Source organism: Schistocerca americana, chromosome 1 (assembly GCF_021461395.2).
Source record: "Schistocerca americana isolate TAMUIC-IGC-003095 chromosome 1, iqSchAmer2.1, whole genome shotgun sequence".
NCBI classification, from domain to species: domain Eukaryota; kingdom Metazoa; phylum Arthropoda; class Insecta; order Orthoptera; family Acrididae; genus Schistocerca; species Schistocerca americana.
In genome coordinates, this window is record NC_060119.1 from 412,868,982 (window position 1) to 413,013,160 (window position 144,179).

A 144,179-nucleotide genomic window follows, 5' to 3' on the forward strand; every position below is an offset into this window, starting at 1 on the left:
ATCCATTTGCGAAGAGCTTCGAATATTCTCACTGTTTTGGAGAAAACGTGCCTTCGGTGTAGTAGGAATGCATTCTGGTTCCTACTCACGTGAGGTTTCAATTGCTCTCATCGCAAAGTCACACAATTCTACCCTGAAATTTGTTCTAGTGGGCCACTAATTCTAAATCTCTGACTGTGCCTGTCAAATAAAACCAACCCTAATCTGTGATAACGCACCTGAGCCTCAAATAATCTGCCAGCCAACATGTTCAAATAATGCCATTCTCCATTAGGAACAATCAATAAGTGACACAAATATCACAGCAACTAATGAACAAAAATACAAAAAAAAAAACATACAAATATTTACAAATCATCAATGTATTTAGCGCCAACAATTCTTTGTGTTACGCAAATCTAATTTACCTCACTGCACCAACTGAAGTTCAACATGGTAAAACAGAAATGTTGTAGTGGAAGTCGCATCTTACAGTCGCAGAACTTAGGATCCTGGCAGGGTCGCCAAACTGCAAGATTAAAATGGCCTTGTGGTTTGATTTGAGAGGCCACTGGCGACTATAAGTTTACACTGTGACAGCAATCATTTTAACTAGTAAAATTTCCACTGTCTACCTGGCTGTAAATCTGATAAATAAATTCTGTCCTTTTATAGTGGTCATTGTTGATAGTTGATGAAGGAATTAATCTCAATCCAACTGAAGTAAATGATTTGAAAGGCTACTGTCGACTATAAGTTTACACTGTGACAGTAATCATTTTAAATAGTAAAATTTCCACTTGTCTACCTGGCTGTAAATCTGATAAATTAATTCTGCCCTTTTATAGTGCTCATTGTTGTATTGGAGGTTATCACTTTTATCAGAACCTCAAATAAAACTTGAATGTTGAGATAACTGAATGACATCGTGACCTGTCTATTGTAATCAGTTATTGATGGGGGATTAATATATCAACATGCAGATAATAATTTTTTTAAATTATGGCAAAACTTTTTGATCATACACTAGGATAAACAAGAAAAGTTAAGTGAGTTGATAAATAAATCATGAACTTCTTGCAAAACAAATATACTAATAATTAGCTCACCACTGGTGGCGTTTGTTTAGCAAAGACTAAAGTTTATATGGGTAATCTATTTACTATGGTTCGAAACAAGGACAACACAATCTGAAATTATCTAACTCCAAGTAGACTTTGATGGGTTTATTCTACACAGAAGTTATACTATATTGCTGCAGCTAAGAACAAGTCCCAAGACTGATACTGTGTTCCCTCACATTCCGGAATAGCAGTACTGTACCCCTTTCTCGATGTGTAGCGCTGTCTCTGTTGACGGTCATGGTGCAAGCATCTGCAGAGTAACGCTGTGCGGCACCGGTAATTCGTTATCAGGGGCACAAAATATGCAAAGTCATGTGCGATCTGTTAGACGGATCGCAATTACTTTCTGATGGAGCCCTGAAGACATGGAAGATTCCAGCGTGTATGATTCCCATTCACCAGTCACACCGTGGACCAATCTGACTCACTCTTGCAGCAATTCCCACAAGGAGAACAAACGTCAAGCCAGCAGGCCTGACAAATAAGATTGCCACCGGCCCAGCGAGTTGTCCGAAATGATTGAGGTCTAAGCCATCAGTACAGCTAAGCCTTAACCATAAGCCTGCTGCCAAGACCAATGCCAGTGCTAAGTCATGCTCAGGAGATTGTCCCAAGAGCAACGAACTCACAAAAAGAGTCAAGACCAGAAACCTCTCCAGACCGGAGTCTGAAGCAGAAGACCACGCTCCCCCTTTCCTCCTTTTCCATCAGACCTCGGTAAACTCCAAAACAGCACTCGCGCAACTACCCCCACAAGGGTTTCATATCAGTCAAAAGATCCACAAGCTTCATGTCTCCCACCTAACGCATCCGCTCTACCCTTCAGCCAATCCTAACCAAAGTTAGTAGTATTCCATTCCCTGCCTGAGAAGCAGCGAGTCCCTCACAAAAAATTTGGCAGGCAGAGGGATGAAACCACCTGAATGCTCCCTCGACAGCGTACAGTCCGAGACGAATATGGAAACCCGCGAATTTTTATGGCCGCCATCCCCTTACACAGTGGGCGTTTACAACAACGTCGAAACGCCTTGCCCTGGCGACATACTTCTCTACTGCATACTGTCTGCGAAATGTGTTTTGAATAAAGTTAGTAGGAAACAAGTAATAAATTAAAACGTCATGTAGAATGTGGCAGTTGTTCGCGCATCCCCGTGTTTACGACTTCATATATATCCTGATCCACGTTGCGTACAATGTTATATTTTTATAGGTGCATTCAGCAACATATGTGGATACTGTCTACGAAATCTGTGGCGAATAGAGTTAGTAGCAACAAAGTAATAAATTTAAACATCTTGTATGGTACTGCTTTTCCACCCTTACCCTCGCCCGTTTGACAGTCGGGTGGTTCTTGGCAGACAGTAAGTGACAATTGTAACGAGTTTGTTTGAAATTGGTCCAGTACTATTAGGAGGAGGTGTCGACCACACATACATATTATAAAAATGTACATAAGTCCTTTTTATAATTTGTACGGATATAACTTTAGGGGATTTAAGAAGATGTTTATTATTCCTGGTTTTCTAACTAAAAATGAGTGCGAAATTAAAATTCATAAAGACGGCATGAAGCTTAATCATTTGTTGCAGTATTGTTGTAGACACAAAAAAAGGTAATGAAAATAAAAAGGTAAAAACAAAAAAATTAGTAACATTTAAACATGCCTTTATAGTATGTGCTTAGCCGCTCATGACCCCTGAATAAAATGTGAAGGAATGTTCTTCTTAATAGGGGCCACCTGTAGTTGAATGTGGACCCCGAACGATGCTGCACGTTAACAGAGATAGCCTGAGGTGAAAGAAGTGAAAGGGACAGACACAAGTCCTGAGACTGACCAGGGATCGGCGCCCGACCTTGTGATTCTTACATGGAGAGGGGCCCAATGGTGCGATCGACTTTTTGAAACTACAATTAAAACAATTTAAAAAAACAGCCCGCGGTCACTAATTTTTAACGAATTAACCGGGTTTCGACACTGCTAGAAGTGTCTTCCTCAGAATTTAAACTAAAGAATGGTCTATAACATGGTCACAGAACTATGACTAAAAACGTATGATACAAATTATAAGTACGAAATTATCGTGAAAGACTGGCAGTACTTATATGTCATTTATAAAATAATAAAATGCCAAAATGGCGTTAGTCACAAAGATATTTGCGAGCCACTAAGGGCTGCTCGTTACTTGCGTGGTGCGGGTTGTAAACGGAACTAACTATATGGTGATGTAGTTCTAGGCGCTTCAGTTAGGAACCGCGCTACTGCTACGGTCGCAGGTACGAATCCTGCAGCGGGCATGGATGTGTGTGATGCCAGGTTAGTTAGGTTTAAGTAGTTCTAAGTCTAGGGGACTGATGACCCCAGATGTTAAGTCCCATAGTGCTCAGAGCCATTTGAACCATTAAATATCCCAAGCATCACACACTTCAGCCATTCGCCCTGGTGCGCTCTCGTTTGCGATTAATTGAAGAAAAAAAATTCTGAACTTTATGTGATACGCAGCATCTTTGAAGAAGGGGAAGTATATAGAGGGGTTGTCTGGTGTAATGGATAGGATAACAGTTTTGCATACATGAGGGTTTGGATCAAATCTAATCAGGTGGAGTAAGTTATTTTTTTAAAAAAAAAAAACAATATTTTTATCTAAATGACTTCGATTATCACTTTTGTTCAATTAATTGATTTAAATATAATTTTTAATGTGCCAAACCGTCTTCAGCCCCAAAAAAACGCATCATTTGTTTTATCACCTCAACTTATTATCGATTTTTATGTTCTGGAAGAGTGAACAGATTAAGTTGTCTATATAGTTTTCTTGTCTTTTTGTGTTAAAATGTTGTAGATATGTGACACATGACGGTCGATGATGATGATGATATTTGGTTTATGGGGTGCTCAACTACAAGGTCATCAGCGCCCGTACGAAGTCCCAATTTTTACACAGTCCAATTTTTTATACAGTCCAATCTAGCAATTCTCATGAATGATGATGATGAAATTATGAGTGCAACACAAACACCCAGTCTCCTTGATGGTCGAGAAAAGGTGTGTCCTGTCAAGTCAGCGAGTTCGCCGACTGGTGAATCGCGGTGTGCGGCGAGTATAACAACTACGATGCAGTGGGCAGCCCACTACGAACGTTTGCGGCGATTGTTAAGAGGAAATACTTATTGTCAAAGAGAGAATTAACGTGATATGTCTGTTCGCAGAGAATCACCTACGGGTGCTGCTTCTATTAAAACGTAGTTCAAGGTTAGCGATCCTGTGGTCCAGGATGTACTGCTATTGAAGTACGAAGTTGATGATCCTGTGGCCCAAGACGTGCTGATAATGAAACGAAGTGCTTTCCAAGTGGATCAAAAGCTGTTAGAAGCTTGCCTTCTCCTGAGGCCAGTATAGAATTATCAATTGGTGGATTAGGAGTTCACGTATCTCCTGAAACAAGTTCTGTCTTGGAAAAGTATACGTCGAGAGAAGGTTTGTGGTTTTCAGTTTGTGCGCATACGACCAGACGTATTCCACGGGCGGTGATGTCGACTGAGGGTGCAGCACCTACTGACTGCGGTGGCGACAGCGGCTTCGGCTATAACTTCACCTCAGGGTGCAGCTTCCTGCACAACACACGGCTGCAGTGGTAGCGTCTGTGTCGGCTTCACCTACAGCATAACCTGTGGCAGCAACAGCGGCAACAGAGGCGTCAGCCTCGCCTGCTTCCAGACAGTGGTATCGGCAGTAGGTGTGTGTCGTGCTGATTACGATAAAGACGAGGGACGACCGGGGAAACCATAAGCACTTAAGAACAATTTGCCGAGAGGTTCTAGGTGCTACAGTCTGCAACCGCGAGACAGCTGCGGTCGCAGGTTCGAAAGTTCGAATCCTGCCTCGGGCATGGATGTGTGTGAAGCCCTTAGGTTAGTTAGGTTTAAGTAGTTCTACGTTCTAGGGGACTGATGACCTCGGAAGTTAAGTCCCATAGCGCTCAGAGCCATTTGAACCATTTTAAGAATAATTTGGTAGACATTTCACTGACTAGATTCAACAAGTGTTCTGTGTGAAATGAAGAAGATATTTTTGGTTTTTACCTAGTGGATTATTAGTCAGACTGTTGAAAGCACGAGGTGACTTTTGAACGTTAGAGAATAGTATTAATATTGCTGTTTTCTACATTTAAATGAACAGTTAATAATTGTTTAAAATTGCTAGTGATGAAAATGATAAGTGGGCGTAGTTGTTCGGCAGATTAGACGCTGACAAGAAGGAGGCTGATCAGAAGAGTGAGACAAGAATGAAGGAATTTATTGATAAGATGTAAGCCAATATAAATAAGCTTATTGATAAGACAGAAACTTCTGAGAATGAGACCAATGATAACACAGCCCTACAAAATAAATTTTTTTTTTCGTTGCCAGGGAAGTTTGAACGAAAATGGGATATTGTTATGATACTCATTCCGAGTATATTTGTACTTTTTCCAAATTGGCTCTGGTTTTTGAGATATAGGTTATTTGTGGAAATGAGAGTTTCATGTGGATAATATCGACTGCAGGGTCCATATATGGTGTAATGTATTTGCTACCTGTTTTTTAATTAGTGATATTGTACTATCTTTATTAAACAATTGTGCTCAGGGAGTGCATCTGTGTGGTTGAGGATTACATCATGCAAACATCACACTGTCAGCATGTGTTCAGTCCTGTTGTGCGGTGCGTGTGTTGAAGATATTGAGGGTTGTGCAGATTTGAATTCCGCGGTACTCGACATTCATTTGTTGGGCGAGGTAATCCCCGCAACAGCCGATAGGTAGCGTTCAGTGTATACAAGAAAAATGGCGATGGTTGAAAGTCACACACATGTGCAGTGCAGCTTCAAGGAGATCAAGACAAGGCGTGGGCACCCCATAAAGTTTGTAAATGCTGTGTGGAGTGTTTACGGCAGTGGACAAAACGAAAAAGGAAAAGCTTAAACTTCGGAGTGCCTATGGTATGGCGAGAGCAGAAGAACCATACAGATGATTGCTATTTTTGCATTGTTAATGTGAAAGGTTTTAATAGGTTCAAAAAACGAAAGTGGGAATATCCCGATTTGGAGTCTGCAAGAAGACCGGTGGTGCACAGCAACGATGTTCCTGTACCAACCTTCACAACATTACCCACGCTAACATCATCAGATGACGATGTGCACGACGAGGAATGTACAAGTAGTGGTTCGGAATACGAAGGACGTGAGACACAACCCCAGCAGTTCGACCAGAAGGAGCTCAGTGACTTGATACGAGAACTCAATCTTTCAAAGCAAGCATCAGAACTCTTAGCATCCAGGCTTAAGGAAAAGAACTGTCTTCATCCAAGTGTTAAAATAACAGCTTACCGGACGAGAGAAGAAAACCTTCTTCCATACTTCAACCAAGAAGAGGTTATAGTGTATTGCAGCAATATACCTGGACTTTTACTTGAATTGGGGCTGCCGGAATATAGACCAGAGGACTGGCGTCTCTTCATAGACAGTTCCACTAGAAGTTTAAAATGTGTTCTCCTACACAATGGCAATCGTTACGCATCTATTCCAATTGCCCACGCAACAAAACTTTGTGAAGCATATGCTAACATCAAGATGGTTCTGCAGAAAATTCAGTATATGCAGCACCAGTGGTTGATTTGTGTTGATTTGAAAATGGTGAACTTCTTGCTTGGACAACAAAGTGGATACACAAAGCACCCATGTTTTATCTGCATGTGGGATAGTAGGGCAAAGCACGAACATTGGAAGCAGAAAACATGGCCTCCAAGGGAACATATGGCTGTTGGTGAAGCAAACATCATTAATGAACCTCTGGTTAGTAGGGACAAGATTGTTCTTCCACCATTACATATTAAGTTAGGACTAATGAAGCAATTCACCAAAGCTTTAGACAGAAATGGTAATTGCTTCACATACATCTGCAATACGTTCCCTGGACTCAGCAGTGAAAAACTTAAGGCAGGAATATTTGATGGCCCTCAAATTCGCAGGCTCATCAACGATACCAATTTTACAAGTGTCATGACTGTCACTGAAGCATCGGCCTGGAACAGTTTTGTCGCTATTGTAAAATGTTTTTTGGGCAATCATAAAGGTCCCAATTACGAGGAACTGGTCAAAAACATGCTCACTAACTTTCAAAACTTAGGAGCTAACATGAGCATAAAATTGCACTTCCTTAACAGCCACTTGGATCGATCTCCTCGTAATCTAGGTGATTTCAGTGAGGAACAAGGAGAGCGGTTCCATCAAGATATGAAAGGAATAGAGGAAAGATATAAAGGAAGATGGGACAGGCATATGATGGCAGATTATTGCTGGAATCTGCAACGTGACTGTTCTGAAGAGACCTATAAAAGGAAAGCGTGCAGGAAGCGGTTCGTTATGGACGGAAAATGATATACTTATAGAGAAACTTTTCAGTTATGTTTTATACGTGGACAAATGCCTATCAGGTTTTCATAGAAGCTATTTTCAAAGATTATTTTCTTTTTTCATTGTACTTTGTAGCGCTCGAGTTCAGTATTAGCAATTTTTTCTAATTTTTTGAATAAATCATGCATTATCTCAAAAACTAAAGCCAAACTGCATAAATGGTTGCTATATTCGTCCTCAGCACCACTAACCCATCCTAAAGCCACTCAAATATCCTTGGCAAAAAAATGAGTGTTGACCAGTGTAATCTAGGTACATTAGCCAAATTTAATCATGATTTAAAGAAGTAGGTTAGGAATAGTCAGAAAGAGTTAAAAAGTGAAATTGCTATTTTAAATAATAAAGATGAAACAGTTAATAAGAAAGTATTAATAGTGGAAGGAGTGCTATTGTCCTTCTTAAGGAGTTAGACAAAATTCAGATCCCAAGAAGTGTCGAAAAGTTTGCTTCGACAAGACGTTAACGATCAGATCGAAAGCAATAAGGAAGCCCCTGGCGATATACTGTGGGTAAGATAATAAGTGATAAGATGTTGAATAAAGTGGAATATCTTCCTAAGGATTTTGAGGAGAAAGAAATAACGGAGTAAATAAATAAAAATTGGGCGTACAAGCAGCTAAGCGAGCTAAACCCTTTCAGGTTAAGTGGAAAGGTTCAGCATGGAAAGCTGGAGCTCTTGTTTTAGCCAGAGATAATTTAAAAAGTAAGAAAAGTAACAGACCTTTTAAGAAATTCTTTTATGCACATAATGGACCATATGTGGAACGTGAGGTTCCACACCCTTCTACTGTAATACTTAGAGATGTCGATAAAGAAAAAAGTTTTAGGGAAATACCATGTTAGTGACTTAAAGAGGTACACTGATGGTAACTTAAAATTTAAAGATGAAAAAGATGATAGCAGAGAATCAAACAACCTTAGAGGATGATTTTTCTTTTGCAAGAAAGAATGACGTAACAAAAAGTGTTAAGAAAATTCACCACAGTATACTAGAGGGAACGGAACGCGTAATAACTAACTAACTAGTCGATAATGGACTAGAGAATAGCAGAATAAGGGCGGCATTATCTTCAAGTGAGCTCTATGAAAAACATAATCGACGAATTCTAAAGGAAAAGCTAAGAAAGAATAGAAGGTTTAGGAGCATTTTAAGTATAAGGAGGAGGCAGAGTATGTTCACAATGAATTGAGCTAAAAGACACACACCAAAAATATTGAAATAGAAGGAAGAAGGCCTCGAGGTTATCAGAAGGAGATGTCTGAGAACGGGTTGATACATGCTAGGATTGTATCGATGCCACCGGGCACCCAGTAATGAATTTTGTGCCCATATGTAGATATTCAAGTTAATGGTTCAAGATTAGATTATTATGTTACACTGTTTAAGTAAATTTTGTTTCTGAATCCTAGTTAAAATTGGTAGTTGTCGGTGGACATGTCGATTGAATATCGGTGATAGTTATATACTGAAGAGCACTGATTTTTCAGGCAAGAGAATGGCACTTTCAGTAAGTTTGCGTAGATGGTTGAACCATTAAATATTTTTAACCCAATAATCTAAAACATGACTAATATCATTGTTGAAGTACTGGTTTAGTACTACGACGCTAAGGATGGATTGCATTTGGAGCAATGTTTATAAATAAGTTTGCCTAATTATGAATAACTCAAAAATACATGACATCCCGTGAGAGACACATAACAGAATTTCTTTAACTACCGATTCAAATAATGTTAATGTTAAATATAAAGTTAATGTGTCCTGTCAAGTCCGCCAGTTTTTCGACTGCAGTTCGCGGCTTGCGGCAGAGACAACAATTACGATACAGCTGGCCACTAGGAACGTTTGACGGCGACTGCTAAGAAGAAAAACATATTGTTAAAGAGAGAAATTAGCGTGATACGTTCGATCACAGAGAATGGTTCTTGGCTTGTCATTTTATAATTTCAGTAGTAGTATCCGAGTATTGTTCGAGCAGTGAGCCTCAAGAGAGTATATCTCAGGAGTGCGATGAGATCGGCTGACACGATACGTGAATTAGTCTGCAATGGGGATAGAACTCTGGTGTGTTAAAAGCAGTTATAAACTATTTAGAAATATATTTTGAGAAGATTATCGGCTAACGTATGAAATGAATCTATCTCCGATTTTGGGGATAAAGGACAAGTCGAGTAATGACTTTTTCAGTTTAGACCTGTTTTTATTTTATGCAATTAAATCATTTACAAGTACAAGTCAGGTATAGGAAAAGCTCCGACTTATTAAAGTGTGGATTAGTTTCTCCTGGTTGTGATTAATGGTGTGTTGTGCTATTTAATAGCCATGCGATTGTAGGACAACCGTGTTTCAATATTTTTGTGAGATTGCCCGTCGGATCGTGTATGTGAAGAGACGTGTTCATGCGAAGTCGTTTGGTTATATTGTGATTGAAGATTAGAGAGCGCACAAAGGGATAGTAGCGTTGCATTCTGTTATTTTGGTTATATAGGTATGCGCAAGCATTGAGGGATAGTGACTTAGCGATATTCGGTTAGGATTTATTCTGTGACTTGAGCATGAGCTTCGAAATATAGAAAATTCCGGAAATCTCGCTGGATACACAGAACGTGTAGTCTGTATTTAAGAGAATAGCCGTCCTACGTAACAGTTATTTATTGAGAAACAATCGGAAGTTTATTGAGAATGTGGTAGGTTTTCCCTTGTTCCTATACGACAAATCAAGAACCATTTGTTAGAGAACACCGTAATTTTCTCAAAAAGAGATCGTCGAGTACTGTGTTCTGACTTTTAAATTTTAGTGGGTAGCGGAAATCAACATCTGAAGTGGTTGAGCTTTGTCAGATTAATTGAAGTTCATACAGCTGCAACATGGCGGTGACACTCAGGTTTTCTGTTTTATTTTTTTAATTACATTTCCGCTTAGTGGTACTTTGAATAGAGAACCAGCACTCGTAAAATAAAACGCTGACTTGTTCCTGTAAATGATTTAATTGCAGGAAATAAAGAAAACAATTTTAAACTGGAAAGGTCGTTCTGCAGCTTGTCGTTTATCCCCAACCTATTACAAGAAAAAATAATCAAAGGCTTATTTGAAAGCAGACTAATATCTGAAATATGCATTTTCGTAACAAAGTGAATCCGAAGGCCAATAAAGTAAAGGAATTGAATATTGGTAAAAACAAAGTTCAAAGAATTTAAGGAGAAGAAATAGTATTTTTCAGTGTACGACTTGCAACGAAAAGAAAGCTAATTAATCTTTAGCCAGAAAGAGCAAATTTGCGTACTAATGAAAAGTGATTAATTATAATTGAAAAGTTATATTATTTAATTCTGAAAGGTTGATATTAACGAAATAATTTATTATCATATAATTTCAATAGAGTCAAGGATAATACTGTAGCAAGGCGCTACTTATAAAGATTATCGGTGATTGGATACGAGAGATAACCAATACAAAATTATATCTTTACTTTGTCAACGTATTGTACGCTTTACGTAAAAATTCATAACGTTCACACTGATTGAGTGTGTATACAACACTTCGTCGAAGCTTTAAAGACTTTAAAAGAGGAGCAACTACAAGAAGCAACGGATATATACGACGTATAGATATGCTGTATACAAAAGCTATCGTTTCTCGTACCTACTTTGTTGAGAAAGTGTTTAGTTGCGTTGTCAGAGATAACAGGGTAAGTTAAACTGTAGGCAAAGAAAATACATCATTCCTATTCCCTGTAGACTCTCGCATTTAGTATTTTTCTGGTGACTGATACTAACTTTGGTGGTAGTTTATCTTTCGAACCTAGTGAACCACGATAGATGCGTTGTTGTAATTAATATACAGACAGCCAACACTGACCCCATTACACCACGAAAAGTGTTTTTGTGTCCATCCATTCGTAGATAGTGATGTTGTGGCGAGCTTAGTGTGATTTACAGAGTAAGAAGCTAAATATCACATCTTACGTGACGTTGTTGCGTTAGTACAAACGATTATTTCAAGTCACGCAGATTACGTCGTTGGGTAAAGGGAATGTCTTGTCAGGACAGCTTATTGTAGTCTTACGAGAGTGAACTACATTGTCTGACGTTGCTTTTCACCTACGTATTGTAATGCTGTTAAAGCCTGTTCATACTGTACTTCTCCTACGAGTTAGTGGTATCTTAATGGTGGCGCAGTACAAATTAATTAATTCCATTCCTTTGTCTCATAATTTTAATGATAATACCTACTAAATTTGCTCTCAGTTTTTGTCTGTCGTTCTTTCTCCTCATCAAATATTTGTATATGTGGTTTTAATTATTTTTTATATTAATTTCTATTTAATTTTTTGTTTTATCACCTTGTGTTTTCATCCACATTACTGCGTTTATTACATCTATTTTCCATTTTGCTTGAATTTCGTTTTACTTATAAACTGGTCTTTCCTTTAAACTGGCATCTGTGTTATTTTGTCTCTAGTGCAAAAAGTATTTACATTAAGTTTTAAATATTTGTATGATGATTACCGTGGAAAATAAATGCACATCTGATAACGAAAGTAAATCTTTCGCACAAATATAAATAGCTTTTTTTTTACCGACAGATAGGAATTTTCGAATAATTATAACAGATAAATACTGGCTGATTTTTTCCACCGTCTACAAAGTCTAGAGGTTGATCGATGATAGGATATGGAACAAAAAAGGTCTAATGAACATGTGTCCCGAAATGCATGGTTTCCCTGCTAAAGACCAATAATTCAATCATACTTTGCTACAGAGGCTGCGACTAATACGCTCTGTACCATGCAGTAGCAGTTACAGTATGCGTGGCTTCCTCCTAGAGGGTGGTACTGCTCCTCATACGTCATGCCATAGCGCCCTCTCCTCTCATAGCAATTGGTAATGTTGGTTCCGATGTACTTGTCTTGTTGACTCACCTTGTAGTGAATGTGACACAACGTTTTACACAATGTATGCTAATCGAGAGCTTGCCTGTATGGTGTTTACTTACGGAAAGGCAAATGGTAGTGGGCGACGGGCAGCATGGTTGTATCAAGAGACTTGTCCCCGCCGACAACATAGGCATTCAATGTCTCCAACAGTGTTTCGCCGTTTGTCTGAGACAGAGTCGTTTCAAGAAGCAGGAAATCATGAAGGACGTATCGGATATGTTCGGATACTTGGAGGAAAATGCGATCACCGTGTTAGTACAAAGCAGTTGGCGCGCCAGTACTGAGAACGCCACATGAGCGTATGGAACATTCTCCATGACAGTCGTTACTACACTTACCACCCCGTGCAGCGCTTACTAGAGACAGACTTTCCACAATGGGAGCAGTTTTGTCACTGCTTTCTTCACCAGGCAAAGACGATTCCGCTACTTGTGTTATCCATCCTATTCACAGATGAGGCCACCTTTATGCGGAGTGGTATCTTCAACTTTCGTAACAGTCGTCTGGGGGATAGTACGCAGAAACCCTATAGTATCATGACAGCGGAACATCAGCATCGGTGCAGCCTGAATTTGTGGGCCTGGATATTTGGCGGGCGTATTTTGGAACAACTCTTCCTTCCACGTCGGAAGGCCGGAACTATTGGCGTTTCTTGTGTGTGACTTTGTCCGCCCTGCTGGAAGAAGTGCCACTCATGATTTGAAGGGTTATGTGGCTACTACATGATGGTGCCCCAGCTGACTTCGCCGTTAACGTCCGGACGGATCTCAATTGTGTCTTCCCTGGTCGCTGGATCGGACGAGGGGACGAGGGGGTCCAGTTGCAAGGCCTGCTCATTCACTGCATCTCAACGCATACGATTTCTGGTTAGGTGGCCTTCTCAAAAGTACCATGAATGCAGAGCCCATTCCAGATGTAGAGCCGCTGGAGCAGAGTGTTCATGCTGCCTCTGACGCTGTTCGTATGCAGCGTGGCCGATGTGAGATAAAACATGCTATGGCACGTACACGCAGGCGTTAAGGTGTATGGAAACCATTCTCAGCACATATTGTAACTGTGGCTGCATGGCAGAGAGCGTATTAGACCGCAGTCTCTGTAACAATATATGACTCAATAAATGTCCTCTAGCATGGAAACCATGCGTTTCCGGACATAAGTTCATCAGACCTTCTTGGTTCCGTATCCTCTCATCCATCAGTCCCTAGTCTGTATACGGAAGGAAAAATGACCCAGTATATTTAAATTCATATTTACAAAAATTAGAATTGGAAAAAGAATTATCTAAGGAATAACTGAAACTATCGAAAAAGCTCATACGGTGATTAAAATGATGTGACGTTTAAACCAATTAACTGAATAAAAATAGCGATCGAGGTAATTTGGATAAAGACTTACAAATAAAATTATTGCATCAGATGAGACTCGAACCCACAACCTACTGCATACAAAGCTATTATGCTATCCATTTTTTTCTTTTTCTTTGTTGATCTCATTTTGTTCTTTATTGTTCCTTCTATTTGTTCGGGGCAGACGTCCCATAACGCTTGTTCAAGTTCATCGTTGTGCCATTAACTCAGTTTTTTTATGACAGAGGGCAGCTAACGCTCTGACCGACACGCTGAGCTACCGTGCCGGCATCCATTAAACCACACAACCACAATATAACGGAACATTTTTTTGTGGTGTTGAGTATCACACAAATTTCCGAATTTACTCACAAATGAGCGCCCACCACCAGTGAAAGGCTGCAGTGTGTGATACCTTTGGTCTTAACCCACATCACAGTGTAGAACGTTTCAAAAAATCAATCGCACCACTGGGGACCTCTCCTTTTTAGTATGATAATCAAGCATTGAGTTACCGATCACGTCGCAATTATTTTTCTTCGTCATTTTTATTGAAGTTGTTGAGTTTCTTCGTTACTGCGGAAGAAATTGTATAATTTCCGTGAACGTGTAGTTGTAGTAGCGTGCATATCAAGTCAAGGATTTACCAACGTTCTGCACGCGTAGTAGCGGGTAGCGTCGCCAACGGGTACCAGATCAATGCCCATCGCCAGTCTCTGTTATGGTGTACACCGTAAAGCTGTAATGAATACCAGTCTACAATATTCCGATTTCAAATTATGACTGCAGCAACAGGCTGGGAAAGAATGGGCAGATAATAAGTCTCCCATCAAGGTCAACGTTACACTGCTATCCAACCAGCACTGCAAGCTGTCTCTGGTTTCGAAAATTTCAAGCTAGCAGGAAGCTGGTAACTATCTTGGTATGAATGAGTGCCAATCAGGGTTCAACATCTTCCCACTTAGCGTCGGATATACATTCTTTCTGTGCCTGCAGAAGTAAACATTAAATAGAAACAACTTGTTGTTTTCCTGTAGTTTCTTCACAGCACGCAAAACCTTGTGCTGCTGAAGTTCCCCTGTTATATATATATATGGGAAGATCCTCACATATACAAACCCATTTTTTTGTCCTCTACAGTACTGTAACGTGTGTATATGAAATTTGGTGATCTATTTGTGGTTGCATAAAGACTCTAGTCTCTAGATGTATGCTTACGGAACTCTGTTCTTTTCGTTTTCTACTTTGTATCCAGTTAACAAGTCAAATTTCCTTATCTACACGTACTGTACCTATGTAGACATTGTTCAACAATTTCAAATCTTTGTTAAAAAATTGTATACTGTGATTTCTCTGTATATACGTTTTATATTTGTACCAATCTCTTGGCAGTATGGTTCAATAACCCAAACTCAAGAAAAGCGTCTTCAAGAAGCGTATGCGCGTAAGCGTTTCAGGTAACATAAACGTTGGGACACTTGTGAGTTGGCTGTTGCCTGGCCTGAAACTATTTCAATGCATTATCTTCTTTTGTTCCTTAAACTGTTTAGTATGGCGCAAGGATAAATCTGTGGCTTCCCTTAAAGTACTCTTGTAGCAAAGAAATTGGTGAAAGAAATCGTACAAAGAGATTGCCGTATGTTGTACTCTTCCACATTATCTGAGAAATGAAGTGAGATAACGTGAAGCCCCTTTTTTACATTGTCATTCCGTTAAAAGTGTTCCTTCAGCCACGTAGAGAGGAACTTTTGGGATATGAATAGAAGACATGGATACACATTTACTTAGCTACATTGCAATGAAATGAATATTATGAAACAGTACTTCACAGCACTGTTATTAGTCATGATGTAACTTAAAATATAAATTTTCTCTGAAAATACTCGTGATGGAGTAGAATACATTATCCAACAAAGTTTTTTAAGTCATTAAATTGCGCATTACCTGAAAGACATATGATGTGCCCTGGCAGTGTGTTGAATAAAAGTCTGTCTATGTATTTGGTTACTTTTTATGATAATGTTAAGTCCTCAGATTCTTTGCAGATATTTTTCTTGTCCTACTTTATGTTAAAGATTTGGACCACTTTTTGTGTAAATATGAGCATTGCTAATAACAAAGCAAATTAGTAAATATATGTATTGCAAGACAGTTAAAACACAAAGCTTTTGGAAGGGATCTCTGCATGATGTCTTACAACTAATACTAGGTATAATTCTTACATTACAGTTCCGTACACTAAAAATGAAACACCATATTGTTCCTAAAAACGAATCCATTATATGATCTGCTGAATAAATTAGTTTCTTCATTTTTAATTAGAGTATAGCAATAATCAAACTTACTGTAAATGTGTCTTTACTGGAGTGTTTTAAAGGGTCTAGGTCATACTTCTTTCGGTCGAAGGTGTGATCTGTCTATAGTCGTAAAAAATGAAGACTAATTGTATTTCATTGTTTCAGAGAACTGTTTTTAATAACTGTGGGGTCATGGGAATTGATGAAAGTATGTATCGTGGCTTGTTAAACATGTAATATAATCTCCTTTCTCTCAATCACCTTGTAATGTTTCCATATATTTAAGTAATTCTCTTTTCAGTAATAATGTTGGTAATATCTTTCATTCCTATGCTTATGTCATTTGCCAAACGGACAAAATTTGCATAGTTTGGTAGTGCTAGCGTAACAAACAGTATTTAAGTTTTTCAGAAACAGTAGAGGACCAAAAATAGAAGCCTGTGGTACACTGCCTGATTGCTTCATATTCTGATCGACTACTACTATGTTATTGACATGCAACTGATAAACGTTGCTGTCAGATGGGTATGACAGAAATCATGAACCTACTGTGTCCACTATTTCATTTTTAACTTTTTCCTGTGTATTAACATGGTCCACATAGCTGAAATCTTCCCGAGCAATCTGCTGAGGACAGTGTTCTTCTGAAGTAATGTTTCAACGACTTTCCTACGCGTAATGCCCAGGTCAACAAGGCTACTCTATAAATTCGTAGGTAAAAGCATTACCCAAGACACAAAATACACCAAAAAGATATAATGTCTGTTTTACTAATTTTGTGCACGATATGTCAAGACAAATATAGCCTGTTAATGAGATGGTCTTTTTTGAGGTCTCAACTGTTCGCTACAGATGTTTTCTGTACTTAGTCTCCCATCATGTGTTGGAAGAAGAGGAAGAGACGTTTGTATTTAACGTCCCGTCGACAACAAGGGCATTACAAACGGAATACAAGCTCGTATTAGGGTAGGATGGGGAAGGATATCGGCAGTGCCCTTTCATAGGAACCACGCCGTTATTTGCCTGAAGCGATTTAGGGAAATCACGGATAACTTCAATCAGGGTGGCCGGACGCGGTTTTGAACCGTCGTCCTCCCGAATGCGAGTCCATTGTGCTAACCACTGCGCCACCACGCTCGGTCATGTGTTGGATAAAGTGCTACTTGAGCAAACCGTTTGCGTCAAAATCGAACAAAAAGATGATTTCTACTAAAATCAGGAATGTGATTAGTGTACATTTTCATCACTTTTATTTTCCAATATGTTGTCTTACCTTATGAAATTTATTGTGAAACATTCAAAATCTTTCATGATATACGAAGATTAAAAAGAACACAATAATACACCCTTGCTTCAGTAACTTACATCAGTGGTGCTTTTCATTGTTGGATAATATGCTGATGGTTCGCTGGCGATGGGGACTAACAGTGCTAGCGAGCTGTCATTTCCCAGGCGGTAAATATATCAGCATCTGGAACTGGCATCTTCTGTGTCTGAAAAAAATAATCATTTACACTAACCAAAATCTTCAGCAGCTTTCTATGTGAACTCAAAGTGGCTCACATCACGCGCTACAGAAAAATACTCAGACTAAAAGAACGTCTCGTCTGTTTTATATATATATATATATACATATATATATAGCTAACATTCCAAAGATGTTCGGGCTCACATGCGGTTCCTCTTCGTCGAAATTTCTTGGCTGGAGGTTTCTAGGGGTTGAAGTCCACGTGTCGCATTACACGCCCTAAATTAGACATTTGTGACCCTTTGGTTAAATTGTCCGGCTGATGGCAAGCTTGAGAGATTTTATGAAACACACAAAGTTAATATGACAAATAATAGCAGCAATAATAATATCGGGAACTAAATTAACAGCACATAAATGATGTAGGCCACACAGTTGCGATTTGGTTAGAATAAAGTTTATTTAGAAAGCAAACTATTAGCGAAAGTGGTAGTATTTAGAGTTACTGTTACACTCGACCGCATACCCATTTGACACAGTTCAATCATTCGCAATCTCAAGGCGAAATGTTAAGTCCAATACTCGACTCCACCTCGTTCACTAAGCGAGATGTTAGAATTCACACCAGGCGCACAACTGCTCACCGCTCAGACTAAGTCCCGCGACACCACACAACGCGACATTTTCGAAGCCGTTTCACTTCCTAGCTACCTAAAGATCGACTGTCCGCTTTCGCGTGTACAACAGCACAGTCCCTCTGCCCGTCCCCGGCCGCGTCTCACCCTCAATTGACTAGTGCAATTCCCTTCCCCGACGCCGTCCATCTGATTGGCTGCAGCTTATTCTACATAATTTTACATTTTAACGTATGTAAATAAAGCTTGACCACTTTCACGCTCTAAATAAAATAACAACAATATCCTTTACATAATAAACGTTAAATTCTTTTACATAAAACCAATACAGTTTCCTTCTTAACTGTGAATGTCACGAACAGTAGCCTTGCACCAATGTCCTTACTGATAAATAAATAAAGAACAAAAGTAATTATTATGAACTAAACTTTACAACAAATATGCTATTACCTAATGATTCAATAAGGCGCCATGCTGTCATCGTTCAATGTGTTTTGTGTGGAGGAAATTATGTTCTGATGCTTAACTGAAAATACTGATAATTTAAATTTACTCTTACTATTAAACAAAGTTACAGCGTTGATATTTACAACATTTGTCATTTTAATGATGCGATTTTATACGAAATGTCGATCGTTAAAATCGATCAAAGCGTTCATATTTTAGCATTCAGGTCTTTGTTACAAAACTTGTTAATTTCACTTTAACAGTAAATCCTAAACTATTATAGATATGATCAATATTCAAGTTTTATTGGGATCACCATGAAAATTTAAGAAAGATGGTAGATTAAAATTGTGTGGCCTCGTTCCCTGAATTACTACATAATTAAATCGTTTTCATAAATGTTTCCCTTTATGGCAGATCTTAGGTCCGCCATATTAACACTTTTACGCCTCCCTGAGCACAAACAGCTCCTACGGGGTTTCCCTGTGATGTAGGTTTTCGTCTGTCTCACTCGCAGACTACAACGCTTAGGCCTGATCAGTCTGGCCTCATTCAACACACTAGACGCCTGCGAATTTTCCCATCTCGTGGCGAATCTGCGCTCTTTGTGGCACACGGTCCTGGACGAGTGGATTTGTTTCACACTTCCTGGAAGGCTGTCTCTTTTGGCCATGTACTTAACTCACACACTTCCACTTGATGACATGTTGGCGTGCCATATTTGTTATGAAATAGCAACCAAATTTACAAAACACAAATTCATAATACAGTAACATAAATATCCTAAGCGCCAGAACAATAGTGTAATTGAAACTTCCTGGCAGATTAAAACTGTGTGCCCGACCGAGACTCGAACTCGGGACCTTTGCCTTTCTCGGGCAAGTGCTGTAACATCTTTTTTTTTTTTTAAATTTGAACTAGACTGGGATTCGAACCCGGATTCTCTGCTTCGTAGGCAGATGCTCTGACCACTTTTTTTTTTTTAGCAATAACAAACATAAACTGCTGCTAGCATTTTTTTTATATAAGACGACCTTTATAAATAAAATATTTCTGTGAAACGTAAATAAGTGGATTTTATTTTTTTATTTTTATTTATTTATTTATTTATTTTATTTTATTTTATTTTATTTTTTTTTTTGCAGTCTGGTGCAACAATAACAAACATAAACTGCTTCTAGCATTTTTTTTAAATATATAAGACAATGACTTTTATAAAATAAAATATTTCTGGGAAGCGTGAATAAGTGGACTTTTTTTTACACAATAGTGAAAAAAAAATCCTGCTACTGTCAGTACAAAACAATAACGGTCTACGTTCCTCTTTTGGGCGCGTACCTCGCTAATCCCGTTATACCTCGCGTTGGTGTCGTGTACGTCTTCACGTGTGGTTGTGGATCCTCTCCACTGTCCTGGTCCTTTCTTGTTCCGATACTTATAGGCAATAATTACATTCTCCTACCCGGGACACCCCAACTGGGTGGGGGATAAAGCAAGGCACTCCCTAAAAAATTTGCGTAATATGTTCGATATCCCGGATGTCCCATAAGCTGTGAGTGATGTTCTTGTAGTATGGCCCAAAAGTTAAGCACATTCTTACTGCCGTCTCGGAAAAGATAACGCACAGTCAAACCTCGAATCCAAGTCACTGCGTTTGTCTTTGTTCGGGGATAATATGTCACATCTGGGAGAAGTAGTGTGTGTGGTTCTACTGTTTGCGGCCCCACCCGAAGGAGGAAGGCGATTATTTTTTTGACCAAACACCATACGCCTGCCGAAGGTCCGCATATCAGGCGATGCTCCTGTGTCTATAACACTGCACTGCGGACACAGTGGCTCGTCCGCCATATGAATCTTATGCAACCTGTAACGAGTAACGTATTTCCCATTTACGACCGGATACCACAGTGCGCGCATTCCCGTATCAAGGTGTGGGTGGTGCACTGTATGCCATATCACTGACCACGTAACTGTTGGTTGACGGCGCTCTACGGCATTATTCGGCCGTCGTCGAGTCAAGATGTGATATAAATCACGTCCCGTTGCCGTCCTGGTAGTCGGTAGTTCCATATGTACATAACTGTGTTCCACAAAAAAGGTTCGCATATGGGCAAGCGATGGTGAGATGTGAGACACCCCTACCGGAGCCGAGCGAGAAGGTGGAGCGAGTTCGTCTATCAAGGTGCCCGTCAGACTTGTCCGGTGTCGTGTCCACATTTTTATCATTGTGGTTACATAAATAGCCACTGCTCGGTCGCGTACGTGGACTAGTCCAAGACCTCAACGACTACGAGGAAGGGTGAGGGTTTCGTATCCGACCTTAAAAAGCAGACCTGTGCTCACAAAATATCCTAGTGCCACAAGGATTCGGCTGGCCAACACCACCGGCATAGGAAGAACTTGTGCCAGGTGTGGAATGCGAGAAGCTAGATACGTGTTGGCAAAGGTGACCCGTTGTATCATATCCAGTGCCCTTAACCTGTGACTTCGGACACTCGCACGAATTGTTTGCAGAAGATGTCTGTAACTCAGTGCCGCCGTGCGTCGAACCTCTGTAGTGAAGATAATTCCAAGGCATTTCATCTTGTTGATTGGCTGAAACGGTGCTACACTTCCTGTCGGGAGTCCTCTCACGATGTTCATCGCACCCGACTTTGCCATGCTGAGGCGACTTCCCGTAGCCATACAATACAAATTAATCCAATGCAAGGCCACTCTTGCCCCGTCGCCTGACCGTGCTAAAAACACTAGGTCATCCGCGTATGTTCTGCATATAAACGTGTTGTGCCTTATGGTCATTCCTTGGAGTCGATTCCGGAGCCCGCAGAGCAGCGGCTCGACAGCGATGGCATACAATATCGTCGACAGCGGGCACCCTTGTCTGACCGATCGTGAGATGGTGATGGGCCCCACCAAGCGTCCATTGATGATCACTTTGGATGTGGCTCCGTGGAGTAGTCTCATGACGACGGTGACAAAACTTTCCGGAAACTTCATGTGCGTCATCACGTCCGTGAGATAAGCATGGCTCTGCCTGTCAAATGCGCGATCGAAGTCTATTGATACCAATGCACCCCGGAGACGACATGTTGATGCCAGTGCGATAACATCACGGTTGTCGCTGAGTGCCGTTTGTATATTACTATCTCCTCCTACCTGGGTTTGGTCGAGTGATATCACTTGGCGTATTACCCGTTTAAAGTGTGCTGCAAGTATCCTGGTGTAGATCTTGTAGTCGCAATTAAGAAGGGTCAGTGGCCGGTAGGCCTGTATCCCTGTGCCGCCGGATAGTTTGTGGATGGGGATGATCATTCCTTCCACGAAGGAGGGTGGAAAAGGCACGTTGGGAGACATCAATTCGCAGTACATGGCAGTCCATCGTGGAGTCAAGAGATCTTTAAGTGTACGATAAAACTCTAACGGCAACCTGTCCGGCCCCGGCGATTTGTGCGACGCTCCCTTATCAATCGCTTCCATTACGTCGTCAACTGTGACTTCACCTGTTAACTCCAGGTTGGCCGTCTCGTCGAAACACGCGGAGAGCGTTCGTCGGACCTCATGAAAGGCTGCCTGATCGTGTTCCGCTTCTTCATAGAGATCACCGCAGTGCTCCACAAAAGCATTGGCAATGTCTTTTTGCGTTGTCATACGGCGACCATCTGGCAGTACGACCATCTGTATTATGGTTCTGCGGCTACGTTGTGTTTCTCTGATAACGTGAAACATCGACGGTGATTCTCCACGGACTCGTTCGAAGGCCCTTGCAAGGATTGCGACACCCTGTAGACGGTGGCGCGTTATGGAAATTATTTGGGCCTGTGCTCGTTTTATACCGGCACGACGCTCATGTGAAGGTGCTTGTACAGAAAGTTCGCGGAGCATCGTGAAATAAAATTCCGTAGTGTGTCGCCTCCACATCATCTGCTCTCTTCCGTATGCAATTAACGCTCGGCGCAATGCAGGCTTAACGCATTCCAGCCACCACTGCAACGTCGTCGGATATGTCGGGAGGCGTCGTTCACTCACGTGCCAAGTGTCTTCGACTAAGCGTCTGCACTCAGGTTCCCTGAGGTGTGCTGTATTTAGTTTCCAAACACTGCGACTCCCCCACACTTGCTGACGACTCAGGGAGACCGTGCATATATATGCTATGTGATCTGAAAAGGCGACAGGCCACAATTCCGCATCGAGGATCGCAGGTTCGAGACGACGTGTTACGTAAATGCGATCGAGACGACTTGCAGAGTGACTCGTGACGTAGGGGTATCCACGTCTGTCGCCATGTATCGTCTCCCATGTATCAATGAGATTCATGTCCTGTATGAGTTGCCGCAGCTCCGGGCATGAAGTGTAACGTGGGTGTTGATCTCTTGGTGCGAGCACGCAGTTGAAGTCGCCTCCAAATAAGACATGTTCATACCGACCTAAGAATAGTGTTGCTGTCTCCTCTGCGTAAAATCGGGATCGGTCGCGCCGTCTGTCTGACCCGACGGTGCGTAAATGTTAACGACCCGTACTCCCAGCACTGTGAGCGCGAGTCCTCGCGCTGACGGCAGGTACACCACGTCCTCGGCTACTACGCCGCTCCGTAGAAGTATCGCTGTTGCGCTGCCGCCGTCGGTAGTAGGTGTAATGTATGTATCGTACTCATAGTGGTCGAGGAAGCTCTCAACACATACTTCCTGCAGAAGAACGATGTCGACGTCTGACGCATGCAACATTTCTCGTTATAATTGCAATTTGACAGGCGTTGTGATCGTATTAATATTAATAGAGGCTGTTCGATATGCCTGCCGCTGTTCCTCAGTGCGTAAAGCGCACATGAACACTTATGTTAATTTGTGTGCCGCTGCTCGGCGACATACTGTCTGTGCGGCAGTCTGCATCTTCTGCGTGGTTAACATCCGGTGGACGCAGCACTCGCCATTGCGGGTGCGTCGTCGGTCTGTGGGTCAGTATCGGATTCGTCGGCCCAGTTCCTGTGCTGGAGGTCCAGCTCCGGTCGTGTTTCTCCGGCCTGGCTGACCGAAGGCGGTGGCGTTGCTGCGGTGGGTGGAGGGACTCCTTCCGTCGGCTTTCCGTCCGGTGTGTCTGTATTCAACCCCTGTCTAGCATGATTCGCGTCGTACTGCTGTGTGGGAGGTAGAACCTCCCGTTGCGCATCCGGATGCACTGTATCGACACTACACCCAAGTACGTCTGACGTGGACTGCAGTAAGCAGGTATCCGACGGCGCTAGCCGTCGTTTCTTGTGGCGCTTCGGCGATCGTTGTTTGCGCGTGTGCGCCTCCGTATCCGAGTGCGGAAGTGACTCCCGGTGCTCAGGGACGATAGCAGCTGTCGGCACAACAGCAGGATCAATTTCCATACCTCCTACCGATTCTTTCCGCTCGGTTAAGGGCGTCGTCGGCGCCGGAGCGGCAGAAGTCTGCGTCGTTTCGTCACTGGAGGCAATCTCTGCTGCAGTCGGTTGCCGTAAACTGTCAGGATTCTGTAGCTGGTCATTCTTCGGGATGGGATCTGTTCGAAATACGTCTACATACGTTAGTGTCAGCGGCGTCAACGGGGACTGAGGCACGGGTTCGCCGGTTGGAACTTGCACTATCCTCCGCTGCATACATTCGGAACGGACGTGGCCCTCTTTCCCGCAGCCTGAGCATGTTTTGGGTTGTCCATCGTAGATGACTATAGCTCTACATCCGCCGATGAACAAGTACGAGGGTACATGTTATGTCAGTTCTATTCTGATTTGACGCATCCCATTGAGAACGGGGTAAGTCGTGAAGTTGGACCATTTTTCCTCAACGTGGCTAAGTACTCTTCCATATGGGCGTAAGGCGTCAATGACCAAGTCAGACGGAACCTCGAAGGGAAGTTTGAAAATACGAATATTTCGTAAGCCCAGTCCTGCGTGATCAATAGTTACTTCTCCAACATGTCCATCAGAGTGACGAAATTTGAGTCGATGTTTAGTATCTCGGATGATTCTGTCACATACTGCATCGTTAATCAGCTTGACGTAAACGACACTGCTCACTATGGACAGGTGTATTCCGATAAGTTCGTTGTAGTCAAGTTTAACTTTCGATTTCGTAGGCTTTCGGTCTCGCATATTCATTCGAAAAACTAATCTTGAGTGTCGACTTTCGGTACGTACGTGCCATTCTATATCGAGTCGTCTAAACGCGCGAGTACGCCGAAGAGGTAAACAACAGCGCGAGCGCGAACTTCTCCGGCAAGGACGTAAACAGACGTCCGTGGCGTAGGACCGCCGAAGGCAGACTCTCTGAGCTACCGAAGTGCGACTCACGCCCGGTGCTCACAGCTTTATTTCTGCCAGTATCGCGTCTCCTACCTTCCAAACTTTACAGAAGCTCTCCTGCGAACCATGCAGAACTAGCACTCCTGAAAGAAAGGATATTGCGGAGTTCGAGTCTCGGTCGGGCACACAATTTTAATCTGCCAGGAAGTTTCATATCAGCGCACACTCCGCTGCAGAGTGAAAATCTCATTCTGGAAACATCCCCCAGGCTGTGGCTAAGCCATTTCTCCGCAATATCCTTTCTTTCAGGAGTGCTATAGTTCAATTCTTTTATCTTGGCGGCCCGCGCATGCCCGCCTAGACGCGAGAGATTGCTGCGTTGCCATTTGCACACGACGCACGCGCCAAGAGAAGCAGCGCCATAATGGCATAGTTCGCAAGCTTACGTTTAGGGGAGAGCGCGCAGTTCATGAAGTAAAGCCACCACGGCCGCATTAACCCTTTCGCTGCTACAAAGACGTGCTCCCTGCATTCCGCGCTGTGGGCGATTTTGTCACTGCACTGCTCGCCTGTGCAGACACATTGTGTTCCGACTGCTTTGACACTCTTTATCACTCGATTCCACAAAAACTATTTGGCTCAAAAATTAGATTTTTACCTATCTTCTTGACTGATACCTTCCCCCCATAAATGACTTAATTTTGTTTCGATGTTCAACGCAGTTATTATGCAGCATTAAATATAGTAAACCATTGCACGAAATTTTGAAGAGTTTGCTGAGGTAAAGTCCATAGAGTATACTTTCCGGATGGTCGATTTTAGTTGCCACAATGTTGAGAATGAAATGTGGACAAGATACCTATATATTTCATTTAATTTAAGTACCACATAAGTATCGTATGTAATATTGAGAAATAATCCACCTTTCGCGACCGTAACAAAAGTTTTCCTTACACTGGGCACGTTTGGCTTTATTTTAAAGCACTTCAATCAATCAAAAGGAAGTAGACAAAATACATTAAACAAAACTGTGGACTTACAAAAACATTAGGACTTGAATATACCGTCTGTCAGTGAAGTGCTCAGAGCTATGTCAAATATAGCTTTGCGTGTGGCACACACAAACAGCATTTATTTGCTAAAACACTGATGAGCCAACACAAACGTTGAATATTTTGCTACCGCAGCACAAAACTACGAAAGGTGACTTGGCAATGGAGGACCCAAAATACTGTCCTCTTATGATGCTTCAAAAGAGAGAAACGCGTCTGGTCTAAATAAGTCGCTTATTACAGTTGCAGAAGAGGGATAATATTTCAATACCATTGGTAAAACTGCGACTGTGGAACAAAAACAAGAAATAGAACATGAATACCATTGTGTATGTGCCATACCTTTCACCGATGAAAGTGCTTTAAAATAAAGCCAAACGCGCCCTGTGTAAATAACACTTTCATTACAGTCGCGAAAGACGGAATATTTCTCAATATTACATACGACACCTATGTAGTACTTAAATTAAATGAGATATTGTTATACAGAAAATATTATATGAAATTTAGGTATCTTGTCCACATTTCATTCTCAACATTGTGGCAACTAAAATCGACCATACGGAAAGTATACGCTATGGACTTTTACCTCTGCAAACTCTTCAAAATTTCGTGCAATGGTTTACTACATTTAATGCTGCACATCAAAACAAAATTAAGTCATTTATGGGGGGAAGGTATCAGTCAAGAAGACGTGTAAAAATCAAATTTTTTGGCCAAATAGTTTTTGTGAAATCGAATGATAAGTGTGTCAAAGCAGTGGGAACGCCATGTGTCTGCACAGGCGAGAAGTGCAGTGATGACAAAATCGCGCACAGCGCGGAATGCGGGGAGCACGTGTCTGCAGCAGCGAAAAAGTTAATGAAGAGGCAAAGCACTAGAAATTTCATTCAAGCGAATAAAATTCGTGAAGTAAGGCACTCCAATATTGTTTTTAAATAAAGAAAATATCAAGCACCACACAAGGTTTGAACTCACAACTTTTCACTTGGCAGCCCAACACATTAACCATTCCACTACCTCAGCTCATCGAACGGTGCACCTCCATAAGGACTCTAACACCTCACGCAACTACTTATAAACACTGTTGGTATGACTATGAATTACTCACGCTTCGTAGAAGTACAATAGGAAATAAACAATTACCGCTGTTCTTTATTGCGAAAAAGCAGTTCGTGAGATTGAAACAAACACCTTTCCTTGCTATCGCCTGAATTAGGAGTCTTATTGCTTGTTTGGTTTAATTAATTAATAGAATATGAAGCAATTGGTATAAAGAATGATTTTTCCAAACTTTCTATAAAAGAAAGTCTGCTATCAAGACATTGCTTTTGTTCTATTGCTTTATTTATGACTGAACGTTTCTAAAACTGAAGACACTCGTCCGTTCTCTGCACTGCAGTCGAGATCTGGCAACGTCGTTCTCTGTTCATTGGCTGACTGTGTTTTGTGACGTCAGATGCGCAGAACGAACCTAAACTCGGCCGCCAAGATATATGACGCGCACTTTAGTTCTGGATGGTTCGTAGGAGAGCTTCCGTAAAGTTTGGAAGGAAGGAGACGAGATACTGGCAGAAGTAAAGCTGTGAGGACCGGATGTGAGTCGTGCTTTGGTAGCTCAGATGGTACAGCACTTGCCTGCGAAAGGCAAAGTTCCCGAGTTCGAGTCTCGGTCAGGCACACAATTTTAATGTGCCAGGAAGTTTCATATCAGCGCACACTTCGCTGCAGAGTAAAAATCTCATTCTGGAATAGTGTAATTATTTGTAGTGGTGTTGATGAAGCATGCTTTAAGTTAAAAGAAACTTATATCTAACATAAATTATGAATAGCGATATATATATTAGATGGAAAATAAATCTATACATTTATCAAAATCGACTGTCCATTGAAATGCCGCACGAGCGGTCTAAGGCGCTGCAGTCATGGACTGTGCGGCTAGTCCCGGCATAGGTTCGAGTCCTCCCGCGGGCATAGGTGTGTGTGTTTGTCCTTAGGATAACTTAAGTTAAGTAGTGTGTAAGCTTTGGGACTGATGACCTTAGCAGTTAAGTCCCATAAGATTTCACACACTTTTGAACATTTTTGAAACGCCGCAGAAATATTAGCGCCACTGCGCTCACTTACACAGAACCTTTTCGTCACAACGAAGTCTCCAGCGGCGCTTCACAGAGTCGGAGCCGAGTAGCCCGCAGAAATTCTGTATGGCTCTGCGTTCCATCGACATCGTTTTGCGATAGCAAATCTGTTGAAATTCGAAGCGGTTGTAGATACCAGAAAACGAACACTTTCCAAAACCACCCGGGATCTGCACTGAAGACCTCCCCCACTGGAATCGATACAAACTGATCCAAACTACACAGTAAAGAATTGATTTACAGCGTTTGCAAGATGCTCGTAACTTCTTCAATGATTCTGACACGTTATTCAATTCCCACTACAGACATGCATCTCATGACAGCTTCCCAATTGACTTCATCAACAAATTAATATTTTCTTTTAATTTAAATAACTCTCTTAGACTAAAAACTAACAACAAATATGAACAAATGTCACTCCTTGTTTAATTCCGTGCAGTGAAGTTGCATATACAAATCGTTACTCCATACAACAATAAATTATTCCACCAAAATATTCTCAAATAAATAGAGTAACAGACATCAGTCTTCCTAGGCAAGCATTATTAAATTTCATTTTTCCAAATTTCTCTGACCTTCATGCACCTAAATTTGCGTGACCATAACTGATAACTTGGCCCTGGACGACAGGATTCGTTTCACAATTTCTGGAAGTCTCTGCCCTATACTTAAATGAGAGCGAAATGCCAAGTATCTCACAACTTGGAGTGGCTCAAATCATGTGTTACAGAAAAGTACTAAGACTTAAAGGTCGTCTCGTCTGTCCCCCCCCTCCCCCCCCCCCCCCCTTACATCCGATGACTGCTGTGGTTCTTCATCTGGCCACTAGAATTACTTTTTGGCAAATTCTGTCGCTGCTGCGTGACGCCCTGCTTCCCTATATTTAAAGAAATACATACCTGGTAAAAATCTTTATTTCTAAAATCACTTTGCGCTTGAGTAATTTTCAGTTTAGCAATATCTGCAAACTCTATATCTTGCTTAGTCATAAATTACATGGTGTCTCTTCGTCTCCTTCACTGTAAAATATTTCCAATTCATCATTGTACAGTCATTATCCCGAACTACACATGAAACATTCTAAGCCCATTCTCTGAGAACTACGGAAACGCTTTCGCGTTTCTGTCTCCAAATCGAGCGCTGGGCCCCACAGGCAAAGGCGGGACAATGGTCCCAAATCTGACGACTTAGATGCACAGTAAATACATGTAATACAGAGAACAATATTAAAGTGTGGTGGCAGTGTGATTTAGCGTTCACATCTACACATTCTCAGTTCTGAAGAAAGTCCGTTGGACAGACGAAGTTGCGAAGTTGAGTAATAATCTGTACTTTTGACAAGTGTTTGCCAAGACATAACTCTACAAAAAAATTGTAAAATTCTCTTCATATCCGTATAAATAAAAGGCCGTGCCGAAAAGTAATGCCTCCGAATTTTTTATTCAGTTCTCAATCTCGGTTTAGATACTACATGTCAAGCATATTACTCGGTCATCTTTCGCGCTTCACTGAAAAAATTTCCAGTCTGCCGCTAGAGGGCTCCGAATTGCAAAGCGTAACATGGCGGTGTGCAACGTAACTGCGTCGGTGCGTGAGAAATAGCGCACTGTAATCGAGTTTCGAATTCGGGAAGTTCGTCCACACATGCAGTACCCTCTCCATTAGCATGAAAATGCCAGATCACACATGAGCGCTGGAACTATGGGACGCTCGTCCTCCACACAGCACCTATTTGGCCTCACCCAATTTTCAGAATTTGAAGAACACCTTGGAGTACTTCACTTTGATGGTAATAAATTGCTGCGATTAGAGGTTGTAACCTCCCCACCGAAATTTAAAAGGACAGAAATATAAAATGAATAGGAGCCAAGAAGCAATATTGTCCCCACAAAAATATTTAAATAAAAAATATAGTAATAAATGGGAGCCAACTGTAACCTCCCCACCGTAATTTAAATGACAGTATTTAATAGAAATAGGAGCCAAACGTAACCTCCCTGCAATGAAATGTACTGACAAAGGCAACAAAAATGTGAAATTCGCAATCTGACTCTGGTGTAAGCTCCCACAAAAATAATGAAAAACAATTCAGTGCTAATGAAACTTCAGTGACAATGAAAATTCAATTAAACCGAAATATCGGTTCTGAGTGTTCTGCTGTTCGAATTTCGCGTCTATCTTTGCGTCCATTGTGCGCGAAAGTTCTACCGTCATTGCTTTAAACTCGTCCCGTAATTGTGTAGCTTTTTCAGAGCATTGTTTAGCGACTCCGCTAATTTCGTCTCTGAGTGTTTCTGTTGCAGCTGTTTGCATTTCCCTTAATTCCTGAGCAACAGACCTAATTTCTTCGCTACTTTTTTTTGAACAAGCCTTAATTTCCACGCGCAACTGTTCCTTAGTGTCATGGCACTGCGCGGCAACGGCTCTAATTTGTTCACTAAGCTGTCTGGAATTGTCATCTAATTTTTCATTTAAGTGTTGTTTGAGTTTTTCGTTATCTTGTTTGACCTGTTCACTAAGTTTGTCTTGTTTTTCATTATTTTCATTAAGTTGTTTAGTCATTTGTAGCAACAATGCCATAATTGGATTCGACTCAAAGTCAGCATTTCTATTCTCTGTGCTGTTTAATAGTGGATCTGGAATTGTTTCGCTTTCTGTAACCATTTGGTTATTTTGAGATTTACAAAACGGTTTGTCAGTCGAATGTACACTGTCGGTCATTATTTCTGAATTAAATAAATCCGTCCTACTTTCAGTACACTGTTCATTTTCACTAGACAAATTTGTCTGTACGTTACTTGAATTTTCCAAATCGGGTGTGTTAAGCTCGGCAGCGCTCATTACAATAGAGCGTCCGCATCATCGATTGTCGTCAAATCAACAGAAGACACAATCGAATTCGTTTGTTCATCATTAAGGTCTACATCATTATTAATGGTTGGACCGCACTGATTGTCAGTGAACGCAGGATTGTCACAATTACTACCGGTCACGTTGTTTAAGTCGGTAATTTCGTTCATAATACCTCGCGATACACTATTCATAGTCTTTCGCGGCATTTTTGCTAAAGTCACAATTATTCACAAAAGAAATACGCACAATGCAAAAACAACACACAAATACAACAGAGCAACGAATTGCCGTTGACCTGTAGAAATAAAGTCACAAGATTAGTAAAAGCGTTGCGCCAAATCCTAATTATACTAAGCAAATAAGAGCAGATATCTGACTGTTTTTCAAAAGACTCTCAACGAAATACGATCCTGGACTGGGTGTCGCCAAGTGTAACCTCCCCACAAAAATTTAAAAAGACAGAAATATAAAATGAATAGGAGCCAAGAAGCAATATTGTCCCCACAAAAATATTTAAATAAAAAATATAATAATAAATGGGAGCCAAGTGTAACCTCCCCACCGTAATTTAAATGACAATATTTAATAGAAATGGGAGCCAAACGTAACCTCCCTGCAATGAAATGTACTGACAAAGGCAACAAAAATGTGAAATTCGCAATCTGACTCTGGTGTAAGCTCCCACAAAAATAATGAAAAACAATTCAGTGCTAATGAAACTTCAGTGACAATGAAAATTCAATTAAACCGAAATATCGGTCTTTGGCCCTTGTGCAAAAATCAGAATTAATTTCTTACCTCATTGAAACTGCTTGTCAAATTTCTGCTCTTATTGTTAGCCACGGCTTGGAGGAACTGCATTGCAAATAATATTTTTCTTTTTTTTTTAAATTTAACTGAAACTTTTCTTTAAGGGAAATGGAAGGAAATCGTTGGTTTAATTAAATGATATTTTTTTTGTAAAAAAAAATTGCTTTGAAATCAAAATTATTATTGGGGCATTTGTTGGAAATTAATTACAATAAATAAACTTTACATTATCTGATGATTACCTTAATTAACAATATACCTCATTCAGCATCTTGACCAGAATGCCATGTCGACGCTCGCCGACTCCTCACACACAACTGCACTGGGCTGCTACTACGGACATACTGCCCTGCTCACAGACTGCCCACTGACAGACTGCTCGCAACTGTACTGCACGACTACTACTAGCGTACTCCTGGACGCAACTGAACTGAGCTACTGCTATCGACAGACTACTGCTCGCAACTCTCGCGCGGTCAAGCGCAGACTAACTGCGATAATAGGCTCTCTGGTCAAAGATTTTAACGTGCCTCACCATCGCTGCTACGTTACATACGTGTTTCATAACCCTCCACTGGGGGGGCAAAAATTTGGCAGCGATGGTGAGTCATTTGGACTTGCCAAGCGCGGCAAAATTTTTTCTTTAATTAATGAACTTTTACAATTTACAGAATATTTAAATACATGAATTAAATGTTGTGCACATGCACCGAGTACAAAACATTTCAGACAAAGACAAGATATGAGTACAAAACTTAGTAGCAAATCAGAAAAATGTATATACAAATTATTTGACAGATAACAGAGTGCACACGCACTGAAAAAATTCTTTAGCATTTTCAGAACAAATAAACAGAATGTCAGAAAATCATGTTGATAAGTGACATGAGTGTACTCGCACTGGAGTTGAGAACATATCAGCAAATGACGAAATGTATATACAATGAGTAACAAATGACATAAGTGCATACGCACTGTAGTATTGAACATACAGAATGAGTACAAATCATATTGAAAAATGAGAAAAGTGCACAGGCACTGAAGTTCAGTAGAAAACATATTAATACCTAACATAAGTGCACATGCACTGTAGTTCAGAACATATCATCAAAATAAAAATGTATATACAATATAAAAGACAAGAGTGCACATATACTGTACTTCAGACCAAATCGAAAAAATGTCTTTAGCATTTTCGCAATAAATAAACATAATGGCAAAAAAAACATGTCGACAAGTGCCGTAAGTGTACTCGCACTGGAGTTCAGCGAATCGAAAAAAAATGTATAACCCATGAACATAAATGATGTTAGCAAAAAATGATTTTCACTATGTGACAAGAATTAGGATAGGAAAGGGAAGGATTGCATCATGGTTGTAGCACTTTAGATTGCACACAGCTGTTCTGAAAGTCCATATCTTTCCACAGCAGTACAACACCAAGTGACACAATTTGAAGTTCTTTTCCCATCAGAATTTATCAGTGTAGCCAAGACACTGAACTGTCGTAGCAATGTTCCATGTTCTCATTTTGGCAGTACACTAGGTACACCAAACAGTGGGACCATAATAACGTCTTCATCGCTCACGGTGGTGGACAGCATGTCGTGTCAACACCACGCTCTTACAAGGCACACCAACGTAGAATTAGTGCAAAACCAAAGATAGTGCTCCATGATCACTAGGATAGACAGGACAAATGGACATTGCAGTAATTCAGGGTAGTTAGCTCATAAGGTGAAGGACATTAAGTCACATACCATTCTTCATTAGTAGTTTGCGGCATTCATAGCCCAGTTATTGAACATTTCTGTACCATGTATGTAGTATTACAGAAAAATGTTCATTAATTGTTTTACATAGAATCAGTAACCTTCTTTTCCTAGTTACAAAGCATTATTAAATAATCGCATTCTTTTCCAGTTGCAAAGTATAGCATAGTTAATTAATTATTTGTCATTCCAATATAGTACTTATCATTAGCCTTCTCCTAATTACAAAGCATTATGAAACAATCGCATTCTTTTCCAGTTACAAAGTATGGCATAGTTAATTAATCATTTGTCATTCCAATATAGTATTAATCATTAGCCTTCTCCTAATTACAAGCATTATTAAACAATCACATTCCTTTCCAGTTACAAAGTATGGCATAGTTAATTAATCATTTGTCATTTCAATATAGTAAGAATCATTAGCTTTTTCCTAATTACATAGCATTATTAAACAATCGCACTCTTTTCCAATTACAAAGCATAATTAATCATTTGTCATTTCAATATAGTAAGAATCATTAGCCTTCTCCTAATTACAAAGCATTATGAAACAATCGCATTCTTTTTCAATTACAAAGCATAGCATAACTAATTAATCATTTGTCATTCCAATATAGTATTAATCATTAGCCTTCTCCTAATTACAAAGCATTATTAAACAATCACATTCCTTTCCAATTACAAAGCATAATTAATCATTTGTCATTTCAATATAGTAAGAATCATTAGCCTTCTTCTGATTACAAAGCATTATTAAACAATCGCATTCATTTCCAATTACAAAGCATAGCATACTTAATTAATCATTTGTCATTCCAATAGTAATAATCATTAGCTGGCATCATGGGTAATCGTATTACAATAAACAGTGGCAGTCCTTGGTCAGTTACAAAGCATATTTAGTATGACAGAATAATGTTCATCAGAAGTCTTAATTGAAAAGGAGAGTCAATTATTGACCTAGCATTAACATAATACATTGAGTGATACAAATTATTGGCACTCATTGGTCATTTACCAAAATATGAAAACTCAACATTGAAAACAAGAGCTAATTAATGGCATAATTTATAACATAATTCATTGGGTGACATTAATTATTGGCACTCAGTGGCCAGCAAGTATTGAATAGAGTAAAACATTGTTCATCATTCAGTATTACTCAGATCATTACAAAGTCAATATTAAAAATCAGTTAATTACAGTCATAGCATTAATAATCATGGCCATTATAAGTTGTCTCATTACAATAAACAGTGGCAGTCCTTGGCCAGTTACAAAGCATTATTTTATATATATTTTTTTTTGTATCATTAAGAAATCATTACTGAAGTGACATACTATTCAGAGCTAATCAGCATTACTCAGAACTTTCTCAAACTGGTATCACTATTTGGGACTGGTAATACATTTTTTTGTTAGCAATGCATTGCGTTGGGATCGATAATTAATTGCTGAGGCATAACACTATTTGCTTTTGACCTATGGCTGCAAATGAGGATATTTAACGTCATTCGTCATGAGTCAGCTGTAGCAAGGTTATGTAACAAGGCAGTATATGTGATCACATTTATAAATGATAAACGCAAATGGGTAAAAAATAAAAATGCAAGTACTAGAACAGGTATAATAAGTAACAGGTTTAGTAAGTATCATGAAAAGCTTCTCCTGGAAAAAATACAAAATGGATTATTGACCTGAAAGAAGAAACGCACACTATGCTGAAAAGTAGTGAACTTCGAATTAACAGGTAGTGAAATGTGTATAAAAATGTGTTCCATAGCTGTCCTTTCCAAAACTTTCCGTCATCCTACTATGCAATATAACACCTGCTGTCAAAACAAACTGCAACAAATACTTAAATAACTACATAGCCTAAATATAACTTCAACATTATCCTCATCTGTAAAGAGAAAAAAAAACTTCATTATCCATCACTTCATTATCCATATTATCATAACTTCATTATTATCATCACCTGTAAAGAAAAACTTCATTATTCATAGTAGCATATTCTTCATCATTATTCATCAGCATTCATTATCATCTGCAAAAAAAATCACTTCATTACTCATTACACAACTAATCCTTATCTCTAGCATATTTCATCACTAAAACTAAGATGTGTAGTTCTGTCCGACAGCCTGCATCAATCACCTTGTATTCTGAAAGAAAAAATTAGTTAAGACTGCTATTCTACGATCAGTATAGTATATTCTTGTTAATGCTTGTTTATCCTGATCCATTTACTCTTCCTCATAAAGTTATTGCATCCTCTTTCGTTTATTCTGTAGGTGAAATTCCCATTTCTGTTGAATTTATTTCTTACACACATCATTTCTTTCTGAAATTGATGAACAAAGATTAATGTCTTGCATTTAAATCATATACCCACTAGATAATGACTGGTTAATGGTAACATAATTAACCATACAGCATAACATGACAGAAAACGTAATATGTCAAAGACATTGACAGTGTTCAAAGCCAAAATGTACAGAGAATATCACAATGCAGCAGCAAAATGTAAAACAGTCACGATCTTGAGGTGTCATAGGGCAACAAATGTCAAAGTCAACTGGTGTGTGTTATATCTTAACTATTTCACAATACATACAAACAAAACTGGAGTACAATCATATACACACAAAAAAATGGAAAATGTGCACGGTCTGATGTGTAACGACAAGAAAAGCGACCTGCTAACCTTACCTTGTCGGGCACTTGCCAAGAAAAAATACGATAATCATCAGTAATTAGTCATGTGAATATAATTGCACAAGTAAATGGCATCATAGTGTGTTGAATCATACAGTGTCTTCATTCAATAAAGGGTTTAATATTTGACCAATGGTGGTTGCCTTTCGATTTTTCTGGTTCTCAAAGTTTCGACGTGTACAACATTGGGGTGAGGGATGCTGCGAATCCGATATGGACCTGCGTATAGAAGTTCAAATTTACTGCACTTACCTTGTAATTTGCTGGATAAATAGTGTGTACGTACTAATATCTTCTGTCCAACGTGAAAGTCGCGGCGTGTACAAACCTGTTTTTGCTGTCTTCTCCGGCGCTCTGCGGCACGTTTGATGTTGTTCAGCGCAATGTCAATTATTTCGTGGTGTCTTAGTCGACGACAGGTAGGGAAGTTTACTAATTCTTTAATTTTGTTTGGTTGTTCAACGTTTTTCAGTATAACAGACGGAGATAGCATAGTGGATTCATTTGGAATGGAATTAATTACATCTTGGAGTGAGAGTATGTGTGTATCCCAATCAATATGTCTTTTGTGGCAGTATATTCGGCACACCTTACCAATTTCTTTCATTAACCGTTCACAAGGGTTCGAAGAAGCATGGTACTTGGATATATAAATCGCAGAAATGTTTCTAGCTCGTAACATGCGTGTCCATATGCCAGAACGAATTTGAGATCCATTGTCAGAAATTACTCTCATCACATGCCCTACATGAAATAGAAAATGTTTTACAAATGCTTTCGAAACAGTTTTAGCAGTAGCTTTGCGTAACGGAGTGAAAGAAACAAATTTTGAAGTGAGCTCAACAGCGACAAAGATGTAGCAAAAACCTCTGTTAGTTCTCGGAATCGGACCAAAAATGTCTACAGCGGCCATATTTTTTAATTTAACAGGTACAATGGGATATAAAGGAGGAATATGTGAAGTGGTGTCTGATTTAGCTTTCTGGCAAATTTTACAAGATGCTAAAACTCGTCGTATACGTTTCTCCATATTGGTAAAATAACAGTTCTGTCTCAGTATATGAAAACATTTTCTTGCTCCGTAATGTGCGTAACTTAAATGAGTGTACCAGATTAATTTGTTAACCAGTTCGTCAGGAATGCATAATAACCAATTGTTGCTGTCAGGATGAGAGCGGCGAAACAGAATGTCATTGCGTACAATGTAATGGTTTCTAATCGTAACATTATTCCTATCTTGCCAAAGGTGTTTAATTTCTTTCCACACATTGTCTTTATTTTGCTCTTGTGCTATGTCCTGTAATGACGATGAAATAAAGTTTTCAAATGCAACTTGCTGAATGCACATGACACTGAAATTTGTTTTGCAGAAGTTGGTTGCTGCGTCTTGCTGATTGTTGCCGAGAGAACGCGATAGTGCGTCTGCTATAACATTTTGTGTGCCGGGAATGTGAACTATTGTAAAATTAAATTCCTGTAAATAAAGTTTCCATCTGCTTAATCTGTCGTGAGTGAATTTGGCCGAAAGTAAAAATTGTATCGCTCTGTGGTCTGTGTAAACGGTGGTATGTCTGCCATAAAGAAAGTGCCGAAATCTCGTAAAAGCCCATACAACACATAATGTTTCCAATTCTGTAACGGAGTAATTTCGTTCAGCAGGTGACAAAATGCGGCTTGCAAATGCGATGTTTTTGATTACTATTGAACCATCTTCTTCAATTTCCTGGAAAACATGCACGCCCAAAGCGGTGTTCGAACTGTCAGTGGCAATGGAAAAATTTCTAGTAAGATCTGGGTGCGATAAAAGTGGAGCATTCAACAAAGCATGTTTCAGGTTCATAAATTCAGAGTGTGCTTGCTTATCCCAAGACCAAATACTGTTTTTACCTGTTAATTGGCATAATCTGGGTGTGTCTAAAGCAGAGTGATGAATAAATTTACGAAAAAAGTTAATTAAGCCCAAAAAACTGCGTAGTTGTTTCTTCGTCGTAGGAACAGTAATGTCACGTAGAGCTTGAAGTTTTTCCGGATCAGGTGCAATGCCTTCTGCTGAAATTACGTGTCCAAGAAATTTTATAGAAGTTTTGCCAAAGTGCGATTTACTAAGATTAACTGTAAGTCCTTGTGCACGAAAAGTTTGTAACAGACGTTCAAGAATCATATTGTGTTCAGACCAGTTATCTTCTGCGATAAGAATGTCGTCTACATACGTCGTAATTCTGTCTCTAAGTTCTGTCGGAAGTATTGTGTTCAAACCGCGAATAAAAGCTGCAGAAGAAATAGTTAAGCCGAACGGTAATTTGCAAAATTGATAACAGTCGCCAAAACAGAGAAAAGCTGTGTATTTTCTGCAGTTCGGATGAAGTTGAATTTGCCAAAATCCCGATTTCAAATCTAGTGTAGAATAAATAGCAGTACCATGAAATTTCTGTAAAAGTTCCTCTAGTGTCTGTGGTCGATCTGTTTCATTAATAATAATGTCATTAATGTGACGTGAATCAAGTACGAGGCGAAGTGAGCCATCTTTTTTCTTAACAATATGTAGCGGGTTTATGTATGGACTAACTGCCGGTTCTACAATTCCTTGGTCAAGCATATCCTGCAATTCCTTTTTAACCTGTTCTCTATGAATATACGGAATGGGATAATGCTTTGCTTTAAATGTGTCGTGCTGTTTGACTTGAAATTCATACATAAATCCGGACATAGTACCAGGAATGTTGTCGAAAACTGGAGCTTGCTGTAAAAGAATTTTGTGTAACTGCGTGCGTTCGTCGTCTGTATTTGCACTACTTTGTCTAACTTTATCGGAAATCATTTGCATTACGTCGTAGTCAACTTCGTCTGGAGTATTATAGTTGTGTACGTACGTATCTGTGAACAATGTGGGATTACAGTCTATGCTACGTGATACGGAAATGACCTCTGTGCGATTAATTGTTTGCTCTTCCGCAGACAATGAATGCTGAAACTCTAAAGCCAATTGTACATTTTCGTCCTTTAGCATTAAATAAGAATTTTGAAAATCGATAATTGCGTCGTGTTGTACCAGAAAATTCGTACCTAAAATAACGTCTGTTGTCAATAAAGGAACAATCCAAAAATTAGAGTGGAAAGTATGACCTCCAATACAAAATGATAAATGCGTCTGTAATTTAACGTCTACACCTTTACTCGATACTGCTCCTTTTACTTTCATTTTGCCTAATGGTAATGTAGGATACGTATTCTCTTTGTTGCACTCGTTGAAAGTCTCCTCATTTATTACTGATATAGGTGATCCGGAATCAATTACTGCTGAGAATTTCGATGAACCAATTTTAATTTCGATGACAGGATGTGAAATAGTTTTCTGAACAAATGGTCTTTCCTGCAAGAGAGTGTCTCTGATATCGTCAAAAGTAATTACATTTTCGTGAACTACATTTTGCGTGTCAAAGGTAGTGCTTGTGTTACTGGAATGTGCAATCTGTACTGTGTCTGGTCAAATTCTGTCGTACGTGCTATTATTAACAGGAAGATGCTGTGGCATTTCGATTATTTGAACTGTTCTGTTAACTCTTCCTGACGTATTACGCAATGGATGACACCTATTGTCTGGATCATTCACGATAATGTGTTGTTGCTGATGTTCTTGCTGCTGAAAAGATCGACTGTTATTAAATGTACGCTGAAAATTGTGCTCATTATTTTTACGTTGGTCATGATAGTCACTTCTATACGGTGCATTGCGATAAGAATTCAAATACTGTGTTTTCTATACGTAGTTATTTCCTTGCTACTGTGCGTTACTATTTGTTGGATCTGGGACTATACGTGCACGCGGCGAAACATTAAAGTTTGGTTGACCTTGTAGACTGCATTGTTGGTTAGGTATGCTAAGCGGCTGACTTTCATGCTATTGTGGTGAAAAACATCTATTGTTACAAAAATGTGGTTGCGACTGCCGAAAATTTTGTACACACTGATGATTACGATTTTATCTGTTATTAAAGTTACGGCGGTAGTTGTCATTACGGGAGTGCCTACTGAAAATTGTCACATTCGGTAAAAGATTTGTCATATCGGGTTTTCATTACAATGTTTCTTAATTCTAGATAGAGCAATAGTTAAAGAGCAGTTTTGATAGATATAAAGGATAGTAGAAGAAAAGGCAGCAGTGCAGAAAACTAAAGATGAAACAGCACTACTACAGCTCGAGGCCCTATGCTCGCTACGGCACATATTCATTAAAGCGTAATGAATCCCCTGAGGTCTTTTACGCACTGCAAATAAATTTTAGCTTTTGCGTTGCAAGCAATAGCGGTAAAATTCCAAAAGTAAATCCCTGTATTCTTGCTAATTCCAGTTTCTGCATACTACGTAATGCTGATGAAAATACAATAGCAAATTGTCGCCTCTGGTTCAAAGCTAGTATCTGCATTACAGGTAATAGCGGTGAATGTACAAAGATAAATTGTCGTATACAGTGCAAAGCGTGTACCTGTACGCTGTCATTATTAAATTCCTTACATTTTCTTACAAATGCAAACTGCTTATTATCAACGTTCTCGTCACTGAATTTGACAACACGTTCGGGCTTGTGTGAGAATTTGTTTGTCTGTGTCATTTCGTACTTCAAGTTACGTAGCTTTTCAGATTTTAAGTCGCGTGGCTTTTCGGATTTTAAGTCGCGTAGTTGCTGTAAATTGCTCACATTATACACGCTGCGTGAGTCAGACAAATGTTCGCAAAGTGGCGTCTGCTGTGTTGAGTTATTAACTGAAATATTTTTCATATCTATTACCTCTTGCTGTAAATTTGACAAATTTCTCCGTAACGAGTGATTAGCTGAATCGATCTTATTGACTGTCTGTTGTAGATTTTGAAATTCCGGTGTTTGACTGAATGAAACCGGTGAAGTATCGTCTGATTTGTTGTCATTACTACTTTCTATAACGTCAATACGACTGGCCAATTCATCACATTTTTCAGTCAGTATTTTTACCTGCTCATCCGTTTTAGTGTCAGAGGCATTAATCTGTTTTGCAATTTACGAGTAGTTTCATTCAGTTTTTTAACGTCAGTTTTGATCACATCTGAATCCTGTGTTAGTTCTAATTGTTCGAGTCTGTCGGTCACTGTTTGATAATCGGTTGTGTATGTGTCTGTTTTCGATTTAAGGTCAGAAATTTCGTCACGTAATTCTGTGTTCGACTGTTTGATGGAATTAATTTCGTCGGACACTGTAGCAATATTGTTGTCTACATATGTTTTCGCTTTCGCGAACATTTTACGTTTGTCTTCCTGTCTCTGTGCAGTGATTGTTTCCATTACCTGACGTTTTACTTTATTTTGATCCTGAATAAATTTGCGGAAACGCGTATCACTGTTCTGTATGTGCTGATTAAAGCGCTCGTTAATCTGAGTGTTCTGCTGTTCGAATTTCGCGTCTATCTTTGCGTCCATTGTGCGCGAAAGTTCTACCGTCATTGCTTTAAACTCGTCCCGTAATTGTGTAGCTTTTTCAGAGCATTGTTTAGCGACTCCGCTAATTTCGTCTCTGAGTGTTTCTGTTGCAGCTGTTTGCATTTCCCTTAATTCCTGAGCAACAGACCTAATTTCTTCGCTACTTTTTTTTGAACAAGCCTTAATTTCCACGCGCAACTGTTCCTTAGTGTCATGGCACTGCGCGGCAACGGCTCTAATTTGTTCACTAAGCTGTCTGGAATTGTCATCTAATTTTTCATTTAAGTGTTGTTTGAGTTTTTCGTTATCTTGTTTGACCTGTTCACTAAGTTTGTCTTGTTTTTCATTATTTTCATTAAGTTGTTTAGTCATTTGTAGCAACAATGCCATAATTGGATTCGACCCAAAGTCAGCATTTCTATTCTCTGTGCTGTTTAATAGTGGATCTGGAATTGTTTCGCTTTCTGTAACCATTTGGTTATTTTGAGATTTACAAAACGGTTTGTCAGTCGAATGTACACTGTCGGTCATTATTTCTGAATTAAATAAATCCGTCCTACTTTCAGTACACTGTTCATTTTCACTAGACAAATTTGTCTGTACGTTACTTGAATTTTCCAAATCGGGTGTGTTAAGCTCGGCAGCGCTCATTACAATAGAGCGTCCGCATCATCGATTGTCGTCAAATCAACAGAAGACACAATCGAATTCGTTTGTTCATCATTAAGGTCTACATCATTATTAATGGTTGGACCGCACTGATTGTCAGTGAACGCAGGATTGTCACAATTACTACCGGTCACGTTGTTTAAGTCGGTAATTTCGTTCATAATACCTCGCGATACACTATTCATAGTCTTTCGCGGCATTTTTGCTAAAGTCACAATTATTCACAAAAGAAATACGCACAATGCAAAAACAACACACAAATACAACAGAGCAACGAATTGCCGTTGACCTGTAGAAATAAAGTCACAAGATTAGTAAAAGCGTTGCGCCAAATCCTAATTATACTAAGCAAATAAGAGCAGATATCTGACTGTTTTTCAAAAGACTCTCAACGAAATACGATCCTGGACTGGGTGTCGCCAAGTGTAACCTCCCCACAAAAATTTAAAAAGACAGAAATATAAAATGAATAGGAGCCAAGAAGCAATATTGTCCCCACAAAAATATTTAAATAAAAAATATAATAATAAATGGGAGCCAAGTGTAACCTCCCCACCGTAATTTAAATGACAATATTTAATAGAAATGGGAGCCAAACGTAACCTCCCTGCAATGAAATGTACTGACAAAGGCAACAAAAATGTGAAATTCGCAATCTGACTCTGGTGTAAGCTCCCACAAAAATAATGAAAAACAATTCAGTGCTAATGAAACTTCAGTGACAATGAAAATTCAATTAAACCGAAATATCGGTCTTTGGCCCTTGTGCAAAAATCAGAATTAATTTCTTACCTCATTGAAACTGCTTGTCAAATTTCTGCTCTTATTGTTAGCCACGGCTTGGAGGAACTGCATTGCAAATAATATTTTTCTTTTTTTTTTTTAAATTTAACTGAAACTTTTCTTTAAGGGAAATGGAAGGAAATCGTTGGTTTAATTAAATGATATTTTTTTTGTAAAAAAAAATTGCTTTGAAATCAAAATTATTATTGGGGCATTTGTTGGAAATTAATTACAATAAATAAACTTTACATTATCTGATGATTACCTTAATTAACAATATACCTCATTCAGCATCTTGACCAGAATGCCATGTCGACGCTCGCCGACTCCTCACACACAACTGCACTGGGCTGCTACTACGGACATACTGCCCTGCTCACAGACTGCCCACTGACAGACTGCTCGCAACTGTACTGCACGACTACTACTAGCGTACTCCTGGACGCAACTGAACTGAGCTACTGCTATCGACAGACTACTGCTCGCAACTCTCGCGCGGTCAAGCGCAGACTAACTGCGATAATAGGCTCTCTGGTCAAAGATTTTAACGTGCCTCACCATCGCTGCTACGTTACATACGTGTTTCAAGGTTTGATTGTGGATCCGTCAAGGAAGTCAAACATTCTGCAGTGACAGCATCAATAAACTGGTCTCTAGTTGGGTGAAATGTGTTCACTCCAGGATGACTATATTGAGAAATAAATATGTAGAAATGAAGAATTAAGGTATAGAACGTTAGTGAAGTTTGATTTATTTAAAAACTTTAAGGAGTTTTCACATAATAAATTCGGCGGCATTACTTTTCAGCATGCACTCGTACGAGGCAGGCAGCGCCTTGTTTCCATCAGGCTGAAAAAAAGATTTTTGCTCAAAAAAGGCACCTTATAATTTGAAGAAAAAATAAGTAAATTCACTGCATTTTATTCACATGAAAAGTTGTTTGATAAATATTCATATCAACCAGTTCGTTAACAAGGGATCCTATAACGAGAGTCGCTCAGAAAATAATACCCCATACGTTTTTTTTCGCAGCCGACAACAATATCGCGCATTCGAAACATTAGGTATGAACTCTTTGAAGTTCGCTGAGTGATTGCACAAAATTTCCTTTTCCTCTGACGGATAGCACAGCTGCAACAATGTTTCAAACTTCTATCGCATTCATGTCCGGGTACCTCGTAAACCAGTTCGCGCAGTTACTTTCATAAGTGAGCAATTTATTCGCCAAAGTAGCTTGAGTCTAATGGGAACCATTGTCCATGAAGAGGAAGCGTGTACAAAAATACTTAACTAAACAATATGGCCGGTCGGTGTGGCCGAGCTGTTCTAGGCGCTACAGTCTGATGACCTCAGCAGTTAAGTCCCATAGTGCTCAGAGTCATTTGAACCATTTTAAACAATACGTACGGATGTCTGCAATATCTCAGTTCTGTTAGCTGTAATATTCCTCAGACCACGAACAAAGATATTAGGATTTGCACACTTTTTCAAAGTGGTGTCTCCCAATTTAAGGACCCTCCCAAGAACAAATTAGTCTCTCTCCTGGGAGCGTTATAGTTTCGGACAGATGGCACCACTACTTACTAAATACTAATTTATTTTCGTCAATTATTTGACACGAGTATAGAATATTACATAATCAATCTTACAACATGATGCATGGCATCTCAGTTTCTTTCACAGGGAACATGTGCATTACAACAGTTTTATAAAACATTAAAAATTATTCAGTGGTTTGTGCTGTAACACAGTGTTTCAAAAAAGGCAAAACAGATGTTTGGTGCTGTGCATGGTGATTTTCTTGAACTATTTAAAGCGAATGCCGAAATGGTTCCTTCGAAATGGCAAGGGTCATGTCCAACTGCCATCTGGGCCGTCATGCGGGACCTGTAGCACTGATGATGTGCGCGGGCCCTATTCAGCAGTAAACATGACTACTCTTCCTTGCTTACTGGCGTAACAAAGTTGCTGGCTTGCCTCCTTGAGTGGCAGCAGCAGCGCATCGATACTAGTACTGACGTAATATCTTTGGTGTGACTGCTAGTATTTCTGGGTGGTGGTGGTGGTGGTGATGGTGTGTGTAGTGGTCAGTCGGTTGGGACGGAGCAGCAAGGAAGTCTCCACAGAGCAAGGGCAGCCCGGGACTGTTGGCGGTGTGCACGCGCTGTCGGATTCTGAGGCGCTAGCTGCGAGAGCGACAAAGTTCGTTGTCCACAGAACCTGGATGCTGAAGTTGAGTGATCAGTTAAGCTGTTATGAAACCTCAACTATTGTGAAAATTCTTCGTTCATTTGCGGGTTGTTGCTCCCTGGGCTGTTCGGGCTAACAACAACGTATGATGTGTTGGAGTCGGCGAAATCTTGCACCCATCTTCCTATATTGTGATTAATTAGTAAATTGACTGTTACTTGCCAGTGAAGTGCACCAGCGGTATTTTCTGCCCTGTGGCCGTTAAAGCCCCAGTTACCTGCCCTGGTCGTTAGCTTAGTTTTCCGGCAGTGTGCCGTTCCTCGTCGTGTTGATGTTGTCTGGCATGGTGTGTAGTTCGACAGCCCTTTAAGTTGTGTGGTTCATATTTTGCTTAGAGTGGTCATTGTTCCATTGGCTGTTTTTAGACGCCAATCTCTGAAGACATAGTGCTGTTCGCATCCTCGTCCTCGGCCGATATTTTCCATCGTTGCGGCTAAATGGTGCAAATGGCTCTGAGCGCTATGGGACTTAGCTTCTGAGGTCATCAGTCCCCTAGAACTTAGAACTGCTTAAACCTAGCTAACCTAAGGACATCACACACACCCATGCCCGAGGCAGGATTCGAACCTGTGACCGTAGCAGTCGCGCGGTTCCAGACTGTAGCGCCTAGAACCGCTCGGCCACCTCGGCCGGCTCAATCGTTGTGCCGTTGGTCGGACGGAAGGGAATTGGTTAAATTGTTGGTCGGTCCTTGGGCCATCCCTAGTTTGGGTTGCCATCCAATTATTTAACTTCGACTCTTGGCTGCCTGTCTCACCTCACCTTACGTTTGAGCTACCCTCTCAGGCCGACCCTTGGAACACGTCTGAACACCACTTGTTCTGATTGTTTCAAATTGTCATTTTCATTTTAGTTTGAGGTATTGTGCGAGGCCTTCGGCCGTGTTTTAGTTCAGTTCTTTTTAAATTTTACATAAAGGCTTTCAGCTGTGTTAAATTAAAATTTTGAAGATTGAGTTGATTTAAAAAAAAAAAAAAAATTCATTAAAATTTGTTCTATCTAAAATTGTTTGTAATCCAGTCCCTAAGCCGTTGGTTGTTCGATGTGTTATGTGTGGCCTTCAGCCGAAGATTTACGTGAAACCCTTTTAATAAGGCCTTCAGCTGTGTGTATTCTTTAAAGGATTTTTTTTTATAAGAAGGAAGCGTTTTATTTAAATTGTTTGCCTGACTTGTTGTTCAAGCCTTCAGCCATTGTTTCAGATTTGTTTTTGCAATAAGTTAGCATTTCTTTAATTAGGCTTTCGGCCGTTCTATTGTAAGTTTAAAAAGAAATTTCTTGGCTAGAAAAATTGTTTATTAATGTATTTTAATTATAGTTGCCCTTCAAACGTCTAGTGTGGGTCTCCAAACGCTAGTGTTTTCAGTTGCATGTTTTTTTTTAATTTTTAATTGCTTTTGATTTCTAAGCCAGGCCTGCAGCCGTTCTTGTTTTTTGGTGTGGTTTTGGGCCTTCAGCCCAGAAAGCATCTCAAGTTTTCTTTAACTAGGCCTTCAGCCGTATTGTGTAATTGTGATCTTTTAAGCCAACGTGTAAGTAAGTGGTTCTCAGAAAAATAAAGTTCTGTGTTTGATTGTGCAACTCACAGTAACTGTTTATGGCCCAATCCACAATCATAACCTCATCCTGTGTGCTCTCTGAGTACCTACCAACCAGGTTTCAACTTCAATACAATATGAAACAATAAAGGAGGTAGATAAGTATTTTGAAAACGAAAGGAGAGGAGATTGGTACAAAATGTATCTTCCGTTGTAATTATAAGCATTGTCTGAAGAAGGTATGATCGGAAAGGGAGTGAGGCAAGTCTGCTGTCTTTCCATATTTCTCTTTAATAAGTACCTAGTGGAAAATATTTAAAAATGATCAGTTTGAAAAAGTGGAGTTTATGTTGAGAAAAGAGGATAGCACGTATTTGCTTTACATATGAAACGGTGTTACTAGAATGAAGTGAAATTAGCGGAAACAAATTGTTAAGAAATGTGATGCCAGTAAAGAATACATATTAAGATAAATAAGAGAAAAATCAAGAGCTTGGCGGTTGGCCAAAGAAGCCAAACAGTCAATATTATAATAGGAAAAACTACAATTACGCAAGTGACAGCTTTCAAGTACCTAGAAACATGATAATAGGTCTAAAGTGCCACCGAGAGGTAAAAGTTCGAGTTACGATAGCAAAGGAAGCCTTGATTGATAAGCGGAATTTATTATGTGGAAAGATTGATAAAGACCTCAGGAAAAGACTAACGAAGTGTTTTACCTTGATTGTAGCTGCGGAGCTGAAACATTGACATACAGAAGAGAGCACGGAAGGAAATTGGAAGCAGTTGAGATGAGATTGTGGAGGGGCATGAAATGGATTAGCTGGACGCAGAGAGAGAGTAATGAAGAAGTGCTGGGAAGAACAGGTGAGAGAAGAAGAGGGAAAAGAAAGAATTGGTTTGATCACATGTTGCGACGGGACTGTTCTACGGTGAATGCATTGAAAGGATTATTGTATGGGAAAAGAATTAAATAGAAGATACAAGATACTGGATGACTTGAAAGGAAATGGAAGCTACCTGGAAATGAAGACAGCAGCAAGAAGAACTGTAGCCGGCCGCTGTGCCCGAGCGGTTCTATGCGCTTCAGTCCGGATCCACTCGGCTGCTGCAGTCGGAGGTTCGAATCCTGCCTCGGACATGGATGTGTGTGATGTCCTTAGGTTAGTTAGGTTTGAGTAGTTCTAAGTCTAGAGGACTAATGACCTCAGATGTTAAGTCCCATAGTGCTCACAGCCATTTGAACCATTTTAAGACTTGTAAAGCATGCGTGTGAAGGCCTGCCTTCGTTCAGGAAATATTTAATAATAATAATACATAAAGGTAACGTCTAATTTTTATTTTCTAATTTAAGCTCTGGACAGAGAGGCGGGGATGTATGACACGACGCCCAGCGGAAAAATACCAGTCATCAGAACCACCTTAAGATGGCAATAAGCCCTCCTGCCGGAATGTCTCACCATCCAGAAGACGCCACCCTGCACCTCCACGTTAAATACCCCTGAACATTGCAAAAGACGATGTACTTTTACACTTCCATTTTAGAACAATTATCGACTTGAATAGTACACGTTACTCAAGATATTAAAGCTGCCCATCGCAATTGGCGTTTTAGTTGCATTCATATCGAAAGTCAAGGCAGGCAATTAAATGGATGTCGTCGTCTGTTTTGCATCTCTTCACAGTAAGAAAATCGTTAATCCGCTGCAGTAACGTGTGAAGACCGCCAAACCGCGAAATCAGATTTTTGTCTTGATTCGACCCCAGGTCATTCCAAGTCGATTCCGCTGGAAAGCTTCAGGGAATATTTTACTTTTTATCGGCTAGCAGGAGCCGATGCGGAGGGGTACAACATGTTTGGTGCACTCCCTCGTAGTGGTCAGCTGGGATAACTGAGTCCTTGACGAAGAGTATGGCTCCCTCACATTCCCATACAATCCGACATAGGACCACCATCACCTGCAAATGCCTCACAGATCTAGGTATTTCATAATTCGAGCAGCCAAAGAGATCCACAATTAAGCACCTGTCATACTCTGACAAGTGTTGATTACGTTGCCCTAAACAAGTATGTCACATCTCCAAGTTCTTCAACATGATCACTCAACTTCAGACGTTGTGCATGCCCCCCTGTGTATTCTACCAGGCATGGTAACAACACTAAACACGAGCAACACTACTGGTGGGCGTTCTACCTGCCACAGAAAATTGCAACTCTAATCATTTACATATCTGCCGGTGGAGTGTACGTGTACGAAGATACCTTCCTACCGACCATGTATTCTGGGTGCCTCATTTTTTTTTTGTCGGAGGTATAGATCGACGTCAATACAAAACTTTGCACACTCTTCTAAATACGAGATCTATTCTGAAAGTAAGGTCCGATAGTTCGCATAATGGGAAAGACAGTGAAAATCCGATGAAGCTTTGCACACAGGCGTTGGCCAGTGTCTCTAGTATGCCTGTCGATCGCGTCGCGTCGCGTCGCTCTTTTCAGTTCTGGACGCATACCTAACACGTAAAAATGCCAAAAAGTAGCATATCCCGCCAATTTTGGTGCCCGCTGCGAGGTTTCGCTCTATTTCATGTAACTCCACATATCTTACCAGTTACGCATGTGCTACAGTTCTCCGACGTACACTGCAGAGGCAAGGAGGACGCACCCGTAACCTTTTCGACAGGCAGTGTTCCATTACCCACCGTAAATCCCGGACTTGGCTACTTCTGATGCTTATCTCTGTTCACATGAACCTCTGGCTATGAAGACAACATTTTGCCACAGACAACGAACTGCAGAACAGCGTAGAGAGGCGACGGAGAGAAGAGTCCGCTACCTTCTACGACGAGGGCACTGGAAAGATGGTACAACGCTACGACAGATGTATAGGTTGAAGCGGCTGATATGTACAAAAGTAGCTGTAAGATGTATCAAACTGTAGGAAATAAAACATTTTTGATTTTCACTGTGGTTTCCTAATTGCGACCGACTGGGCATTACTCTCCGAACAGCCCTCGTACGAGTGGCACGTCGAACAGGGTAGTAGTCTGCCGTCCTGACTTATATATACTGGGAGTCAAATGAAAGATTGTTATTGTCACTTTGAAGAAAAATCACCTACCATAGTTACTGTGACGCCTGTACCTCATGTGCAGCTTACAGCTTTCTCAATATTTAGCACTGTGGCACAAATTAAGCATGCAACGCCTTTCCAAAAACGGAAATGCAGTTTACTAACACATATATCAATTTAGTTCGTTACTTATAAAGGCGCAAATAATACTCTTTTGATTCCAGTGCTACCTAATAATTATTACTTCTTAATGTCTTCAGCTTATCGTCACTATATATTTATTGAGTAAAACAGCTCCGCATACACTGACGAGACAGAACTGCTAAACTGAGTATTGGTTCACCTCTGGAACGCAGTGTAGCAGCAGTCCTGAATGTTTTGGATTCGAAAAGTCGTTGGTAGTTTCCCGGACGTCTGTGACAAGGAATATCTAGGATCAGGTCAAGCAAAATGGTTCAAATGGCTCTGAGCACTATGGGACTCAACTGCTGTGGTCATAAGTCCCCTAGAACTTAGAACTACTTAAACCTAACTAACCTAAGGACTTCACACACATCCATGCCCGAGGCAGGATTCGAACCTGCGACCGTAACAGTCACACGGTTCCGGACTGCGCGCCTAGAACCGCGAGACCACCGCGGCCGGCTCAGGTCAAGCAGTTCCCATAAGTTAGTGCGGTGGTTTACAGGCACTGAGGGCGCTATAGCGTGCCAGATGTATTCCATCTGGTTCATCTCAGGAGAATTTGGTGGTAACGATCCTCAAACCACTATAGCAAATGGCTCTGAGCACTATGGGACTGAACATCTGAGGTCATCAGTCCCCTAGAGCATAGAACTACTTAAACCTAACTAACCTAAGGACATCACACACATCCATGCGCGAGGCAGGATTCGAACCTGCGACACTTAGAAGTGTGTCCGAATACGACGACCTGGAGTAAAATGTGATTTCTGCGACCAAGTGACACATTTCCACTGATACACGACCAAATTTCAGTAATCTCGTGCCTAATGCGAATGTAACTGAGGATTTATGGGTCGTCTGCTGCAGAGTCCAGTTTCCAACAGTGTGGAGTGAGCCTTGTGCTACGAAATAAGTGCTTCTTGGTCGGATGAATCGAGCTTTTACACCAAGTCGATGACTGTATTCAGATACAATGGTATCGTGCGCTTGTGTTGCACTCTGTCGCCAGATCCGTCACAGATTGATGAGTATCTTGTTTCACAGAGCACGCAAGCCTATGACCTTCTCACACTGTGTTCAGGCTTAAACATACAACAACTTGTGGACTACTTGTGGTCTCGCTGCCCTGCCACCGCTTTCCATAGATGCACAAGACAGTGTTATGCGAAAAGTCGACCACCTTAATTGTTTCTGAGATGCTCTTTCCAGGTGCCGGGCGATAGCAATCTATCATTTGTCAAAGGCAGTAATGTCTATGGATTTCTCCACATGTCGTACGTATCGTCCACAGTACGATTTCCATGTCCACCCACATTAAAATGAACACCTGTCAAAAGCCTGCATAGCCCACTTTTGCTCCGCGGACCACTGCGCAATGTACAGAAAGAGTCATTGAGGTCCTGGGAGGTATCGACAGGGACGTGGAGCCATGTCAAATCCAGTGCCGTGGCCAGTTACGCTAGGTTTCTCGGTTGAGGACCCATGGTGCAAACAGCTCAATCGAAGGCTGATGCATATTTACGTTGATTCACCGTGCCTTCCAGAATGGCGAGATCACCCAGGGAAAGCAATGAAGACATTTCCTAGATCATAATGCTCTGTGAGGTCATAGGCGAGTTGTGGCGCGCTGAAAATATTCTAGGTTCGGAGTTGGCGTGGCCGCGCTGGGGCCTCTCGGCTTGCCGTGGCTCGTCGGCGGCGACGTGGTGCCGAACGTTAGCCAGAGGCCATTGACAGCATGGCTGGGAATTCCACGGTGACGATGTGTCGATGAAGGAGAGCCAGGAGCGCCATAGATGGTGAACTTTGTGAATCCATCATGGCAGACATTTCACAGTTCGTACAGAAATTAATAATAGCCAGAGGAATCACGATGCCTTAAAAAGAAACATGTATGTTACCATTATTTGCTTGACGATTCTAATGATGTAATCAGTTTTTCGATGTCTTTATTAGTTTCAATTTTAGTATCTGTAAATTATACAAGTAACATCCAGCAACGAATTTCCAAAATCTAAACGTTTCATCCAATTTTGTCAGTATGGGTGGATGAACCAGGTGCCTGCTACAGAGGCCCACATGCAAAAGCGAGCACTGAGCTATCATTGAGGAGGCAGTGTTGGTAGCCTCTTGGTTCGTCTGGGCGGTCAGCTGCTCAACAATTGTAGTTCTGTTCGCCCGTACGCATCTCTGCAGCCATTGTTCACCCCTGTCTTCTATAGCCAGTGGTGCTCCAGAGTAGCATCAACGCCGACTTTGGCTAACACGATTTTGGATAGCACGATTTTGCCATGCACGATATATTTTAACCACGGTGGCACGTACACTATTTACATACTTAGCCGTTTCGGAAATACTTCCCCCTCACCTTGTCACGAAAGTCAATGATCATGTTCATTTGGACGTCAAGCAAATCACTCCATTTGAGCATTACGACAACGACTGCACTGTTTTCCGCGTCCCCCGGACACGCTTTGTTTACGCTCCACGGCTAATCCCGTGTCTGAGGAGTCATTGCACGCAGACATCGAAAATAAACGGTGGTCTCTTTAATGAGACTTGACCGTGTACTACCTTTACCGCATCACTCGCAACGTCGCCATTCAGTATGGACTACGGCGCTGGGAGGTAGCCCACGCCGTTTTGAGTCATCACTGTGTATCTCAAAGACAAATTATATGAGTGTTCAAAATGAAATGAAATGATCGTATGGCATTGTTAGCCGGGAGGCGCCTGCGGGGAAGAAAGGAAAAAAGGAAATTAACGTCGACTATGATGTCATTATGGAATGATGGTTGTCAGAACGGTTTACTCATGTCCTGTTCATAAAGTGCAGATGGGCTACAACACAAAAAATTAATTAAGTAGCTTTAAATTTTCGAGGTGAAAATTACAATTTAGGAGTAACCGTCCCAGGTATGACCCTCATTTTCCTACAGAATATTTATTTTCTGGCAGTTGTAACTAACGGCAGTTGAGCTTCTGTAAAAGGATTATCTTTACCTTTTAGTTTCTTTGATAACGGATATTTTCTGTCACCGATTTTGCCTCTGCACTGGAATAAGGCGAACTCGTATTTTGCAGTAAGCAGATTAGATTCAACTTCAGCCGCGCTGATTTCTGATTCTCGAGATTCATCTCAAATTTTTAATGAAGGACGTTTATGCTGCAACTCTTTATGAATGAAATAATGCTCGTTTTGTAACGAAACGATTTGAGTGTAATTTAAAGCAAAAAATCCTTTTATTGTGACATAATTTCGCCCTCACTGATCAATGAAAGCGCTGAAGTTGTCACATCAAGTTTGATCCTTGCCTCTTTTTCTTTTGATTCATTTTCCAAAATTACTAAGACACCTACGTTGATTTCACTACTTTAGATATATTGTCAAAAGATTATGGACACTGTCTTTCGGTCAATTAACAGTTTATGGCATGCTAACTTTTATACGTGTCACTTCATCCACTTCTGTATTTTTTATGCTCACGAAAATAAATAGTTTTATTAGAACATATTCTAAACATAAAATTTCCATAGAAGCAAAGAAATCAGAACACATCCTGATTTTTTTTTTTTTTACCATGGAGCCAAAAAAAGTACTTTCGAAAGACCAAACGACAACACGTCCTGTAATTCGCAGCTTATTTCTACCAAGGGTCACTTTGTTAGTGTTGTCTGTCAGTCTATTTGATGTTGTGGTCCAGGAAGAACTGATTGGCCATGAACGTTATTGAGATTGCAGCCACATTTACAGCATTTAATTATAGTGCAATTAATCATCCTGCGTCCGATGGCATTTTGTGCCTTCCAAAACCCTTATGCTTAAAAGATTCAGCTCCGGACCGACGCCTGTCACGACACAGCACTTTGGTTATAAATCACTCCCTTCTTTTCCGCGTTAATTTGCGTTATGAATATGAATGAAGAAACGAAAATATCGTGATGCCCTGCAGAGGAATGTGTTCCGTCCTCGATATATCATTTACGCTTATGAATATCAGAAATCGAGGATTTCATTGATTAACAGTAGTCGATATTTTCATCCCGTCTTACGATCTTACGAGAAGACACATACTTCTGAAAACACCATCTTACATTCCAGTTATCTGGAATTCTGTTGGGTTTCCAGGGAAAGATGCAAAATTTATTGATAATTGTTATTAATTGGTATCATTCTCCATATTATTTTTATCAAAGGGAAATCATTTTAGCAACGGTATCATTGTTGATTGAGCTTTCTTGTCAGTCGTGTGAGGTAGTTCAGTAACAAAACCGAAAATGTTGTTACTGACGTACAAGTAGGTAAGGCGTAATGAATCTCTCCTTTCTACACTAATGAGCAACTGAATTACAAACACTGCTCTACCAACAATCAGCAGCCCTTTTCAAGCAGATATTGCCTGTGATACGTCAGAGTACAGTTCCAACAAGTCAGTTGAAGAATTGGGAAGTCAGACTAACAAATGGCTGGGCAAACAGAGTCCAGCACTTACAAAGGCTGATAGGACCACGTCCAATACGTGTACATCATTTCATTATCCTCTCGATTTCGACAGAGAATTCTATTTGCATATGCGTAACTGATAAAACATTTGTTCTGGAAACAATATCCATAGCTACTCCCAGATTTTTTTTCTTGTTTTTTCATATTATTCATGAAGAATCAAGTTTGCCAAGGTCGATAGCAATCATTTTTATTACTGTGACCGAATTCGACGTGTCCACGCTGCCACCATTGGATCTTGTAACATTAACAGAGGTACGTGCTTGTTACAGCACCGAACACCACACAATGATCTGGTGTCAAATTGCAATAAAAAGTGGCATGGAACATCAGCATGTCACAAATAAAATAACACACAATTAAAACATAAACCATGTTGTGGTGATGTTCCAGCATACACTAATCGCTTAGAACAACAATGGCGACTTAATGATATTGACAAACTCGATTCTTCAAGAATAATATAACTTTCAGATCACCGGAACGACTGATGCAATGTCAAAAAATATAAATTTATTCTTCTTTGCTATCAGTTTCGGATTCGCAACTCCATTTATACAGGCAATCTGCAAGTTTTAAATTTGTCATCATCAAAGGCAGTCTATCATGACTAATGAAGATGACAAATTCTAGCTCAACAGGTCCGTTTCGACAGTGACAGGGATTACATCAGCAGGACGAAGGTCAGGTGCCCTCAGCGTTCACGGGAGCATCCTCAGATGCTCCTAGGTACAGTTCTACAGCGAACATACAAGAGATCTGGTAACACGCCTGTGAATGGGCTCACATCTCGTACCAACGAGATCAGTGGCACCGAGCGAGGTGGCGCAATGGCGCAACGTCTCTGGGAGAGAGATGGTTCGTATCCTCGTCCTGCCATGCCGATTTATGTTTTCTCTGATTTCACTGAGTCGCTTAAGGTGAATGCTGGGATGGTTCCTTTGAAAAGACGTGGCCGATTGCCTGTCAATGCTTTCCAAATATAAGCTATTATTCCGTCTCTAGCGACCTCGTCACTGACGGGACGTTTAACACTGACCTGTCCTCAGATCAGTGGATTACCGAGTCGTTAAGTGTGGACTGCATCGCTGTTTGCAAGTGACTGGACTGCGCTACGCGGTGCAGCGTCTGTTGTATGTTACTCTTTTGTTCTCCGTCAAGCGCAAACCAGCTATCCAACACCTGTCCTTGCCATCGACACGTTGTCATCACAACCGTTGACAGCGTGTTGTGTTCAATTCCAACTGATCGTGGAGAGTGTTTGAAAAGCCTCTTGAATCGTTGGAGCGTCCTCGTGACTCCAGATATGTTGCGCACCGTACGCTGTCTGAGATAAAATGTGGTGGGATCTGGTGTCATGATCAGCCTCTGCACGTGTATTGCTCAGAATCTCTTTACAAATTCAGGTGATACCGTGGTGACATGCAACACCATTCCATTCATCAACCACTTTCTTATTAATGTAGCAGCCATCTCTAATCCAGCCTATCACATGTCTAAGTCTCTAAATAGTGTAATTTTACTGAATGTTTGAACCAACGAAGTTGTTATCCAGCATCAAGTACAAAGCCAGCAATTAAAACTGTAACACTCGAAGGAAAGTTTACTCATTGTGCTTATAGATAACATGACGGAACTGGTAGGTGCTCTGGTGCTACACAGAATGCGAAATCTGGTACATAGCGCCACAGCGTTTTTAACCCGGCTGAGCAACCAGTCGAACTTAAATGGATAACAAATACAAGTACGTCATTTGATACTGCTACAATGTAATGTAATGCATCATCTTTCTTCCCCACAATGGGTTTTGTTATTTTAAACTTGTTCATGGGACTAAAATGGTTCAGGAGAGTAAAATGTCATCGGAGAAAGGGTACATCATATTGCCAGTAACAAAATGAAACATGTAACAATAAAACTAGAAAGAAGGTAAACTAGAAAGAAGGTATTGGTTCTTTTATTCTTTTTTGCGTCCTAAGAGATTTGTGGCAGTGATATTTTTCATGTCTGGTGCAAAGTGATATAAAAAATGCGCGAGAGTTTTTTTTTGTCATGTGTTGTTTTTTATCTTTGCCGTAAGACTATAGAGTCTCCTAGTTTTTGTTACTTATCTGTTGTTTTTTTAGTTTCTTCTCCTTGTGAGTTTTTGCAAATAAATATTTTTTGTTGACTCATTATACCGGACGGCTATGCAATTATTTGTTGTAGGCAAGTCGCCTACAGATTCTATAAGAGATTGTGAGCTTAATTTCATTCTCATGGAACAATTAGCTGCAGGCCAAGAAGTCATGAGTGAAATGTAGCGAGCTTGGTCACCAGAAACCGTGTTGTTGTTAGCTGTCAATGCAAAAAATAGTCTAATAATAATAATAATAGGGCTTCGATTAAAAACGTAGACAGCAGGGTCGACTTACAAATGTTGAAATGAGAAGGCGATAGAGCGCTTACGGCACGCTAACGTCACATCGCCAAATTGACTGTAAAATGGTTCAAATGGCTCTGAGCAATATGGGACTCAACTGCTGTGGTCATAAGTCCCCTAGAACTTAGAACTACTTAAACCTAACTAACCTAAGGACATCACTCACATCCATGCCCGAGGCAGGATTCGAACCTGCGACCGTAGCGGTTATGCGGTTCCAGACTGTAGCGCCTTTAACCGCTCGGCCACTCCGGCCGGTCAAGCTGATTTAAAAGGCAACTAATTTAAAAGGCCAAAAATATACAAAAAAAATTAATAAGCACCAGAATTCAGTGTTATGTACTACACTACAACATAAAGATGAAATAAAACAAATAGCTTGATTATTTCAAAACATAATTCAAGGTACAGGAATAGAGCTACGGTCATTACTGAGTCTTCCGAAATAAACTTAAGTTGAGCTGTACTTCAATTAATGTTTTGGTCCACTATGGTTTAGCAGACTCGTGAAATAAGATATTAAAGGAAAGGCCAAAGTGGTCGCAATTGCTAAGAGGCAGCGCTTGACGAAGTAATGAAATTTTTTATTGGGTCAGTCGAGAATGAGAAGCATATGTAACATGTATATCAATCAGTTTGCGTAACTTCAGTTCAGCTAGTCCAGTTTAAAACCTACAATTATGGATAAAAGGATGTAAGGCGAAAGGTAATTTTCTGTTATTATTTTATTGACATAAATACCTCTGAAACAGGTAGGCTTTCGGCAGTCACAATTTCAGTTAATTACAACACAGATTAACTAAGAATTCAGATCTCAATAATAGGGCAATAAAAATAGGTAGGTCTAGATTAATAACAGTTTCAGTTAACCCAAATTATGAAATAATTTAATTAAAAGCGAACAGGCAGGATTTCAGTAATAACAGGTTCAGTTAAGTAAAATTACCAAATAGAAAACAGGCAGGCCCTCTTTAATAACAGCTTCAGTTAAGTAAAATTACCAAATAGCAAAAGGCAGAACTTCAATAATAACAGCTTCAGTAAAGTAAGATCACCAAATAGAGAACAGGCTGACCACCAATGATAACAGCTTCAGTTAAGTGAAACTACCAAACAGAAAACAGGCAGTAATGCATTAACAACAGCTTCAGTTAAGTAAAATTACCAAATGGAAAACACGCAGACCTTGAAAGACAGCCGCTTCGGTTAAGCCAAATTATCAAATGCCTTCAACAATAACAGTTGAGACCTCAAAATATAAAACTTAAGTCCGAGGATCGAAGCTAAAGTTTGCCCGTCCCAAATGGGCCCCATTATTCAGCACACCAAAACTGGCTTCAACTCTCTCATCGGTGTGCCACGTCCCAGAGCCGGTTGGTCAGGCTACGCATGAGGACGGCACCAGAAGTCAGCCACGGATTCAAATGGGCCCACAAATATGCCCAACAACCACTCGCCAGACTCCATGCCAAAGACGCTTGGACAAATGCTCGCCTTAGTCGCCGGACGGACCTCTCACACCGTCCTCCTCGCTCTGTTACCGCTCACCAACTTGCCAAAACACAACACGCTCCGTTTCCCACCAACAGTCTCGAGCAGAGATCTTAGTGGTCTGAAACCAGAGGGAAATCACACAACAGATGGAACTAGTAGCACCAGGAATTGGAAAGGCGATGCCAGCAACTCCGTCACGGCTCACAGTTGTATTCTAACAAGTCCGTTATACTAGGACAAGCACGTTTGTCGTAGATAATGACACAGAGAGGTGAGGACAATGGTAAGCTTCCAGTGAACTGTGCTGTCTTACTGACCTGGCTCTGGTGTGGTGACCTCCTACGTCATCTCGTAGTGGCGTCACTCGCGCGCGCGGCAGAGTGCGTGTCTAGGAGACGACAGCGGATTGGCGTGACAGTGCGACTTTGACGGCCTGGCGTGGTCTTGATAGTCTACAACACCACATTTCTGACGGGTGTTCCGAATATCATGGACTATGACCACAGACCACAGCCTAGGTAAGCCTATTTACCAGGTGCGACAATAAAGTAATGAGATTGATGTGGAGAAAAAAGTAGCTTACCGTTTAAGTCAAGTTTAGCGTTGTCTCCTTCAAAGTAGTTCCCTTCTGATTGCGCACAATTTTTTCAGCGCTTCTGCCATTGATGGTAACATTTCTGTAACTCATCTTCTGTAACATCCTGTGGTAGTACTGAAATTTGTTTTGAGGTTAAAAATTGCTGACAGAGCAGTATGGGATGACGCCTTATCGTGATGCAGAATCCAATTATCAGCAATGTTGGCATGGACATGAAGAACTCTTTTACGAAATCTTTCTAAAATTTCTTTGTAGTAATATTGATTAACTGTTTGTCCAGGAGGCACCCACTCTTTATGAACTCCCTTGGAATCAAAGAAGCACACAAGCATGCATTTCACTTTTGACTTTGACGTGCGAGCATTTTTTGGTCTGGGTTATCCCTTCGAGCACCATTGCGATTTTTTACGTTTTGCCTCTGGATTGTACTGAAAAAAAAAACAACTTTCATCACCAGTTATAACACGGCTCAGCAATTCTGGATTGATTTCCGTTTGTCCTAACAGATCGGCTGGCATATTTTTCCGTGTTTCTCGCTGCTGTGGTGTGAGATTTTTGGGGATCATTTTTGCACAAATCTTTCTCATACCAAGATCTTCAATTATTACTAGACGAACCGTTTCTCGATTGGTGTTCAGTTCTTCTGCAATCATTTTCACGGATAATCTTCTATCAGATCGTACGAGTTCACGCACCCTGGCCAAATTGACATCCGTCCGTGAGGTTGATGGTCGTCCACTGCGCTCATTATTTTCGATATTCGTTCTACCATCACTAAACATTTTATGCCAATGAAAAACTTGAGCTCTTGACATAACCTCCTCCCCAAAATCCTTCTGAAGCTTACCATAAGTTCTCGTCACGTTTTCACCCAGTTTAACGCAAAAAGAAATGGCATACCACTGCACAGTGTTATGTGGTTCCATTTCCGTCACGTGAGACACAAACACGTGTTAACTTATTACAGCACAACTCACGACTGAGCAGTTGCATCGATGTGCCGCTTGGACTAGAAGCAGCTTATAGACCAAGGTCAAAGATATTGTGCCTAGAAAAGCCTACAGGGTTGCCACATCTTGCAAAAAAAATCAGTCTCATTACTTTATTGTAGCACCTCGTATAGCTGAAGTGCCCGTCTAAGTCCCGCTTTGTGTTTCAGAATTCCATGAGTGTAGCTAGAAATTAGTCCTAATCTTAACGTAGTCTCAGTCGTGAGTCGAATAAATGTTTTACATGCGTGACTGTATTCAGTCTTCGCTTAAGTTCTTAACTTACAAGGGAATGTTCCAATTCGACATGTCGAAACCTACCACGTGATTTATTTCACTGGAAGAATACACCAAAAGAAATGCCCCGCCAAAAATTTAGGTGCTATGGCACACTGCAAGTATTTTTTTTTAAATATTAAATTTATCATTTTTGCCACACGAAGAAATGCTTATATATCAGTTTGCACAGTCCTTTCTACATATCACACGAGTTGGGGAATAAGCAGGCACAGCAGTGACAAAAGACTATAGGGCTCTGTAGACACGCGAATTTTAAGCACTTAAACCATGTTTCAAATCATGAAGATTTTGAATAACTTACAAGTTATATCGACATTGGTACACAAGTGACTAGACCATCAAGACAGTGTAAGACGATACACTAAAGACCAATTCCATCAATCACTACTTTAATTTGTTGACATGAAATATGGTACAACTATTCCAATAGCGCAGTTCTTATGATAATTTTAATAATATGAATTTAAATCACAGTGAAACTGTTACTTGTTAGTTCCCTGCAGTGGTCACAAGAAAAAATGCGAATTGTCTATCGGATGATGAAAACAGAGGTTTTCCTTACTTCAGGCGCATGTGATAAAAGTTAAATCCATCCATTCAGCCGCTTCGCTGTAACCATTGATTTTATTAAGACAGAACTGGCGTGGAGTACCAGGCGTACTTCAGCAAACTCGTAAAACGGGGTAATGCAAGCTGATGAAGCACAGATGACTGACTCTTGACAATACTATCCTAGATTGTATCGTCAAATAATTTTCTAAAGAACGGTTTACTCTGTGGAAACATTTCTTTACCGACAGGCTGAATATTATTTGATCCGAGTGCAATCCGAAAAATGTTAACAGTCGTCCTCCTAAAGACGAGCAGCGTGAAGTGGCCGCGTGGTTAGAGACGTCATGTCACGGATTGCGCGAGCACTCCCGTCGGAGGTTCGAGTCCTCCCTCTGGCATGGGAGTGTGTGTTGTTCTTAGAATAAGTTAGTTTAAGTAATGTGTAAGTCTAGGAACCGATGACGTCAGCAGTTTGGTCCCTTAGGATTTCATACACACACATACACACACACACACACACACACACACGCACCTAAAGACGAAGGGGTTGTTACATCTTGGCCAAGAGTCCAACAAAAGCAGTGAATTAATTTCTGCAACTAGTAAGAAGACGTTTCGGCTGTAATATTGAAAACAATTCTGTCCCATTTTTCTAGGTTTTCCACGTCGATTACAAGATTTTTGAACCTAAACGGTCCTTCTTTTTAATTTGTGGTTCTAATTTGCCTTGAGGTATCTAAAGACAGATATATAGCTACAGAAAAATTACTCCACTAATACTTATCACTGGCATTTTTATATAGGAATGTGTCATAGCATGCTGCCTTTTTTCGCTCGAAATGATAAACAGCGGTTTGCACATAGATCTTGTACGAAACCTAATTGATTTCCTTAATACAAAGCATTTTAATATACAACTAGAAGCTTGATATTAATGTTAGGTTACAAGTTTCTCTGTACTATTACCTATTAATGTCATACCTTGTCCCATTTACTTAAAATAAACCATAATTTTGCAACTTCCTTTTCCGTATAATTTCCCGAATTTCTGTAAGCAGAGGGCATGTTCTCGTAGATCCTGCTCGTTACCGGTGCACTGACTATCATGAGCAGCTCTATATCTTTCGAGTAGTTTTTCTTACACACTTTTGTGAGCGTCATTTTAATTCATGTTTCGTACTTCATGTAAATCCTCCTTCCATTTGACTTAATTTGAAGGTGGAAGGGGGACAGAGGAAAGGAGTTCATGCGGAATCAGTGGCGATAAGTGAAAATGAGTGCCACGCCGAAATTCGAACCCGAGATCTCCCGTTTAGTAGGCAGTTGCGCTAACCGCTGCACCATCCGGACACAGCATTTATAACAAATGTACAGATTATCTCGGGACGCACTCCAGCGCCACCAACACGTAGTCCCCGTCCATGTCCTCCATGCTTGTTAATTTTAAATTCCCACAGGACCCGTCTGAAAGGACAGACATCACGTATTCTTAAAAAAAAATGTTCCATGACCCTTTCTTTGCATGTTCCAGTGCGTCTGACTGCTGATGAAAGCGGAACGCTCGAGAAAAACAGTTGCGTGTTAGCATTGCATTACTGAGTGTTGTAAGCAGAATGTACAAAGCAATGATGCAATTTACGTCTTATGTATTGAAACATGTTATGAACAACAAAGAAAAAAAAGCTGGTTGTGTAAAGTCTGTTTTTCTTCATTTCCTTTGGATTTGTATCTTTAGTTTCCGGATAACCCTGGTATAAGCGTAGGATTGCACAGAATTTCAGTACTTGCCAGCAAAGGAATTCCGGTCTGTGGCGCCAGGTGTCAGTAGGACGAGCCCCGTCCAGCCGGGTCTACGCCCTCCTGCTGTTACAGCTGCATCCTTCGGCAAAGTAAGTGCTGGAAGCAACGGCTCGTAATTGCCGCTGGCGCACTTCTCAGACGTGCACCGGCTGGTCACTCACCTGTGCTGGCGCCACCCGAGACGGTACACGCAAGTTGCGGCGCGGATTGCTTTGAGCGGCACTCGGCCAGCTGAAAACCCAGCCGCGAGCACACTCACGAGCAGCAATCGTAAATGGGTAGGTGAAATAATTCACTGAATCTCGTACCTTTCGTACTCGGTCCTACCAGGGACTACGACCTTATTTTGATGGGGAGGTTGTGAGTTAACGAGCATTTTGTCCTCATTTAAGTATACCGCAGAAAGAATTGAGAAACCAATCCTATGGTCCAGGACCGTGTGCCACAAAGAGCGCAGCTTCGTCACGAGATGGGGAAACTCACAGGCGTCTATTGTGCTGAATTGCGCCTAAGCACTGTACTGTGCGAGTGAGACAGACGAGAACCTACGTTATAGGGAAACCCAATAGAAGCTGTTTATGGCCAGGGAGACGTAGCAGTGTTATATATGGTGGACCTAAGATTGTCCATAAAGGGCAATATTTATGAAAACTATTTAACTCTGTAGTAATTCAGGTAATGAAGGCACTGTAATTTTAATCTACCATCCTTCATAAATTTTCATGATGATCCCAATAAAACTTGAATAAAGTGAAATTAACAAGTTTTGTAACAAAGACCTGAATGCTAAATTCTGAACGCTTTGGTCGATCTTAACGATCGACATTTCATATAAAAGCGCATCGTTAAAATGGCAAATAGCAACTCTGTAACTTTAGTTGTTTAAAGGATATAGTAAATTTAAATTATCAGTATTTTCAGTTAAGCATCAGATCATCATTTCCTCCTCACAAAACACATTGAACAATGTCAGCATGACACCTTATTGCATCATCAGGTAATAGATTATTTGTTGTAAAGTTTAGTACATAATAGTTACTTTTCTTCTTTATTTATGTATCAGAAAGCACATTGGTGCAAGGCTACTGGCCATGGCATTCAAAGCTAAGAAGGAAATTGTATTGGTTTTATGTAAAAGAACTTAACGTTTATTATGGAATGGATATTATTGTTACTTTATTTAGAAGGTGAAAGTGGTCAAGCTTTGATCATTTAAATATGTTAAAATGTAAAATAATGTAGAATAAGCTGTAGCAATTCAGAGGGATGGCTTCAGGAAAGGGAACTGAACTAGTCAGTTGAGCGACAATGTTCGGCAAGCGTGAGACGCGGCCGGAGACGGGCAGAGGGACTGTGCTGGTGCACACGCGAGAGCGGACAGTTGGTCTCTAGGTTGCTAGGAAGTGAAACGACTTAGAGAATTTCGCGTTATGTGGTATCGCGGGACTTCGTCTGAGCGGTGAGCAGTCGCGCGCCTGGTGTGAACTCTAACTTCTTGCGTAGTTAACGATGTGGAGTGTTGGACTTGAAATTCGCCTTGAAATTTAGTTCCCGATATTACTATTACTGTTATTATATGTTATATTAACTTTTTATGTTTCATAAAATTTCGCAAACTTGCCATCAGCCAGACAATTTAACAAAAGGGTCACAAGTGTCTAATTTAGGGCGTGTAATGCGACACGTGCGGTTCAACACCTAGACGAGTTTCAGCCAAGACATTTCCACGAAGAGGAAACGCATGTGAGTCCGAATATCTTTGGGATGTTAGCTCGCAACTGGGGGCTCGTGCGGGGTAGGAATTTGGAAAGTGTTAGTTGACGGATAAGAATCTTGCAAAGTGTTGGAACAGGACTGGATTTTAGAAAGTGTTGGTTGTGGAATATGAACTCTGGAAAGTTTAGAATTGGATATGAATTCTGCAAAGTGTTTCCGAAAGTATTATCTAAACTTCGTTAGGCAGAACCTCTCGCAGAAGTTAAATGTGAGAACGGTTCAGGACTGAATATTAGGTTCCTTTAATAGTTGCGGAATTATAACTGTAATTCTCACAGTTAACAACATTCTGTGATCTAGGTCCCAAGTCTGTGGCAATTTAGGCAGTATGCGTGGGGGCTCTGAGGTACGAATTTTGCAACAGTTGTATGCACCGACTATTAGCATTGGGATTAGGAGTGATAAAAAAAGGAACGCTGAAGAAGAGGCAACACCGAGAGCACGTGGTTCCAGCCAGCAGCGGCATCTTCGACGGCGATTCATCGCGCAGCGGCGGCTGCAGTACCACACCTGGGGCTACGAGGTCTTCAGCGTCGGCTTCAGCTAAAATATCGGCAGCAATACCATTGCAGAAGGATCCAGCACGACAAAGCTAAGTACCTGCGCTGATAGCAAAATTATGTATGATACTGTAGTTCAATCGCCAATAATAGACGTCGCTAATATTAAGCGGTCAGCCAGTTTGTGTGGGTCCGAAAATACGAGCGAGCCGCTTTATCCGAAGTCGGAGAGGGTGAGCGTGATGGGCGGTGAATTTAACAGGGTAAATAGTCCGAAATCAGGCAAGGGTGATGAATTAGGGGGAGACATGACGTCGCAATTAATGCAAATGATAAGAGGATTGGGATTCAAAATTGGTTCTGTTAAAACCGCTATAGGTGACTTAAATTTAAGAATTGATTCGGTTAAATCCAAAATAGCTTCAGTTGTGAAAGACGAAGTAGGTAAAATTGCTAGTGCATTCGAGGAATTGATACATGGAAAATTAAAATCTATTCCGGATGAAACGGGCAAAATTTCTGATTCAGTCAGGATACTTGAATCCACGTTGGATCAAGCGGAGAATAATTTCAGTGATAAGGTGGAGAAGTTACAGGCAGATCTGGGAGGCAACGTAAGAAATTGTGTGAGTAGGCAAGATGCTCTAATGGCCGAGACGACAGAGGCTATTAGCAACTTTTCCGTTTGAATAGGTAAAGGGGAGAAAGAACTAGATAAAATAAAGGAACAAGTAGAATCTCGCGTTAAAATTGAAAATGGTGAAGTTAAAAAGGAAATCAAAGAAATAAAAAGTGAATTGAGTTCTTTAGCTGGACATCAAACCCCTACAGTGATCAGTGTTCCGTGGATGAACTCGGGAACGGTCAAATGTTTTGGAGATGACTGGAAATATCACCAGTACATTTTCTAGTAGCACGCAGGGATGGTTTTATAAGGGGAATGTCCGACGAGGCGAAGATAAAATTCGTGAAAAAACGTTTGGAAGGTGAGCCGCAGTCGTGCGCAAATTTACACAGCGATACGTTCGCCACCTACGAAATATTTGAAAGCAGTTTCCTGAACAAGTTATGGAGTGCAACGAAGCAAAGGCGACTCCAAAATGAGTTTCTGAACGGGCCAACATTTAAATACGGGAACAGGTCGATACGAGAATTTTGTAAACGTGAACTTGCGAGGTTAATGTATGTGAAACGTCCACTGGGAGTGCTTACTGAAATTACGATGTTGAAAGGCGGTTACTTAATTAAATGCTGAAAAATTCCATACTCTCCTAAAATATCCCATAACGTCGAAGACCATTTAATAATCTGAAAAATATATAAACGTTGGGAAACTAACTTCTCTTTGCTTTTCTGTTATCTGATTTAGGGTCTACACATAATTATAAAGTGCTTTATGAAACCGACTGGCTAACCGCCTTTACGGAGAACACACTTGCCACAAACCACTTTTGGGACTATCGTTCTGTGCCACCGAATACCTAAGTGTGTTCGATTTCATTCTTATATGTCTTCCTCCTGGTTTTCCTTCCTGCGAATCGTCCACTTCAATAATCTTATTTGCTCCACCGATCGGTACACTGTCGTTCGTGAGTACTACATAAAGCGGGTATTACACGACAATCCGCCGCGAACGGTACCCGTCTAGCGCGACAGCCATCTAGCGGTAGAATGGTTGAAACTTGTAACATTAACCAAAACGGCCTTGCTGTGCTGGTACTGCGAACGGCTGAAAGCAAGGGGAAACTACAGCCGTAATTTTTCCCGAGGACATGCAGCTTTACTGTATGATTAAATGATGATGGCGTCCTCTTCGGTAAAATATTCCGGAGGTAAAATAGTCCCCCATTCGGATCTCCGGGCGGGGACTACTCAAGAGGACGTCGTTATCAGGAGAAAGAAAACTGGCATTCTACGGATCGGAGCGTGGAATGTCAGATCCCTTAATCGGGCAGGTAGGTTAGAAAATTTAAAAAGGGAAATGGATAGGTTAAAGTTAGATATAGTGGGAATTAGTGAAGTTCGGTGGCAGGAGGAACAAGACTTTTGGTCAGGTGATTACAGGGTTATAAATACAAAATCAAATAGGGGTAATGCAGGAGTAGGTTTAATAATGAATAAAAAAATAGGAGTGCGGGTTAGCTACTACAAACAGCATAGTGAACGCATTATTGTGGCCAAGATAGACACAAAGCCCATGCCTACTACAGTAGTACAAGTTTATATGCCAACTAGCTCTGCAGATGATGAAGAAATTGATGAAATGTATGACGAGATAAAAGAAATTATTCAGGTAGTGAAGGGAGACGAAAATTTAATAGTCATGGGTGACTGGAATTCGTCAGTAGGAAAAGGGAGAGAAGGAAACATAGTAGGTGAATATGGATTGGGGGGAAGAAATGAAAGAGGAAGCCGCCTGGCAGAATTTTGCACAGAGCATAACTTAATCATAGCTAACACTTGGTTCAAGAATCATGAAAGAAGGTCGTATACCTGGAAGAATCCTGGAGATACAAAAAGGTATCAGATAGATTACATAATGGTAAGACAGAGATTTAGGAACCAGGTTTTAAATTGTAAGACATTTCCAGGGGCAGATGGTTATGAACTGTAGATTAAAACTGAAGAAACTGCAAAAAGGTGGGAATTTAAGGAGATGGGACCTGGATAAACTGAAAGAACCAGAGGTTGTAGAGAGTTTCAGGGAGAACATAAGGAAACAATTGACAGGAATGGGGGAAAGAAATACAGTAGAAGAAGAATGGGTAGCTCTGAGGGATGAAGTAGTGAAGGCAGCAGAGGATCAAGTAGGTAAAAAGACGAGGGCTAATAGAAATCCTTGGGTAACAGAATAAATATTGAATTTAATTGATGAAAGGAGAAAATATAAAAATGCAATAATTGAAGCAGGCAAAAAGGAGTACAAACGTCTCAAAAATGAGATTGACAGGAAGTGCAAAATGGCTAAGCAGGGATGGCTAGAGTACAAATGTAAGGATGTAGAGGCTTGTCTCACTAGGGGTAAGATAGATACTGCCTACAGGAAAATTAAAGAGACCTTTGGAGAGAAGAGAACCACTTGTATGAATATCAAGAGCTCAGATGGCAACCCAGTTCTAAGCAAAGAAAGGAAGGCAGAAAGGTGGAAGGAGTATATAGAGGGTTTATACAAGGGCGATGTACTTGAGGACAATATTCTGGAAATGGAAGAGGATGTAGATGAAGATGAAATGGGAGATAAGATACTGCGTGAAGAATTTGACAGAGCACTGAAAGACCTGAGTCGAAACAAGGCCCCGGGAGTAGACAACATTCCATTAGAACTACTGATGGCCTTGGGAGAGCCAGTCATGACAAAACTCTACCATCTGGTGAGCAAGATGTATGAGACAGGCGAAATACCCACAGACTTCAAGAAGAATATAATAATTCCAATCCCAAAGAAAGCAGGTGTTGACAGATGTGAAAATTACAGAACTATCAGTTTAATAAGTCACAGCTGCATAATACTAACGCGAATTCTTTACAGACGAATGGGAAAACTGGTAGAAGCGGACCTCGGGGAGGATCAGTTTGGATTCCGTAGAAATTTTGGAACACGTGAGGCAATACTAACCTTACGACTTATCTTAGAAGAAAGATTAAGAAAAGGCAAACCTACGTTTCTAGCATTTGTAGACTTAGAGAAAGCTTTTGACAACGTTAACTGGAATACTCTCTTTCAAATTCTGAAGGTGGCAGGGGTAAAATACAGGGAGCGAAAGGCTATTTACAATTTGTACAGAAACCAGATGGCAGTTATAAGAGTGGAGGGGCATGAAAGGGAAGCAGTGGTTGGGAAGGGAGTGAGACAGGGTTGTAGCCTCACCCCGATGTTATTCAATCTGTATATTAAGCAAGCAGTAAAGGAAACAAAAGAAAAATTTGGAGTAGGTATTAAAACCCAGGGAGAAGAAATAAAAACTTTGAGGTTCGCCGATGACATTGTAATTCTGTCAGAGACAGCAAAGGACTTGGAAGAGCAGTTGAACGGAATGGACAGTGTCTTGAAAGGAGGATATAAGATGAACATCAACAAAAGCAAAGCGAGGATAATGGAATGTAGTCAAATTAAATCGGGTGATGCTGAGGGGATTAGATTAGGAAATGAGACACTTAAAGTAGTAAAGGAGTTTCGCTATTTAGGGAGTAAAATAACTGATGATGGTCGAAGTAGACAGAAGAAGAGAAATTTGTTAACATCGAGTATAGATTTAAGTGTCAGGAAGTCGTTTCTGAAAGTATTTGTATGGAGTGTAGCCATGTATGGAAGTGAAACATGGACGATAACCAGTTTGGACAAGAAGAGAATAGAAGCTTTCGAAATGTGGTGCTACAGAAGAATGCTGAAGATAAGGTGGGTAGATCACGTAACTAATGAGGAGGTATTGAATAGGATTGGGGAGAAGAGAAGTTTGTGGCACAACTTGACTAGAAGAAGGGATCGGTTGGTGGGACGTGTTTTGAGGCATCAAGGGATCACAAATTTAGCATTGGAGGGCAGCGTGGAGGGTAAAAATCGTAGAGGGAGACCAAGAGATCAATACACTAAGCAGATTCAGAAGGATGTAGGTTGCAGTAAGTACTGGGAGATGAAGAAGCTTGCACAGGATAGAGTAGCATGGAGAGCTGCATCATACCAGTCTCAGGACTGAAGACCACAACAACAACAACATAATTTTCCGACCTAAAACCATCTTCTTCTTCTGTCAGAAAAATCTCTGTTAGGGCTATTAATCTTTTGGAAAGTCTCTTGATATATATATATATATATATATATATATATATATATATATATATATATATATATATATATATATATATATATATATACCCACAATTTCGTAGCCTTATACGTCTATAGTTATTGCAGTCAATACTTTTTTATTTTATTTTTTATTTTTTTATTTTTTAATATAGGTATGACCACTGAGCTCTGCCAATATTCTGAAACATGGCATAGATTTATAGAAGTCGAATCTTAAGATTTTCATGCTTATATTTAAGCTCCGAATTTAATTTGTCTTCTTAACGCTTTCTGTTTCTTATGGACGCTATTGCTCTTCCATCCAGGGAGATTCAACGTACATTCATATCTGATTGATGTGTCACAATATTTTCTTTTGTGCCTGTCCATAGGTTCTGGAAGTAGTTTACCACTGTTCCATCGGAGATATTAATTTGACTGTAGGGTATCATTCTCCGCTTTATTGAAAACTTTTATTATTTTATAACCTCTTTTTTGCTTTACATGGACATCGTATTACAAATTGTCAGGGAACGCCTACAAATTCTGCCTTTTCACTCCTCTTGTTTCTGTTTTAAGTAATGCCACTTGTCTTTTACATGCAATGTTGACCTTGTACGCTTCTTGCATTGAGATATTTCAAATAAGCATGTTTGGTACGCCTTCGTTCCAGACAGGGAACCTTCTTTTGTTCGTATATGTCTTTCTCTTTCCCATAACTCTTCAACTGATTTTATTATTATATCACTGATTTCCCTCCATTCTTCATTTATGTTTTGGTTTACTTTTCATCAATTCTCCGTTGATACAAATATCTCAGGCTGGAATCTTGCAGAAAATGTTTTCGAGGACTTCCTCTCTCGGTGTATAAATTTTGAAATCAACACTATGCTGCGACATTTTTATTTTAGTGTGGTCTGAATGTACATCGTACCCTAGTTGTGCTGTTGTATCTTGTGCTGAAGGTATAGTTTTGTAGTTTGTGAGGTATATTCAATGACTGGCCTGCTTCCTCTTGCACGCCAAGTGAATTTATGTATATTTTTATGTCGATAAATACCTTTTGTTATCCTGATTATTAAATGTTGCGAAATCTTTTAACTGTTCAGAATCCCGATTTTTATAATCTTCTCCGTTAATCCCAACTGTCACTTTTGAAGATGAATTTCCTAACCTTCCGTTTAAATCTCCAGAGATTATGGAGTGTTCTGGACTAGGTAGCTTATACCCCACAGACTGCAGGGACCAATAAAACACGCTTGTGTCGACTTTTCTGCCTTCGTCGGGTGCATGTATGCCTATAATGTTTATATTCTGGTTCAGTTTAAGTTTTAGAAGTATAACTCTTTCACTGCTTGGAGTGTATGAAAACATGCTCTTTTTGAAACCCTTTTTACCATTAGGCCAACATCAGTATTGCTCTTTTACGCATATCTACTACACTGTACATCGAAACATAGACCCTTTTTTTCTTTCATTTATTGCTGCTATTCAGTTTTTGCCTGCAGTAGTTCTTGATTAAGTTCTTATTGTCTGTCGTACAGGTCGCTTGCATTCCATGAGGCTATCTTCTACAATTTTTGCTCCATTCAGTCTCAGTCGTTTTCATTGCCCTAGTCGTTATATTAACATCAGTTTGGCTTTTATTGGTTGCGAAAAGTAAAATATTTACAGGTTACCAGGTCAATGGCCTTGCCGCAGTGGTAATTTCGGTTCCCGTCAGATCACCGAAGGTAAGCGCTGTCCAGCTTGGACAGCACTTCGACAGGTCACTATCCAGGTATGCCGAGCGCTGTTGGCAAGCAGGATGCACTCAGCCATTGTGAGGCCAACTAAGGAGCTACTTGAGAAGTACTGGCTCTGGTCATGAAGACTGACAATGTCTGGGAGAGCTGTGTGTTGACCACATCCCCCTCCGTATCCGGATCCAGTGACGCCTATTGCTTGAGGATGCCACGGCTGTCGGCCGGAACCATTGGAACTTAGGTCTGTTCGGACGGAGAGAGAGAGTTACATGTTACCGACCTTAAACCAGGGTAACTAGGTGTGGGGCTACCACCTTCAAGCGGGCTTCCTAGAAAATCCAATAAGAGTAGAAAATGAAAATCCTCCGACGAAAGGATGGCTGACATAGTGTTTAGTGTATCTGGAATTGTAAAACAGTTAAGATCCTTAGACGCCAGAAAGGCATCTGGCCCAGACGGTATCCCCGTAAGATTTTATGTTGACTGTGTTACAAATATAGCACCATTTTTATCCGTCATCTGTCAGAGATCATTGGAACGGAGGAAAGTTCCACGGGACTGGAAGAAGCCCCAGGTCATAGCAATCTATAAAAAGGGTAGAAAATCGGATGGATGTAATTACCTGCCACTTTCACTGACATCGATTTGTTGTAGAATCATGGAAAATATTTTGTGTTCAGACATAATGACCTTTCTAGACTCTGAGAAGCTCATCTGCAGAAACCAGCACGGTTTTAGGAAACAGCGGTCATGCGAGACACAGCTCGCCCTCTTTGTGCGTGATATACAACAGGCTCTAGATACCGGCTCCCGGGTTGATGCCATATTTCTCGACTTTCGAAAGGTGTTCGACTCAGTTCCGCACTGTCGCTTTCTACAAAAAGTGCGCGCTTACGGTCTATCCGATGACATATGCGGTTGGATAAAAAGTTTTCTAACAGACAGGGAGCAGTATGTCGTCCTGAACGGGGTAACTTCAACAGAAACAAGAGTAACTTCAAGTGTGCCCCAGGGCAGCGTAATAGGTCTTCTGCTTTTTACGATTCACATAAACGATCTGGTTGATGGTATTGACAGCGGCCTTAGACTGTTTGCCGATGATGCTGTAGTCTACGTGAAAGTAGTATCACACGAAAACTGTGAACAAATCAATGAGGATTTGCAGAAAATAAATGCCTGGTGTAATTACTGGCAGTTATCTCCTACTGCGTATTACAAGGCGAAAATCCCCATTAATGTATGAGTACAAAATAAATGATCAGTCTTTGGAAGCGGTAACATCAGTCAAGTATCTGGGTGTGACTATTCGAAATGATCTCAAATGGAATGATCAGATTACACAAGTAACGGGTAAGGCGAACTCTAGATTGCGGTTTATTGGTAGAATCCTGAAGCGATGCAGTCCTTCAACAAAGGAAATAGCTTACAATACGTTAGTTCGTTCAGTCTTAGAGTATTGATCGTCTGTATGGGACCCTTACCAGCTGGGGCTGAGTCAGGATATTGAGAAGGTCCAAAGAAGAGCGGCAAGATTCGTGACTGGTACATTTAGCCACCGCGAGAGCGTTACAAATCTCATAGAAAGTTTGAAGTGGGACGCACTTGCAAATAGACGACGCGCTAAACAGAAGGGGCTGCTCATTACATTCCGAAATCCAATCTTCACCGAGGATGTAGAGCATATATTATTACCACCAACTTTCAAATCCCGTTATGATCATCACTCAAAGATAAGGGAAATAAGAGCTCGTACTGAGGCGTTCAGACAGTCGTTTTTCCCTCGCGCGATCCGCGGGAAATATGACTTTGGCACGAATTCTGCCCTCCGCCACACACCGCTTGGTGGCTACCGGAGTATATATGTAAACGTAGATGTAGACGTCGAACCTAATACTGTCGGGGTAGAAAAAAAACAAGATTTAAAGGAGGCTGACAGGAAAGAATGTAGGAGAGGCCTCACACAAGTAGCTAAGAGCTCATATGGTTGCCGACAACATATACCAAAGGCGTCCCTAACAGGGACTAGGCTTTGCTAACCAACCAGGCGTTGGCGACCTTACCAAGAGTAGGGCTCCCGCCAGCATTGCTCAGTGGATCGTTAGGAGACACAAATCATGCGAGCTAACATCCCAAAGATGTTCGGCCACACATTAGTACAGGAGCTAGAAGAATCGCACACGGAGTCTTATCTCTCACACCATTTAACATACGTAAAAATGATACTGTCAAAAAATTCCAAAATAAAATGGAAGATTGCTACCAATTCTGATGTGCAGTTTTTAACTCACTTCTTTTTGCAGATGCCCCGGTTATAATCGCAGATAAAGAAGGCAACCTACAACGAGGTGTATGGTCCTTATGTACAATGGATAAGCAATATAATCTAACCATAGCCACAGAGAAGACAGAGGATATGGCCTCTTGTGCAAAAGAGATCTTAAGAGCTAAAATCATAATAAAAATAACATATTGTAATAAGTCCATATGTTCAATTAACTGGACTGTGAAATATCTTAAGGTTGTGATAACGACCCTGAAAAGAAACTACGAAGGTATTTGCACGTGCGAGCTATGGTTACGAGACGATCCTGAATAAAACTAGTAAAGAGATAGTAGTTTTATAATGCTATAACCATACCTTTACAGCTGTATGGTTCCGAAGTATGGACTTTAACGAAGAAACTTAAGCGGCATAAATGAGAATTCTAAGATCTTTGGCATGAAACAAATTAGCAGATCGCAAGAAAAACAGTGAGATAAGAGAGGAGTTCCACGTTATAATACAGAAATGAATGGCATGTCTGTCTATTGTATGAAAGCCGGATATCAAGGGAAAATATGGCTACAGACTCAATGGCAGAAGAAGAACAGGAAGACCACAAAGAATGTAGACCGACCAGCTTCACATTGCTTGGGACCGGAACAGGCAAAAATGCCTAACCCGAAGATGTACATGACGAGGATGATGTTGATGATGATGGTATCGTGCTCGGTACTGTTGCGACGCTTCACGTGCGGCGAGGTACGTCGCCTGACGAGGTCACGTGTTCAGCCTTTGCCATCCACTTCTGGGGTATTTCCTGACATTTGCGGCCGCACGCGTCTCATCTTAAAATACTCGCCTCAGCGTCATCAACGTCGCTTCGGAGGTCCTTAAAAGTTATTAAGAATCGCTCTGTACAACGGTGTTAGGATGACTTCCAGTGGCGCGGAAACTCAAGTACAACTTCGATTTGAACAGATACTGACAGAGACGGCGTTTCAGTCTGTGCGTAACGAATTCTCCATTACTCTTGCACATGTTTGGAGAAAAGCTTTTGATCATTCTTGTTACATGCTCTATCTGTTAAAATTGAAGCCATATTGACTATGTTACGAGAATGTTATGCTTTTCTGAAGTGACTGAAGGCTCATTCGTGACCCACTCAGTGATGTTATTTGCTTTTGGTAATCTTCCGTTCTTCTGGGGGATTCAGAAAGTAACTGTGTTACCACTGCGGATTCGTCGTCCCACAACTCATTAATTGATTATGGTTTTATCCCGGCCACCTGAACTATCCGCTCTTTTCCGGGACGTTCAAGTATTAGATTAGGACTGACTCAATTCAATAATGGTCAATTTTCAGTTTCTCTGCATTTGTTGAAATCGCACAGATCCTGTAACAATCTGTTTTCCATGCATATGTTCTCAGGGAACCTTATAATAAACAGGAATTAATGTGGACCATTGTTTCATTTCATAGTTAGATGTCCATGCTATTTATATTTTGTGAGCTGCTACACCAGTGTCTCAAGTTTGCTACAGCCACATCTAAGTTATGAGTTATCAGTGGCACACCACTGTTCTTTAAACGCATATGAGCCCTTTGGGTGTGATCAGACTACTGGCCAGTCCAACAGACGTGGATCATTTTGAAATCCACAGGGTTCAGCTGCACACTCACACTCACACTACTCCCGGTCAGACATTCTGTTTTAATCCGACAGGATATCTCGTTACATCTGGATGGGGAGACGAAGTTTTAACCCTCTCACATTTTGATATTAGGAGGCAGGTCAGAGATTTTGACTGCAATGATTACTTTAAAAAATGTTTGCAAAATTGCATTCTGCTGGTTCCTACCACAAAATTGTATAAAATGTACTACTTGTTATAAGACACACTATTTTTACAGGAAAATATGGAACTTAGACATGTGTTGTAAAAGATAAAAGGTTGATGAAGTCTTAGCTTGTGCTTAAATCTTTATTTTAGTCTTTGTTCTGGAGGCTTCATCCTCATTATTGAATGTGCCCGTAAATTTGGAAGAAGTGAACTGGCGCTTTCGAAAAGACCAGTTAGCAACCAAGCAGCCCATATCTTTCTAAGCACTTTTGAAATGTCCAGTTAGTAGTCAAGCAGTTCATATCTTTCTGAGCTTTGATATGACCATTACTTTAATTCCGAAGAAAAAAGTAAGAAAATGTTGGAGGAGCTAAAAAATTAATTGAGATGACATCTTGTACGTAATGTTTTGATTAGAATAAGGGATAATGTCTTTATTATGAATATACTGATTCGAATATTTAAAATTGCATATTAAGTAAAATAAAATAACAGTTGAAGAATTATGAGAACAGTACCCAAAGATATTGCTACGTGCAGAAAAAGGAATATATCAATTCTTGTTGTGAATTTCGACACATAGTTCATCTGGCTACAGATTTAGTTCTGAAATGATCTTAGAACGGTAGCTGTACGACTTCGTTAACATATCACTAAATTCTTAAAGTAGAAACTAACAGTGATAGGGAATCATATGATGTCGCCCTTACCAACATGACACCAAGCTTTTTGAGACGTGTGACAACAAAGCGTTCATCGTATCACTGCTACATGTAAGTGCCTCTCGGCACCGCAAAGAAAAAAAGACGTGACTAAGCCTGATCTCCTTAGCTCCATGAGCGGTGTTCGTGACACCATTGGAAGTACGCGACGGCCCAGCTGTTGCGTTAACAACAGTCTTCATAATGCTTGGCGAGTAATTTTGTCATGCGTCATAAAGTTGTCTGTGAAAGGTACTGACTCAAATGATCCCACTCAGATGGCATAACTGCCAGTGAATGGCAGCACTAATGAGAGTTTCAGTCATTCATATTCGTCTCACTAGCCGCCGCCGCTCTCTCCTAGTGGCTGGTGGTGTTAGTCTCGAGCAGTCGTCCTCAGTCTGATTTCCTCTGGGTCCCCCTTTAACGAGGAAAAGTAGTATCAGCCGCCCTCTAGTCTATTTCACTAGAAAGTAGTTATTTAGATATATTCCTTTGTCTTAACTCTCTGTTTTACCAAATTCAGTTTAGAAGGGTTTGCCCAACAGAAACCAAAACTGCATCAATTACTATAACGAAAACACAGAAAAAAATCGTTTATCACATTATCGTTTATTCGAGAACTGTGAAGTACAATTCAGCAAACAAGGATTACGAGAGCGTTAAAAATTCAATGTGATGGATGAGTTTGCTTTGTGAGGAAACTTTCTCAAGAGATGGTGTAAGTGTAGAAGCAGCTATTCGAACTTCGTTGCTCACTTTTAACTCTGAACGTTAATTCGACTTCATAGTTTTCAAAGCTCACAAGCCAGTTTCGCACAAGTATGTCGTTGCAAAAGGAGTTCGGATCTTCATTGGTTTTTGGCCCAGCGTTGGGAATTCCTTGCTTTTATGTAGGCTATCCAAAACTCCAACAAAGACACTTCATTAAATTTACTCCTCCGTGAAATATCACAAATGCGGTCAATAAGTTGTTCTTGTTCTTTTATATCTAGAAATGATGGTCCTGGAACATTTCTGGATAGATTTTGAATCCAACTATATTTATCAAAATCTCCGCTGAAATACGTTTTGAAGTGATCGTTCAGCATTGAAAAAAATGATGAAAAATGCAGGGTTTATCTCCATTGGAAGTATCGGATTATCCGTGTCCTCTAACAGTGACACTAGAGTAGGGAACATATTTAGCATACAACTTCCCATTCCGTTTTGCCACCTAATTTCTGTATGAACACCAGTTTTTCATTCCACTTGTTTACCTTGAACTGAAAAGCTTCGAATATTTAATTTCTTAAAAATGTTAGTTAGGTCAGTTATTTTCGACAGAAAATTTCTATTGCTGAAACAGTCTGACAGAGAATGATTCTACTCATTTAAGAAACCGAATACCGATTCCTAAGTTCTAACATTGTTTTTAGTGCCTTAGCCCTTGAAAAATGTCGAGCATTACCAAAAAACGGCAGTTGTGTTGAGTACCCATCACCTCACATAGCAATTTAAAAATTCATGAATATATAGGTTTTCTCTTAATAATATTAATACCTTTATAATGATTTGCAGAATTTCATGAACGGATAGACTAAGTTCTTCAGCGGCCAGAGCCACTCATTGTATAATGCAGTGACTCGATACTGCATCAGTAGCTACAAACTTTCGCCTGCAGTCCACCACGAAATCCAGACATCGAGCGAGCTCCATCTGTGGACACTCCAATGCATTTACGCCATTATATCCCGTTTTGATTTTTAAAAAAGTATTGATAATATCAAAAGAGTTTGAGCTGTAGATGTTTTCAGTATCGGCTCACAGAAAGCGATTCCTCTAGAATATTAAACTCATCAACGAAACGAGCATAAGAAATCAAATCAGCATCTTTATGAATTAAAGTCTATCCGTCCACTTGAAGTGCAAAATATTTCTTACTCAGTTTATCCGCTAACTGCTTCAATAAATCTTCAGAAAAGCCTAAAATTCTCTACGTGCTGTGTCATCAGGGATAAGAATAGTTTTCAGCTGTTGAGCAAATGAGTCACCAATGTTGACATTGCATCATTTGCTATTGGTAAAACCAGAATTTTCCCAACCGTGCGTGTTTCTCGCATTTAGCAAACCTATGCGAGATCTGATAAGAGGCTAAAAGGGTCTCAGAGGGCACATTCGTGATTTTAGCAAAGTTCTACTGGATAAACGCACATTTACGTAGTGTGCTCCAGAAAAATTCTCTTGGTTTTCCGTTAGCTTAGAAAGTTTTGTTTCATGGTATCAAGCAAAAATTTGTTCTCATAATACTTTCTCGTTTTCACCTTTAGAGTAGCTCCCTCCTACGCCATTTGAGACACCATTGGAGGCTTTAAGTCTGTGATCAGCAGACATCGCTTCATGTTGCAGGCAAGTCTTCCACGCGAAGTCCGAAAGAGTGGAAGGAGGCGTGATACACGAGTCAAAGCTTGCACGGCACGCGACAGTTGAGTATACAGTCACAGTGCAAGGACAACGGACGATTCTGTCACGGCCGACGTCACCCACTTCGTCCGATCACTTCAAATAATGCATTACCGCGCCGCCCCTTGTACATCATCCCCCCATCCTCCCCCACGCCCTCCACCCCTTAAGTATCAAGCTCCACAATTTGAGAACGACCTCTAGAGCTCTAGACTCTGATGTTGTATACTGTGCACCAACGACAACAGTGGACGGTGATAATGTCCGCACAACTAGTGTGGCGTGCGGGAATGGAAAATTACCAACTCCTCTCTGGCAAGTCCTGACATCTGGCCCTTCAAGAAGTCGTAACTGTTCGAATGTCTCAGTAACTTGTCCCTTCCACGGCTACTTAATTCTGTAACCTGGTATGTTAATGGTTAATGGATTTCTGTATTGTTGTAGACTCCTTTTCTCATTATTTTCCATTTACATACTATGGCAGGTATAATATACAACAGTTTAGAGTAGCTTTTCAAACATATCGCTGCTATTGGTGTTTCACATTCAGTGATCACATAATAGAGATCTGCAAACAGTTTTTCATCTTTCGGCCTTGCAAAGAACCCCATTACCGCAAGTAATATCCAAGCCTCAATACATATTCTCCGACAAATGTAAATGAAAACCTCCCCCAAGAAAGCTAGAGCTCACAGCACACATCTGGCCAACTGATATTCCTCTGCACACAAATAATTCCTAATAGCCTGTACCTATAGCTGAAATCATCACACGCTTCATAACAACTGCTGTCCAGAGCCCTTCAGTCGTTCCTAATTCCTTCACCAAACAGAAATACCCATTTAAATATAACCTATTCCGAGAATCAGTCAAATTTTATTTTCAGCCGACTGTACTCATTAGTTCATCCAGCTCCTTTCTCTCTGAACTACTGTCAACTCCAAAATAAGCGCCATCAAATCCGCCCATTCCCAACACTGGCCTACATCCAGCTCAACCTCTAATACTCCATACCTCGTACATTCACCCACAAAGCCCCACATCTCACAGTTCGCTGCTCCCTCCTCCCACACAAAGGTGATTCCGCTGTTCCTACCGACGTCGTTTTAAAAGCCCGTACCATTATATCTGACTTCAAAACATGCGAGATTTTCATATTCTCTCACTCGCTACGCTCAGATTATAAGTATTACAGAAAAAACGAACAGGACTTTTTCGTAGGAAATTTAATGCTGTAGTCTGATGCGTTGTCCATGGAGGATAGGGTTTTCGTGTTATTCAAGAGAAACGTACAAAGGTGACCTTGAAACGCACGTCCTCACCAGTCGGGATTTCTGATGTGTTGTTCGTGATGCTCCTTCCTACCACTGTACAAAAACTTCCGACTACACGAACGTTTCCCGATATTCGACCTCTTTTGGACTCTATTGATTGGTCTACAGTGCCACCAGCGTAGTCGGCTATTTCGTTGACACATTGACCCTTGCAATCACAGTAATTTCGTAGTCAGAGGGCCTGATGAATACAGCGATGTAATTGTTTGTTTGATGCTGCTTCACAACTTTTTAGGTAAAATTTACGCATAAGTCAATTTTACAATTTTGAAGTGCTCGACTATGCAGGTGGCATAGTAAGGCCAGTTAATGAAGACCACAAAGGTCGACTGTGGGAAATAATTCAAGGTGTCGTAAATTTTTGCACAGTGGTGGGAGGGAGTACTATGAATAACCTGAGTGGTGGAGGCTGAGTATGGGAATGTGGGTGCGACTGAAGATCACTTTTGTACAATTTTCTTGAATAACTCGAGAACTACGGCTTCTAGAGAAAATGTAAAGTAATAACATCATATTTCCTTTAAAAAGGCCATGTTCCTTTTTATTCTGCAAAGCTAATAATTTGCGCATAGCAACAAAGAGAATATGAAAACCCCACGTGTGTTCTTTGAACGCAAGATATTACACTGCGGGTTGCATAAAACAACATTGACAGGGGCAAATGAGTTACCCTGTCTACCTGGCCGCGCGTGGTAGCCGCGTGGTCTGGGACGTCTTGTCACGGTCCGCGCGGCTTCCACCGTCGGAGGTTCGACTCCTCCCTCAGGCATGGGTGTGTGTGTTGTCCATAGCTTAAGTTAGTTTAAGTTAGATTAAGTAGTGTGTAAGCTTCGGGACCGATGACCTAAGCAGTTTGGTCCCATAAGACCTTACCACAAACTTACAATTTTACCTATCTGCCCTCCTCGGCTGTAGCCCCGATTCACTAAGTCACAGCTATCATAAGTCGTTTTTCTTGATTTAGTGGTGGACCCTGCACAGCAGCATCACCCCGTGGACGTGCTTCAGTGCCAGCACTGCTTCACCTGCAGTATCGTACGCAGAATGCTTGCATTGGTCTGGACTGAATGGAAAAATATTTTATTTATTTCTGTTCGGTGAAACTGTTGCTTGAGGTAATAGTCTGTGATCCAGTTCTCATGTCTAGTGTTGTTCGTAGTTACCTAATCGTCCTCTTCCGATGATTAAACTTGCTTTCCACTCTATAAAGGCAGCACATCCAGATTGTAACACGCGAAAATTATTGGAAAGAAACAGTCTCCCCGTACTACTTCCTCCTTTAGACTCCCTGTGGATGTCTTCCCGTGGCATGTGCTCTGTTGTACAAGCCTGAACCGGATCGAATCCTCCACACTGATTAACGACGAGGCATGGCTAATTGACAGTCCTGGATGATGTTTTCAGGTCGTTCCCCACAACCCACTTCGTCTCAGATATACGCTACGCAAACTCAGAAAACTTTCTCACACTCACATTTGGGTCTGGGACTTACTCTAGAGACGCAGCAAATGGAGTACATAGATTCAGCCCTGAGGGATGAATAAGAGAATGAGTCTCTTTAAACACATGATTGTCATCATCATCATCAGAATCATCAGTATTGTCTGCAAAATGGTTTCAACAACGTCTTTGAAACAACGTGACTACTCGTATGTTGTTCAACTGTCTGTTTCACATAAAACTGTGACCAAGCGACCTAAGCCTGTACTGACTCTGATTGCTTTAAAACAGAAATACTATAAATGTACCTTCATAAAAGTAATTTCCCAGACCTCGTGAACATCATTCTTTGACCTACATTGGCTGATAGTTGCTCTCGGTAAATTTCATTTAACCTTGCTCACCCTGTTGTGGAGTATACTAATCGTCATGTTCGTTTAAAAAAAAAAAATGTTGAAATGTGTTTGAAATCTTATGGGACTTAACTGCTAAGGTCATCAGTCCCTAAGCTTACACACTACTTAACCTAAATTATCCTAAGGGCAAACACACACACCCATGTGACTTCTGAAATTTTCCCGGCGTATTTCTTCTTCTAATAATTTACGGGTATGCAGCCGGATCCCGTCGACATTCTGCCACGATATTTCGGCCCAGAGACGTCCGGCCATCATCAGGTGAGTACACAACTACTGCACCTGGGCTCTTCAGTGCAACGTCGTCCCGGCAATCCAAGCCCCATACACATCGTAAATATACCAAAGTTCTAATACATCCGAGGCAGAGCGCGTAGACACTTAGTGGCTGTATCGACTGATAAGCCAGACAGCTGTTCTGATGGTCCACAGAGGCGTATTTAGTCTACGGACGCGCACAGCATCGAGAGCACCCTCCTCCGAGCAGCTCATGCCCACAGCTGCCTGGATTAGTCACACCGTTTCTGATCCTCGTAACTGATTCTTGAAGTTCCATTTGGGACTTTACGAGAATCAGACAATTTTTTACTTAAATGGTGTTTTTGCCTTCCAAGGCAGATCTACCATCAGTACCAGAAAAGAAAACCGCAAGACACAGAACCAAAGTGGGTGGAACAGAGCTTCTAAAGATGGAAAAGTGTCTCAGTGGACAGGCAAAGATGTTAAATAGCTTATTTCGACCAACAGAAGCTGAGCATAGAAGAGACAGTCGAAGCATCGCAAAGATAACTGTCACAATCTGCTAAAAGCAAAACATAGTGAGTAAAAAGGAAAACTCTCATAGTAATAGCCAACTTCCTCACATGGTAGATTGAAAAGATACAGAATGTGCTCTGAAGGAGACCAACAGAAGCCGTTAAAGATTGGTACCCAACAGCCTAACACATTTCAAAAAGATGAAGGTATTTTAAAAGATACAATAATAAATTTGAAAGTGATTTTAAGTGACAAAATCAGGGTAATCCCACGACAAAGTCTTTTGTCTAAAAATTACACAATATTAAGCCAAAAATTCCCAAAACTGAAATTCCCTGATTGTGACATACTAATTTTGTTGGCAAGTTTTAAAAATTTAAGATTGATTAACTTGACAATAAAAAATAAAATGAGACATGAATTAAAATGGACTAGCAAGAATTAAGGTGCTTCAAAGTAATCCAACTAACATTAAAAGAAATATTTTAGGTATCCTTCAACTACATATGCTCAACAAAATGTGAACTGAAGGCATAAAATAGAAATGAAGTCATTCTTGTTCATGTGTAAGATTAAGGGCAAAAGGTATAGGTTCAACATCCTACAAACAGGTTTTAAAGTAAAACATTAAAATTAATTGAGGTGTTAACAACACTAGACATGATGGTTTGTAAATTTTTAGATATATAAGTGAAAACACCAAGGTTACTAGAAATAAGATTCTATTGTGTTAAAAGAAATTAGCAAGGGGAATCCATGAACTCAACTTCGAAATGTAATCATTTTGATGTATGGTAGTGTGCCGTTAACACAGAAAATTAAATGGTGGAACCAACACCAGAGCGTCTTCAAAGGAAAATATTGGTGAAAGAAAAGAAAATACACGGAAATTTATCAAAAGTGTCAATTGGCAAAGACGTTTTAAATGAGTCTGTACCATCTCCACTGTGTGAAGTTCATTACAAGTTACCACTTGGATTTTATCAAATTTTTCCTAACAATTTCAGGTTCACTGCTCTGAACATCAGCCGAATTGTCCTTCATACAAGAGTTTTTTCTTTTTTTTTAATTTCTCCAAACTCTTTGAATACATAAAAAACTATATCCATTCTGGAGGATCAGGATGGCAAACTGTTTGACAAGGAGGCTAGATTGTGTCGGATACTGGTTGAACATAAAGGCACAAAGACATATGTTCCTCTCATACTTTTATAACACAAAAACTATATTGTTATCTGTGTTGTTACAAACCAGAACAATGTAAAATTGGTACATGCTTCTACTTGAAGTACAGTACCACTCGTCCATGTTACTGTACAGGGTGGTCCAAAAGTCCGGAAACACTCTCATAAAATTCAAATGGAGTAGCAAACAAGGAAACAGAGTCCCTACACAAGTGGAACGGGAAGGGGGAAACTTTATAGGCTATGCCACCAACATGGCGGCCATCTTGAAAGCCGCCATCTTGGATTCAACTCCAAAATTTCAAATGGGAATGTGATCAAGTGACACATCAAACAGATAGAGAATTTCACCAGAAAAACAATGCCGTTGTTATTTTAAACATAGCTTTATTCATTCTCGGGCTATGGCCAATTACTTGCGGCAGCAGTGGGACGCTCGGCAGCGTGAGTATTACGTACTGAGAAGTCATAAAATGGAGTCTGAAACGGTGCAAAGTGACTATCCCATGCCTGGTATGTTACATGTGTTTAAATGTTAGGTATCATTTACTCATGCTAACGTTTTAATCATTGTTTCCTTATTTACAGGTTACAAAAACACATGAGGAACGCATTGAAATGATCTTGATATCAGGAGAAAGTAGCACACGGGTCATTGCTGAGGATTTCCACAGTCGTCACCCAACCAGACAGCCCATCACTCGAATCGCAGTTGCCAAGCTTTTGGCCAAATTCCGAGAAACAGGTTCTGTCACAGATAAACCTAAGGCTGGAAGACCAAAATCCGCCACCCATGAAGCAACAACAGTGAGCGTGTTGGCATCATTTAGCAAGAGTCCGCAACGGAGTACTCGTAGCCTGTCACAAGAATGTGGGGTTAGCCATACCTCCATACTGTGAATTTTATCGCAGCACAAATGGCACTCGCACAAAATTCAGCTGCTCCATCACCTGAACGAGGATGACCCAGTCCGTCGGGTACAGTTCGCAGAATGGGTGACACAACAGCTGCAGATAAACCCACGTTTCCCCCATCAGGTGCTGTTCAGTGATGAAGCCAATTACTTTATCAATGGTGAGGTGAACAAGCAGAATCACAGATACTGGTCCGACACAAATCCGCACTGGATTGATGCTTCCAAAACGGTCGACTCACAAAAGTGATGGTCTGGTGTGGTGTGAGGGGTACCAAAGTCGTTGGACCTTTTTTTATTGATGGTACGTTAACAGCCAACGGTTATCTGAGGTTATTGGATGAAGAAATGTTTCCCTCGTTGTTAACGGAGGAAGAGACATTTCCGGAATTCTTCCAGCATGATTGAGCCGCACCACATTACAGGCACAATGTGCGAGCATACCTGGATGTGCAGTTCCCTCAAAAGTGGATTGGTCGTAGGGTGCTGTGGAGTGGCCACCACGTTCACCAGATTTGACTCCTTTGGATTTTCATCTTTGGGGTCATGTCAAAGCACTGGTTTATTCTGTGAAAATACGGGATTTGCATCATCTAAAGCAGCGCATTGTTGATGCGTGGGATCAAATTCAGCCAGATGTGTTGGTCAAAGTTCATCAGGACTGGGTTCGGAGGATAGCATTAACAATCCAACATAATGGACAACATATCGAGCCATTCCTATGACTGTTATTGGTCTCTCGGGACCGTGTAACATCGGCGTAATGTCTCTTCGGTACATAACACACATGCTGCCGAGCGTCCCACCACTGCCACATGTAACTGGCTATAATCCGAAAATGAATAAAGCTATGTTTAAAATAACAACGGCATTGTTTTTCTTGTGAAATTCTCTATCTGTTTGATATGTCACATGACCACATTCCCATTTGAAATTTTGGAGTTGAATCCAAGATGGTGGCTTTCAAGATGGCCGTCATGTTGGTGGCATAGCCTATAAAGTTTCCCCCTTCCCGTTCCTCGTGTGTAGGGACTCTGTTTCCTTGTTTGCTACTCCATTTGAATTTTATGAGGGTGTTTCCGGACTTTTGGACCACCCTGTACTTTCAAACAAAAGATAAGTTTCCACGGTATATTCAAATCTGTACAAAAAATCTTGATTGCACTGCAATACCAAAATATTCCATTAGTTCTCCACACTATATTACTTAAGTTCACAATACAATCCCCGTAAGCTATCACCAATAACATGTGCCCTCTCTTTTAAATCATGTATGAAAGTGAATTCTGTCCCATAGTATCTCACCAGAATAGCGCCACCTAATCATAGAGCTTGCACACCTGGAACACACATATAATACCAGACTGTTATCCTCAACCAGTCTGACTTATTGTGCTTCCCACAACATCAAACCATGTAGCAAAAAGCAGTTAACGCTGAACCTCAAAAATATAGCTTCCAAAATATAACTAATGTAAGTGGACAGTATGAAACAATACTTTTAACCATCAATATCAATCTATAATTTATGAGTATGATTTTCATCTAACATCTCAGTAAGGTAAGACCAAGTTCCTACACTCCTCCCTTTCCATCAAACATTGGTAGTTTCTGCAAAAGCACCCACATAGCCACCTCCACAAGGGTTTCGTGCCAATCACAAGACACCACGAGTTCTATGTCTCCCCTCCAACTCGTCCGCTCTAGTCATCAGCCAACCCTAATAAAAGTTAAAAATATTCTGCTCTCTTCTGTAGAAGCAGACAATCCCTGATTCGTAAATTTGTGCACGGAGAGGAGATGTTGCACTCCCGACTTGTTTTTTCCAACTGTCACTTTAGGCAGCATGTTTCGAGTTTACATTTAAGCCTAAAGAGGAAAACACATTTGTCACAGAGATCATTATCTGGATGGGCCGAACGTTACAGCATGTCCGACCATGGACCTTCGCTAAACTAAGAGAACTGCTTTTGCTACCCATCACAAATCATATCAGAGCCGCCATAAATGTTGTGTTCTAACCTAAAATTCTTTTGAAGGCCTGAGGCTTCCCATAAAACATAGCAGGCAGAGGGATGACACCACCTGACGGCTCCCTCGACAGCGCCCAGTCCATTGTGAACATGGAAACTCGCGAATTTTAATGGTTGCCATCCATGTTTACAAAGGGCACGTACGATACTGGTCGATGTTCCTTGGTTAGGCGACATACATTTCTTTTGTATCCCTGCCCCTGTGAAGCCCCAAACGTGCACTGCAAGATTTACTGTTAAATGACCAAACTGCCTACTTATTCTCAACTCCAGAAAATATTGCTGGAAAGAAAGCCACAATAAGATCCTGCATGCATTAACAGTGTACATGCTCCCATCAATGTCTGCTCATGTTGATAACTTCTTGTCATCCCACAAAAATGATGTCTTGTGTGTAATAGCAACATTAAAGAGTATCCTAGAATATGAAATAAGTGAGAGTGACTTATTGTCTTTCAATGCGAGCACCACCAAGTTGTCCACATTCAGATTCACTTAGCTCCTCCATAATGCAGTCAAAACCATGCAGGACACAATTCTGGCCATGAGAGACGTTTGCATCTGGAGTTGTAAAAGTAATGTAGACTAGAGTACACTCTCGTAAGTAAAGTTATACTATGGTAGTTTTCCTAGTATCTTTGGCCAGTTAAGATCGTAACCGAATCACTTGAACCTTAGGTATGTTGCAGACCTGTCGGGTGTCATCTGATTTCGGTCGCATTGTTTGCATATCTGAACAGTATCTTACTAGATTCTCTAGAAACCGCAAGCGGTGAACTGTCTAGAAACTGACTGTGCATATATAAACGGTTACGGAGCCTTAAAAACATTTATTTTTTACGTAGCTACCCTCCTGTCTGTTTCTCAAAAACAGACAGTATTTATAGCAAAATTGAAACTGTCATTACTTAATTCAAGATTTTTAATGTGAAACAGAGGGAAGTGTTGGTAAAAATAAAGAAAACATTACAGATTTGTCATATAGTGCTAGAAAACGCAGTTTCCTCCAAAAAAGCTAGAACTTTAAAAACTACGAAACAAAACAAATCAAACATCGCTTCAATACTTCGATGAGCTTATATAATACGTGTTTCTGTTGCCACTTAACAGCTTCCGTGCTTATCAGTTATAACAGGAAAGTCTTGCTTTTGGTCATGATAAAGAATGCTCTATTGAGTACAAAATAACAACAGTAATTATACATATTTTTTGTTTATGTAAATTGTACTTGCATCAGAAGTAATTGTTTTGGTTAGATAACAGCGCAGAAGCTACTCCAACAGCTATTTCTTTTTACTTCTAAAATGCAATTTATATTTTTAAGAATATAAAATAGTCAGTGGATTAAAACTGAATGACGTGCGGTTGTAATTATATGCAAAACAAGCAAACAAGCCGAAAGCGGTTTCTATGTCAGAGGATCTTTCGCTACCAGTGCTAATAATACTCCCGGAAATCCTACCGAACAATAGTTTTGGTAGCGTGCAGTTCTATTAGCAACATATTGAGGATATTGCACAGAAGCTGCTGGTGGTCAAACACAACAGTGGAACTCGTAGACTTGGCTAGCATCTGCATTTGTGTTCAAGGACGTATTTGTTGTGTCTTTCCATGTTTTTGTCCGGCCCCTGTATCACTTCCGTTGCACTGACACAGCAGGCCTGGCGAGAAATAGCGCTCAGTAGATACACTTTCCAGCGCGTGATATTTGTTACTTGCGACTAGTCACACTGTAACATCTACAGTGATAAATGGCAGAAATTGCATCTTAACGTTGCGGAGGGGTACAAGTTGTGAATTCGTAAACTGCGATTTGAAAATGTGACGAATTGCCGCTAAAAATCGCTGTTGCTGGAAAGTGGCAATCACAGAAGCCGCTGATAGGGCGGAGAGTCAAAGTTTATCCCGTCCCTGCTGGGTTGGGCAGCACGCAGAGGAGGCGGTGCTGGCGCCGTGGCGCTGCCGCCTGCCGGCCGGCCCAGTTTTTGCGGCGGCAGCCACGCTGCAATTAGCGGTCTGGATTCCGCGTCGGCAGGAATGCCCCCGCCACGCCACGCCGCGCCGCGCACCCGCCGGCCGCTGCCCGCGTTCGCTGTCTGCTGTCTGCTGTCCGCCCACCGTCAACAAGCGCAACACGTCAGCGCTCCTACCAGCTGCTTAAGCAAAACACACCGGCCGGAATCCTAAAGGAAATCATGCGATTGTCCCAAAATAGCGCCTACCTTCTAAATGATACGAATATTCAAAGCGTTCTCTAGACTCAGGCATTACAAAGAAGATGACCTCGTGATGAAGCACCTGGTGAGAAAACAGCTCAAACATAACGTCAGTGTCTTAATGGAAGAAGTGAATATAAAAGACCGCAGGTAAGGGCTTGAAAAAGTAAAAGAGGGGAGACTGGCTCTGAGCACTATGGGACTTAACATCTATGGTCATCAGTCCCCTAGAACTTAGAACTACTTAAACCTAAGGACATCACACAACACCCAGTCATCACGAGGCAGAAAAAATCCGTGACCCGCCGGGAATCGAACCCGGGAACCCGGGCGTGGGAAGCGAGAACACTACCGCACGACCACGAGCTGCGGACAAAAGAGGTAAGAAAGGTATAACATTGTATTCGAGAGAAGGCAGCCAGCATTGATCCGTACATTTTTGTACTTGTACTGCTTCAAATGCTGAGGGGAAGATGGGAGATGTTTTTAGGAAGGAGAGGTTTTAGGAATATATTAGTGGCAGCAGACCGTCTGTTTAATGAAGCCGGACGTAACTTCAGCAAGAGAACCATTTCGGAAAGAGTACAGCTAACTTATCGCAAGTGAGAAAGCAGTTCTTGGCCGCAGGCAGTAGGCTGCTTGTTTCAGCGCCAAAAGCAGCGAACCAATATTTGCACTCCGTAACAGATGCTGGCCGGCCGGAGTGACCGAGCGGCTCTAGGCGCTACAGTCTGGAACCGCGCGACCGCTACGGTCGCAGGTTCGAATCCTGCCTCGGGCATGGATGTGTGTGATGTCCTTAGGTTAGTTTAAGTAGTTCTAAGTTCTAGAGGACTGATGACCACAGCAGTTTAGTGCTCAGAGTCATTTGAACCATTTTTGAACAGATGCTGGCTGCCGCTCTTGTGATACGCAACAGTAACAGCAACAGCGGCCTATGCGACTAGCTGCCCGTAGCAACGAGGGGATATTGCAGCATTCCAGAAGAGCCAAGGGTCGGGCACTCAGCAGGCAGCCGACCAACAGTTGCCTTCATCGAATTCATCAACCGAGGTAACGTCCCCTGTCTAGCATCTCGCTGTCTTTCTTACTTCCTTTCAGGACACAAGCTGTATGCAAGGTCTTACAGAAAGACGCTTTAAGAATTTCGGAGATTGTAGAGGACGCAGTTCAGAGCATTTTGCAATAAAAGAACCTGTAGGCCCAAATATATCTATCTGAAATTAATAATAAAGCTGTGAAATGCTCGTGTCTATCTGAACACACCAACCTCCAAAAGCACTTGACGGTTTTTCATGAGTTTTATACAGGTAACTTTTCATCAACATCGGGTAGTGGAAAAAAAGGTATCGCATTTTACAGTTTTACCTAAAAACGGCGTATCTGTCTGTTTGAACACGAATTGTCTGGGCGTTTGTATGTGTGTGTGTGTGTGTGTGTGTGTGTGTGTGTGTGTGTGTGGTGTGCGTGTAATTTCAGCGTAGCTTCGGGTAACGTGCTGGTTTTATTTCATCAAAGTCTGATCATGGAGAAACAACAAGACATCCTGATTTAAAGCTTTATCTAAAAGAGTCTGCTCCTCTTAGTAGTTCGTATTTTATTGATAACGGCGTAGTGCACCAAAGAACTAGTAGATGGCAACACCAAAGAAGCAATAGGAGGTGCTGTTAGTTATTTAACTCAGTGATAATAGCACTTCCTTAACTTTACGTCAGTGTCAGATTTAAGCACCGCAGTCTTATCTTTACGAAAACAAACAGCAGATTTACTTGGCTATGTTATATGGATTTACTTATTGTGCTTTGCGCATTAAAAACTTTACGACATTGCTTTGCTTGTTTCGAAAGGTTTTATATATATTCTTAGCTAGTAAAAACAAAGTATTGAATTTTCTTTGTGGTTTGGCTGCCAACTGATTACATTTTGATTTCGTTTCGTTTATGAATAAAAATCCCATAAAATGGTCGAATGTTTTTGAATACGCCAAAGCGGCTAGAATACTGACGATTATGCGGTCTCAAGAATCCAATGAAGATCGTGAGGTGAGTCTTGCTGTGGCTCGAGAACGTCAGAATTTAACTAACTCTGGGGAAACTTCTTCCGAAAGCGAGATGTGACGTAACTCTAATCGAGAGCCTAATGCTTTATCTTGCAGCTGAGAATTCACAGAGGCTTTAAATTACTTCTCTCCAACATAACACTATAGAAGCCCCCAATGTAGAAGAAACCCCTTGGGATTCGACCAACCTCGGGCAATTTGCGCTACCTCGAACCGCATCCAAGTGCGAAGTGGGAGATGTGCAGACACTCCCTACTAGTGGGGCAAATCATCATCACTACCGTGTGTCTGAGGTACGGAACCACAGACAGTTACTCAGTTTGTATCCACGTTTCACGCACGTGCCTACGATGGTCCTTTCGAATATTCCCGACAGTGAAGAGTGAGATGTAATAAAATGCATAAAAGACCACTTACAGTATACCGTATACAGTGGCGAGTGAGATATGATAAAAATGCATAAAAGACCGTATACATCTGATGTCATCTCTGTTGCTTTACGCTGGAAAGCTATGTTCAGATGTTGACATGTAGTAGTTTTGTAATTTTTCGTACGTATTGCTATACGATAAATAAATAAAACCGCCGGCCGTTGTGGCAGAGCGGTTCTACACGCTTCAGTCTGGAACCGCGCGACCGCTACGGGCGCAGGTTCGAATCCTGCCTCGGGCATGGATGTTTGTGATGTCCTTAGGTTAGTTAGGTTTAAGTAGTTCTAAGTTCTAGGGGACTGATGACATCAGATATTAAGTCCCATAGTGCTCAGAGTCATTTGGACCATTTTCTTAAATAAAAACGTAAGCTGGTATTTTGACGGAAAATGGCCCAGGCGGGCAGGTTTTTGCTCCCTGAACCTCTCTCATTACTATCAATTTACCATTTCGTTTCAAGCTTGTACAACTCCCACTAAGCTTCTGTTATGCAATGACCATAAACAACGCACAAGGTCATATGCTGCGTGTTGTGGGCGTGAACCTCAGTGTCAGCTACTTTCTACACGGCCAGCTCTGCGTCGCCCTCTCCGAAGCTCTTGATGCAAAAAAGCTGTTAGCTCACGTCCACAGTCATACTACTAAAAAATTTTAATAGAAACAAAAGTTATGAGTAAAAAATGTTCCACGCCTGCAAAGTCTCGGGCACAGTCATAAACAAATACCTAGATAACGTCAGGTCTCTCAGCTAGTGTGAAATAAAGTTTCTAGAGAAATACGAGGTGTTCGATCTCCTATTATTTGGGTTTGTTATTGCTGAAAATCGAGGACTGTAAACACACAACTACGGTAATCTTACCTGAGCATGTGTACAGGAAGAACTTCAATTAGTATCTTTCGTGTTCACCCCTTCCGTCCACTGGGCTCTGGTGTAAACATATAGCTAGTAGATGTGAGTCAGTGTACAGTTGTCTGCTTGTCGTGCCTTATATGCTGTAGATGGCGTCACTGAGTGCAATTACACATTCAGAGGACTTGCTGCGCGCTCACCCAGCCTCGCCTATCCTTATTATTTCCTCTAAAGTCCTATGTTCTACTCAACACCAGTAGGAACAGTACACGAGCTTTCTGAGTATCTTTACAGCGTTTGATATCATCACACGGAAGTATGGAATCTCACAGAGAATCAGAAATAACATGGTTCGTCGTTGCGCAGTGTGTAACGAAGTTGATCTTCGTCGTATTCAATCTCTCCTCTAAAGGTAGCGAAGCCACAGATTCGGTTTACAGTGTTTTGTCCGTAAAAGCTTTCCAAACTACAGTACTCTGGCTTTTCATTTAGCCTTCCAAATTCGTAAAAAGTGCATAGAGCTGTAGAAAAGTGCTTACAGCAAAATGTTCTGAATTTCAGCTTCCACAATCTCTCAACTTTTCAAATATTAATTCTGTAATAGCCTGCTTATGTCTACCGGCATCCCTGCAGTGTCCTACAACTGACGTAAATGATTAATATTATGTCGTGAACACCTCGCCGGAATGTTGCCGAACTGGTACTGCAGCAGTCCCTTGTCCATCTTTCGAAATTTGCTGAATACATGCAGATCAGCTGCTGTTCTTGGATACTCTTCACCAGAAACTTTCCATTATAATCTCTTTGAATGGTCATATTTCAAGTCTTGTCCTTGCTGCTATTGTTTTCTATTTCCAGAGGTATATCATTTTCTCTGTTTGGATCTGACTCTTGGCTCGCTTATTCACCACCCAACATTCGCGCCACACACTGGCTTCATGATGCGCTAGTCCGATATTTATCAGATTTTGTGGAGCTGTTCAAACATAGCGGATATATATATATATATATATATATATATATATATATATATATATATATATATTCCATTCGGCACCGGCGTCCACCGCCAACGTCAGTATTTATTCACTATGGTCAGGAACATCGACCGAATGTAATCTTGACGAATTTCTTGTCAAGCGTGAAACGCATCCTGTGCCAGTTCGTCAAGACTGCTGTGTAGAGGATGTTATACAGGGTGTTACAAAAAGGTACGGCTAAACTTTCAGGAAACATTCCTCACACACAAATAAAGAAAAGATGTTATGTGGACATATGTCCGGAAACGCTTAATTTCCATGTTAGAGCTCATTTTAGTTTCGTCAGTATGTACTGTACTTCCTCGATTCACCGCCAGTTGGCCCAATTGAAGGAAGGTGATGTTGACTTCGGTGCTTGTATTGACATGCGACTCATTGCTCTACAGTACTAGCATCAAGCACATCAGTACGTAGCATCAACAGGTTAGTGTTCATCACGAACGTGGTTTTGCAGTCAGTGCAATGTTTACAAATGTGGGGATGGCAGATGCCCATTTGATGCATCGATTAGCACGGCGCAATAGCCGTGGCGCGGTACGTTTGTATCGAGACAGATTTCCAGAACGAAGGTGTCCCGACAGGAAGACGTTCGAAGCAATTGATCGGCGTCTTAGGGAGCACGGAACATTCCAGCCTATGACTCGCGACTGGGGAAGACCTAGAACGACGAGGACACCTGCAATCGACGAGGCAATTCTTCGCGCAGTTGACGATAACCCTAATGTCAGCGTCAGAGAAGTTGCTGCTGTACAATGTAACGTTGACCACGTCACTGTATGGAGAATGCTACGGGAGAACCAGTTGTTTCTGTACCACGTACAGCGTGTGCGGGCACTATCAGCAGCTGATTGACCTCCACGGGTACACTTTTGCGAATGGTTCATCCAACAATGTATCAATCCTCATTTCAGTGCAAATGTTCTCTTTACGGATGAGGCTTCATTCCAACGTGATCAAATTGTAAATTTTCACAATCAACATGTGTGGGCTGACGAGAACCGCACGCAATTGTGCAATCACGTCATCAACACAGATTTTCTGTGAACGTTTGGGCAGGCATTGTTGATGATGTCTCGATTGGGCCCCATGTCCTTCCACCTACGCTCAATGGAACACGTTATCATGATTTCATACGGCATACTCTGCCCGTGCTGCTAGAACATGTGCCTTCACAATTACGACACAACATGTGGTTCATGCACGGTGGAGCTCCTGCACATTTCAGTCGAAGTGTTCGTACGCTTCTCAACAACAGATTCGGTCACCGATGGATTGGTAGAGGCGGACCAATTCCATGGCCCCCACGCTCTCCTGACCTCAACCCTCTTGACTTTCATTTATGGGGGCATTTGAAAGCTCTTGTCTACGCAACCCCGGTACCAAACATAGAGACTCTTCGTGCTCGTATTGTGGACGGCTGTGATACAATACGCCATCCTCCAGGGTTGCATCAGTGCATCAGGGATTCCATGCAACGGAGGGCGGATGCATGTATCCTCGCTAATGGAGGACACGTTGAACATTTCCTGTAACAAAGTGTTCGAAGTTACGCTGGTACATTCTGTTGCTGTGTGTTCCCATTCCATGATTAATGTGATTTGAAGAGAAGTAATAAAATGAGCTCTAACATGGAAAGTAAGCGTTTCCGGACGCATGTCCACATAACATATTTTCTTTCTTTGTGTGTGAGGAATGTTTCCTGAAAGTTTGGCCGTACCTTTTTGTAACACCCTGTATAAGTATGCGTCTTCCCATTGCATCCATGACATGCTCTATGGGTGACAAATCGTATTTTAAAATACTGTTCTCGACAACTTGTATTTTATATACAAATACCAGGGAGAATCCCGACATTTCCCAGGCATTTATTTATAGTTGTGCTTCCATGCCCGTTGTTGTTGTTCTGGTCTTCGGTCCAGGTTTGATGCAGCTCTCCATGTTACTCTATCCCGTGCAAGGTTCTCCATGGCCCAGTACCTACTGCAATTTACATCCTTCTGAATCTGTTTGGTGTATTCATCTCTTGGTCTCCATCTACGATTTTTACCCTCCACGCTGCCCTCCAATACTAAAGTGGTGATCCGTTGATGACTCAGAATATGTCCTATCAACCGATCCCTTCTTCTAGTCAATACCTCCTCATTAGTTATGTGATCTACCCATCTAATCTTCACCATTTTCTGTAGCATCACATTTCGAAGCTTCTATTCTCTTCTTGTCTAAACTATTTATCGTCCACGTTTCATTTCCATACATGGTTACACTCCGTACAAATACCTTCAGAAACGACTTCCTGACACTTAAATCTATACTCGATGTTAACAAATTTCTCTTCTTCAGAAATAGTTTCCTTGCCATTGCCAGTCTACATTTTATATCCTCTCTACTTCGACCATCATCAGTTATTTTGCTCCCCAAATAGCAAAACTTATTTACTACTTTAAGTGTCTCATTTCCTAATCTAATTCCTGCAGCATCACCCGATTTAATTCGACTACATTCTATTATTCTCGTTTTGCTTTTGTTGATGTTCATATTATATCCTCCTTTCAGGACCCTGTCCATTCCGTTCAGCTGCTCTTCCAAGTCCTTAGCTGTCTCTGACAGAATTACAATGTCATCGGCGAACCTCAATTTTTTTATTTTTAATTCCTCTCCATGGATTTTAGTTCCTAGTTCTAATTTTTCTTTTGTTTCCTTTACTACTTGCTCAATACACAGACTGAATAACATTGTGGATAGGCTACAACCCTGTCTCACTCCCTTCCCAATCACTGCTTCCCTTTCATGTCCCTCGACTCTTACAACTGCCCTCTGGTTTCTGTAAAAATTGTAAATAGCGTTTCCCTCCCTGTATTTTACCCTTGCCACCTTCAGAATTTGAAAGAGAGTACTCCAGTCAACATTGTCAAAAGCTTTCTCTAAGTCTACAAATGCTGCAAACGTAGGTTTGCCTTTTCTTAGTCTATTTTCTAATATAAGTCGTAGAGTCAGTATTTCCTTACGTGTTCCAACATTTCTACGGAATCCAAACTGATCTTCCCCGAGGTTGGCTTCGACCAGTTTTTCCATTCATCTGTAAAGAATTCGCGTTAGTATTTTGCAGCAGTGGCTTATTAAACTGACAGTTCGGTAATTTTAGAAGTACGATTAAGTCATTACTGTTTTATTTCATTGTTCATCGATGGTAATGAAATACTGATAACCATTGCGAAATACAACTTATGTTTATCCGGATGACCATGAAAGGAAACGTAAATATCCTTAAAGAAATCAAAGCTGTATGAAGAAATTGCTCTTCTTGGATAAGAATAAAGCACTTGATCCCTCTGTGAAAAACGTTACAGCTATTTCCTTTTCAGACGCAAAAGCGGTTTTACCTACTAATTACCTTAAAAAGAGAAAAATAATAAATGGCAACCACTAGGCTTGCTTTCATGATCAATTGGATAAAAAAAATGGTGAACGGACTAGGAAATCAAAGATGAAAAGTCATTTGAATTATGGAAAACTGAGCAATTTGAAGTGCAACATTTGCAGGATTAAACTATTATCAGGGCTGGCATCATATGGATGTGTCATCTGAACTGAAAAATGGAACTTGTTTTTAAATTAACTAATCATGCATACTGCAATATCAACTTACCAAAACATACTTTTTACACTACTCGTTTTTATTACATCAGTGTTCACCACCTCCACTACACACACACACACACACACACACACACACACACACTACAGTAGACATTACAATGTTCTCTATGACATAATAAACACATAGCTAATAACAAAAGAATATATGGATCTCCTCAAAGTTAAATTTAGTTACTAAGTGAGTGGTACAAAAAAAATAATAGCAATCATAAAGCAGGAGTAGTAAGAAACTATTAAATGAAAAACTTTTGAATAGCACAACCTATATACACTAAACATTAGTAATCACTCAAACCATATCACTATGTGGGCAAGAAGAAATGTAATACATATAATCTAGATTAAACAGGTAGAAACTCCATTAGAGTGTCCTCATAAAACCTCATAATAATCAGAAAGTAATGTCTGTACTTAAGGACAATAGCAGATGACATGTGTACTGTTCCCACATGTCACAGAGAACAAACAGTCAGTAATCTTGTTCCCTATGGTATTTTCCACATTGGGTTTGCCCTTGTGGCATGAGGTATGCTGTTGATTACACCCTCACAATATGTTATATTCTCTTTCCACTTGCTGTGTTTCCAGTTTCGCACCTGGCCATCCAATGCATTGTGCTTTGAATTCTGATATCCGTAGCCGCCACCGTCGCTTCTGTGACCACCATTAGATTAGATTAGGTTAGATTAGATAAGTTTTTCGTTCCATAGATCCGTGCTGAGGAGATTCTAGTGGATGTGGAACATGTCAATTTTTTTAAAGCTGAAATAACAATACTAATAGTATGAATATATATATATATAATACATCATTTGTTTCTATTAAAAAATTCGTCAATGGAGTAGAAGCAGTTGGCCACTAGTAAGTCTTTTACGCTCCATTTAAACTGATCTTTATTTGTAACTAAATTCTTTATGTTTGCTGGCAAATTATTGAAGATGAGTGTTCCTGAGTAGTGGACCGCTTTTTGAACTAATGTAAGTGCTTTTAAGTCCTTGTGTAGACCATTTTTGTTCCTGGTATTGTATGTATGAAATGAGCAGTTTGTTGGAAAAAGAGATATATTATTTAGGACAAATTTCATTAAGGAGAAAACTGAGTGGCAGTAGTTAGTATACCCAGTTCTTTGAAGAGGTTTCTACAAGACGTCCATGAATGTACTCTACAAATAATATGTATTACATGCTTTTGGACTCTAAAAACTTTTGTTTGACTTGAAGAGTTACCCCAAAATATTATATCATATGACATTATGGAATGAAAGTAGGCAAATTATGCAAGCTTTTCCATTTTTATGTCACCTATGTCAGCTAACACACGAATTGCAAATATAGATTTGTTAAGGTGTTTCTGCAGTTCTGTGGTGTGCTACTCCCAACTGAATTTATTATCAGGTTGTAATCCGAGGAATTTAAGACTGTCAACCTCTTCTCTCTGCTCTTCTTCATACTTTATGCATATGCTGGGTGGAAACCTCTTACAGGTTCTGAATTGCATATAGTGAGTCTTTTCGAGGTTTAATGTCAGTGAGTTGGTTTTAAACCATTTATTAATATCCATGAAAATATCATTAGCAGATCTTTCTAGAAGTACACTCGACATACTATTTATTGCAATACTTGTCTCACCTGCAAACAAAATGAACTCTGCTTCTGGCAGTGTAACTGATGAGATGTCATTAAGAAAAAGCAATGGTCCTAACATGGATCATTGTGGGACACCATATGTAATTTCTTCCCATTCTTATGATGACTGATGACTTAATTCATTAGTCCCTTGCACTGACACCCTTTGTTCCCTGTTAGCGAGGTGTGACTTGAACCATTTTGCAGCACTGCCTGTGACACCATAGAATTCTAATTTATTTAAAACGATGTTGTGGTTCACTCAGTCAAATGCCTTTGACAAATCACAGAAAATACCTGCTGCTTGTAATTTGTTATTTAATGAATTAAGTACATTTTCACTGTAGATGTAAATAGCCTTCTCGATATCAGAACCCTTCAGAAATCCAAACTGTGTTCTTGATAATATGTTATTTGTGGTCATATGGTTGAGAAGCTGCCTGTACATTACTTTTTCTAAATTTTTGAGAATGCTGGCAAAAGTGAAATCGGGTGTAGTTTGATGGTGCCCCTTTAGCCCCTTTCTTGAATAGAGGCTTAACATCTGAATTTTTTAGCCAGTCAGGAAATGTCCCAGTTATAATTGACTGGTTACACAAGTGACTTCGAATTGTACTAAACTCACAAGAACATGCCTTAATTCACTAGAATGCTTTGTTTTTAAAGATTTTATTATGGAAGTTATTTCTTTTGGTAAAGTGAGTGACATATTCATGTACCTGAAGTTATTCAAAGGCATTATTTACTGATCCTGACAATCCCATTCTATCAGTAATGGATATAAAGTACTTGTTAAATAGATTTGGCACACTATGCCCATCGGTTACTAATGTGTCATCTACCCTTAATGCTATTTGCTCCTGTTCCTTTCTGGTTCTACCAGTCTCCTCTTTCACTATATCATTGTTTTTATTTTTTCCCTGACATTGCTATCTTCTTCTCATAGTGCATTTGTTTAGATGGCTAAATTACTTTTTTTAATATTTTACTGTATTCCTTGTATTTAGCTAAATCATCAGCACTGGAGCTATTCTTGGTCGACAGATACATTTTCCTTTTTGTCTTACAGGAAATCTTTATTCCTTGTGTAATCCATGGTTTTATTATAGACTTCTGTTCAATTTGAGTAACTTTTAGAGGAAAACAGTTTTCAAACATGGTACTGACACTGTTCATGAATCTGTTATATTTTTCATTCATGTCATGAGCACTGTAAACATATTTCCAGTTCATATCTTTGAGCAGTTTTCTAAAACACTCAATTTTTGGTTGATTGACTACTCTCCCGTACTCAGATTTAGCAGTCTTGATAATCTGCTTAGAATTTACACCTAAAACAAGGAGCTGCATGTCATGATCCGATAGGCCATTTATTACAGGTTTTATGATATGATTTTGTTCTTTTGATTTGTCTATAAGAACGTTATCAATGGCTGTCCTTGAGGGTTTAGTGATCCTAACTGGAAAGTTTACAGTGTGAGTTAGATTGAAAGACAACATTACTAACTTCAGTAAATGTTTACTGGAAGATTGCATTAGAAAATCTGTATTAAAGTCACCAGCAATCAAAATTTCTTTGTTTCTTCCTGTTAAATAACCCAGAAGAGCTTCTAGATGATTTATGAATAGATTATAATTTCCTGCAGGTACTCGGTAAATAGTTACTATTATATAGGATCCGTTATGGAACTCTACTTCTGTTGCACATGCTTCTGGATGCTGCTATAAACAGAATTTATTAATGTCAATGTTCTTGAATTTATGGATGTTTTTAATAAATGTGGCAACTCCTCCTCCATCCATATGTACTCTGCAGAAGTAGGAAGCTAGCTTATGTCTTGAAATGTCTAACATATCTATACCATGGACACAGAAACCACCGTAATGTCTCCTGTCATTATAATTATTCCAATGTCGTCCGCTATGTCTATTGTAATGGTTTGAATGGGTATTTGTGTTGGTTTCATTGTTCCCTGAATATCGGTATCTCGAAATATATCGATGACGTGAAGAATGTCTATTTCTCGAAAAGTACCTGTATCTCGAAAGAACTTCTCCTCCTGTTCCTTATGACTCATACAACGGGTTAAATTGTCTTGACACTAATTTCATTGCCTCTGCGTCATCTTTAGGGATAGCTAGCAACTTATCCTGAATTCCAGTTGGTAGCTTACTTATGGTCAGGGACACTATTGCTTCTGTCGTCACTGATTCACCTAAATAAAGGTTCCTCCCATAATTATCTTGAAAAAATTCCTTTAATTTCTGGTCACACCCTGTTTTAAACCTTCAACTTTTGTATAGTCTGCTGCGTACTTCATTTTGCGTCCGTCGCGACCAAAATCGTTCCTTTGATATCCTGCGTTTACAGTGTTTCACTTCCTCTTCTAGTTGTTCGAAATGCTCGTCGTAAACCTCCACCCTTTTTCGCTTCTTCGACATCCGATTCTACCATTTCAAAAAGTTTAATATTGCCTGCAACGTTCTGCTCAAGTGGAATGGTAACTTCATTTATCCTTTGGTGACTTAATTCAGCCCGCTTTTTTAGAGCCTCATTAGTTTCGTCGGTCTTTTCATTGAGTCCTTCGTTTATCTGCTCTACCGATCACTTAATATCTTCCATTAGTTATTTGTAATCATGCACTATAGATCGCTTAATATCTTCCCTTAATTGTTTGTACTCATGCTTAATATCTTTCCTTAATTGTTTGTTCTTTTGCAATAATAATTTCTAGTTGTCCTACAATTAAGTTTTGAGCATGTCAGCGATGGACAGGTCAGGCCGAAGTTTACACTCATCCCGTCTAGGTGTCTCCATGATTGGTGACGACATTGCATTAGGACTTCCCACATCAGTTGATACACTATTGTCCCCTATACCGGAACCCGACACTTCACTACTCCTTGCTTCTGTTTTCGTCTCCACCTAATTACTTTCTCCTAAAGAGCCTGCTTTCACCTCCCTGTCTATTACAGCTCAAACAACCTCATTATTTGCCATATTGGACCACAGATAAGTCACTCAAGCGAGCAATAAACGAATCACAACAACACTCGTAGCACAGAATGGATGGCGATAACCACAACCAAACCACAACGCCGTACGCATTCAACGCTGTAATTCGTGCTCAGAAGCTCACATAGCATACAATATCACATAAAAAAAAGAAAAAATTAAATATAAGCTAACTTAATTGTATTAACTGTTGTTAAAAAATTAGACCACTAAGTAAGCAGGGTCTGACGGTGACATTTACTCTACTGTCCGATCGGCAAAGTAATTACGGCTCGTAATTTTGTGAACAAAAGTATTTCAACTGTTACTGTTTGTAATTACATAATTATAGAACGCAATCTGCAGTACCAGTTATTTACTCTCGTTGCTTCAGTTGTGTGAGGTAACGTTGTGATGCGCGACTTGCATTGCGTTGTCTGCTGGCTCCGTAGTCTCGGCTGTTGCGTAGCGCCGATTCAGTTGACGCAGTCCGGCTGAATGCAGAGACGTCCTTTTGCACATCAGATAGCGGCGCCCTGTTCGCACCGCAACATGCATTTACCTGCCCAACAAACGAGGTGGTGATGTTGAACGGCAAGCCCAAAGTAGCCCACAACCACTGGCACAACTCAGCGATGCTACCTTCCGCAATTGAAGCTGGAGTCCATTTTTTCTCTAGTCAGTCCCATCACGCTCCTTGCTCCTATAGCTTTACAATCTGCAACAACACAAATTACGAGCTAACTGCTGCCACTGAAATGGGATAACAGGACATGGGAGTCCGAGAGTGACTGCCACTGGGCCTGGAGAAACAAGACACAGCTAAACAGTCTGTATAGCACACAACACGCAGTCTGTATATGCCGGTAATGAGTATACTTGACAATTAACACCATCAAACAAAGTACACTACTGGCCATTAAATTTGCTACACCACGAAGAAGTGCTACAGACGCGAAATTTAACCGACAGGAAGAAGATGCTGTGATATGCAAATGATTAGCTTTTCAAAGCATTCATACAAGGTTGGCGCCGGTGGCGACACCTACAACGTGCTGACATGACGAAAGTTTCCAACCGATTTCTCATACACAAACAGCAGTTGATCGGCGTTGCCTGGTGAAACGTTGTTGTGATGCCTCGTGTAAGGAGGAGAAATGCGTACCATCACGTTTCCGACTTTGACAAAGGTCGGATTGTAGACCATCGCGTTTGCGGTCTATCGTATCGCGACGTAGCTGGTCGCGTTGGTCGAGATCCAATGGCTGTTAGCAGAATATGGAATCGGTGGGTTCAGGAGGGTAATACGGAACGCCGTGCTGGATCCCAACGGCCTCGTATCACTAGCAGTCGAGATGACAGGCATCTTATCCGCATGGCTGTAACAGATCGTGCAGCCACGTCTCCATTCCTCAGTCAACAGACGGGGACGTTTGCAAGACAACAACCATCTGCACAAACAGTTCGACGACGTTTGCAGCAGCATGGATTATCAGCTCGGGGACCATCGCTGCGGTTACCCTTGACGCTCCATCACAGACAGCAGCGCCTGCGATGGTGCACTCTACGACGAACCTGGGTGCACGAATGGCAAAACGTCATTTTGTCGGATGAATGTAGGTTCTGTTTACAGCATCATGATGGTCGCACCCGTGTTTGGCGACATCGCGGTGAACGCACATTGTATGCGTGTATTCGTCATCGGCATACTGGCGTATCACCCGGCATGATACTATGGTGTGCCATTGGTTACACGTCTCGGTCACCTCTTTTTCGTATTGACGGCACTTTGAACAGTGGACGTTACATTTCACATGTGTTACGGCCCGTGGCTCTACCCTTCATTCGATCCCTACGAAACCCTACATTTCAGCAGGATAATGCACGACCGCATGTTGCAGGTCCTGTACGGGCCTTTCTGGATACAGAAAATATTCCACTGCTGCCCTGGCCAGCACATTCTCCAGATCTCTCACCAATTGAAAACGTCTGGTCAATGGTGGCCGAGCAACTGGCTCGTCACAATACGCCAGTCACTACTCTTGATGAACTGTGGTATCGTGTTGACGCTGCATTGGCAGCTGTACCTGTACACTTCATCCAAGGTCTGTTTGACTCTATGCCCAGGCGTATCAAGGCCGTTACTACGGCCAGAGGTGGTTGTTCTGGGAACTGATTTCTCAGGATCTATGCACCCAAATTGCATGAAAATGCAATCACATGTCAGTTCTAGTATAATATATTTGTCCAATGAATACCCATTTATCATCCGCATTTCTTCTTGGTGTAGCAATTTTAATGGCCGCCGGCCGCGGTGGTCTCGCGATTCTAGGCGCGCAGTCCGGAACCGCGCGACTGCTACGGTCGCAGGTTCGAATCCTGCCGCGGGCATGGATGTGTGTGATGTCCTTAGGTTAGTTAGGTTTAAGTAGTTCTAAGTTCTAGGGGACTGATGACCACAGCTGTTAAGTCCCATAGTGCTCAGAGCCATTTGAACCATTTTTTAATGGCCAGTAGTTTACATCTTAAATAAATGAGCAAGAAACAATGTTTTTAACGACTGAGTATTATGGTTTAATCATCTACAAACACTTTATTATTTTAAACCAAACCCATAATCAGAATTTATTTAATAGGGGCTGTTAGGAAAACTATTTACAAAATTATAAACAACACGATTTTCCACTGTTGAAGACAGGAGTACATTGAAGGCCTCCATGAGGGGGAAGACTTGTCTGGTGACGTGATAGAAGAAGAAACAGGAGTCGGCAGAGAAGGAGAGGGGATCCAGTATGGGAATCAGAATTCAACAGAGCTTTGTAAGACTTAAGATCAAATAAGAGAGAAGAGAAAGACAACATTCCGTCAGAATTTCTAAAATCACTGGCGAAGTGGAGGTGAAACGACCATTCACGCTGAAGTGTAGAATGTATAAGTCTGGCGATATACCATTTCACATTCGGGGAAACATCAACACACTACCGAAGACTGCAAGAGCCGACAAGTGTGCGAATCATCGCACGAGCAGTTTAACGGGTCATGTGTCTATGTTTCTGACAAGAATAATATACAGAAGAATGGAAAAAAACTGAAGATCTGTTATATGACGGTCACTTTGGTTTTAGGAAAGGTAAAGGCATCAGAGATGCAATTCTGACGTCATGGACATTAACGGAAGCAACAGTAAAGAAAAACCAAGACACGGGAATAGGAGTAGTTGACCTGGAATCAGCGTTCAACAATATAAAGTTGTGCAAGATATTCGAAATTCGGAGAAAAACAGGGATAAAGACCCAAGATGGAATAATAATAGTGGAAGACAAAGGACGAAGTGCTCGCACTAAAAAGGGTATAAGGCAGGGATTCGGTCTTTCGCCCCTTCTGCTATACACGGTGTAAATTTTAAGTTACGGAAAAGTGTGTAGAATCCTAAGTTAATTATTTTCGAGGGGTACACCTGCTGGTGCTAAAATTAGTCCGCCAACCCCGCCCCATGGAGGTGCGGCGGGAGGAAATTTTAAAATTTCAAATGGGAACCCTGTAAGATGTCAGACAAATACAACACCTTCCATGAAAACCCTGACATGATACCAAATCCGGTAGTATGTCACATAGCTCCGAATAAATCCTGACATTAAATTAACCAAAGTAATACGATCAACGAGTGAGCAAATGGAATACCACAGACTAACACAAGAACGCCTAAATGCATGTCATACCTTCCCACCGTGAAACAGACTCAGTTCTGAGGGGAGAAACGAGAACAGAAGCCGAGAGCAGAACCATGTTAAGCTAGAAGGCCCTACGATAAGAGACGGACACCCACATTGCCGGCCGATCGCCAAGACCACCCCCCAGCCCATGTTAAAAGATAGAGCCCTCCAGAAGAACAGTATAGATCTTACGGTAACACTAAAAGGGCCACACCAGCTGCAAGTTTTAGCGTGAGACTATACGCGTCTCTGTTACGTTGCAGACATTAAAAACATTGCCCCACCACGAAAAGAATAACGTTTCTCATTGGATAGACAGAATTTTTGTAGGCGGAGCTTAAGGTTAACATTGAGACCCTGATTGGTCAGTTGAAAACACAGCCAGATAGCTTTTCTGAAATCAACTTTGGTAAATTTTAGTAAGGAGAAGTTAGAAGGAGTTGCTTCCGAGACAGCGAGGTGTGTGGAGCTGTGCCGCCCGCCGCCCGATGATGCTGCCTAAAACACTGACAAGGTAATGAACGCAAGCGATGCCGCATAACAGCGCATAAGGCTTCACTCAGAACTGCAGAAGTCTCATCTGTTACATCCCCTTTTTACGTAATACTAGTGTCGATCGTCAATTAAATCTCATGGTGTTCACATTTGCTACTTGAAGTTAAAATCTGAAACACAATAATTTTTCTGTTATATAATTATTGAGAAGCCACATCAGCCACTGTAATTTACGACAAATTAAATACGTAATTAAAGATAATTGAGGGTCACTGTAGACCAATTTTGATAGTTTTCTCTTTTATGAAACTTAATTTAAACCTAGATTATAGATATGATATGGCATAGGTCATCTCTCGATCCATTATAGAACTTGGAAACCCATTCAGGGAATATTCGTTCACATTTTTGTCGAATGCAGTTGGTTTTTATCATCCTGAATTAAAATATTTCCTTTTACCAATAGTGCAATTTATAAACAACGTTTTGTGAGTAGAATAAAATTTCCAATGGTAAACTTAACTGCTTTTTCGACGTTATTTTACCAGCTAACTAAAAATATAAATGCCTTGAACCCCTTCCACTAAATTTAGTTAGTATTAAGATTCTTTTACAGGGAGTGCAGTGGAGCTGACGCTGAAATCATTAAGTATTCGATTATATCATCGCTAGTCTCCCTGAATTCTTCTGAACTCTACATGTCATGTGTGGTCTGGCGTCTCCTTACCAGCAACAGGTCCAAGGTTCAAACTAGTCAATGGCCTAAAAAACATGCTCAGAGCGTCGTTAGCGAAAGTGGTAGGGAGATACGACTTAGAACAAACAGACACCACGCAGAATATTGGAACCCCCACTTTTTATTGCAGAATCAGATTCTACATAAAAAAAACTACGTACATTTTGTCTTAAACAATTCTTTTGATTACTTGTAGTTGGCCCTGTAATTCAAGAAAATCCATGTTCTCATTTTTGCGTGGAAAATGGTTATGAATAAATAAAAAATACTTATTTACTTCATAAATTTTGATTCGCTAAAACTAAAACTCTCCCTCTCTCCTCATACGGTAGCGTTTGAGAGAGAGGAATTAGCGTTTTGCCGGCCGTGGTGGTCGAGCGGTTCTAGGCGCTTCGCTCTGGAACCTCGTGACTGCTATGGTCGCAGGTTCGAATCCTGCCTCGGGCATGGATGTGTGTGATGTCTTTAGGTTAGTTAGGTTTAAGTAGTTCTAAGTTCTACGGGACTGATGCCCTCAGATGTTAAGTCTCATAGTGCTCAGAGCCATATGAACCAACTAGCGTTTTACAAATGTTGACCCGTTTGACCAATGTTGTTTGGGGCAACATTTGTAAAACGCTAATTCCACTCTCTCAAACTCCACCCTATGGGGAGAGAGGGATAGTTTTAGTTTTAGCGAATCAAAATTTATGAAGTAAATAAGTGTTTTTAACTTATTCGTAACCATTTTCCATGCAAAAATGAGAACATGGATTTTCTTGAATTACAGCGCCAACTACCAAGAATCAAAAGAAATGTTTAAGACAAAATGTACGAAGTTTTTTTATGTAGAATCTGATTCTGCATTAAAAAATTGGGGTTCCCATTTGAAATTTTAAAGCTGCTACCCCACCACCCCCAGGGGACTGCGATGGCGGATTAATTTTAGCATCAGCAGATGTCCCCCTCGAAAATAAACGACTTGTATTATACACATTTTTTCGTGTGAAGATTATTTTTCGAGTTATTCTGGTTTGTCAGCTTAAAATTTACACTCTGTATATCGAAGCAGCAGTGACGGAAATGAAGGAAAGTTTCAAGATTGGAATTAAAATTCAAGGTGAAAGGGTATCAAGGATTCCTGTTGACATTTCTATCTCCAGTGAAGGCGAGGAAGAATTACACGATTTTCTGAATGGAATGAACCGTCTAACGAGTACAGAATATGAACTGATAGTAGATGGAAGAAAGACGAAAGTAATGAGAAGTAGCAGTACTGAGAACAGAGAGAAAATTAACATCGGGATTCGAATTCACTAAGTAAGCGAAGTTATGGAGTTCTGCTACGTAAGCAGCTAAATAACGCTTGACGGACACAGCAAAGAGGACATTAAAAACAGACGACACTGACAAAAATGGCATTCCTGGTCAGGAGAAGACTACTAGTACCGAACATAGGTCTTAATTTGACGAAGAAATTTCCCAGAATTTGGAACACAGCAGTGCATTAAGTGAAACATGGACTGTGAGAAACCGGAAAGGCAGAGACTCGAAGCTTCTGAGATGGGATGCTACAGAAGAATGTTGAAAATTAGGTGGACTGATATTGTAAGTTTCAGCGAAGAATCGGCGAGGATAGGAATATATGGAAAATAAGGACAAGATTGTAGAACATTTGTTAAGATATCATGGAATAACTGCCGTGGTACTAGAAGGAGCTGTAGAGCGTAAAAACTGTAAAGGAAGACAGAGATTGGAATACATCCAGTGAATAATTAAGGATGTAAGTTGCAAGTTTTACTGTGAGATGGAGAGGTTGGCACAGGAGAAGAATTCGTGGCAGGCAGCAACAGACCAGTTAGAAGACCAACGATTAAAAAATCTGATTTTTTTAACCTCTGACATCGTAAGAAAGGACTAGACACATTGCCAGAAACATTCTGCCTGAAAAAAAGTCATAGTTGTGCATTGCATGAGTGAGAGGTGCTGCACAGTTATATTTACTAATGGCGAACACTTTGCCTTTTAATAAGAGGTTACGATTAATTAAAGAAAACATGGTTGTTAGTTCTTGTGAGAGGTGCTAACCAATTAAATTTACTAATAGCATCATGCGCTAATCAACGGACCTTTAGAGACCAGAATAACAGCCCAGCTGCGGTGCGTACTAACCCTTGCTGAACACAGATTTTAAGCTTCAAGCAAAGACTGAATGACGTAAGTAACCTTTAGTTTGGCGCATCACTTTCACAGATAATCAATACCCTGGTGTTACAGTGTCAAGGAAACCCAAACACACAGCTCACCGTTTTCAAACTGACGTCCTTACGGATGTAGCCGGCCAGGCGACGAGCAGCAGGAAGCAGGCAGGCAGCCTCATCAGCGCGAGCTTACTCGCATAGGAAGAGGAACCAGAACGTGCAACAAGGAGCGCGTGTTTCCCTGTCACACAATGCCAGTATACAGAACAGCGACCACTGCTTCTACATGCCTCTCTGTAATGCCCTCAACGCATCCACCTGTGTCCTTGTCCGTGACAGCACTCTTCCACCCGACGTGCATGCGCCAGTACTTAACTTTTAATGAGCGCCAGAGACGCCTGTTTTAGAATCAAGAACTCTGTGATCCATAGAGACGTACTCGGGCCGTGAGTATCAATACGAAATTATCAATCACCTTTTAATGTTGTGGTGCGTGTAAACACAAATAGGATGTGTCCTATGTACACAATTTATGTGAAAACTGTACAGTCTACAGCAGTTGCCAAATGAGCTTAGCTATTACAACTAGCGGTCACATGGCTTCAATCTCACCTCTTTTTTGATGTACAGGGGCAAACAGATCTTTCAGTTCTAACAATATTATACTTTTTATTGCCTGTACTGGACGACACCGCCCGCAAGGTAGTAAATGAGATAACATGCACATTGGAGATTTTTCTTATTCCATTAAGAGTATGTCCTCTCCAAGATGGTTCAAATGGCGAGACTTAACATCGTAGGTCATCAGCACCCCTAGACGTAGAACTATTTAAGCCTAAGGACGCCACACATCCAAGGCCGAGGCAGGATTCGAACCTGCGACAGTAGCAGTCGCGCGGTTCCGGACTGAAGCGCTTAGAAGAACTCGGTCACAGCGGCCGGCTTATCTCCTGTCATCAGTTATGAATTGTATAGTAACGTCCTACATATTTACATGTGTGGCGTCTGCTCTTTCAGACTGGAACTGGGATGCTCCATTCCTTTAGAACAGCTGCCTTTATCGCCTTGGCCACCTGAGCACACATCCGTCCACCTCCAAGTTCCCACATACCACACACTACAGATGTGGTGTTCGCCGTCCCCTACCCCCTATTTGCTCGCACGCTATTCAGCTGGTTCCTGCAGGGGTTCGGACGAGGGAGTCCATCCATATGGAAGATGACATTTTGCCATTAAGCTGCAAATGTCTACATTTCCACATGTTGCCATTGCATTTAACGTGGTGCCCTTACGCAGCTGAGAGCTGTACTAGCTCAGAGTGGTAACCGTAGGCCAGCGTTATTTCACACAACAATATCTTCCCGCAAGGTGGTAGCAGAATGCAGAGCTACTTTAAGAGTACTGACAGATTTAGGTGTTTAATACACACATTGTTCAGTTCGTTCCACATGTGGAATTGTCTGTATGGTTGCCCTTGATATCGATATTAGCTGAACTGAGACGAGTGCTTGATAAATAATACAGAATAATTTACACTTTATTTAAAACACGGTACGATCTGCAATGATCAGCCAGAATATTATGACCGCTGACATGCTATGGCAGGCCTACCCGTTCAGGCGATAGCTGCGCCACTTGGTGAGGACACACGCACTGTGCCTGCCGTATCAGTAATCGTGTTGTCCGCGTGTAGAATGGGGAAGGCGCTCGGTCTATCTGAGTTTGTCCCAGGGCAGATTGTGATGGCCCAAAGGCTGGGCTCAAGCATTTCGGAAACTGCACAATTTGTCGGGTATCCGAGGAGTGCTGTGGTGAGCCCCTTCAACACGTGATGAAACCAAGGTGTAACCACGTCCAGACATCATTACAGATATCGGACGTCACAGTCTGAGCAGATTGGTAAAACAGGGCAGGCAGCGAACTGTGGCGGAACTAACATCAGACTTTAATACTGGGCGGAGTACAAGAGTGTCTGAGCACATAATGGATCCAACACTCTAACAATGGGCCTCTGCAGCCGACGACCCATGCATGAGCCCATGTTAACACCACGACACCGGCAACTAAGACTGAAATGGACACATGACCACTGGCTCTGGGCGTCTGCGCAGTGGTAGAGCTATGCATTGTTTGATGCGTTCAGATACTTCTTCATCATGTCGACGGGAGGGCGCGAGTGCGTCGTCTTCAAGAGTAACTGCTGCTTGACACCTGTACTGCGGGATGGAGACAAGCTGGCGGTGGCTCTTTTATGCTCTGGGGAACATTCCATGGGTCCATTGGAGCTCATGTATGGCATCATGACGGCAAAAGAGTATCGTACACTGGTTGGAGGCCAGGTATACCCCTTCATGATGATCATGTTTCTGACGGCAGTGGCATTTTTCACCAAGATAATGAGCCATGTCACAAGGCCAGGAGTGCGATGGAGTGGTTGGAGGAACACAGTGCCCATTGATGTGCTGGCCCTCCCCCCAACTCACCAGACCGGTACCTTATCGAACACGTCTGGGGTGGGATTCAACGCAGCGTTGTAGCTGATCGAGCCCCTCCCTGGGATTTACGAGACTTGTGTGTGCAGATGTGGTGCCAACTCCCTCCAGCGACCTATCAAGGCCTCATTGCCTCCACGCCACAACGCGTCGCCACTGTTATCCGTGCCAAAGGTGAACATACCGGCTGGTAGGTAGGTGGCCATAATGTTCTGGCTGTTCAGTGTATAGCAGTTACCACAGATATAACAAACAAGCTGCCGTGTTTTGTAGGAACGTAAATGGAATTTCTTGGAAGAAAGAAAACGTAGTTCTCGTAAAACCATGTTAGACAAATTTCGAGACCCTTTACCTAAAATAGATGTCATGGAGTCTATCAACACAAATAAACTATATCCGAAAAGAAAATCATTACTGGTAGCAGAAAAAGCTATTTTATAAAAAAATCCATTACTTACATTTCATTACGAAGACAAAACAAAGTCTCTATGCTTAACAGATTGCAGGTTATAACCCCTAGGATGCAGCCGAGATTTGGTTAAAACATCATACAGTAACTTGCTGAATGGTCATACTGCAGAACTAGTGTGTCGTGGTCCAAGAATTACCTCTACGATCAAGGTAACTGCACGGAGAAGAAGCTGAAAATCTGTCAACATATGGCGTTTGGTACATGCTTGATTTTTTTTCTAGTCCCTATTTAAGCGCTCGTACAGCTTAACGTATAGCTCGTCATGTTTTGAGACAAGAAGAAGGGTTTCGACAAGTCTGGGACACGCACATGGGATTTGCGACCGTTTGACCAGTATACAGGTCAGCCCGAGAGCCTCGTTGGGTGTTTTGTGATACCAACATTATGCAAATTTCGGGCTGGCATCTCATCTCTGCATTGTGAATGGTATCCCGTGCGCTTCAAGTGTTTTGCTTTCAGGAAGTGTAGTGTAATACAAACACACACACATACACACACACACACACACACACGCACACACACACACACACACACACACACACACTGACAGGCAAACAATATAGAAATAGGGTCTCAATAATCAGAATAAGAACTTTAAGTTAGCCCCAAACATAAATAAAAGTCATGTATTGCTTATAAAAATAGACAACTAAATCCTTTACCGAAAGATTAAGCTACATCTACATCTACATCCATACTCCGCAATCCTCCTGACGGTGTGTGGTGGAGGGTACCTTGAGTACCTCTATCGGTTCTCCCTTCTATTCCAGTCTCGTATTGTTCGTGGAAAGAAGGATTGTCGGTATGCTTCTGTGTGGGCTCTAATCTCTCTGATTTTATCCTCATGGTCTCTTCGCGAGATATACGTAGGAGGGAGCAATATACTGCATGACTCTTCGGTGAAGGTATGTTCTCGAAACTTTAACAAAAGCCCGTACTGAGCTACTGAGCGTCTCTCCTGCAGAGTCTTCCACTGGAGTTTATCTATCACCTCCGTAACGCTTTCGCGATTACTAAATGATCCTGTAACGAAGCGCGCTGCTCTCCGTTGGATCTTCTCTATCTCTTCTATCAACCCTATCTGATAAGGATCCCACACTGCTGAGCAGTATTCAAGCAGTGGGCGAACAAGCGTACTGTACCCTACTTCCTTTGTTTTCGGATTGCATTTCCTTAGGATTCTTCCAATGAATCTCAGTCTGGCATCTGCTTTACCGAAGATCAACTTTATAAGATCATTCCATTTTAAATCACTCCTAATGCGTACTCCCAGATAATTTATGGAATTAAGTGCTTCCAGTTGCTGACCTGCTATATTGTAGCTAAATGATAAGGGATCTTTCTTTCTATGTATTCGCAGCACATTACACTTGTCTACATTGAGATTCAATTGCCATTCCCTGCACCATGCGTCAATTCGCTGCAGATCCTCCTGCATTTCAGCACAATTTTCCATTGCTACAACCTCTCGATACACCACAGCATAATTTGCAAAAAGCCTCAGTGAACTTCCGATGTCATCCACCAGGTCATTTATGTATATTGTGAATTTCAACGTCATTTATGTATATTGTGAATAGCAACGGTCCTATGGCACTCCCGTGCGGCACACCTGAAATCACTCTTACTTCGGAAGACTTCTCTCCATTGAGATTGACATGCTGCTTTCTGTTATCTAGGAACTCTTCAATCCAATCACACAATTGGTGTGATAGTCCATATGCTATTACTTTGTTCATTAAACGACTGTGGGGAACTGTATCGAACGCCTTGCGGAAGTCAAGAAACACGGCATCTACCTGTGAACCCGTGTCTATGGCCCTCTGAGTCTCGTGGACGAATAGCGCGAGCTGGGTTTCACACAACCGTCTTTTTCGAAACCCATGCTGATTCCTACAGAGTAGATTTCTAGTTTCCAGAAAAGTCATTATACTCGAACATAATACATGTTCAAAAATTCTACAACTGACCGACGTTAGAGATATAGGTCTATAGTTCTGCACATCTGTTCGACGTCCCTTCTTGAAAACGGGGATGACCTGTGCCCTTTTCCAATCCTTTGGAACGCTACGCTCTTCTAGAGACCTACGGTACACCGCTGCAAGAAGGGGGGCAAGTTCCTTCGCGTACTCTGTGTAAAATCGAACTGGTATCCCATCAGGTCCAACGGCCTTTCCTCTTTCGAGCGATTTTAATTGTTTCTCTATCTCTCTGTCGTCTATTTCGATATCTACCATTTTGTCATCTGTGCGACAATCTAGAGAAGGAACTACAGTGCAGTCTTCCTCTGTGAAACAGCTTTGGAAAAAGACATTTAGTATTTCGGCCTTTAGTCTGTCAACCTCTGTTTCAGTACCATTTTGGTCACAGAGTGTCTGGACATTTTGTTTTGATCCACCTACCGCTTTGACGTAAGACCAAAATTTCTTAGGATTTTCTGCCAAGTCAGTACATAGAACTTTACTTTCGAATTCATTGAACGCCTCTCGCATAGCCCTCCTCACACTAAATTTCGCTTCGCGTAATTTTTGTTTGTCTGTAAGGCTTTGGCTATGTTTATGTTTGCTGTGAAGTTCCCTTTGCTTCCGCAGCAGTTTTCTAACTCGGTTGTTGTAGCACGGTGGCTCTTTTCCACCTCTTACGATCTTACTTGGCACATACTCATCTAACGCATATTGTACGATGGTTTTGAACTTTGTCCACTGATCCTCAATACTACCCGTACTTGAGACAAAACTTTTGTGTTGAGCCGTCAGGTACTCTGAAATCTGCTTTTTGTCACTTTTGCTAAACAGAAAAATCTTCCTACCTTTTTTAATATTTCTATTTACGGCTGAAATCATCGATGCCGTAACCGCTTTATGATCGCTGATTCCCTGTTCTGCGTTAACTGTTTCAAATAGTTCGGGTCTGTCTGTCACCAGAAGGTCTAATATGTTATCGCCAAGAGTCGGTTCTCTGTTTAACTGCTCAAGGTAGTTTTCAGATGAAGCACTTAAAAAAAGTCACTGGATTCTTTGTCCCTGCCACCCGTTGTGAACATTTGAGTCTCCCAGTCTATATCCGGCAAATTAAAATCTCCACCCAGAACCATAACATGGTGGGGAAATCTACTCGAAATATTTTCCAAATTATCCTTCAGGTGCTCAGCCACAACAGCTGCTGATCCAGGGGGCCTATAGAGACATCCAATTGCCATGTCTGAGCCTGCTTTAACCGTGACCTTCACCCAAATCATTTCACATTTCGGATCTCCATCAATTTCCTTCGATACTATTGCACTTCTTATCGCTATAAACACGCCTCCCCCTTCACTGTCCAGCCTGTCTCTGCGGTATACATTCCAATCTGAGTTTAGGATTTCATTACTGTTTACGTCTGGTTTCAGCCAACTTTCTGTCCCTAGTACTATATGGGCGTTGTGACTGTTTATTAATGAGAGCAGTTCTGGGACCTTTCTATAGACGCTCCTGCAGTTTACTATTAGCACATTATTCCCTGTGAACTGTAGGAACAGTGTGAATTGTTTAATATCTCGTCAGTGACAGCGACTTACCTACTTTGTATCTGGCCACGGGAAGAAAAACATGACCAAATACAGTTGTTATTATGTGCAATTTCGTGTCAGAATTAGTTACAACGTACTATCAGACTCAATGTTCTGTATGGAAATATTACGTTGAATCCCTCCTGCATAGGGAGGAATGACCACACATCAAAAAAAGTTTTGCATCACCTCGGTTCCAAGAGTTTCGAAACATGTACAGAAAATTGGAATAGAGATCAGCATCAACGTCATTTCCGCCCTTTATATTGCTCATGAAACCCACACATTGCATGTTGTACCACCATACAGCGAGACTTGCAGAGGTGGTGGTCCAGATTGCTGTACACACCGGTACCTCCGATACCCAGTAGTAGGTCCTCTTGCAATGATGCACGCCTGTAATCGTCGCCGGCCGGAGTGGCCGAGCGGTTATAGGCGCTACAGTCTGGAGCCGCGCGACCGCTACGGTCGCAGGTTCGAATCCTGCCTTTGGCATGGATGTGTGTGATGTCCTTAGCTTGGTTAGGTTTAAGTAGTTCTTAGTTCTAGGGGACTGATGACCTCAGAAGTTACGTCCCATAGTGCTCAGAGCCATTTGAACCTGTAATCGTCATGGCATACTATCCACATGTTCATAGAGGCCTTTTGGTCCAGATTATCTCACTCCTCAACGGCGATTCGGCGTAGATCCCTTAGAGTGGTTGGTGGGTCACGGTCTCCATAAACAGCCCTCTTCAATCTATCCCAAGTATGATGGATAGGGTTCATGTCTGGAGAACATATTGGCCACTCTAGTCAAACGACGTAGATATTCTGAAGGAAGTCATTCACAAAATGTGCACGATGGGGACGCGAATTGTAGTCCATGAAGACGAATGCATCTCCAATATCCTGCCGATATGGTTGCACTATCGGTTGGAGGATGGCATTCACGTATCGTACAGCCGTTACGGCGCCTTCCATGACCACCGGCAGCGTACGTCGGCCCTACAATATGCCACCCCAAAACTTCAGGGAACTTCCATCTTGCTGCACTCGCTGCACAGTGTGTCTAAGGCGTTCAGCCTGACCAGGTTGCCTCCAGACACGTCTCCGACGATTGTCTGGTTAAAGGTATATGCGACACTCATCGGTGCAGAGAACGTGATGCCAATCCTGAGCGGTCCATTCGGTATGTTGTTGGGCCCATCTGTACCGCACATCATGGCGTCGTGGTTGTAAATATGGACCTCACCATGGACGTCGGGAGTGAAGTTGCTCATCACGTAGCCTATCGCGCACAGTTTAAGTCGTAACACGACGTCCTGTGGCTGCACCAAAAGCATTATTCAACATTGTGGCGTTGCTGTCAGGGTTCCTCCGAGCCATAATCCGTAGGTAGCGGTCATCCACTGCAGTAGTAGCCCTTGGGCAGCCTGAGCGAGGCATGTCATCGACAGTTCCTGTCTCTCTCTGTATCTCCTCCATTTCCGAACAACAGTGCTTTGTCAAAATATCCACGGGTGTGCTGCCGGTCTATAGTGTCCAACGGGCACAATATTTCGGCGATCATACATGTCGCCATCATCAGGTGAACTGACTGACTGAGCTCAGTCAGTCAGTTCACCTGATGATGGCGACATGTATGATCGCCGAAATATTGTGCCCGTTGGACACTATAGACCGGCAGCACACCCGTGGATATTTTGACTATCAAATACGCCGGGAGAAACTCAAGAATCACAACAGTGCTTTGGTTCACTCCGAGACACCTGGACACTTCCCTTGTTGAGAGCCCTCCCTGGCACAAATTAACAATGCGGACGCGATCGAACCGCGGTATTGACCATCTAGGCATGGTTGAACTACAGGCAGCACGGGCCGTGTACCTCCTTCCTGGTGGAATGACGAACTGATCGGCTATCAGACCACGTCCGTCTAATAGGCGCTGCTCACGCATGGTTATAGAATAAGAGACAGCAGAGGTCATACAGAAAGATTTAGAAGTTCAAAAAAAAAATCTTATGGTTTGGAGTGGAGCACCCAAGATGCTGTTATCCTCTTATATGTCCAGCTTAGAGCATGAGTATCAGTCATCCTGAAACCATCCTACTTGAAACGTCTTTTAAAGACTTAAGCCAAGGAACATTTAGCTATTAGAACACAGTGTGTTATAGTATTAGACGATGACTTTTCCACACCTCGATGTACTTAAACGACTTAGTAGATAGGATCAGCTGTACTATAAGATTGTTTGGTGATGATGCTTCTGTGTAAAGTATCGTTTTTGCATAATCGCTAGGAATTTCACAAAACATAGGACAAAACGTGTATGATGACAGATTCTGACTTTAAATGTATGGTAATGGCTACACCATTAAGAAAAAAACTCGTATGATCTAATTACAATATTAGCAGCAAACATCACCCAAGTATGTACAGGTAATAATATTATTAAATGGAGAGATCAAGTAAAATCAGTATTAGGCAAGGCGACTGAAACCGTTTGGGAAACTGTAATGCGTCTCTATATGAAATTGTATGCATGGACTTTGTTTTCAAATTTTTGAGCCATTGTCAAGAATGCTCGACAACAGATATGGGATTCAGAGAAGCACTGCTAGAATCTTAACAGGCTGATACATCACTCCGAGAAAAAAGTGTAACATAACTACTAGGGGAACTTGAAATACTCAGGAAGAATGATGATATCACGAAACCATGATGGATAAAGTGAGGCAAACATAGATTGGAACAAAGACAGTGTCAGTAGGAGCTACTCCAGCCACTCAAAATGATACACAGTAACTGTACACAGTATAGTACTTGGATACAGCGAATTTCACTATAACGTTATGAAATTTTATTGTTTCTCTCTGTAACTGCACTGGTATTCTATATCGTTAAATATAAAACCCTCAGAACCAGCCATTATCAATATTTTTATGCACAGCCATGAAATGAAATGTCTAAGAAATGGTTTTTCTAGCTTAATTCTTCCAGTTTTATCCAGCAAATGGCTATATCAAGCGTATGCTTCCCCCCTCCACAATCAGTTATCAGATTTACTGTATGCTCCAAAATTTTTCTCTACAGTCGCAGTGGAAGTAGAACACATGTTCTGCCGCACAACCAGACATGGACACTTGTAAACATGCAAGATGATTACTAAGTTTAAAATCCAATACCGCCATCTAAGATGACACAGTCATCTTTTGTCAGTAGACAACCTGGGGGCATAGGAATGCGGCCTACATGTTTCCAGTCCAAAACAGTCAGCTACGCCCATACTGGAAGGTTGATCATCATCATGAAGAATCATCAGAGCTCCATCCCCTCCTGAAGAGAAAACTGACTCTCACAATCAAAGGTAAGTATTAACCATTCGCCCCCACCCTCAATCTGTCCCCCACACCCCACCACTCCACTGCTCCAGTGGGGCAGCGGACAACACAGTCGCATGTGCAGCATCGCTGGTGAGTCTTTGCAGAGTGTAGTGTATCCATTTTTCGTGTGTGTGTGTGTGTGTGTGTGTGTGTGTGTGTGTGTGTGTGTGTGTGTGTACACTATATTCTGCAATGATTTACCATTTTACACACAAAAGGAACACCATGTAAAAGACAACACAAACAGCTAAGAAGCGTACAGAAAACACACACATACACACACACACACACACACACACACACACACAAAGATAAAATGTTAACAAATGGTTCAAATGGCTCTGAGCACTATGGAATTTAACATCTGAGGTCATCAGTCACCTAGAACTTAGAACTACCTAAACCTAACTAACCTAAGGACATCACACACATCCACGCCCGAGGCAGGATTCGAACCTGCGGCCGTAGCAGTCACGCGGTTCAGGACTGAAGTGCCTAGAACCGCACGGAAACCGCGGCCGGCTAAAATGTAAACAAAATTCAAATTTGGCGCCTAACTCACTGATGAACAAACGAACACTGATTGGGCTGGAACACGCAACAACCACAATTACACTGTGTTTTGGCGAAGTGCAAAATGCTTTTACGACGTTATTTGTGAAAATACGTGTTATATTTACGTGTGCATCACAACACCTCACCATGATGCTGAGATTAAAAGAGCTCATCACACAAAAAAGTAAGTAAAAACGAATTTAGGCGCCCACTATCGAGACAAACTGAATTACATTTAGATGATAGGTTAACCACCCAACAAAATTTCTCAGCAACATCGTTTGGTTCCAGATGACAAGCTACCTGTAATAAATAATACACAAGTGGACCTGAAAAATCATGCACACAAAGTATAAAGATATTAACAAAAAAACGAATTATTTTTTGAACTAAATATCCACATAATTTTGTAATCATTTAGTAAAAATGTTCACATTACGGATTAAAATAAAACGGAAACCCACTGATTACGGCACAGTGGTGCTGAAACATGTCTGGGAACTTGGTAAAAACGGTGTTTTGCATAACTGGCGCACCTTCATCCTACAATCTCGAGAATTGTGTAAGCATTGCACTCAGTGTGGTGAATCATATTACATAGAACATATCGATCAATAAAAGCATTTTGACAAATACGATACAGCTCAAACGGCAAAGAGTAAACAGATTTTCCAAAGAATAACGCGCTTCCTTATCTCATATTATATTCTTCAAACAAGATAATACTTTAAATTACTTATCGTGTTTTTTTCTGTGATCTGATTTTGATGAAATAAATCCTTTATCTTGCCCTAAGCTACGCTCACGTTATCTATAAAAACTCCATTATGATTTGTCAACAGTTCAGTTCCTCCTATTATTTCATTTGTATAGCATCTAACTTATTCAAAGCACGTTCTTCTAAACCAAACGTGTATTTTTACTTTGCGAGCACAGACGAAGAAATTTTGCAATTGTTCAACTAGTAAACACGCTACAGGCACTAATTCTTTTTTAAAATCGCTCTGCAGCATCGAAATGTTCGCCCTTAACTTTATTGAGGCTCATATTGTAAATACTAATCTTACCGGAAATAGGAGCCTTTTATAGCTGAACAGTAAGTTAGCTGATGTGAACCGAACTCGTCCTATGAATGGTGGGTGACTTTTTCTTTCCCGGTTGTTATTTCGGTTCTGTGACGTAAATTAGAACCTTTTTTAGCGAGAGCGTACCGGAAGTACTGAGTGAATTTAAGAATTTTGTTGTGAAGTTTACGCTTTCGTCTTGGACCATCAGTATTTCAAAGGATTTTAAGATTTTTACTTCCCCTTTCTGTATTCTCTGATGTTTTTGATGAAGTATGTCACTTTTTTGTCGATAAAATCATTTTCACACAAAGCCATTCTTTGTTTATGCATGTAGTTCCTCCCGATATTCGGATACACTTTTCAAAAGAGTTGTTCCTGAGTGCGAGTCAATGCAGTCTGTCCGGTTCTAACTTGTATTCCAGAAAGTTCGAGAATATTGTGGAACATTCGAAAAATTTCATTAACATTCAGAGATATCGTAAAATCTTGATAGCGACATAGATGGATCTCCACCTTTTCCTTCGAAAAATAAATTGAAGTGAAAGAGACAGATGGCATCCCGGTGACCAGCACTATGTGACAGCGACCACTTCAAACCACAACAGCCACCAGGGTACAACCACTGTAGTGTGCAACGGGTCAACCAAGAGTAGCACCATACACTAAAACCTGGGATTGGTAGTGCGTGATTTTGGAGGTATCGTGAAATTCAACCACAAGAAGAGAAAAAATAATCTGAAAATTGGTGCTACAAAAAAAATGCAGAAGATCACACGGATAGATCGGATAACCTATGAAGAGGTACTGAATCTAATTGAGGAGAAAGGAAATTTTGTGGCAAAACTTGAGAAAAGGAAGGAATCAATTGACAGAACGCAACCTGCGACATCGAGGATATGTGTATTTGATGACGGTAGGAAGTGGGTAATGTGCGCGCGTGTACAGCGGTGTGCAGGTGTTCAGATTCTTGAGGGAGGCCAAGGCCTGAAAACAGTAAGCAGATTCAAGTAGATGTAGGTTGCAGCAGCGGCGCAGATATGAAGGGGCTCGCACAGTATAGGTTGGCATGGAGAGTTCCATCAGACCAGTCCTCATACTAGAGAGTACATCGGCACCACAGACATTGCTCTCTCCATACTCATCGTAACTTTCGTTATCTTCATTAGCATCATAATTATCATTATCGTCGCAGACGGTACTAAGTGAAAATTTTGTATGTTTGGTGCTCTGCAGTTTGTAAGCGTTTCTTTAAACACGTCATACTGAATACCATGTGCTGCATGTAAAATGTTTAACTGCCAGACTGATAATCAGGCATAGAGCTCTTTATACGTGCCACCTGATAACAGAGGAGAAATAAACAAAGGTATACAATCGACATTTACAACATAATAATATTTGTATACTCGACAGGAGAAACAAAAGTCACTTACATATTAATAAATATCCATCTCAAATGAATGTGTGTCAATTATAAAATCCCTGTGATGTAAAATTGCAGTAAACATAGAAACTTAGAATCCAGTCTACAAGGTTTCATTCCTAATTTCTCCGACTATCTTTTCAAAGTATCCGGCTATTCTACATCTATACCAATACTCCACAAGTGACTTGACGGTGTGAGGTGGAGGGTACTTCTGCTGGTACTAACTGATCCCCACTTCCCTGTCCCATTCGCGAACGGTGTGTGGGACACCCAGGCCTAACCCATTCCGGCCGTCTTGCACACAATACGGAGTTCGTCGTGAGTACATGCTACATGTGTCACACGCCAAACGGCCTCGCTCCCCCCTTGGGTGTTTGATAGTTAGATCATGTACTCATGATTATCTGAATATTTCGAGGTGGACATATGTAGGATCCTGTCATAGCCATATTTATAATCAGAGTTTAAATATGTTCTGCGTTTGAAGAGTCCCTTCAGTTTAACGCTACAGTGATTTTATAAATGATACGCAGATCGTTTGATATGGACGTGCGTAAGACTTAAGTATGTCCGTTATGCAAATGCACTCTAACACAGAAAACACGACGCATCACGAAGCAATAACCCGAACGGGACGGAAATCGGTAGTTGTGACGTACAAGTACAAACAAATTATTCCAGTTTCAGAAAAAACGGATGATTTATTCAAGAGAAAGAGTTTCACAAACTGAGCAAGTCAATAACCCGTTTGTCCACTTCTGATCTTTATGCAAGCAGTTATTCAGCTTGGTATTGATTGATAGTGACGTTGGATATGCTCATGGAGGATATCGTGCCTAATTCTGTGCCAGGTTCCAAGCGTTCTCAGTTGGGAAGAGGTCAGGCGACATTATTGGCCAAGGTAGAATATGGCAAGGACAAAGACAAGCAGCAGAAACTCCGTCGTATGCGGGCGGGCATAGTCTTGCTGGAATGTAAGGCCATGATGGCTTGCCATGAGTGCTGCGGATGACAGCCAAAGGGATCGTGCTACGAAATCACTCCTGGTTCTCGGGCCGAATGGCAGGCGACAGTCATGTTGACATCCCACCATCGTCCAGGGTGTCTCCAGACACGTCTTCGGTCTATGATCTCACTGATCGGAATAGACTTGTCTTCCGTGATGAATTCCGCTTCGAACTGAGCACACGGCGCGAGTTTCTGCTGTTTGTCTTCGTGCTTGCCAAACTCTATCTTGGCCAGCAAGGTCGCCGGATCTGTCCACAACTGAGGACGTTTGGAGAATTACGGCAGGGTCCTAGAACCAGCTCGGAATTTTGACGATCTGACTCGCCAATTGGACGGAATATGGCACGATATCGCTGAGGAGGACATTCAACAACTGTATCGATCAATGTCAAGCCGAATAACTGCTTGCATAAGGGCCAGAGGTACACAAACGAGTTATTGACTTGCTCAGTTTGTGAAACTCTCCCATTTCTTCTGAAATTATAGTCAATTCTTTGTCTGCACTTGAGATCACATGCACTTATTTCCGTCCCATCCGGATGATTCCATCGTGATGCGTCGTCGTTTTCGTTATTATTATTATTTTTATTGCCAGAGTATATTATTATGTGTTCCAGAAAATTTTTGGCAAACTGCTCGATGTCTGCAACTTCCTGCCAAGATACTTATGTACACAGTCCTCTTGTAATCTTCAAGAGAATTATATTGTAGATAAAGATTGTATATATTTGCTTCTTTGTTCCCTATATCAAGTGCCATTGACGATGGGCTCTATGCCCCAATACCTGTCTGGCAATTAAATACTGATGTGTTATTCCTTTCGACACATCGAAATTAAACACATAACCAGTTTGTAGTTGCCATAGACTTCATTATTACAAACACATGCTGTTAGTGAAATTAACAGTAACAACGATTATAATCAGAGGCACCTGCCCTACAGAACCACCAGCAGGACCACGTTAATCCATTTGAGCCCGATAGACACCGATCTTTCAAAATTTATTCAACCAATTATCACTAATTAAAACATTGTTCATAAAATCACCATTAATCAAATTTAACTGACATAACTGAATCACACAAACCTTTTCAACATGCTTCGTGACTTACAAAGAAACTGACTTTCACATAACTCATATCAAATTCTAAAACCCCTTCCAACAACTAAGACATCTTTCATGGACTGATCCTAAGCAATTACAACAAATTAAAAGTATTATCAGATTAATACACTCAGCTACGGTTCTCTTTAGTATTACTTAGAGGTACGAGGTTCACACACATTTCATCCCCAGAATTTAATAATAGCATATTAAATAGTCTTAAAATGGGACCGTTTCAATTTTAGGTTGAAAATTAGTGATGGACGCGAGCCGACCGAAAGGTTCTAACAGATTCAGGAGATTCACGAACCAGAAGGTGAAGTAGAACTATGCTCAACTTTGAGCTACAATTAAGCTTACCCAAAAGCACAACGCTCCACCGGAAAGATGGAATTTGCAGGACGCTAACAGCGTAACCACAGACACCGATCCCTCTGCCACCGTGATACCCCGATCGGAGTTTGCTCGCGTCGACAACTGCCAATTATCTGAAACATAAACAGATCAGGGGCAGACAACATTCTGGTGCATCAGATACACAAAACATATCTGCCCAGTTTGTTACAAATAAAACTTTAATTATGCACGGCACAAAATGAACCCAAACAGAACTAACCTACGTGACTACTTGCCCAGTAACGGCTCTTAAAATTTGATTAGCCAATTCTCTAGAACAAACAAATAAAATGATAACATATAAAAAGGAAACAGGGAAAATTATTTCGGCCCGCTCTCGAACGCCAGGCACAGACTTACGCACTACTTGGTATGACCTCTAGCTACGCATTAAGCACGGCTTCATGTCTATTTGTTGCGCGTAGCTAGCACTCCCTTAAATGACGTCAACATATCAGGCGGCCAGACCAAATACAACGACAAGTAACTGAACCCGCGTTTGCATGCAAATGGCTCTGAGCACTATCGGACTTAACTTCTGAGGTCATCAGTTCCCTAGAACTACTTAAACCTAACTAACCTAAAGACATCACACACATCCATGTCCGAGGCAGGATTCGAACCTGCGACCGTAGCGGTCGCGCGGTTCCAGACAAACCGCGTTTGGGCTCGTAGATCCTACAATCCTCGTCTGTCATCCACTTTTGGGGTATTTTCCGACATTTGCAGCCCCATGTGTCTTGTATTAAATTACTGGTCTCAGTATCATCTACATAGCTTCCGGGGTTTTTAAACGTTAGTAAGAATCGTTCTTTTCAAACTGTTATGTAACTCATCAACGGCGCATAGCAGCTAATGCCAGAAGTATTTTGCTGGAGCTGACGAGTTCCGCCACCTGACAGAACGGCGGCACCTGCGCGCGCAGCCTCGGTGCTGCCGGACCGGATTGCTTCCGGCGCTACGGTACGTGTTGCGGATGCCGTGAGTCAGGGCCGAGCCATCCGCCCGCCGCAAAAAACCGCCGCATCTGCCGCTGCGCTCCGCCCCTTGCCGCGGTGCGCGCGGCTACAGCCAGGCTCGCCTTCGCGGAATCGGCCCTCATTATCGAAACCCGCGCTGCACTCCTTTGTTTCCCCACCGCGCAGCATTCCCTCCTGCTCACCAAAAGGAATCCACGTCCCTCGGACGCGGCCGCGGACGCGTATTGCTTTTACGGACACCTGACAAGAACCTGCAGGTGCCACATAAATATTTCACCGTGTGGCACTTGCGTCCTCTTCCGAATAAGAGGTTTGCAGTCATGCAGAACCGGGACTTGAGAACTGAACTAGCACTGTTTATGAGTGAGCTGTGCATCAAGTATGAAAGCAGACGCCACTGTATGAGAGTGACACGGCCGATTGTTGTGGAATACATAGACAGGCGAAATTCCCTCAGACTTCACGAAGAATATAATAATTCCAATCCCAAAGAAAGCAGGTGTTGACAGATGTGAAAATTACCAAAGTTTAATAAGTCACAGCTGCAAAATACTAACGCGAATACTTTACAGACGAATGGAAAAACTGGTAGAAGCTGACCTCGGGGAAGATCAGTTTGGATTCCGTAGAAATGTTGGAACACGTGAGGCAATTCTGACCCCACGAACCGGCCGGAGTGGCCGTGCGGTTCTAGGCGCTACAGTCTGGAGCCGAGCGACCGCTACGGTCGCAGGTTCGAATCCTGCCTCGGGCATGGATGTGTGTGAAGTCCTTAGGTTAGTTAGGTTTAATTAGTTCTAAGTTCTAGCCAACTGATGACCTCAGAAGTTAAGTCGCATAGTGCTCAGAGCCATTTGAACCATTTGACCCTACGACTTATCTTAGAAGAAAGATTAAGGAAAGGCAAACCTACGTTTCTAGCATTTGTAGACCTAGAGAAAGCTTTTGACAATGTTGACTGGAAGACCCTCTTTCCAATTCTGAAGGTGGCAGGGGTAAAATACAGGGAGCGAAAGGCTATTTACAATATGTACAGAAACCAGATGGCTAGTTATAAGGGTCGAGGGGCGTGAAAGGGAAGCAGTGGTTGGGAAGGGAGTGAGACAGGGTTGTAGCCTCACCCCGATGCTATTCAATCTGTATATTGAGCAAACAGTAAAGGAAACAAAAGAAAAATTCGGAGTAGGTATTAAAATCCATGGAGAAGAAATAAAAACTTTGAGGTTCGCCGATGACATTGTAATTCTGTCAGAGACAACAAAGGACTTGGAAGAGCAGTTGAACGGAATGGATAGTGTCTTGAAAGGAGGGTATAAGACGAGCATCAACAAAAGCAAAACAAGGATCACGGAATGTAGTCGAATTAAGTCGGGTGATGCTGAGGGAATTAGATTAGGAAATGAGACACTTAAAGTAGTAAAGGGGTTTTGCTATTTGGGGAGAAAAATAACTGATGATGGTCGAAGTAGAGAGGATATAAAATGTAGACTGGCAATCGCAAGGAAAGCGTTTCTGAAAAAGAAAAATTTGTTAACAACGAGTATAGATTTAAATGTCAGGAAGTCGTCTCTGAAAGTATTTGTATGGAGTGTAGCCATGTATGGAAGTGAAACACGGACGATAAATAGTTTAGACAAGAACAGAATAGAAGCTTTCGAAATGTGGTGCTACAGAAGAATGCTGAAGATTAGATGGGTAGATCACATAACTAATGAGGAGGTATTGAATAGAATTGGGGAGAAGAGGAGGTTGTGGCACAACTTGACTAGAAGAAGGGTTCGGTTGGTAGGACATCTTCTGAGACATGGAGGGATCACCAATTTAGTATTGGAGAGCAGCGTGGAGGGTAAAAATCGTAGAGGGAGACCAAGAGATGAATACACTAAGCAGATTCAGAAGGATGTAGGCTGTAGTAGGTACTGGGAGATGAAGAAGCTTGCGCAGGATAGAGTAGCAAGGAGAGCTGCATCAAACCAATCTCAGGACTGAAGGCCACAACAACAACAACATAGGTACATCTGAAAAGATACCCACCTGCGAAGCCGAGGTCGTCGACGCACTCCTGTGCGAGAACGCTCGACTTATAAAAGTCGTTCCTATTTTCCTGTTTCTGATTCGTGCATGGATCTCATTCTCTTCGACACCACTTTCGCCATATACAGTACCAAGGACTTTTGAAGAGTCTTACAACTTGGAGGGAGATAACACCTTACTCTCAGTCCCACTGAATATGTACTGTCATGCGAAGCACTACTAGAAATATATTTTTATATTCCTGTAGATTGATCAAATGTGCAATGTTAAATAATGCACAGATTTCGTCATGACGATAGAGGGAGGGTATTTTTCACACATTTCCTAAAAGTACTCTTTCTATTGGTGATTTCACAAGGCACACAGAAATTAGGCAGAGGGTGAATGCATCTGAGAACAAGACTGACTCATCTTCTGAAAAATGAACAGTTACTGCTAGTGAAATTCTTCACTCTCACAGCACGTGTCGTGCGTCAAGAGAAACACTCAACATGGTTCCCTGAAATATATGGGGGATAACTATTAGGAACCTTTGCTTATAACATCAGCACATAGACGTCATGGATACAGTAGGAGCGTAGACACGTTAGAAAACGAGGTAAGCCTAGAACCTCGCAACACTCAATGATTCACGCAACAGGAAACTGTCAGACAATTTGAGCAACATTTTGATACCAGCATGCACCACAATCACAAGTCGATGTTCCAAATGACAGACACCCAAGCCGACAGCATTTGATAAAAGTAAATAATTTTAATAAATCCCAATCTGTTTGAACATTCCCCGCCATGTCCACTTATGAGTCAAACATTATGACCACCTCCCACACAGAGTCACAGTTGAGGTCTCTTCGCAGTGTCTCACGAACATGTGACACTGTTGACCGTGATCCATCCGTCCGATGGGGACGTTATGCTCCGCGGCCGTCTTTGGTGCAGTACGAGAGGAACAGGCTATGCACCGGCTATAGGTTGTCATCATCAAACAACATACACATGACACAATGCACTCTCCACACATCCGTTACACTCGCCTACATTCTACAAATACACAAGGAAAGGCACCGCCAATGTGCGCAAAGGTGGATTACCCTTTCCGACACGCTCCCCTCCCCCCTCCCCACCACCCGCCTCACCCTTGTGATGACCCAATCATCAATGAAAAATGAAATATCAATTTTCGCCATCTGAAAGGACTTAGGCAAAATCCAGATCTTTGATCCCCTTTTAGCTGAACAGAATTGTAAGATAGTCACTTTAACCACCACAGGTCAGGTGTTGGAGTATATGAGGGTAGAATGTTTTGCACCTCTTTGGTAAAGCAGTGTTCATGTAACTAAATTGTTTTTCTAAGGAAACAATGGGAGTAACCTCAGCCTTGGACACACTGAGCCGACCAGTGTGGCCGAGCGGTTCTAGGCGTTACAGTTTGGAGCCGCGCGACCGCTACGGTCGCAGGTTCGAATCCTGCCTCGGGCATGGGTGTGTGTGATGTCCTTAGGTTAGTTAGGTTTAAGTAGTTCTAAGTTCTAGGGGACTGATGACCTCGGATGTTAAGTCCCATAGTGCTCAGAGCCATTTGAACCATTTAAACACACTGAACTTCCTCAGGCTGTGAACAATCTGTGAACTGCATTAAAAGGAAAAGGATTCGTCAACCCGAATGTTGATTTGATGACTGCTTTCGGGTTAACACTGTAACTCATTGGTCTGTCTTTCTTGTAGAAAACATTATAAATGAACAACACAAAATTATGGATGTTTTGCAGCATTATTTCGTTAACAGGTTTCCGGCTTACAAGAACATACCAGACTTTAACTGACTATAGTTGCAAAAGAAGTACTAGTGAACAACGTTATTCTCCAGTACCGCATCCTCCTGGAGTAGAGTCTGTTAAAATCTGATTATGATCTTACAAGCCGAAAACCAGTTAGCGAAAAAATGCAGCAAAACATTCATTTTTTTCCATTGCAAGTGTACAAAGTATGGCGCTTAAATCCGGACCAATGAAACTTTTTTTAAAAAGCAAATGTGTTAAACGGAATACAAATGAAAATCCTTTTACATATAAGTAGTGGTATCTTCCAAGAGTAACATTACTCGATGTAACCCCCTTCAGCCGCAGTGACCGCCTTCAGTCTTGTTCTCAAGCGATCGCATGCACTCTTTAAAACAGCGCTGTCCTTATTCGCGAATGCTGCTTCGACAGCGGTGCACAGAGATATCATATTACGGTGCCTCCTCTTACGGTAACGATTTAGACTACGCTCCAAACATAGTAGTCGAGGCGGCTCAAATCCGCCATATTCTCGGGCCAGAGCTCCTTCAACAAGAACATGCCAACGTTATCCAACGTTATCCGAGTTATTGGACTAAATGGCCTCTGCCATCCGACGCATTGTTCGCTCGCCGACATTCAACACTGACGCCAATTTTCTCAGCGATTGCCCTGGGTCCTCCGAAATAAGCGCCTGAGAATTTTCGATGAGTGCTGCAGTTCACGACACGTGTTTCCTCGGCCTGAGGTTTCCTCGACGGGTTAGCGAACCTTCCCCAGAATTCTCCGAAGCATTAGACTTGGCCACAATATCATAAACGGTTGGTCTCGCGTACCCGAAGGATCGAACTGTTTCAGTGGACGAACGCCAGAACGAAGACTTTCGATGATCGCGGTTCTGCGTTTGTACTCGGCACTTGTCTGTAACAATCGGCCATTCTGAGATTCTGACTGTTTACTAGAGGCATATGGCTTTCAAGAATGCCATTCGTTAGCTCCGGCGGAATACGATACTGCGGGTAATTCAGATTGAAGTTTGTCCGGATTTAAGTGCCGCACCCTGTATGTACTGAATATCCAAAACGTATCATAAAGTAAACGAGTGATCTCATCTGCCAGTCCATGCAAATTAAATTTCGAATGGCAGTATGCAGAAAAGCTCTAAAGTGGGAACAAGAACACGTGGAGAAGCATCTACGAAAATTGCCCCCGATGAGGTCTACCAACTAATAAAAGAGAAATGTGTATGGTATGGGAAAATCGTTTTATTCATTTGTAATTACACGAACCTGAACTGATAATTATCAGAATTATACGAGGACTATTTTTTTAATGTCCGATTGGTCGCGTAATTAAAACCACAGTGAAAATCCGATGAATCTTTGTCGCAGATGTTTTGTGCAGTGTCTCTAATATGCCAGTAGAATTAGCGCTCAGTGAACACATAAGTGTGCAGTGCGTGCTGTCATTCGATTTATTCACCTTAGTCTTCCACCTTATTTAAAGCAGCCCACATAACGTCACGGTCACGCACGACAGCAGATTGTGGCCATGGTGGAGCAATTTGAAGCAGCAAGTACAGACGTTCATGCTGCGGGCGGTCAGGGAAGGAAACGACTCAACCTATGATCTTATTCAGCGAGTGGATCAAGCGATTTCAGAAAATCGCCTACAAAGGGCAATTCAGAACAGACGAAGAGGTATGTTGTCATCAGGAATTGAACTTTTTCATGACAATGCTCAGCCGCAAACTGTATCTGCATCGAAGACGATCCTTTATTGCTTTCGATGGAAGTTTTTGATCATCTACCACACAATCCATAATTGGTTCCGTATGATTTTCATCTGTTTGCTCGAATGAACCGCTGACTATGACGACAGGATACTGGGGAAGTGCAATCTGTCTACAAAAGAGATTGCTTACAGATCACTCATGCGACCCATCCAATAATATTGCTCAAGTGAGTGGGACCCTTACCAGATAGGACTAACAGGGGATGTTGAACGTATATAGAGAAGGGCAGCACGGATGGTCAGAGGCTTGTTTAATCCATGGGAGAGGGTCACAGAGATACTGAAGAAACTGAAATGGCAGACTTCTGAAGACAGACGTAAAATATCCCGAGAAAGTCTGTTAACATAGTTCCAAGAATCGGCTTTAAGTGATTGCTCTACGGCTATACTACAACCCCCTAAGTATCGCTCACACAGAGATCGAGAGGATAAGATTAGAATAATTAGAGCAAGCACAGACATATGCAAACAATCATTCCTCCCACGCTTCATACGAGAGTGGAACAGGAGGAAACCCTAATAACTGCTACAGTGGGACGTACCCTTTGCCATGCACCTCCTGGTGGTTTGCAGAGTATAGATAAAGATGTAGATGTGGACATTTTGGCACAGACAACGAGTTGCAGACGAACGTAGAAAATTGGCGGAAAGCACAAGTGGCTGCCTTCTATGGCGATAGAACTAGAAAGGTCTGTGCGGCGACTGTATAGAAAAGTAGCTGGAAGATGAAACTGTGGTTTCCATTTAGCAACCGATCGAACGTTTAAGGTCATTTCTGTACTTCCTTCTTTCGTCGATCAGTTCAAGTACTACTTCTGTGGCCCGAGGTTTCTTTGGAATTACTTTCATCGTTCCTATGTTTGTCTGTCCAGCTTCTGTACTGCCCTTTTTAGAGATGTCCGTTCCTCTTTGACTGAACTGCCTACTGTGGTATTTATTACCGCAGTATCAGCAGCCTCAGAGAACTTCGAGCGTAGCTCATCTTTTCTCAGTACTTCAGAATCCGACTTCTTTGAGCAATGGTTCTTCTGGACGGATCTCTTAAACTTCAGCCTACTCTACATCACCTGTAAATTGTGATCCCATTCTGCGCCTGATCCTAGGTAGACCATAGTATCTAATATCCGATTTCGTAATCTCTAATCATGATATAAGCCAGCTGGAGTCTTCCTGTATTTGCTGGTTTTTTCCGTGTATACCTCCTACTCTTGCAATTTTTGAACAGTGTATTCACTATTACAATTTGTCTGTCGTAAAAGATAGGTCTTGCGAAATCGGATGAACCTGTTTTAGTGCTTACTGCAGTGGTCGCTCGGGCGCACTCCACAGCGTGGAAACAGCCGTTCTGCGATCGGAGCAACATCACGGGAATTGTGACACACAGCAGTCGGCCGTTCGCTGGAAGACTCGCCAGCCAGACTGCACGGGCTGACGGGCTGCATAGGGACGTGACGCTGCGAGCCTGCCCGCGCCACCCTCCGCCATAACAAGCGAAACCGCAAGATTTCATCACCAGACAAGGCAACACGGCCTGGGAAAACCGCTTGTCCGCGTCAGTCAATTTTCTTCTCCGAACGGTCTTCTCCAGCCACACCTTAATTTAAAATCCAGTACCCGGGCTTGTTAATTTCCGAAAGTAATCTCAGGGTCCGATGCCCCCTTCAGAATATATGAAAAAAATGTAAAATTGGATACTAACAGCGTAGCGTCGCAAGCGGCAGAGCTATCGGTCATACGAGGTGCGGCTAGAAAAAAACCGGACTGATGCTGGAAAAACATTTATTTACAATTATTTACAATTTCATGTTATCTCCTTCAATGTACTCTCCTCCTCGGTCTCTACACCGCTCCATTCGAATTTTCCACTGTTCATAGCAATGCTGCAGATCATTTTCGGTAAGTCCATACATTACTTCCGTCGCTTTTTCTTTTACTGCTTCAACAGTCTCAAATCTAGTTCCTTTCAAAGCTGACTTGACTTTAGGGAAAAGAAAAAAGTCACAGGGGGCCAAATCAGGTGAGTAGGGTGGATGATCTAAGATGGGAATGTTGTGTTTTGCCAAAAACGTCTTCACTGACAACGCACTGTGAGCTGGGGCATTGTCTTGGTGAAGGATCCATGACTTTTTTCTCCACAAATCGTTCCGTTTTCTCCGTACTCGCTCACGTAGGGTAGCCAGGACGCTAATGTAGTAATGCTGATTCACTGTTTGTCCCTCTGGTACCCAATCAATGTGCACAATCCCTTTGATGTCAAAAAAAAACAATCATCATTGCCTTGAATTTTGATTTTGACATTCGTGCTTTTTTTTGTCGTGGAGAACCAGGAGTTTTCCAATGCATCGATTGGCGTTTAGTTCCGGGATCGTAAGTAAAAAACCACGATTCATCGCAAGTAATAACATTTTGTAAGAAGGTGGGATCACTTTCAATGTTTTCCAGGATGTCAGAACAAATCATTCTTCGGCGTTCCTTCTGTTCAATTGTGAGACACTTTGGAACCATTTTTGAACACACTTTGTTCATGTTGAAACTTTCATGAAGAATCTGCCTAACACTTTCCTTGTCAACTCCTGTTTACTCAGACACTGCTCTGATTGTTAAACGGCGATCTTGTCGAACAAGTTTACCGATTTTTTCAAGGTTTGCATCAGTTTTTGCTGACAATGGTCTGCCAGTGCGAGTGTCATCACTGGTGTCTTCGCGGCCATCTTTAAATCGTTTAAACCACTCAAACACTTGTGTTCGCGATAAACAATCATCGCCGTACACTTGTTGTAACATTACAAACGTTTCACTTGCAGATTTTCCTAGTTTGAAACAAAATTTGATGTTAACACGCTGTTCTTTCTGTACACTCAACATTTTCCGACGCACAGACAAAACGTCAACTACTTAAAACAGACGCCACGGGCAGACTGAGTGCAGGAGGCAGATGAAACTCGAGCAGTAGGCGGAGCGAGAGTCACGTGACAGGCCACGCGACTTTCAGCCTTATTGCATTCGTTTTATTGTTTCACCAGTACTAGTCCGGTTTTTTTCTAGCCACACCTCGTACATCATAGAGAGTTCCCAACTTCCTACGATAGAGGTAAAAATGGCGTTTTGTCATTTCTTTTTCCATAAAATGCGAAGATGGAGGTTAGGTAGATGAACAGAATGTAGATTTAATGTAATTATAATAACGAGAACAATATATCACGCAAGGAATTGTGCAGTGTGTCGTTTCATTTTGAATGTTCATTTCCTGCGTGAAACGTTGAACTTTGGATGATCCTGACTCAAGTTCTTGTATGCCACTCTAAATCTTCAGAGTTTTTGGCACTGTGGCATGAGAAGGTAACACGTGAGAACGCTGTATGTCGGTGACGGATAGTTATGTCGTCGGCGTTAACTCAGTGACTACCTGCTGTGACATGAAGCATACCCGATGGTTACTCACACCGAGTCGCAAGGAGCAGCACCGCTGTGTCTCTCCAAAACATTTGAAGAATGAGGTCTCTCCCTTGGCCGCTGCGGCTTAGTACTGCCATATTGACTGTAGATAATTATTGTCTCCTTAAAACTGCTTTTCGATCCTTTTAACGAACTTGCTCAATTTCATCTTTTCGACGTTGAAATTTATTTGCTCTAGAGGAAGAGAGCAGGATGCTCTCAGCAGAACGATGCTGGTTCAAAGATATTGACATTCTGTGCACCTGGCCTATTCTTCTTATAAACAGGAGTCTGCGAAACAGAGATATTCTTGCAAAATTCATAAATAAAATACATTTCTTGGATGAGTTTGCTTTCATTGTCGATATCTTGTTAACGAAACGGTCTAAATCGTTTAATAAATTTTATTTATAATATTGTTTCGATTACTGCCATCGTCAGATGAAAACTTAGAACTATGTTTAATGTCAGCATCAGTAATATCTACGCCTAAGGCGACATCACACTTAGATTTAGGTTTTATTGGTATTGCCAAGCGCTATTTTACTAGTGGTAAATTTTCATCTGATGACCGCAGTAGGCGAAACAACCCTATAACTGCAGAAATATGTTAAAGGAGTTTGACGGCTTTATACACTAACCATTCTTGCAAAAATCGTAACATCGAGCTACGAAGAACTGTTTTCTAAACATTTTTACGGTTATATTTACGTTACCTGTGCAAAACGGACATTGTCTTGTAAAGAAGTTGTAATATCAGTATCAACAACTATGATGTAGTCGGATTAAATGAATTGAATTAAGCAAGCAGGTGAGTGAAGCTGATTAGAAAATGAGATTCCAAAGGTTGTAGATGAGTTTCGCTTGTTGGAGAGCAAAGCAACTAACGATAGTAGAAGTAACATCTACGCAAAATTAATAGAATTTTTGCATGATGTACAACCAATGCTCGTTCTCTAAATTTATCCAACAGGAATTCGTGATCACTATATGGGCCTTCTTTCAATGCTTAAGTTCTCTGAGCATATTTAAAACATCTTCGTATGGGCCATAACGACTTGTTATGCATACAATAAGGCGTTACTGAATTTGTTCAGAGGCTGCTGTCATACTCATTGATAAGGACATTGAAGTAATATCAAAGAGCAGAACATGTCACACATTATTGCTTACCACACTGGTTGTAAAACTTAGGAGCGAAAGTAGCTTTCCCATGATGTGTCACTGCCAAGCACCATAGCTGGATGGAACACTTGGACCGTACATTGAAAGAACAGCTACAGTACAGTACAGTACAGTACAGAAGGTAATTGAAAGAGATAGGCAATGAGACGAAAAGAAATTGCAGTTTCAGTCCAAGAGGAACGATTAGAAAGCAGTCGCTGCGATTCGTGACAATTCGCTGCACGTTACAAAAGGAAGGACATGGTTCTCAATAGGGTTACTTCAAACATAAAACTGCTTACAACTGACTGAAGTAAGTAAAATATTTCTTTCCTTAAAATTTTGAATGGAGAAGCTTCAATATCGGCAATTATTTATTACATATCATATTTAACAACTCCTCGAATCACAAGTAGAAGAAAGGGTTCTTGTAATATTCCTTCAACGTTTTCCAAGTTTTAAGGACCTGCAAACATCGTCTAGGATGTAGAAGCTTCTTGTGTGCAGCCTCTTCCAAATCTAAATTTCCCACTACTTCCACTAAGTCCCTTTGAAACTACAACGTTAACATGTACATGGAGCAGTCTAGCAACACAGATGGAATCAATGTTTTGTTTCACTAGGGCTGAAACTTAATTAAAAGCTTTGTCAGAAAGTGTGAATTTCAGAAGCACTGGTAATGGCCTTCACATCCACTGCTCTCTGCTGTAATTTCGTCCCCTACTTGCTAGACCATTTTTCTGTATCCACTTCTACAGCCGTCTTGATCCTTTTTTTTTTTTTATTAAAATCCATTGTATCTTCTGTCATTTGTGCAAATAAATGTACTTGTCTCTGTGACAGTTAAATGTGTATCGAGACGTTAAATGAAATACTACAAGAGTAAACAACGGTTGTTAAAATGAAATAAGCTAGTAAAGTCACCCATTACTAAAAGTCAACTACTGGAACTTCAATGCAACACAACTGTCGACGAGAAACAGGAGCAACAAAAGCAGTATTATATGAATGCGTGGGGTCCGTTCTTTCAGATGTCCTAAACAACAGACACCACGTGGAATTCGCAGGTACGATACGTATCATGAAAACTGAAGGTAGGTGGTGGAGAAAGAAACGAGACGGTAAAGAATTGATTATATCAGCTGCATCGGGAATTTACGGCGCTGCGCTATCCGGACGGAATGTTTACAACAGATGTGCGCTCTATTTCGGCACGGTTCGCAGCCGGCCTGTATTCCAAACTATCGCCATCTATCCACAGTCCCAGTCGATGTCCTCCACGCTCTCTAATTTTAGATTGCCGCAGGAATTCAAACGATGTAGGGCATTCACGCTGAAGACTGTGGATTCATTGGGCGTCGAGGCGAATCAATTGTACAGTATTATATTTACACACACGTCAAAAAAGTTTTGCATCACCTCGGTTCCAAGAGTTCCGGAATCTGACAGAAAATTGGAATAGAGATCAACATAAACGTCATTTACGCCCTTTTTATTGCTCATGAAACCACACATCGCATGTTCTACCACCATACAGCGAGACCTTCACATGTGGTGGTCCAGATTACTGTACACACCGGTACTCTAACCCCAACTAGCACGTCCTATTGCATTGATGCATGCCTGTATTCGTCGTGGCATACTATCCACAAGTTCATCAAGGCACTGTTGGTCCAGATTGTCCGACTCCTCAACGGTAATTCGGCGTAGATTCTCAGAGTGGTTGATGGGTCACGTAGTCCATAAACATTCCTTTGCACTCTATCCCAGGCATGTTCGCTAGGGTTCATGTACGGAGAACATGCTGGCGACTCTAGTCGAGCGATGTCGTTATTCTGAAGGACGTAATTCACAAGATGTGCACGATGCCGGAGCGAATTGTCGTCCATGAAGACGAATGCCTCGCCAATATGCTGCCAATATGGTTGCACTATCGGTCGGAGGATGGCATTCACGTATCGTACAGCCGTGACGGCACCTTCCATCACCACCAGCGGCGTACTTCGGCCCCACATAATACCACCCCAAAACACCAGCTAACCTCCACTTTGCTGCATTCGCTGGACAGTGTGTCTAAGACGTTTTTGATGGGTGTATAACTGATTCGCCTCGATGGGCAATGACTCCACGACCTTCAGTCTCGTTCGACCTCCTGCCGCAATACAAAATCAGCGAGCATGAAGGATGTGGACTGGGACCGCGCATAGGTTGGAATGAGGGTCGGTAGGGGAGCGTGCCGAAATATTCTGCGCATCTGCGATAAAGACTCTGTCTGGATGGCGCAGTGGTTAACACAGTTCCGTAATAATCAGAAGATCCCGGGTTCGAGTCCTAGTCCAGCACAATTTTCACTCATCGCTGCCGATTCCGCATAAAGTCCCGATGTAGCTGATACCATCAACTGCTTTCCCTTCTCCTTCCTCCACCTTCGGTTTCTATAAAACCAGTATGCTTGACAAGATTCACGGGTTCAACTGACCGAATATATGATTTACAATTTACCTGTGAGTTGATGTGATCATAGTCTAGTCGTTTTCACATCCCAATAGATGCAGGCCATCGCAGAGACACCGAGCGAGGTTGCGCAGTGGTTAGCGCACTGGACTTGCATTCTGAGGGACGACGATTCAAATCCGCGTCCGGCCACCCTGATTTAGGTTCTCCATGATTTCCCCAAATCGCTTCAGGCAAATTCCGGGATAGTTCCTTTCAAAGGGCATGACCGGCTTCCTTCCCCATCCTTCCGTAAACTGATGGGACCGATGACTTCACTGTTTGGTCCTCTCCTTCCAGGCAACCATCGCGGAGACAGTTCACATTGCTTGTTAGTATACAACGGGTCGGAAGGCCACCAATGGACTCCGTTTATTTACGTTGACCCCCTCTCTTTTTACTTTTTTTCTTTGATCCAGCTCACCAGGTCTCTCTCTCTCTCTCTCTCTCTCTCTCTCTCTCTCTCTCTCTCTCTCTCTCACTCCCTCCCCCCCCCCCTCTCACTCTCTCTCTCTCTCTCTCATTCTCACACACACACACACACACACACACACACACACACACACACGCACTAACACACACTCGCTGGCTCACTCTCTCTCTATGTTTAGAAATAAAACAACGACAGGGTTGTTATCAGAGACCTATGGAGCCCTACATGCGCACCTGAGAACTCGACTTAGTTATCCCGAAAGAAGAATAATCGCGCATCTCTTAACGTTATCAAAAAGAACAAGAACAGCATCGTGCTAGATGAATGCGATAAAATATAGCTGTTCTACAATGTCTCGTTCTTTCTGAGCAATAAATCCACCCCTGTAAAGTGAGTATAAATAATATGTGAGGCAGGGAGGACTTCGCTTCTTTCATCTGCCTCATTATTTCTTTAGAAACTTCAGACCCTTTTGTATCGACAAAGTTTTCTAAAGAGATTTCCGGCCAACTTTGCTACTTTGGTTCGCCGCTTGTTAAACAGAAAGTAAAAAATTCATCTTTCGTTGTTTCGTCGGTCTTTTCTCTTTATTAGGCAGTCATCCTCAACATCTGAATCAGAAGTTTTCCTGCCAGTGGTCCTCTCGTTCCGCTAGGAGAAGCGTTACTTACAGCAAGTAAGTACAGCAGACAGTTTTCAATAGAAATCACTTTGCCGTTCTTACTGTATGTTCTTACGTTCTTTCTCGCACAAAATTGTTTATAAATTCTGTTCTGAGAGTAAAGCGTGGCGGAGGCCATTGCCTTTCTCTTCGACAAAGACCCATGTTGAACAAGTACGTACTGAGGATACTAAGAAATCAGTACTGCGTGGTGCTAGATTTCTTAAACAACGTTGACGTGGGAACCTTAGAGCTAACCACCAATCGCAGGGACTCTACCTGCTACCTTTTAAACGCTGTTACTCTATAAAAAGAAACTGAATCAAGTTTATGATGAACATTTTTTTACGTGGACTACGTTTCAAGTAAATGCCTCTAACGCAACAATCCATTCTTTTCGTTGCTATTCAAACAGTAATTTTTCTCGTCTGAGATATAAAAAGTAGCTACTGGTATTACAGATTCTCTCATCAAAATTTTAAGCAGACATAATTTTCCCACCTTAAGTCTATTCTTAGCAAAAGAAGTTTTAATGCACTAGATGCAGAAAAAACAAGGTGCTATAAAATCTTTCGAAAACAATTCAAAGAATTTTTTTTAAACGTAGTAGTCCCGTGCCCATATCACACAAATACGCAGAAAACATTTTTGCCAAAAAATTTATCTTTTTCAACGACTGATCTGCAATGTTGTTGCTTAATTTGTGGTGTAAGCGGTGCTGATGTTCAAGACCATACAAGTGGGTTAAAAGCTGTGAGCTGTCTGGGGAAGTTAACCTTGCATTACTGAGCAACTATTTCACCAGGTATCCAGTCTAGCTTACCAAATTCCCAACCAGATTAATATTAATTACAATCTTTTAATAGTCATACGACAACTGGTGATATGTATATAAAAAGAGAATTTAAATAAAAAGAAATAAATCAGTTTATATTCGGAAATTTATTTTAACATTGATCATTGAAATTTCAGCATATTAAACTTGAGTCGTAACTAAGCTGGTGCCTTATTTAGGATTGTGAAAATGTGAGACTGTAATCTTATGGAACACATCAAATATGGAGCCAAGATTGGGAGACTGCATACAACACTGCATTCATAAAATAACACACGAAGAACGTTGAAACATATGCAAGAGGAAATTAACCACAACCAACCGATTCAATTTTCACCCAAAGAAGTTACGTTCGTAGCACAATCCTGTCCGTCATGTAATTACCACACACTGGTATACTAAGTTCATACCAACTCTCTGTGAAATCTTCCCGAAAAGAATAGCTGAGGACTACTTTGATGATTATACCACATGCTACACGTGGTCAACTTGGTTTACACAAAGCTTGTAACTCCACAATAATTTTGCTAATTAAAATAAATTAGATCGAAAAGCAATCTACAAAAGAAAAACCTCGAACTGGTTACTATCGTCTTACTATTAACCTGATGGGTCAAACAATTGTATAAGCACGTGGTACTGGTCTCACAAAGTACACCCCACGTGGGTTGAACATAAAGAAAAGTTGCTATATTGAAAATTATTGTCAAGACGAGACTTTATAATCTCACGCACATTCGCATTGAAGATTGATGATGCTAGTTAGAGTTACTGATCAACACGTGGTTCCACTTTACTCACAAAGTAGTGACAAAGCAACTACCGGAATATATTTTGAACTTCACACTCGAATTACACTGCGTAGCAATTTAAGGTAACATTAGATATTTTAGAGCTAAACCTGAAATAAAGGTGATTAAATTTTCAGTTAGGCTGAACTTAAGAAATCCATTGTCCTACGGACATAGCAGACACGCGCTTAGCCGGAGATCTTACCACTTCAGACGCTCGCCGCGGACAGACTGACGTGGTGCCTTCCTGAGAGTGGCTCACAAATACAAACGGAAGTGGCCAGAGGGGCAGCTTCCTATACCACCCTGACAAGGGACGGACATGACCATACTAAGAATAGAAACCTCTCTGCTTTTAGAAAGCGTAGCTATCTGTTCCGACGTTGGTCCTACTGTTCTCTAGCAGACAGGCTTGTCTGCTACCCTCAAGCATGCAATTAGAAATACATTTGCTCATTCATCCTCTCACACAGAAGGGAAGGGGGATGACAGTATCTTATCATATACAGTATATAAAAGAAAGCGGATGTAGGTTCCATATGAGACTGTGTGACATGAATTACATATAAACTGTGTTTTAAAGTGTAGTAGTGTGACCGATCGTTCTTGTTTATGTGTAAAAGTAACACGTTTCACTGCTCAGTCTCCTCCCAGGTAGTCAGAAACACCACAGTAAATTAAGAAGAGGAATTTATGCCGTAAATGACAACAGATTTAAGAAATTAACATGAAAGGAATCCAACAGAGATCTTTCATAACCCCAACGCTCTGGGAAAAGACTGTGCAGGGAATTTTCTAGCCATGCTAGGACATTCCCAAGCAGGCTTCTCACTCCCAACTTAAACTAAAAATGTAAAGAAAAGGCAGAAGGTCACCAGTTACTTGCTAAAACACAATAATTTCAACACATCCTTAGAATCTATCAATTTCAAAGAGAAAAAAAAAAAACAATCTGTGACACCTATTTACAAGATAGTGTAGGCCTAATTCGGTCAGCAAGTAAAAACAATGGTTCCTGTGTCATTAATATGAAAACAATTTCTGGTTGTTACCCTTATGGAGTTCACCAGTATTTGCTCATTGCAAGATGCAACTGATCACAGGAAAATTTATGACTGTTTATTAACAAGTAAAATTTATGAAAATAGCAAAGGTGGCACAGCAATTAAAAAAGAACATGAAAATAACATCAGTATTATAAATCAGAACATTACAATGCACAATCCGCAAAAGCAAAAAAAAAGTGATAGGAGAAAAAAAACATGTTTTACAAAGTGGTTATCACAAAAAGTTTTATATCTTATAAAACTAATAATTTGTAGAATTAAAATAACTTTGTGGCACTAATTTAATCACTCTACTATATTTCAGTTAGCTAGCAAACAATGACCACTGTGTCATTATACTGAAACTACAATTAATTATGTGATTGTTACCCTTAAGGGGTTCCTCACAACAAATATGCCCCATGCAAAGGCTAATCGATCACAGTCCAATGAGAATGAATAGCTATCTGACTGATAAACGAAGCAATGCCACAGGAATGAATTTACGAAACAAAATATCACGAATCTAATACATCACAAAAGAACAAACATTGATCAATAAAACAGGTCTGAAAGTACAATAGTCAATATCTAAAAAAAAACACCAATAAATAAAACATCTGCAAAATACAAGAGTCAAAGTCTAAAAAAACCCAATAAATAGAACACCTGCAAAATACAAGAGTCAGTCTAATAAACACCAATAAATCGAACCCCTGCAAAACAGATGAGTCGAAGTTTCTCTGACAGAAACACACGTATATGCATTGAACTAAGAACCGTATAATCACTGTTCACTGACACACTCAGTGGTTCCACTGTTCCGAGGCGCAATATAAGGGGGGGGGGGGGGGGGTTCGTCGCCGCAGCTGTCAGTAGGGATTTTTGTCCATCTGTTGTGTGCAATCCCGCCGTCTCTGCCCTCTCATGAAGTTTCTCTTGGTGGCCCGTGTCACGTACATCTCGATTTGGTTCCATGTTTGTGTTGTCAAATTAGTGCGGTATCCTCGTTTGACACGCCAGGTTGATATTCCTGGGCAAGGATGACACTTAATGGCTCTTCTTTGTGCCACCCTTAGCTACCAGCGAACATCGAACTATGATTTACTGTCGCTTGACAGTGGGCATCCGCCAGGAAATGTTGACAGGCGTCGTTGAAGTCTGCCAGTTTCTCTGGACAGTATGTGTCAAAAGGCTCGATGCCCCTTGTGTTGTTACATTATTGAGTTATCCTCAATTGGCTCGCCGGTTTGATATTCCTGGGCAAGGATGACACTTAATAGCTCTTCTTTGTACCAACCTTAGCGACCAGAGAACATCGAACCATGATTTACTGTCGCTTGACAGTGGGCATCCGTCAGGAAATGTTGATAGGCGTCATTGAAGTCTGCCGTTTTCTCTGGACAGTACCTGTCAAAAGGCTCCACGCCTCTTTATCCCCTGTCTTCTGTCGTTTCACTGGGCCCGTCTCGCCACGGTCGCATGCGTGTGGTGCGTTGCCAGCAGATTGATTTCCGCGCGGTGGACCGCTCTCCCATCTCAGGTCATCGCCTCCACGAAGGGTCGCACTGGTGCTGCCGGCCATTAGCTCCAGGTGCAAGGGAAAGTGTTTGTCCCGTACCCGTCTTTTGTTGTCGACCGCGCTCCCGAAGTGGCCCGGTTGACAGTGTGTCCTGCTGGGAAACCCGCCTGTTTACAACTAGTCCTCCTCCTCTCTGCTCCCGCTGTCTCGTAAGAGTTTAGCCGGTTCGCTTTCACGTTCTCAACTGCATTCACAGAAATTGTTCATCATAGTTATGTGATTACAATATGTCTACATAATACCACTTAGTGTTGTCTTTCACAATTTTTAAGAACAAAAGTGAGACTTATTCTTTTTTTTTAAATAAAAAAGATACATGAATCGACACTATAAAAATAAAAGTTAAAAGACTTGACAATATAAAAAAATAAAAGTAAAATGAATTGACAGTATAAAAATAAAAATTAAATGAACTGACAATATAATACCTAAATCCACATCACTAATGTGGTTCACTTGCGTTTTAATAAACCAAATGCTACTTATTAATTCACTAAAATGAATAGGATTATGCCTTGTGCAAGTATAGGTCAGGACAGCATAGGGTTCACATGTTATTTACACACACACACACATGCACACCTGTTGTCTATTCTACAAACTAACTACCCATAAACATGCATTACTCAAAATTTTACTTCAATCCACTACTAGTTAATCCAACAAGCTACTTCAATGCTACTTCAACACACT